Genomic DNA, 144179 nt, shown 5'->3' with positions numbered 1-144179 from the left:
ATTATATAAAGAACATTTTCATTTGCTCTTACCTGTATTTGGTATATATTTTCTAGGCTTCTGTCATTTCTCATTCCTTCTGATCCATCAAATCTCATTTCAGATATCATCTGTTCAAGGAGGCCTTTCCTGGCCACCTTGGCTAAATGAGCCCTTTGCTATCCAGTTTCTTTCATATCACTTGCCTGTTTTCTTTATGACATGGGTGAATCTAGAATTACTTATTTATTTCCTGACTCTTTCTACTGGGATGAAAACTCCATTAGGGTGTGGACCCTGTTTTCTTATTCACCATAGTAACAGTGATTCTTCAAACAGTACCTGTCACAGAGTAGGAGCTCAAAAGATATGTCTTGAATAAATGAGTAAATAAAAATTAAATCATTTTAGAATAAAGCTCTTCCACATCACCAGAATCATCCAGAAATGACAAGTCATAGAATAATAGAATTTAATGCTTTGTGTATGTCGGGGAAAGAGGGTGGAAAATTGTCAGGTTATCATGATGTACCAGTCCTCGCATCCCAAATGAAAAATAAGTTAACTTATGAAAAGCTTTCCCAAACACTCTTTAAAATATTAAAACTCCTAAGAAAGCGAGAAATCATAAAGAAGTGAATAAATACAAAATGCTCTCACAGATTAATGGACTAGTCATAAAGTTAAAAAGACCTAGTTTTAATAGAAAACCAGAGCCGTGAGGTTTGCGGCAACTCCTGCAGTTATGGAGCAAGAGAAAATTGGGCAGGGTGAGTTTTCCTTGAATGAAGAGTATAAAAGTAATATTACATTTTGTTATCTACTGTGTATAATGTAAACAAAAAAAATATTTGCGTAGCACTTTACAATTTAGAAATACCTCTGTTTACATAGTTTATCTCATTAGATAAGACAAATGAGTGATAGGTTAGCAGTAGAAAAGCCACATACTATAGCATCAAGAAACCAGCTCTATTAGTAAGAAGGCAAGTCACTTTCCCTCTCTGTTTCCTTTCTGATAAAATTAAGGTGTTAGTCTAGATTGTCTTAAATCCCATTCAGCTCATCTGAATATTTATATTTAACTCATGACAAACCAGGCTTCTCTTTGATCTAGGTCCAAGATATCAAGTTCCCATCAGGTCTTCATTCATGTTCCCAAAATCAGATTATTTAAGTGATCACTATCTTGGATGCCCAGGTAAGCAAAGAAGGCCCTGGTCCACCTTAGGGTGACCATCTCTCCCTCTTAATTAGTCCCCCCTCCTCTTTGATGCCATTTCTGACTGGTTTATCTCCCTGGGTCTACCTTCCTTGGCCTCTTGCATTTTGCATTGGGCGGTAGTCCCTTCCACAACACCACTGAGGATGGCTGCCAACTTCCCAAAGAAATTCATTTGTTCTATGTTATACCTCAAAGAAAAGTTGCCCAGTAGCTAATCTAATACATTTTTTTCTGTCTTCATGGGAGAAGACCAGAGATTTTTCCTGTAATTTAAATGCATCTCCTGGAGTTTATGGTCTCGCTAAGCTTTTAGATTTCTCGGCCATCTCCTTGTTCTGCTAGCCATAGACAGGGGCTAGCAGTGAGGGATGTTCAGGGTCATGTATGTGGTAGGGGCCTTGCTCTTTACCACTTTCCCTTCTATATTCTTGGGTGCCTTTGCATCTCACTGGAACCCATCTATTTTTCATCTTCTTCGCCTAAACCCTTAGATGCCTCAGCTTCTTGTAATAGAAGTACAGTGATCAGGAACCTTTCTGCTTTCAGAATGAAAGCTGTTCAGTTCTGACATAGCAATTAATTTTCTCCTTCCACTCATAGCCTTCCTAGACGGAGAAGATCCCTCTGTAACTTTGATGTGAGTATTTGAGCTACGACTACAAGATGTGAAACACCTGCATGATTCTTTGAAGTATTCAATCCATCATATTGTGTACCAAAGATAGTAATTGTCCAGGTTGGTTCAGAAGCACCTGCAGGGTTAGATATTCTTATGTTCACTGTGACCCTGGTAACATGCAAAGCAAACTACCTATGTTTCTTCTCTCCCTGTCTCACTGTTTCTCAATATTTTGAAATACTAGTTTGGATACCTAGAATTGCATAAGACATAGTAAGATATAAATCCACTTACAGATAAGAACAGGTGTCTATATTTGTTCATTTGTTCCCTCCTCTTGTCTTCCGGCTGCTGTTTTGAAGCATTTTGCTGGAGGCAGGCATGTACCAAAGAGATTGGCAATGCTTGGATGAGTCCTGTTCTTAATAAGAGTTCTAGAAAAGTATTCCACAGTTAGGCTGATTACAGATGTAGCTAATCTATTTTCCCTCAGCTAGTTTTCTCTGCTGCCAGGTGCATAACTGTCTGTCTTTCAGCTATTCTTCCCGCACATCCCTGTGTGAACATGGCAACAGAGAAAGCAACTTCTGCAAATCCCTGCCTGGAAATGATGGATCCTGCCCACTCCCTTTTGGAAACAGTGAGGATCAGATTTTAGACCATGTATGAAATAATATTTCTAATCCAAAGGAGGAAGTGCATTGAGAGTCAGCCCCAAAGTAAGCCCATGAACTCCTGCTAGCCCCTTTCCCTCCAGGAGGCAAGTTCCCTTGGCATTGTTTTTACAGACAATGAATAAACCCCATGTTTTGTAGCATTGTAAACCTATCTTTTCCTTTTCTGGACATTCAAAACCTCAGACATCCGTAGAGCACTGAGCAAGTTTATATTTTCTGTATGTCTACTTTGCAGGAGGATTTTTCTGCCTGTTCACTTTGCATTGTTGCGTCAGCCCTTTCTTCCTTATCTCTTCCAGAGGCTGGAGAGGCAGAAGGAGGCTGAGAGGAGATGGTATTACAGAGCTGCCATCTGATTGGCTGGACGGTCTTGGCTGGGCTATAAATGAGACCCCTGCAGGCTTGGGAGGGAGAAGCTCAGAGGATTCTGACAGTATCTTTACCGGAGAAAAGGCAAAGTGTGCTCAGAAGAGAAGCCACAGCTCTTCCTGCTGCATTTCTTTCCTAACGTGAATCCCACACTACACAAGATGTGCAAAGGACTTGCAGGTCTGCCGGCTTCTTGCTTGAGGAGGTAAGATTATTTTCAGCCACTAAACCAGATAGTGTTAAACTTTCAGATAGACTTTTTAAGTTATTTGCATATCCTACTTACTAACCTGGTTCTTTGGAATTAGAAACAATGTGGTGAGGAGAGCATCAGCCCCCTAGCTTTCCTTCAAGACTAGCTAGAAATTGTGACCTGGGAAGTGTTCACTCCAAATTTTGGCATCCCATATGTTGCTTTCTATGACCTTGGTCTTGAGGACTGTTCTGATCCTCTGACCAAGCTAGTTCTAATTAAGAAGTGATATGAGGTTTTTGGACTGTATACAGTGGTCTGTAATGTCTCTACCTATGTTACTGTTATTTGAATATCACTGAGGTACGTAGAATCATGGGTCTGGGCTTTCTTATTGTATACTAGATCTCGTTTTGGGGAGGATACCTCAGAATGAAGTTTGGCTACATCACCAGAAAGGCACTATGCTGTCTGTGTGATGCTGCAGTATCTTTCACTCTGTGTCCTTATAAGCAAATGCTACAATAAAATAAGAGTTTCAAAACTAGGTCTCCCTTATCTCTCTGCCCCTACCTCTAGTTCTCGAAATGCCATATGTGATTGGTGGTTGAGAAGTATTGATCATAGCAAATCAGCTAAGGGCTCTGTGGAAGATCTCATCTTAAAGACATTGTTTTGTCAAAGTACTGTCTCTTGATTAAAAAAAAAAAAACCTTAAAGATATGCAGCTACTCATATGTCTTTGCCGTTTTAAAAAAGATATAAATAAATGCTTTCATAGAATGCTCATATATTAGCTTAAAAACTACAAAACTAGTGCATATTACATTACTTAATCTTATAAAGTAAAAAGTCAATTTGTACATGTACCACCCCCCCCTTGTTCCTGTGCAAACCTTAAATTTGCAGGTGAAGTCACCTTAAATTTCAATTGAGAATTATCTCAGAAAGCACAGTCTTTTGTATAATCCTAAGGAGTTTACCTCCTGTCATTCAGGAGCATGAAAAAATAATCTGTTTTTTTTTTTTTCATTCTTTCATGGCTACTTTAAAATGAATCAGGAGGGTCTGGCAGACAGTACTTATGAAAACAGTGGCCCTGACCTCCACCATTAATTTCCTGAACTGAATAGAGCAAGTCAATCCAAGCTTCAGTTAACTCATCTAGAAAATTAATCATACAAAATACAGGAGTGTCAGGAGAAGGTTATGCTCTGGTAAATATTTTAGGAGACAGGTGAGTAATTGCTCTAGAGCTTTGCCTTCCAGGAGCTAAGAGGCTAACCTGGGGAGGTAAACTCTATATCAGCAGGGTCAACTGCTCTTCCCTTTCCTCACTGGTGAACTGTGAATCATCTTGTCCAGCACCGTCATTCTCACATGGGTGCCTGAGGCTCCAGAGGGAACGTGAAATGCTCAAGGTCACGTAGGTGGTGGGTGGCAGAGTGCAGATCAAATCCAGGTTTTTTACTTCAGAGGTCAGTGGAGTCATCTTGGTTTTTATTTCTATGGTTCTATTGTGTTATTAGGACAAGTGTAATGTACTTGCTAAGAGTACTTTCAAGTCTTCACGAAAAGATTCTGCGTTGGTCAATAACTGTCAGATCTCAGCTGGACCTGGCATATGGAAATATGAGATGATTTCTGTTTTGACCCAATCACAATATACTTACATTATCACCTTAGAATCACTGCAGGCTTCATGATTAGATCTTGCTATCATTAAGGAAGATTTTGTATCCCGTGACCACTTGGGGAAACAGAGGAGGGAGAACAGTCTTGTGAGGGAAAGAAGATACTGTTTTAGGGGCAGCACAATAATATAATGGATTTTAAACTTTCTGGAGAAATGCACATAGATAAGGCATTATTATATCAGTAGCCATCCTAAAATGTCCTTTTATCCTTGTGGCTTCACTTTCCTCCCTCTAAACAGGAACAACTCGTCATTCATTTAGTCTTTCATTTCCTTCAAAACAACATTTCTCCTTTAAAACTGTATCTCAGCTTTTATAAGAAAAGAGATCCAAGCAAAAGAATAAATAACGAAAAGTGAGGAGGTTGAGCTCAAAGCTTATTAAAAGGTCCTCCTTTTTGAATGAGTCACATGCCCTGCCGTACCCTAGCGACCTATTAAACAGTGACCATAAGCTGGAAGCTCTGCTCCAATTAAACAATCAGGAGCTTCAGTGATGACTCTTGCTTGCTTCTCCTTATTATTGTTTTTAAGCCTCAAATGTGCTTTATAGTGTAAATATCCTTATAGTGTAGATGTTAAAAAGGAAAGTAGTAGCAATAGCAGGAAAGCTTGTTTTCCTTAGAAGCAAACCTGCAGGAGCTCAGGTTTCAGCCTGAACATTTGTGTTTACCCCCTCATTTTCCACTCCTCTCTGCTGGAGCTGCACACCTCCATAATGTGACTTGCTCACCACATCCAGGCTGGAATTGAACAAACCCTTACTTCCTCAGGTTCTTCTCCATTGCTCTGCTAGCAGTGAGGCAGATGGAAGTAGCAACTACCCTCCAGAAGGTGGCGCACAACAAGCAAGTGCTATATTTCACCGTTCACTGCTTGCTCTCCAGTATCTAAAACTTACTCAGAGAATAGTCAAGTTTTGAATGTGTTTCTGCTGAAGATACCTAAGTGTTCCTTTGGTCAAAATGACAGGTTTACAGAAGAGGCTCCGCAGGTAGACTGAAGGGTCAGAATTCCAGTTACTGATGAAGGAGGCTGTGCTCCAGGTTTTGCAGTAAGTCATAGGCAGAAGCAGAAGCAGAATCTCATTTTCCTGAGAGTTCTTGCCAGCTTCAACTCCTATATCCTAAATAAATTACCCCTGCCCCTTTACTAGTGATGAGCCCTTTGAACTGTACCATTAGGGTATCTTCTAAAGAGAGCTGTGTATCATTATTCTTTTTTTTTTTTTTTCCCCTCGTCTGTGCAGTGCAAAAGATATGAAACATCGGCTCGGTTTCTTGCTGCAGAAGTCTGATTCCTGTGAACATAATTCTTCCCACAGCAAGAGGGACAAAGTGGTGATTTGTCAGAGGTAAGAGAAAAGGCCTTGGCAAAGAGCCACTGCGTATTAACTATCTGATGACAGAGATGTTCTGTAAGGAGAAGAGGAAGTTATGTCCCTAGTTAACCTAGATTTGGATCATGATGGCCTCCATTTCCATGGAGATCACGTTTGCATTTGAAATTTCCATACATCTAGTGGAAAGACGGCCCTGTGCAATGACAGGTCTCAGCGTAATGATGGAAAATAAAATCTCTGGGTTTTATTCAGGATCTTAAATGTTTTGCCCCCATTTTGTATCCTAGCATTCAGGTTATTCTTTCTCTGTAATGTCTCTAGGGTGAGCCAAGAGGAAGTCAAAAAGTGGGCTGAATCACTGGAAAACCTGATTAGTCATGAATGTAAGTATGACAGCTTCTCCCCCAACCTCCACTCCCTGGGATGAAGATAAAGCACACTGGATAGACAAGTTATCTCATATTATGCCTGATCTCGTAGGAATTACAGAAAGCCTTGGATTTCTTCTGCATTTCAGACTCAAGAAAATCAGCCTGCTTAAAATTTTACCATATCCTAGAGCTTTGTGATATACAGTAGAAAGCTCATACACAATCCATGTGGAAAACCACCATCTCTTTCATCACATAGAAAATGGGTAGAGGAAAACCCCCAAATATTGAGATTTCTTGCAGAATCGACCTCAGTTTCTCTTCCCCAAACTCACTTTGGCAACTGAGGGCAGCATAGGCATTTCAGAAACATAATGCTTTCTCGAGAGAGACTTCAAACATCTGACCTCCAGTGACCTCCCAAAAGGAGGAAATAGGGCACTGTTTGTTCCCTCACGCACCCCAGCTTTATCTGCAATACAGCGCCCACGAGGGCAGTCACTGTGATGACCACAGTGCTTCTTTCTCCTCTGTCACAGGTGGACTGGCCGCTTTCAAAGCTTTCTTGAAGTCTGAATACAGTGAGGAGAACATTGACTTCTGGATCAGCTGTGAAGAGTACAAGAAAATCAAATCACCCTCTAAACTAAGTCCCAAGGCCAAAAAGATCTATAATGAATTCATCTCAGTCCAGGCAACCAAAGAGGTAGGTCTGCGTGGCAAAGAACTGTCTGCATCCTAGTGAAATTTCCTAGACATTCAATGGCATGGATCCTTAGACGATGTGAGTTAAAGGTACAACAGTGAAGCAGGTTATTACAGTCTTGACAACCCCAAATAAATAAGTTAAGTAAAAAGCTCTTTCATCCAGATGATCTCCCGTCATGAATTTCTTTGGAGGAATATCCCAAGTTTGTGAGAAATCATTGAAGTTATTGCCCTACCCGCCCTGAAGCAGTTGAACATTTTATGTTCTCTCACATGTGCCAGGGTCGAGCTGAATGTCCTTTTTTTTCACTTCTGGGGTATAGAGAGTGCACACAGTACAAAGCATGCAGCCTCCCATCCTTATGGGGTAGAATGTCTAATGAAGCCTTGGACTCTGCCCCTTAGGTAAACCTGGACTCTTGCACCAGGGAGGAGACAAGTCGTAACATGCTGGAGCCTACGATAACCTGCTTTGATGAGGCTCAGAAGAAGATTTTCAACCTGATGGAAAAGGATTCATACCGCCGCTTCCTCAAGTCCCGATTCTATCTTGATTTGGCCAACCTTTCCAGCTGTGGGTCAGAGAAGCAGAAAGGAGCCAAAAGTTCTACAGACTGTCCTTCCCTGGTGCCCCAGTGTGCCTAATTCTTGCTCAGTGGCGGAGGCTGAAATGCCAAGACTCTATGCCTGGAAAACCTGAGGCCAAATATTGATCTGTATTAAGCATCAGTGCTTTCTTCACATCGTAGCCTAGTGTTCATGCTGCTGGCTATGTGTGAGTCACTCCCATACAAAAACTAGATTTTGTTTTGGTGTTCTGGTGTTCATCAGGGCAGGACCTCATTCCAGTCCAATTTTCCCAAATTTCTTTTAGGGTGCCATGTGAGCAAGTATCCAAATAATGGCCTTGTGGGTCTGGATTTTCTCTCCTGCCAACAGTGTGACCTCAGGTTGGTGGGTTGGTGGTTGGGACACTTCATGTGACATCCACAGGCACATGTGTTCTGTTAACCAGCACTTTCTCCAAACTCGAGATGTTTAGATGAGGTTGATCTACTTTATGTACATGTGTGTGTGCATGTGTGTGTGTGTATATATATATACCCATGTACATATGTACATACACACATTCTGTATAGATGTATGTATATATACATACATATATATTTCTGCAAGAATGGCAGGAAAGACCCTAGGTGCTCATAACTAGAGTGTGTGTACATACATACATGCGTGTTCTGATCCCCAGTCTTTCACTCTGCAACTGAACAGGGCAAACTAAACCAGCTGCTCTGCAGGCTAAGAAAGGAATGCTAACCTGTGGAAAGTTGATTCTGTAAAACTCCATGAGTTTTGCTAGAGAAACATCCCAGGGATTTCATGCTTAGTTTGACCACCGACAGCCTCCAAGTTGGACAGTATTCTACGGCGCAAACATAAAGGATCTTATGCCTGCCTGACACAGGGCTGTCTTTAGCTGGTTATCACTAATGGCACTTTTGAGTCCCCAAGCTGCTGGCCTCCCCTTCCTTGCTTGGGTGCTTGCTGCATAATAGTGGGAGCCAGATTGGTATGGAGTTGGAGATGAGGTGCTTGAACAGAATGAAGAAACTTAGGTAGGGCCTCGCCAGCTCTACCTACTATAAGATGCTGGCTGAGTAAGGGCACAGGATTTAAAGATTAATATTCTTATCCCCTACTCTTTTTTCCTCTCTTGATTAAGGTGCTCTTCTCATTTTGCTTTTCCCTGAGAACTTTAGCCATCAGATGAGGCTCCTTAGTTCACTGTGGTCGTTTGTTTCCCCATAATGGCTCTAGGCTATTTGCCTATTCCTTATAAACCAGCATCAGGGGAGAGATTCTATTTTATAAGGGGGGAACATGTTTTCACAAACTGAAAAGCCCTCATAAGTTTCTCTTTTGAAGGTAGAATCTGGTTCATTCCATCCCAAACATCAGGACTCACAGACTGAAGGCATTTCTTTCTAGGCTCTGAGATGAAATGAGAGAGAAAAGAAAATAAAAAAGGAAAAACGGATACCAATTTTTAGAACTACTGTTTAGAACTTTTCTCAAGGCACATGAAATACTTGAAAATGTCTCCTTTATGTTATTTATGATGTTTTGTACAATGTTTTTATTACTGTATCGTTTTATAAATGGAGGTGCAGGATATCACCTGAATTATTAATGAATGGCCAGGAAGTAATTTTCTTCTCATTCTTTTAAAACTACTGCCTTTGGAGTGCACACACATGCATACCTGAACACTGAAAGGATTTTTCCAGTATAAGTTACATGCATGGGCACCTTTGTGGCTTTTAAGCCATTAGATGTAATAGGCTGCAAAATGAAGACACCGGAGTGTGTGTATACGAATCTCAATGTATTAAAGGTATAGGTTTCCTCAGTTGTACACTTTTTGTCTCTCTGGCAGTCTTGCTTTCAGTGTCCCCAGAGTTCCTCATCAGTGCCCCTTTCTGTTATATGCAGTTCCACACTTTGTCTCTAGTTAACTCCAGGATCCAAACGTGGTAACTCTATTGGTCTTGCCCTATTAGAACTGTTATGACTTTCAGATTGTATCTGTACTCACAGACTGCTGTCTCACCAATAGGTCTGGAAAGTCATTCTGAATGAGAAGTAAATTATTTTATGTAATACTTTTCTCAAGTGTGTTTTTCCATTGTATTTCCCCCTTATTTCGTCACTATTTGGCATGCTGAGCTTACCTGCTTGTGGTCCATGGACAGAATACTCCTTCCATGTGCATGCCTGTTTTGATCATCATGTACTTTAAAGGCCTCAGAGCAGATGCTTCCAGTGAAACACACGCATCTTAATAATAAGGGTCAATAAATGCTTCATAAAAAACCATCTGCTTGTAAACACATTAATCATCCACAGAGGCATGTTATGAGAACTAGCAGGGTGTGGAGTGATTATAGAAAATGACTCAGACCCAGTTTTTATCTCTCCCATGCCAGCTCTGGGAAAGAAATCAGAAAAAGAATATTGTATATTCTTTGGTTCCTGCCACTGCTCTGCCTGCCTTTAGTCACAGAACCAAGGCAGTCTTCGAAGACTTTGCTGAACAGATTTGGTGGGTTACTGGCAGGTCCTTAGTAAGTTTTCAAGGGATAGGGTTCACCTTCCAGAGCAGCGCTTCCTCTACTTCCAATTACCTGCCTGACTGAGAGGAGATGGGAACAGTAGGAGACTGAGGAGGAGGAAGGGAGATACAGATGGCTGAGAGACGGATCCCTGCCAAAGCTTCTCAGAATCCTTTTTCCTTTTACAAATTCTTTTCCCTAGAAAAGATGTCATAGAACATTCACATTCACAGTCACGGGTACTATGTCTATTATGTCATGAGACGCCCACTTCTGTCGTGTTTACAGGGTGTTAGGAACAGAGTGTCTTAAACTATTTTGAGGAACAGATCCTCTTAAGGATCTGATGAAAGCTGTGGACCGTTTCCTGAGAAAAATACACAAAGAAATCCAAATTCTTCACAAATATTTAAAAGAAACTCTTACAACTCCACCTCAAGATGCACAAAACTGTCATCTCTCTCACACACTATAGGTGTGTCAGACTCTCACAGAGAGTGTGCTGTTGCAGTTCATACAACTCAACATCCAAAAAAGAGACAACCCAGTTAAATAATGGGCAGAGGATCTGAACAGACATTTTTCCAAAGAAGACATACAGATGGCCAACAGACCCATGAAAAGATGCTCAACATCACTCATGATCATGGAGATGCAAATCAAAACCATGAGATATCACCTCTCACCTGTCAAAATGGCTATTAACAAAAAGATAACAAATAACAAATGTTAGTGAGGATGTGGAGAAAAGGGAACCCTCGTGCACTGTTGGTGGGAATGCAAATTGGTGTAGCCAGAATGGAAAACAGTATGGAGGTTCCTCAAAGAATTAAAAATAGAATTACCATACAATCCAGCAATTCCACTTCCGGGTATTTTTCTAAAGAAAAAAGCCCCATTAATTCAAAAATATGTATGAACCCCTATGTTCATTGTAGCATTATTAACAATAGACAAATATGGAAGCAACCTAAGTGCCCATTAATAAATGGATGGATAAAGGAGATGTGGTATATAAACATAAAATGGAATGTTACTCAGCCATAAAAAAGAATGAAATCTTGGCATTTACAACAACATGGATGGACCTAGAGGGTGCTACGTTAAGTGAAATACGTCAGACAGAAAAATACAATTTCACTTATATGTAGAATCTAAAAAACAAAACAAATGAACAAACATAACAAAACAGAAACAGAGCCATAGTTGCAGAGAACAAACCGGTGGTTGTCAGAGGAGAGGGTTGTGGGGAAATGAGTGAAATAGGTGAGGGAAATTAAGAGGTACTAACTTCTAGTTACAAAATAAATGAGTAATGAGTCAGTCATGGGGATGAAACGTACAGTGTGGGGAATATAGTCTAGAATAATGTAACATTTTTGTATGGTGACAAAGGTGGTCAAAAGGTACAAACTTTCCTTTATAAGATAAATAAGTACCAGAGACATAATGTACAACATGATTAATATAAGGAACACTGCTGTATGTTACATATGAAAGTTGGTGAGAGTAAATCCTGAGTTCTCATCACAAGAAAATTTTTTTTTATTTGGTATCTATATAAGATGATGGATATTCACTAAACTTATTGTGGTAATCATTTCATGATGTATGTAAGTTAATCCTTATGCTGTACACCTTAAACTTTAAAAAGTGCTGTATGTCATTTATATCTCAATAAAACTGGAAGAAAAAAATACATGATCATATATGTATGTAAGTATCGGTAATTTCCATTGTTCACTTAAAAAATATCATGAACATTTTCCCAAGGGTATAGCTATCTACCAATTATTTTTAATATAGATTCATTACATTCCATAGTTTAAATGTACCATATTTGATTCAAGAAGTTTTTACTGACTTGTAATTGATAAAAATACATTTTTAACAATTAACTTACATTAACAATATATGTTATCAATAGTAGACATCCTTGTACTCTATCCTTATGTATTGGTGTTTTCTGGGATGGATTCCCAGAAGAAGGATAGGATCACTGAGATAACGAGTAAGTACATTTTAGGTGCTAAAAATTCACATTCTTATGAACAGTATAAAAGAATGTCAATTACCCCATATCCTTACTAGCTTTAGATAGGTCCTTTCAGGTTTACCAATGTGATGGGGTAAAGATGACATCTTAATGTTTTCACTTGTGTTATCCTGACCAGCCATGAAGTTGAGCATATTTATAAATTTTCACTGGCCATATCTCCATTTTGCCTACTGTTCATATCCTTTCCAAATTGTTTGGGTTTTCTTTTTATTAATATGCTAAAGCACTTTACATGAAATTTATATTAGTTTTCTGTCTACCATATTTTTGAAAATATTTTTTTGCTTCTGTTTACGGTGTATTTTGTACATGAGAATACTTTTTATAAAACAATCTGTCAATCTTTGTTTTATGGATAAAAGTTGCTTACCAAGATTACAAAGACCAATTCATCAGGGTATTTTACTAATATTCTTCTATGTTTTATCCTAATATTTTTAAATTAGATTGTTTTTAGTTTTATGTATGTTAATATATTTGGAATTTGAAAAAAATTTATTGAAGTATAGTTGATTTACAATGTTGAGTTAGTTTCATGTGTAAAGCAAAGTGAATCAGTTGTACATACACTATATCCACTCTTTTTTAGATTTATATTTCCCATATAGGCCATTAAAGAGGCCTTTAAACTACGTGATGACCAACTAAATTGTACATCATCAAAACCTATTGTTGTAATATGTATTGCTTTGCTTCTCTGATGTCTAGATGTTACATAAAAGTATGGCATGAGAAAAGAAAATACTGGGTTTTGTCCTTTTTGTAATATAGAAAAGAGGAAAATTTGAGTGAGATGACTAAGGAAGTGTTCACCTAGAAAAAGAGTCCAGTGTTTTAGAGTTTGTATGCAAAATTATAATAAGAGAGCTGGGGCCAGGGACTTCTTAGTCACATCAGTGGAGGTAAACAATGCCTGGAGAAAGAACTGGGTTTCCAAAAGAAACCTAAAATTTAATAGTAGCATCTTACATTATGGCATGCTTATTAATTGCCAAGTCTATGCTGAGTGTTTCACATGATCTCATTTAACCCTTAGAACAAAACTCTGAAGTAGATGTGCTTAGTATCTTTCCATTGTGGATGGGGAAAATGTGATATAGGAAGTTCCAGAAATTTACACATGATCATATACCAAAGAAGTGGTAGACTTCACACTGTTTGCAGATGACATGATACTATACATAGAGAATCCTAAAGATGCCCCCAGAAAACTACTAGAGCTAATCAATGAATTTGGTAAAGTTGCAGGACACAAAATTAATGCAGAGAAATCTCTTGCATTCCTATAAACTAATGATGAAAAATCTGAGAGAGAAATTAAGGAAACACTGCCATTTACCATTGTAACAAAAAGAATAAAACACCTAGGAATAAACCTGCCTAGGGAGACAAAAGACCTGTATGCAGAAAACCATAAGACACTGATGAAAGAAATTAAAGATGATACCAACAGATGGAGAGATATACCATGTTCTTGGCTTGGAAGAATCAATATTGTGAAAATGACTATACTACCCAAAGCAATCTACAGATTCAATGAAATCCCTATCAAGTTACCAATGGCATTTTTAACAGAACTAGAACAAAAAATCTTAAAATTCGTATGGAGACACAAAAGACCCTGAATAGCCGAAGGAGTCTTGAGGGAAAAAAATGGAACTGGAGGAATCAGACTCCCTGACTTCAGACTACACTACAAAGCTACAGTAATCAAGACAATATGGTACTGGCACAAAAACAGAAATATAGATCAATGGAACAGGATAGAAAGCCCAGACATAAACCCACACACCTATGGTCAATGACATGATGCACCTTAATCTATGACAAAGGAGGCAAGGATATACAATGGAGAAAAGACAGTTTCTTCAATAAGTGGTGCTGGGAAAACTGGACAGCTACATGTAAAAGAACGAAATTAGAACATTCCCTAACACCATGCACAAAAACAAACTCAAAATGGATTAGAGACCTAAATGTAAGACCAGACACTATAAAACTCTTAGAGGAAAACATAGGAAGAACACTCTTTGACATAAATCACAACATGATCTTTTTTGATCCACCTCCTAGAGTAATGGAAATAAAAACAAAAATAAACAAATGGGACCTAATGAAACTTCAAAGCTTTTGCACAGCAAAGGAAACCGTAAACATGACGAAAAGACAACCCTCAGAATGGGAGAAAATATTTGCAAATGAATCAACAGACAAAGGATTAATTTCCAAAATATATAAACAGCTCATGCAGCTCAATATTAAAATAACAAACAAGCCAATCCAAAAATGGGCAGAAGACCTAAATAGACATTTCTCCAAAGAAGACATACAGATGGCCAAGAAGCACATGAAAAGCTGCTCAACATCACTAATTATTAGAGAAATGCAAATCAAAACTACAATGAGGTATCACCTCACACCAGTTAGGATAGGCATCATCAGAAAATCTACAAACAACAAATGCTGGAGAGGGTGTGGAGAAAAGGGAACCCTCTTGCACTGTTGGTGGGAATGTAAATTGATACAGCCACTATGGAGAACAGTATGGAGGTTCCTTAAAAAACTAAAAATAGAATTACCATATGACCCAGCAATCCCACTACTGGGCATATACCCAGAGGAAACCATAATTCAAAAAGACACATGCACCCCAATGGTCATTGCAGCACTATTTACAATAGGCAGGTCATGGAAGCAACCTAAATGCCCATCGACAGATGAATGGATAAAGAAGATTTGGTACATATATACAATGGAATATTACTCAGCCATATAAAGGAATGAAATTGGGTCATTTGTAGAGGCATGGATGAATCTAGAGACTGTCATACAGAATAAAGTAAGTCAGAAAAACAAATTTTATATTAATGCATATATGTGGAACCTAGAAAAATGGTACAGACGAACTGGTTTGCAGGACAGAAATTGAGACACAGAAGTAGAGAACAAATGTATGGACACCAAGCAGGGAAAGTGGCAGGTGGGGTGGTGGTGGGATGAATTGGGAAATTGGGATTGACATATATACACTAATATTTATAAGATGGGTAACTAATAAGAACCTGCTGTATATAAAAATAAATAAAATTAAATTTTAAAAAAAGTGGTAGGCTTCAGTCAAACCCAGAAATCTGTTTGAAATCCACACGTTTAATTAGTCTAGTCAAGAAGAAAGAGAAAAGAGGGAAGATAAGGAAGGAGGAATCAAAGCAAGCAAGGGAAGAACGACCGGAAGAAATATAAATGGAGAGAAGAGGTAAAAAGATTAAGAGTGGAGAAAGGAAAGGAAGGAGAGAAGGGAAAGATGGGAAAGAAATGTGAAAGAAATGAATATGAAAGATATAGTAGAAGAAAAGGAAATAAAGATACACATTGTGGGACTTCCCTGGTGGTGCAGTGGTTGAGAGTCCGTCTGCCGATGCAGGGGACACGGGTTCGTGCCCCAGTCCGGGAGGATCCCACGTGCCGCGGAGCGGCTGGGCCCGTGAGCCATGGCCTCTGAGCCTGTGCGTCCGGAGCCTGTGCTCTGCAGCGGGAGAGGCCACAACAGTGAGAGGCCCGCGTACCGAAAAAAAAAAAAAAAAAAAGATACACATTGTGAAGGACAAAATCTCAGACACTCACCAGTCCTCATATTTGGTTTTCTACCCTTGCCCTACAGCATTGTGCTGCTACTGGGTTGTCTCATACCCTGCCTAAGCTGGGGCAGGTGGAATATCTCTCTGGGATGAGTAAAAAGTGAGTTTGGGAAGCAAGCGATAAATACTAGCCGAGGTTTCTCATTAAGAATCTTTTCTCCATTTCCTTTTATTTCTTTCTCTAAATTTGCCAGATCCTGAACCATTCTCCAGAGCAAGTCTTTGTTTGTTTTTTAAATACCTGAAGGAAGAAGAACAGAGGATACAGGAACAGCTCGACTCTCCTTTGGTTTCAGCTCACCTCTGCTTTGGGGTGACATTGCACAGGAAATCCCAATCATTCAGCCCCTGTTGGAGTCACACAGAGCCAGGACCCCAGATAGAAGCAGGCATTTGAGGTGAGGTCCTGGTCACATTGCTCCTGCACCCCACCCCCACCCCCCAAAAGATCTTGTTGTGAGGGAAGCCAGTAATGACCACAGAATCTGGGTTAAAGGGAACCAACCCTCACATGAGTCTGATCAAGGCAACAGCCTGTGCAAATCAGCAGAGTTAGACTGTGGGAATTAGTGAGCTGTGAACTCTTGAGAGTGACCTTCCAGGGTCGACTTTAGGGGCATTGCTTCTAAAGAAAGTAAAATAAGAGTCTTGTTGATTTATAAAGTACTAGTTGTAAAATTCCCAGAATATTCCACCAATCCATCTGGCCTTTCTGTAGCTGTCTTCTCCTAGGACAGTATAACCCTGAGATATCTTTTCAGTAGCAACAACAAATCCTGCTCATTTTTTTCTCTCACCACCGTGCCTGTAAGCTCTACCTTCCTCCTCCTCTTCTCATTTCTTCTCTGTAGGACATGTTATTTTTGCTATCCTTGCCTTGTTGCTAGTAATTACATACCTCTGAGGTGTTAGAAAGGCCACCTGTGAGAGCAGTTTGCAAATTCCAGATCAATTTCTCTTCCAATTCCTCTATTGGAGATGGCCTTACCTTACATGGAGTCCCTTAAACTAGAAACTGCAGAATCATCCCTCTGCAATTCTTTCTCACTCACTCCAAACACCCAATAGTTACCCAGCTCTGCAGAATTCCTCTGGGTGAGGTCTCTCAAAGCCCATTCCTCCATCTCCATTGGCATGGCCATAGCAGGCCCTCGTCACTTGTGGCCTGGTTTATTGCCTTGGCCCTACTCTTAGTCCCTCTACCTCTAGTCTGATACCCTCTACTTCGCTCTAAATGACTGCCAGTCTGCTTTAAAATGCATATTTGCTCTCTCACCCTCCTGCTTAAAATTTGCAAAGCTCCCAACTCTAGGCTAGTACGCAAGATTCTTTATAGTTTTGAATTCTTTCTATCTTTCTGGCCTCAACACTTACAGCTCCTCCTTTGATCCAGCTATAACGATTCATAGTTCCTAATGTGGCATGTTGCTAACTGCCTCTGTTATCATTCAAGTCAGTCTTCCATCCCTGTCCTTTATCTAGCTAAACTCCAACTCTTTATTTTTAAACTTAGATCAAGACCTATCCACATTGAGAAGTCTTCTCTTAATTTCTGGAATGATTCAAATGTTCCCTTCATATTCTTTCATGTTTTTATTATTACTAGCACATTGTCCTGTAACCATTGATTTATAAGTGTGTCTTCCAAACTATACTGCCTGTTCCTCGAGGTTGCCAACCATGTCTTGTTTGCTTTTATAACTCCTGCACCAGTAAGGAGCCTAATACATAGAAGGTGACTATTTGTTGACTGAGTGATTGACTTCTGTTTTACATACTCCTGGATCCATCCAGCTCTTCCTACTTCTTGAGTGCTTACTGTGTACTGAGTACTTACATGACCTAATACTCTCAGAGACTACTGTACTCTTGCCATTTTCCTCTTGGAGAATGCAAGGATATTTCTCCCAGGCTTGTGCTGGGGGCTGGGGGTGAAATAACCAGAGTAAGGAAGAGTTGGTTGGAGCCACTTTACAGAGAAAAGAAGATTTAAAAAAAGAAGTTACAAGAGTGCAAGCAGTGTGTTCCTATGCCTATTTTGTACATACAATTAAAGCTTACATATACTTTATGTAATTTTATATATAATTAATATCAGTGTGCTCCTTTATACGCACAACTTTCTTGTTTATATCCATGGCATAAAATAGCTAACATTTATTGTTCACTTTTCTGCTAATACCTATGTGTATTAATTTATTTAATGCATGTAACAGTCCTATCATGAAGAGGCACTAAAATTTATCACCTTCCTTTTATAGATGGTAAGTGAAGTCGCAGAAAGGCAGATACCTCGCCCAAGATCGTGCAGCTCAGAAGAAGAGGAGCCAGGAGTTGGCCTCAGGGCCTGGGGTCCAGAACCCATGCTCTCTGCTACACTGTCTCTCACATAATCCTGGAGTTCTGTCTACTTGGTGATCACTCAAAAAAACTAGCTTAATTGACCACTCTGCTCTCAAAAATTGTTTCTTTGAAAGTTTCTTCTGCTAATCTTGTATCACACTCATTTCTTGGTATGCCCCTGTTTCTGTTTGTCTCCCCTGTTTCTTGTAAAGAAATTTTAACAGCTTGCTTCTGACTGTGTCTTCTAACACTCTACCCAATGTTTCCTTCAAATCCTTCTCCCATGACCTATACAAGATATTCCTGTCCTTGGAGTGATAGTCAAGACTGCTAAAACCAAACTAAATCTAGACCAGTGCTGTCCTGGCATGCCCAACATAACCAGCTCACTCAGCTGCCTCCTTAATTTCTACATCCCGTTGACATTTGGACTCAGTCTGTGAAATAATTATAGACTGAATAATTATAGACATCGCCCCCTGCCGGTGGGGCAGCCTCCACACCTGCCTCTGATTCTATTCCCTGATTGATGGCTCTTCAGCACACTGATAATTGAGAAATAAGTTGAGCATTCTGTGACCTCAGCACTAAAAATAAATGCTCAAAATAGGCTCTCAGCATTATTAATTTCTTAGGATGAAAACTTACAGAAAATTTGAGTCAGATGAATAACCTTAAGTATAAACAGAAAGACCAATGCAAAGCAAATGGAATAATTAAAGCAAATGGGGAAATAAATGTAAATGTTTAAGTCCATATTTTAAAAGTAATAATAATTTTCACTTACTCAGGGCTGATGAATGGATAAAGAAGATGTGGTATACACATACAATGGAATATTACTCAGCCATAAAAAAGAATGAAATAATGTCATTTTCAGCAACATGGATGGACCTAGAGATTATCATATTAAGTGAAGTCAGACAGAGAAAGACAAATATCACATGATATCACTTATATGTAGAATCTTAAAAAATGATACAAATGAACTTATTTATAAAACAGAAACAGACTCACAGACATAGAAAACAAATGTATGGTTACCAAAGGGGATAGAAGGGGCAGGGGAGAGATAAATTAGGAGTTTGGGATTAACATATATACACTACTGTATATAAAATAAACAACAATGACCTACTGTATATCACAGGGAACTATACTCCATATCTTGTAATAACCTATAATGGAAAAGAATCTGGAAAAGCATATATTATGTATCTATCACCTATCTATCTATATTTTAATAAGTGGTGGTTTTACAACTGGCTACTTATTCTGCAATTCATATTACAGTCAAAATGAAAACACCAGGGTTTAACAGTGTTCTCCAAAAAAAAGTCAGTTTCAGTACTTGGTGATATTTCTCTGAATTCACACTTTCACTTTGTTTATTGGCTTTTAAGATTTCTTTTTATTTTATTTTATTTTACTCATTTATTTATTTTTGGCTGCATTTGGGTCTTCGTTGCTGCACGTGGGCTTTCTCTACTTGCTGCGAGCAGGGGTTACTCTTCGTTGCAGTGTGTGGGCTTCTCATTGCTGTGGCTTCTCTTGTTGTGGAGCACGGGCTCTAGGTGCACTGGCTTCAGTAGCTGCGGCACGTGAGCTCAGTAGTTCTGGCTCACAGGCTAAGAGCGCAGGCTCAGTAGTTGTGGTACATGGGCTTAGTTGCTCCGCAGCATGTGGAGCTGGAGCAGGGCTCGAACCTGTGTCCCCTGCATTGGCAGGCGGATTCTTAACCACTGCACCACCAGGGAAGTCCTGTGACCTTTTTATTTAAAACTGTTTTTTTCGGATGTGGTTAAATTAAGGACTCAGGATGAGGAGATTGTTCTGGATTGTCTGGGTGAGCCCTGAATTCCATCACGTGTCCTTATGAGAGAGAAGCAGAGGTGGACACACAGACAGAAAGCAATGTGACCATGGAGGTAGGGATTGGAGTGATGCAGCCACAAGCCAAGAAATGCCAGCAGCCACCAGAAGGTGGAAGAGGCAAGGACAGATTCTCCACTAGTGTCTCTGGAGGGAACATGGTCCCACCAGATTTCAGACTCCTGGCCTCTAGAATTGTGACAATAAATTTCTGGGGTTTTTTTGTTTGTTGGAGTATAATTGCTTTACAGTGGTGTGTTATTTTCTGCTTTATAACAAAGTGAATCAGTTATACATATACATATGTTCCCATATCTCTTCCCTCTTGTGTCTCCCTCCTTCCCACCCTCCCTATCCCACCCCTCTAGGTGGTCACAAAGCACCATAAGATTTCTTTTTTTTATGCCAACCTTCTGATGCATTTTGTAGGATTTATTTTCTATATTATTCAGCACTTGTTATTGTTCCTATGGAATATTTGTTTAGCATATCTGGTCCACCATAGGAGAATACACGCATGGCTTTTTATGCGGGCTCGTGGTCTTAAGAATGTGTGATGCAACAACAGTTAAAGAAACTGACATAAAGCAGTGTTTTTGCAGCAAAGAGCACTCATGCAGGAGGAACTGTAGAGGTTTTTCTTTATTAAACATTCATGTAATTTATCTACTAGGACAAAGATTAAGATAAAGATGGCTGTAGAGTTTGAGTTAATCAACACCAGTTGAATATGCTCAGCATATCAATAAGTAAAGCTATAAATACATGTTAAGAATATATAAATGAGTCTTTGATATGAATAAAGATTAGTAAATGTTACTTATTATAGTGAAAGTGTTGAAAAACTACTCTAAACTTTTAAATCCAGAAAGATCCAGATGTAGAAAGAGATAAAAAACTGGAAGAAAAATCACTGTTTTCTTGTTATCCTGTTCCCCCTTCTCAACCTGGTTACACCCTCTTTCATCTTCCTTTTTCAAATTCCTAAATTCCTATCTGTATTTTCTAAGCCAAGTGAGGTCTCACTCTTCAAGGAAAATATTAATGACCCCCATGTTCTCAGTGATTCACTTCTTTATGCACAACATGCACAGCTTCAATAAAAGTCAATTTTATGTTACCTTGTCAGTCTTTGATGTTTTCCTAAATTCTTGTTCATTTTCTCTGAAACAAACAAACAAAACAAAACAAAAAAATGAGTAAGGCTTTTGAGAGCATATCCCACATGAAGATTTCTTCTATATATCCCAGAGATCTAGAACAGTGGTAGGCATATAGACTAGTGTTCAGAAATGCTTTGGTGATATTTATAGTGACATTTTTCACAAATAGATAACTTTAAAATATGACGTTAGTTAAGGTGTATTCATGCAAGCACCAGAACACATCTGAGACATATTCCCTGCACTGCAGGACTCTTTAAAGTCTTGGAGCTCAGTTATAGTCTTCTCTGGAAAACCTAACACAGGATCAGAGTAGGTGCTCAATAAATGTTTGCTTGCCAAACAAAGGGAAATTGAATGCAAAAAATAAATAAATAAAATAACCAAAGAGAGGAAGAGAGAGAGAAAGAAAAAGAGATATAAAGAAAAAGAGAGAGAGAAAGAAAGAAAGAAAAAGAAAGAAAGAAAGAAAGAAAAGAAGGTCAATTGATTTAATCCCTTATAGATTTGTGAAAATAGAATTTCAGAGAAAAAAGGCAAATTAGGGAATAAGAAAGCTAATATTAAAAAAGAGGAAAAATAAGGAGGATATGTTCGAGTCAGAAACATTATGTGCTTCTTAATCATTTGGTACTCAAATGAACATTCTTATTGCCCTATTGGTTAAATGAACATTAAAGATGTTCATTAAGAGATGCTGTCAGATAGCCTGCTTACTGGAAAGGTGTATTGGTCATCTGAATTTCACTTTCTCAGATCACTGGAAAAAAAGTTGTTCCAATAGTTCCAATCAAATAGCTGCTCCTTTGTGTACAAGATTCTCTCTTGCATTTAGTTAGTCTTTACCTGAATTAACTTATTCCAGGAACTGGACTATTCCAAATAATTTTAAGGCACATTGGGCAGTTACATTGATTATTTTAGGTGACAGATTGTCCTTTAATCAGTTCTTTTTCTCACTGAGGTCTGCTGACTTCAAAGTGGGGAAAAACCCACGCAGGAACATTGCCTTGTCAGCAAAAAAACCTACGGAATTCATTCTGATGGTTTTTCACCATCCATCAGCAGATGGCAATGATGAAGCCAGTATTGCTACCTTAAAGACCTAGGTATATGTATTACTCAAGATGGTTCTCTTTAAGACCTTGAGACTTTAAAATGAAGTTTTCCTCCCTATCCATCAGTGTTCAAAATGAAATGAGAGCCAGAGAAACAAAATGAAGAGAGAAATGGAGCTTATTACCTTTACAAGCTGAAATTGTAACTATAATAAATCCATTTTATTGTTTATAGTTCATCAGTTTTAATTTGGAATGGAATGGGGCAAGTGATGGAATAAAGATAAGCAGAACTTGTTTAATCTCCAATGAGTCATGTGTATGAAAAATCTTTGCTTCATAGGCACAGAAAGTTCTTTGAAATTCATACCCACAAATTAAAGTGAAGACAATGTTATAGAGGCCCAAGGTTGATATTTATATCCTTGTCCTAAGAATATAAAGAACCCCTTACCTGCAGCCTGAGAAAACAGGAAGAAAAGATAATAGATAACACAATCCATACTTTCCAGATACTAGTCACAATTTATTAAGAAAAAGATTAGAGGGGTTTCCCTGGTGGCGCAGTGGTTAAGAATCTGCTTGCCAATGCAGGGGACACGGGTTCGAGCCCTGGTCCGAGAAGATCCCACATGCCGCAGAGCACCTAAGCACATACTGAGCCTGTGCTCTAGAGTCTGCGAGCCACAACTACTGAGCCCGTGTGCCACAACTACTGAAGCCCACGTGCCTAGAGCCCATGCTCCACAACAAGAGAAGCCACCACAATGAGTAGCCTGCACCCCGCAATGAAGAGTAGTCCCCACTTGCTGCAACTAGAGAAAGACCGCATGCAGCAACAAACAACCAATGCAAGCATAAAAAAAAAATATATTAGAGATGGGCAGGGAAAATAATTTTAAGGAATTTTTCAAAAATAGCCATCTATACTGGAATCAAATAAGGCAAGCTGGAACTCAGTGGGATTCCCTGAGAACTAAAATATTTATTGGCCATGAAACCCTTGAAAAGTATTGGGTTATATACTTACGTAAGGTGCTATTGATAAGCCTATAAGGAATGGATACAGTACTGGATGACCTCAAGTAAAGATGCTATGGAGTCTAAGTATAAAATCCCGTGTTATTTCTGGACTAGACACTAAAACCATTCAAAGCACAATGAATTTATGTAGTCATAGGTCATCTTTCACTATGATTAAAAAATTGTCCTCCCCCCCAAAAAAATCAGGCAACTCCTGATTTGATGCAACTCTGATGTAAGTTGGAACATGCTGCTATGTCTTAATATTGAGATCCTTGGGTAACTTGCTGATGGAAAATAGCGACAATAAGAATTTATCAAGGCCATTCAGTTGTGAGAAGACTGCTAATGATCAATTATCCTTCCTCTATTCCATGTGTTCCTAATGGGGCTATCAGTCATAATAACATGACCCCTTCTGCCCTTCATGCGATTGGATACGTGAAATAAACAGGGCTAATCAGGCTCTGTCGCTTGAAATTTGAACATGAAAATGTCCATGAGTTCCCGCTGCTAGGATCTGTGAATCTTCCCTGGTCCTGAACTTCTCAAAGCTTGATTATTCAGCTCTTCTTTTGATTCTGTAAACCATATAGCACTTTTGATACATTCTCTTTGAGCCTCCTTAAGTTTGCCAAAGCTGTTTTCTAATCTTAAAAACCAAAGGCCACTACTGGTGATAATATTGTCACTATCAGAAATGTGTTCTGGCAGGTGGAAATCTTATATAAAATTTGCAGACTCTCTTTGTTTAGATTTTTGTATGTGTACTTCAAGCAAACTCTGATTACCAATATAGTTTCCTTGTTTCTTGAACCAGGGAGGCAGTTCTCCAGAATGTTTAGAATGCTCATTTATTTCTACATCAGTTAACATTTTCTGCATAACAAACCACTTCAATATTTGAAACTCAATGACTTAAAACAACAATTACAGGCATACCTTGTTCTATTGTTCTTTACTGCGTTTCACAGATATTGAGTCATTTTACAAACTGGAGGTTTGTAGCAACCCTGCATCAAGAAAGTCTATCAGAGCCATTTTTCCAACAACTTTTGCTCACTTCATGTCACATTTTAGTAGTTCTCACAATATTTCAAACTTTTTCATTATTAATATATTTGTTATGGTGATTTGTGATCAGTGATCTTTAATGTTACTACTACAACTTTCTGAAGGCTGAGATGATGGTTAGCCTTTTTAGCAATGAAAAAAATTTTAATTAAGGTGTATACATCTTTTAGACATAATGCTATTGCACACTTGGTAGACTATAGGGTAGTGTAAACATAACTTTTATAATGCACTGGGAAACCAAAAATTTGTGTGACTCCTTTATCATAATATTTGCTTTACTGCAGTGGTCTGGAAACAAACCCACAATACCTCCGTGGTCTGCCTGTACTTATTCTAACCTGGGTGCCTGTGGAAATGCTGAGGGTCCTCTAGTCTAAACCAGGCACAGTTAGACTTGTCCTTAACTTGCGTGTTGTGTCTAGGTCTTCTCCACATACTTTCCTCCTATCCTTGGACAGTAGGCAATCCATGTGATGTTCTACTCATGGAGATGGCAGAAGTGCAAAATGGCAAGACCCACTTTATAAATATATTTCAAGTCTTTCCTCACATCTTATCCACTAACATCACATTGCCCAAAAAGTCACATGGCCAAAACCATGTCAGGAAGCCATTCTGGGAACTATACTTTGCCCATGTAGAAGAGAGAAGGAAATGAATATTTGTTGTGAAACAATCTAAATTATCACATTACACCTTTTATTCATATTTTAATATGCCTTCCACACATAAAATATGCTCACTCCATTGTAAGACACTTAAAAGTCTTATGCAATTCTAGCCTCAAGCTTAAAGTTCAGATCTCTTGATCTACTTCATGTTCAGATAAGGTTCATCTTATTCCATAGTTCTATAAATTTACAAGAAGATCTGCCCTCTACACACATCAATATAAAATAGGATACAGACTATTTCTAAAGAAGGTATCAGTAAATCTATTACCCTCTTTGTCACTTTGCAGCTTTCTCTGCCTGCTTTCCACCTGTAGAAAGTTGGGAATATGGAGGTCTTTTTACTTATTAAACAGTATCAATACGTATATCATCTAAGTTAGCAGCACTTTTACCAGTACAACTCTATTAAAACTTTATGGGTTTGGCACTGAGGGACTGGTTGCGATGAAGGGGTGGGACAGAGGCTGCCTGGGGGTGTTGGCTGTGAAGACGGGGCTGTGGCCGAGAACTGTCCACAGGAAACTGCGTTAAACAATAAGTGAATTTCAGAAGCCTGGGAAGTCCAAGATCAAGGTGTCAGCAGATTTGGCATCTGGACTGATTTTGAAATTGTATGAAGAGCCACCAGATTCTGTCATCACTTGGACAGTGCCTTATAAACAGTTCTCAACTGACCAACAAAGAACTGCTTGTTTTATGGATGGCAGTTGTAAGCAGGACTTCTCAAACTTTCATGTTTATATGAATAACCCCAATCACCAGGGGATCTTGTTAAAATGCAAATTCTGATTTGATAGTGGAGTAGAAGGATGTGCTCTCACTCCTTCTTGCGAGAACACCAGAATCACAACTAACTGCTGGACAGTCATTGACAGGAACACACTGGAACTCACCAAAAAAGATATCCCACATCCAAAGACACAGGAGAAGCCACAATGAGATGGTAGGAGGGGGGCAATCACAATAAAATCAAATCCCATAACTGCTGGGTGGGTGACTCACAAACTGGAGAACACTTATACCACAGAAATCCACCCACTGGGGTGAAGTTTCTAAGCCCCACATCAGGCTTCCCAAGTTGGGGGTTTGGCAACGGGAGGAAGAATTCCTAGAGAATCAGACTTTGAAGGCTAGCGGGATTTGATTGCAGGACTTCAACAGGACCAGGGGAAACAGAGACTCCACTCTTGGAGGGCACACACAAAGTAGTGTGCACATCAGGACCAAGGGGAAGGAGCAGTGACCCCATAGGAGACTGAATCAGACCTACCTGCTAGTGTTGGAGGGTCTCCTGCAGAGGTGGGAGTGGCTGTGTCACACCGTGAGGACAAGGACACTGGCAGCAGAAGTTCTGAGAAGTACCCCTTTGTATGAGCCCTACCACAGTCTACCATTAGCCCCACCAAAGAGCCCGGGAAGGCTCCAGTGTTGGGTCACATCAGGCCAAACAATCAACAGGGAGAGAACCCAGGCCCACCCATCAGCAGACAAGTGGATTAAAGTTTTACTGAGCTCTGCCCACCAGAGCAACAGCCAGCTCTACCCACCACCAGTCCCTCCCATCAGGAAATTTGCACAAGCCTCTTCGATAGCCTCATCCACCAGAGGTAAGACAGCAGAAGCAAGAATAACTACAACCCTGCAGCCTGTGGAACAAAAACCACATTCACAGAAAGATAGACAAGATGAAAAGGCAGAGGGCTAAGTACCAGATGAAGGAACAAGATAAAACCCCAGATAAACAACTAAATGAAGTGGAGATAGGCAACCTTCCAGAAGAAGAATTCAGAAAAATGATAGAGAAGATGATCCAGGACCTCAGAAAAACAATGGAGGCAAAGATCAAGAAGATGCAAGAAATATTTAACAAAGTTCTAGAAGAATTAAAGAACAAACAGAGATGAACAATACAATAACTGAACTGAAAAATACACCAGAAGGAATCAATAGCAGAATAACTGAGGCAGAAGAACGGCTAAGTGACCTGGAAGACAGAAAGGTGGAATTCACTGCTGCAGAACAGAATAAAGAAAAAAGAATGAAAGGTATGAAGACAGCCTAAGAGACCTCTGGGACAACATTAAACACAACAACATTCGCATTATAGAGGTCCCAGAAGGAGAAGAGAGAGAGAAAGGACGTGAGAAAATATTTGAAGAGATTATAGTCAAAAAGTTCCCTAACATAGGAAAGGAAATAGCCACCCAAGTCCAGGAAGTACAGAGAGTCCCATACAGGATAAACAAGGAGAAACACGCCAAGACATATTGTAATCAAATTGGCAAAAATTAAAGACAAGGAAAAATTATTGAAAGCAGCAAGGGAAAAATGACAAATAACATACAGGGGAACTCCCATAAGGTTAACAGCTGATTTCTCATCAGAAACTCTACAAGCCAGAAGGGAGTGGCATGATATACTTAAAGTGATGAAAGGAAAGAACCTACAACCAAGATTACTCTAGCTGGCAAGAATCTCATTCAGATTCGATGGAGAAATCAAAAGCTTTACAGACAAGCAAAAGCTAAGAGAATTCAGCACCACCAAACCAGCTCTACAACAAATGCTAAAGGAACTTCTCTAAGTGGGAAACACAAGAGACAAAAGGACCTACAAAACCAAACCCAAAACAATTAAGAAAATGGTAATAGGAACATACATATGGATAATTACCTTAAACGTGAATGGATTAAATGCACCAACCAAAAGACACAGGCTTGCTGAATAGATACAAAAACAAGACCCATATATATGCTGTCTACAAGAGACCCACTTCAGACCTAGGGACACATGCAGACAGAAAGTGAGGGGATGGAAAAAGATATTCCATGCAAATGGAAATCAAAAGAAAGCTGGAGTAGCAATACTCATATCAGGTAAAATAAACTTTAAAATAAAGAATGTTATAAGAGACAAGGAAGGACACTACATAATGATCAAGGGATCAATCCAAGAAGAATATATAACAATTATAAATATATATGCCCTGGACATAGGAGCACCTCAATACATAAGCAACTGCTAACAGCTCTAAAAGAGGAAATTGGCAGTAACACAATAATAGTGGGGGACTTTAGCACCTCACTTACACCAATGGACAGATCATCCAAACAGAAAATTAATAAGGAAACACAAGCTTTAAATGACACAATAGACCAGATAGATTTAATTGATATTTATATACATTCAATCCAATAACAGCAGATTACACTTTCTTCTCAAGTGCACACGGAACATTCTCCAGGAAAGATCACATCTTGGGTCACAAATCCAGCCTCAGTAAATTTAAGAAAATTGAAATCATATCAAGCATCTCTTCCGACCACAACGCTATGAGATTAGAAATCAATTACAGGGAAAAAAACGTAAAAAACAGAACCACATGGAGGCTAAACAATATGTTACTAAATAACCAAGAAATCACTGAAGAAATCAAAGAGGTATCAAAAAATACCTAGAGACAAATGACAATGAAAACACAATGATCCAAAACCTATGGGATGCAGCAAAAGCAGTTTTAAGAGAGAAGTTTATAACCATACAAGACTACCTCAGGAAACAAGAAAAATCTCAAATAAACAATCTGACCTTACACCTAAAGGAACTAGAGAAAGAAGAATAAACAAAACCCAAAGTTAGCAGAAGGAAAGAAATCATAAAGATCAGAGCAGAAATAAATGAAATTGAAACAAAGAAAACAGTAGAAAAAAATCAGTAAAACTAAAAGCTGGTTCTTTGGGAAGATAAACAAAATTGATAAACCATTAGCCAGACTGATCAAGAAACAGAGGGAGATAACTCAAATCAATAAAATTAGAAATGAAAAAGGAGAATTTACAACAGAAAGGCACCACAGAAATACAAAGCATCTTAAGAGACTACTACAATCAATTTTATGCCAATAAAATGGACAACCTGGAAGAAATGGACAAATTCTTAGAAAGGTATAACTTTCCAAGACTGAACCAGGAAGAACTAGAAAATATGAACAGGCCAATCACAAGTAATGAAATTGAATCTGTGATTAAAACTCTTCCAAAAAACAAAAGTCCAGGACCAGGTGGCTTCACAAGTGAGTTCTATCAAACATTTAGAGAAGAGCTAACACCCATCCTTCTCAAAGTCTTCCAAAAAATTGCAGAGAAAGGAACACTCCGAGACTCATTCTATGGGGCCACCATCATCCTGATGCCAAAACCAGACAAAGATACTACAAAAAAAGAAAATTACACACCAATATCACTGATGAATATAGATGCCAAAATCCTCAACAAAATACTAGCAAACAGAATCCAACAACACATTAAAAGGATCATACACCATGATGAAGTGGGATTTATCCCAGGGATGCAAGGATTCTTCAATACATGCAAATCAATCGATGTGATACACCATATTAACCAATAGAAGAAGAAAAATCATATGGTCTTCTCAATAGGTGCAGAAAAAGCTTCTGACAAAATTCAACAGCCATTTATAATAAAGACTCTCCAGAAAATGGGCATAGAGGGAACATACCTCAACATAGTAAAAGCCATATATGACAAACCCAAAGCAAACATCATTCTCAATGGTGAAAAACTGAAAGCATTTCCTCTAAGATCAGGAAGAAGACAAAGTTGCCCACTCCCACCACTATTATTCAACATAGTTTTGGAAGTCTTAGCCATGGCAATCAGAGAAGAAAAAGAAATAAAAGGAATACAAATTGGAAAGAAGAAGTAAAACTGTCACTGTTTGCAGATGACATGACACCATACACAGAGAATCCTAAAGATGCTACTAGAAAACTACTAGAGCTAATCAATGAATTTGATAGAGTAGCAGGATACAAAATTAATGCACAGAAATCTCTTGCATTCCTATACACTAATGATAAAAATCTGAAAGAGAAATTAAGGAAACACTGCCATTTACCATTGCAGCACAAAGAATAAAATACCTAGGAATAAACCGACCTAGGGAGACAAAAGACCTGTATGCAGAAAACTATAAGACACTGATGAAAGAAATTAAAGATGATACCAACAGATGGAGAGATATACCATGTTCTTGGACTGGAAGAATCAATATGGTGAAAATGAATATACTACCCAAAGCAATCTACAGATTCAATACAATCCCTATCAAATTACCAATGGCATTTTTTGTGGAACTAGAACAAAAAATCTTAAAATCTGTATGGAGACACAAAAGACCCCTAATAGCCAAAGTAGTCTTGAGGGAAAAAAATGGAGCTGGAGGAATCAGACTCTCTGACTTCAGACTATACTACAAAGCTACAGTAATCAAGACATCATGGTACTGGCACAAAAACAGAAATATAAATCAATGGAACAGGATAGAAAGCCCAGAGATAAACCCACACACGTATGGTCAATGATATGATGCACCTTGATCTATGACAAAGAAGGCAAGGGTATAAAATGGAGAAAAGACAGTTTCTTCAATAAGTGGTGCTGCGAAAACTGGACAGCTGCATGTAAAAGAATGAAATTAGAACACTCCCTAACACCATACACCAAAATAAACTCAAAATGGATTAGAGACCTAAATGGAAGACCAGACACTATAAAACTCTTAGAGGAAAACATAGGAAGAACACTCTTTGACATAAATCACAACATGATCTTTTTTGATCCACCTCCTACAGTAATGGAAATAAGAACAAAAATAAACAAATGGGACCTAATGAAACTTGAAAGCTTTTGCACAGCAAAGGAAACCATAAACATGACGAAAAGACAACCCTCAGAATGGGAGAAAATATTTTCAAACGAATCAATGGACAAAGAATTAATCTCTAAGGTATATAAACAGCTCATGCAGCTCAATATTAAAAAAACAAAAAACCCAATCCAAAAATGCGCTGAAGACTTAAATAAACTTTTCTCTACAGATGGCCAAGAAGCACGTGAAAAGCTGCTCAACATCACTAACTATTAGAGAAATGCAAATCAATACTAAAATTAGGTATCACCTCATACCAGTCAGAATGGGCATCATCAGAAAATCTACAAACAACAAATGCTGGAGAGGGTGTGGAGAAAAGGGAACCCTCTTGCACTGTTGGTGGGAATGTAAATTGATACAGCCACTATGGAGAACAGTATGGAGGTTCCTTAAAAAACTAAAAATAGAATTACCATATGACCCAGCAATCCCACTACTGAGCATATACCCAGAGAAAACCATAATTCAAAAAGACACATGCACCCCAATGTTCATTGCAGCACTATTTACAATAGGCAGGTCATGGAAGCAACCTAGGTGCCCATTGACAGATGAATGGATAAAGAAGAATTGATACATATATACAGTGGAATATTACTCAGCCATAAAAAGGGACGAAATTGGTTCATTTGTAGAGACGTGGTTGGATCTAGAGCCTGTCATACAGAGTGAAGTAACTCAGAAAGAGAAAAACAGATATCATATATTAATGCATATATGTGACATCTAGAACAATGGTACAGATGAACCAGTTTGCAGGGCAGAAATTGAGACATAGATGTAGAGAACAAACGTATGGACACCAAAGTGGGGAAAGTGGCAGCGTGGTGGGGGTGCGGGTGTGATGAATTGGGAGGTTGGGATTGACATGCATACACTGATGTGTATAAAATGGATGACTAATAATAACCTGTTGTATAAAAAAAATAGATAAAATAAAATTCAAAAAAAACCCAGAAAACAAAAAACTTTATGGGTTTTCTATGTATTTGTTTCCAGACTTCTCCATGATGCCAAAAGCATACCCACTACTACTTTTTAGATATGCCCCATCGCTAGGCCAAATTACTGCTACTTTAGGCACATCAAACTGCTGTGGTACCATGTCATTAAGCTTTCTATCACCCATTTTCTTCAATGATGGAATCCTAATTTCTAGATTTTTAGGGGCAATAATAAAAATCCACAAGAAAATATCTACCATGGTGCATGCCACACAGTACATGCTCCATAAATATTATTTAGAAGTCCATTCTTATTTCATATGGTTTCTAAGTCCATATCTTGAATTTGCTTTAATGTTAACAGGCATGCCCCAAGTAGAAAATTGCTTACTGTCTAGTCATCCAAAGAGAATCAATAAAAATGAAAATTTTATATCTGCAGAGCCGAGAACTAGGCCACTATTACAGAAGTGCACCAAGATGCCACCTTTACAGGAGGAACGTTCCAAACTACCTTTCTCATACTTTACAGCACTGTTAAAAGTCAGCAAGACATTTATGGAGGAGTTTCATAAGTTGACGTCTTTGTACCCTCTCTGGTTTTACATTTAGAGAAGAGCATCATTATCTGCCATCTAACTCTAAAGTATTCGACCCTGAACAAAACAGTGATTGCCGATTCGTGCAACTGAAAAGAGGATGCTGATAGACTCCAGGAAGAAGGCACAAGAGTCTCTCATTAGAGACTCATTAATGACTTGAGTCAAATCACTTTCTGAGCCTTTGTTTCTTCATCAATTCAGTGGGCATAATGGTAGCTACCTTACAGTGTTTCTGCAAAGGTTGAATAAGGTTATGCACTAACACGTGCCTAACATAGGATGCATGCCTGTCAGCAACAGTTCTGATCCCCTTGCAACTTACCTTCCAGTCTTGATAGCTTGGAAAGCTAAAGAACTACATTTCTCAATTCCCTTTGCAGTAAAGTTTCTGAAAGTGATTTGGGCTCCACCAGTGAGATGGATTTATATGAGTCTTTGATACAGAATGGAGTTACATAGAGAGACAGGATATAGAGCAGTCACGTTGCTGGCAAAGATCATGGTAGTGGTGGTAAAATTCTGGATCTAGGACCCCTGGTGTGACTTTCCTGATTCAGCAGCTTTCTGTTCATAGCAAAGATAGTCTTGCCTTGAATCTAGAAGCCATGGCAACTAATTTCATGCTTCTGCAGTTCCTTGAAAGTGGGAGAGGTAGCAGCTGCTCCTTGGCAGGCCAGTTCTTTGGTGTGGGATTTGTAGTCATTTTTGGAAGCTCAGCTCAAGTTTGTCTCTTCAGCTCTGCCAGTGATTCTGTAAACTATTCGTGACCATTTGCAAGTCCATTTTTACTTAAACCAGTTACAGTGGATTTTGTTTCTACATTTTGGAACCCTGATAAACATACTGCACATAATAATGTTAGTTATATCTGAAGATATGTTCTCATGGAAAGCATCCTTTTAGGGAATAAAGTTTGGTATAATGGAAAAATCATGGATTTAGGAGACATTGTATACTCAAATCCAGATGACTTATGAGTCATGGAATAGCCAACAAATTATTTTATGTGTCTGAAATTCAGGCTACTCACCTGTAAAACGTTTCTAATAATGTCAATATAAAAGGTTTTCCATTATTCAAGATATATTATCAACCATTTATTAAATATCAACTGTTTTATACACATTATTTGAACAAAATAGGCTAATGTCTTCTCTTATAGTTGTTTAGGCTCTAGTGGAAAGATAGATACAATTAAAAACCTTAGCAAATAAAAATATACAATAAGTGGAAATAAGTGCTTAGAGAAGAAAAGTAAGTCAGAGAAGGGTTTGGCGTATGACGGGGGAAGAGCAGGTGGACCTTGTTTTATAGAGTGTGATCAGGGAAGGCTTCTTTGAGCTAGGACCTGAAGGATGTGAGGAAGAGAGAATAAGGTTATCTGAAGTAAGAGTGTTCTGGCAGAGAGAAACATGCTTTGCACATTTAAGGACCAGCTAGAAGGCCAGTCTGACTGGAGTGTAATGAATGATGGGAAGAATGGTCGGCAATGAAGTAGAGGCAATGGTTGGCTACCAGATTGGTAGCAGGGGGCCAGATCACAGTTCCCAGGCCATTGAAAGGCTTTTATTTTATTGGTATTGAATCAGATATAATACATACATCCCCTGGCCTGGCACATTAGAGTTCCTTTTTCTTTCCTCCACAAAGTAGGTTAGTTAAATCTCTATGATGTAAGGCCAACCTAGTAGGGCTTCCAGGTTTGATGGCAGGATTTTTTTTTCTTTCTCTGCATTCTTCTCCTCTCTCTCAGAAGCTATTAAAAAAGTTACTCGTCTTCATAGACTACCAATCCTTTGTTGTTAGAACAGACCATTCTTTAATAACTGAATGAATATGAGTTCATTTAAAGAGAAAGAAAAGTAGACGAAATCAACTTGCAAAAAATTAAAAGAAGAAGTTGATGTCATGCTCTGGGCTTACAACAAGCACGCTGACACTTCATAAAAGAAGAGCCTTGATGAATATTTGTAGCATGAGAGAAAAGTGATTTAAATCAGCCTCTCAGCTAAAATCAACAAACTTCTCTGAACTGCATCTCTGACATAGAGCAGACCCAGCTGTCTCCCTGCCTTCCCTTTCCTGCTGGACCTCTCTGTGAAACCTTTCTGTAGCCCGTGCTGTTCCTTCTGTCTGAACTGAACAAAGCCTTTTTATCTGACAAAGTCTTTACCTTTTATTTTTTAAATTATTATGATCTAGCTTCAGTGGCTCCTCTGTGAAGCCTCTTCTGATTCCCCAGGGAAGAGTTGATTAATCCTTCTATCTGTGCTCATAGCATTTCCTTCGTATCTTTATTTAAACACTTAATAGTCTTTCCTGTCTCTCACATGAGGCTGTGAGCTCCTCATGACATGTTTATGTCTCATTCTTATGTATTTCCCTGTCATTTAGTCCTTGCTAATAATAACAGAGCTCACATTTATATAGACTTCTTTCTGGCAGATTAGTAGATCAGATAGTATTATCCTGCCATTTTTTGAAAAGAGGAACCTGGTTCAGAAAGATTATTTTACTTGTCTAAATTATATAGAATAATTCTATTCTAGAACTCTGCAGTTATGCATTTGTAGATCATCACTATGCACCTAAAATTTTCATTGACTTTTTAAAATCTTCCATTGACTTTTAACTGTTAGTTTTATAGTAATACATCCCTCATTTTAAACATATTATATTTAGCAACACATTTTATTGATCTCTAGATATTAGGTACAGTTTAAGCTGGCAAGAGGGGAACTCTGGTGACAGTCTTTAAGAAAAAAGACTGCATAAGAGTGAAGGAAAAGATAGGTACAGTCAGGCAGCCCAACTTTTTGAAAATAGAAATGACTCAAAAGAGATGGGAAGTTCTAAAAATGGGTGCTAACAATGTGGAAGTTTAACAATATCAGACACATGACAGAGTTTTCTAAGAAAGAATGACTAAATTCTAAAAAGTTTCATATGACTAAAATCTAAAAGGTTCCATATGGTGGCATTTGTCATGGCAAATTCAACATAATTTAAGTAGCTTAAACCCTGTATAATACCTAGAAATCAATACGATGTCACTATAACACTAACAGCTCTACTTTTTCCAGCCCCTTCTGGCTTTGGCTGATACACATAGCCGAGTGTGAATGTTGGTCAACCATTTTCTATATCCTCATCCTTTACAAATTGCTAAATGGAAGGATACAATTTTTCCATTTAGGATACTTATGACTCCCACTAATGTAATTAATGGGCTATGAGATTTTTGTGGAGAACTAACCTGTTATTTGAACCAAGAGTCATAAAGGCAGAGGAGAAATTGGCAGAGAGGTGTCATTCAGTGAGCAGCAGGGAGAGTAATTTCTCATTTTGCCTTGGTAGTAATCCCACTGCAGAGAAAAATGCTATCCGGAAGCTAAGAAAGAGTTGGTGGTGATAAATCCCTAAGTGGTAAGATGAGCTGGAATGACTTTAAGCAGTTATTATGTACCTACAGAAGTGCTAAGCACTTTGGCAAGTATGATATGGCTTAACTATTGCTGTCTTAACGAGGTTATGATTATTTTCTCCACTTTATAGAAATTCAAACTGAGGTTCAGAAAGACTAAATAACTTGACTGAGGTCACAGGAAAGGGGGCAACCCTGGGCATAGCCAGATATATAGTGTATACTTGAGGAGAGATCATTAAATATACTCCAAAGGAAAAGTTGGTATGATTTGATAACCCCATTTTTTTTCATGGAAAATGACTCAAAAGAGAAAGGAAGCAAACGAAAGACAGCAGTGTAGAAGTTTAATACCATAAGGCATATGAGAGGGTTCTCTAGGAAAGAATGACTGAACAGTAAGAGGTTCCATGGTGAATTCAATAAGATTCAGGAGATGAACCTCAGTTTTATATACAATGAATTCTGAGAAGACTGTCAATGACCTCAGAGAGTTCAAGTCAAAAAAAGGTAACTCACATTAATAGAATTAACATGAGGTTTACGTTTATAAATTGAACGCCTACTAATGTTTACAATGCTTATTAGAATAAGGCATTTATGCTTGCCTGCTTGGAGCGTTCTCCTCTCAAAGACAAGAAAAATAAAAATATCATGAAACCCAAATAGCAGCTCAAATCTTCTGTTACCCTCACCTACACTTTTCTGTGTATTCTAAGGAGCTTATAGCTTCTAGTCAGTTCTGTCTCATAGTTTATTCTTTCAATAGTTAATTACATACTACTTTTGCAGCATTCTCCGGGACACCCTCTGCTAGAAGGGAACACAATCTCTTGTTCCTGAATTCTACAAAATCAAAGTGAAACAAAAACATAAATAAGTCTAAAGGACATAAATGTGTGTTTGAGATTTTCTGAAGGCTTGAGGAGGCAGATGGGGTTTTCAATTCAAGAATACATAAAGCTTAAAATTCTATGTTAGGCATCCCTGTTCTGAAAAGTCCTTTGTCCACTCTGCTAAACTACCCAATAATCACTCTCCTCTACTGTCCTCTCTTCCCTGACTTCCCCAGTAATTAAATTTTAGTTCTTTGTTTTTGTTAATGTTAATCTTTATTAATTTTTAATTATACAGATTATACACTAATATGTTCATCCTTAAAAACCACAACACAGAACATTAGCAATAAAAATACCCATACCCCAAATCATTTTCTGTTTCTTTTTAAAAAATGTGCATACTTTTTTCTTCTTTGCCAGTGAGTTTTATCCTTTCATAGGTCTTCATATTACTAATTAACATCCTTTCATTTCAGCTTGAAGAACTCCCTTTAACTTTTCTTGTAGGGCCAGACTAGTGGTGATGAAGACAAAAGTCTTAACATTTGTTTGTCTGGCGAACTCTATTTCTCCTTCAATTCTTTTTTTTTTAACATTTTTATTGGAGTATAATTGCTTTACAATGGTGTGTTAGGTGTGCTAGTTTGTGTTTTATAACAAAGTGAATCAGCTATACATATACATATATCCCTGTATCTCCTCCCTCTTGCGTCTCTCTCCCACCCTCCTTATCCCACCCCTCTAGGTGGTCACAAAGCACCAAGCTGATCTTCCTGTGCTATGTGGCTGCTTCCCACTAGCTATCTGTTTTACATTTGGTAGTGTATATATGTACATGCCACTCTCTCACTTCGTCCCGGCTTACCCTTCCCCCTCCCTGTGTCAAGTACATTTTCTATGTCTGCGTCTTTATTCCTGTCCTGCCACTAGGTTCTTCAGAATCTTTTTTTTTTCTCTTAGATTCCATATATATGTGTTAGCATATGGTATTTGTTTTTCTCTTTCTCACTTACTTCACTCTGTATGACAGACTCTAGGTCTATCCACCTCACTACAAACAACTCAATTTCATTTCTTTTAATGGCTGAGTAATATTCCATTGTATATATGTGCCACATCTTCTTTATCCATTCATCTGTGGTTGGATGGACAACTTTAACAGGTAGAGTATTCTTGGTTGGCAGTTCATTTTTCTTTCTTTCAATACTTTGAATATATCTTTCCACACCCTTCTGACTTGCAAGGTTTCTGCTGAAAAATCTGCCAGTTGTCTTATGGGGGTTCCCTTATAAGCAACAAGTTGCTTTTTTCTTGCTGCTTTTAAGATTCTCTCTTTGTCTTGAGCTTTTGACAGTTTAATTATAATGTGTCTCTGTGTGGGTCTCTTTAAATTCATCTTGTTTGGTACTTTTTGGATTCCTGGACCTGGATGTCTGTTTCTTTCCCAAGGTTAGGGAAGTTTTCAGCCATTATGTTACTTAATAAGCTTTCTGCCCCTTTATCTCTCTTTTCTCCCTCTGGGATCTCTATAATGTGTATATTGATTCATTTGATGATGTCCCATAATTCCTTGAAGTGATCTTCACTCTTTTTTTTCATTCCTTTCTCTTTTTGTTTCTCTGACTGAATGAATCCCCCTGCCCTGTCATGGAATTCACTGATCCATTCTTTGATTCTTCTAGTCTGCTGTTGAAGCCCTTCTATTGAATTTTTCAGTTCAATTATTGTTTTCTTCAGCTCTGTGATTTTTGTTTGCTACTTTAAAAATATTTTCTATCTCTTTGTATGTGCATTGTTCTCCTGACCTCAGTGAGCATCTTTATGACTATTATTTTGAACTCTCTATTGGGTTAATCAATTATCTCCATGTTATTAAGATCAGTTTCTTAAGATTTATCTTGTTCTTTTGTTTGAAACACATCCCTCTGTTTCTTCATTTTCCTTGACACTTGGTGCTGGTTTCTGAGCATTAAATAAAAAGCCACCTCTCCCAGACTTGACAGACTGGTCTTGTTTAGGAGATGAAACTTGGCAATCAGCCTGGCCCAAGCTCCTGGCTGCCTCTCAAAACTTAGATTGTCCAAGCCATTATCCTTCTTCTTAGTGGCTCCCAGCGGTTGAAGGTGGCTGTGACCTGTCAGTATCACAAAAGGGAGGATCATAGTCAGCACCTAGATGTAGGCTAATTAGAAGCCAGGTTTTCAGGCAGCAGCTGGGAAAGTATGCAGTTAAGCCCCTTCCATGAAAAAAACTGGGAGATGAATGTTTTCGCCTGCTCCCTCTGTTATCAGGAGTATAGCCACAGGGAGTGCTCTTGTAGAGAAAAGACAGAAAAGAGATGTGAAAGATGAGTCTAAGGTTTTGGTGTAAGTAAAGGGGTAAGTAGTGATATCACTCATTAAAATGGAAACACTTAAGAAGGGTGGTTTTGAGAACAAAATGTCTGACTATGATTTTGGTTTTATTTATTTTAAGACATCAGTTTTGTATACGTAAAAACAGCATCTCCAATCTGTAGAAGAAAATTGATTATTGAATAATTACTTGGGGGACAATCAAGCCATATGGCAAAAAATAAAGTCTATCTTGGAGCTTATGCCAGGATAAAATCCAAATGAATCAGAGTTTTAAGCAAAAAGAATGAAATCATAAAAGCGTGAGAAGAAATGATTGGGCAATTAGATCATAATTTTAAGTTAGAAAAAATTCTTTCTAAATGTGACAGATTTTATTTTTAAATTCCCAACACTGCCAAAATCTCTGCTTTAGCAGATGCATTCAACTTGTCTTCTTAGCCTCCATTCCATGCATGTGCAGCATAGGAATCAATCACTGACACGGGAAAAATTACATTCAAAATTTTAGGCTCGTTTTGCTGAAGTCTTTTTCCCTCTTCAGTGATTTTGGTCCCCTCAGGTCCTTGCTACCTCGAATTTTTATCCCTCAGCTCAGTGATAATGGCTGAAAGCCCGAGCCTACAACTCTGTTTTCAGGATTTATGCTTCATGCCAGAAATCAGCAAATTCTATGCCGGGTGGTGGGGATGGGGAATTGGGGGGTGGGGGAGGCGGAAGCACTTCTAAAATTCTATGGGGGATAGAAAAACAAATTCTCTGCAAGGATTGGGGGGACGTAGGACTTACCTCAATACATTTTCTTTCACTCCAAATTTTACCCTTCAATTTCTGACTGTTTTGGGTGCTGTTTGATGATTTCATACAACTATTTTTATTCCTCCCACATTTTATAATTATTTTCAGAATGAAGGTTGGTATAATACAAGTTACTCTGTCATGCATGGCCTGTCTCTAAGGAATTAATTAATCAAACAAACAACAAATAAGTAAAGATTTCGATAATTTAAATAGCACACTTTAAACATTTGAACACTTATAAACTTAGAATATTAAAACCAAAACTTAGAGAATACATATTCTTTTCAAACCATCTTGGAAAATTGCAAAAATGTACTGTGTGCTAAGATATAAAATGAATCCAAACAGATTTCAATGAATTATTTTTATGACGACTACAACCATGGAGTATAACTTCTGGACCCGCTTGACCAGGGAGCCCAAACAGTGACCCCAGGCAGCCTGAGAGCTCAGTTCATGGAACTTCCGGGCCATGTAACTTAGTCTACAGCCCTGCTCAGTAACTGGATAGCCACAAGCAAAAGAATGAACCTGGACTTCTATTTTACAACACTCACAAAAAATTAACTCAAAATGAATTAAAATCTTAAATGTAAGACCTGTAACCATAAAACTCCTAGAAGAAAACAGGGGAAAATCTCCTTGGCAATGGTCTTGGCAATAATTTTTTTGGATATGATACCAAATGCACAAGCAACAAAAGCAAAATAAAGAAAAACATCAAACTAAAATGTTTCTACACAGTAAAGGAAATCATCAACAAAATGAAAAGGCAACTTTTTCTTCTAATAAAGCATTAATATACATATTAAAATATCCTCAAACTCAATAATACGCAAGGAAACATAAATTAAAACCACAAGTAGCATTTCCTACCCTAAAGATTAACCAAGCATTAGCAATGATTGTCAAGGAGAAAAGGAACACATACATTTCTTATGGGAGTATTAACTGGGACAACCACTTCGGAAAATAATTTTGCATAATTTATTAAATTTTAACATTCACATAACCAAGCCACTGGTTATACGCTTCCAGGCCCAAACTTAGGCAAGTTGCCATGCATGTGCACCAAGATGTGTAAACAAATGTTACTCTAGCATTATTCATAGCAGCAAAATAAGTAAATGCACAGATAGATAAGAGAAAAAACTCAAATGTTTAAATTCAAATGGGTAAAAAAATTACAGTACTTTCCATGTAATGTAATATATAGCAATGAAAATCAACAAACTAATGCTACATGCATCAGCATAATCTCTAAAGTAACATTTGAGCAATGGCAAAGCAAAACACATATTATTCCAGTTATATAAATTTCAGTAACAGATAAAACTAAACAATATTTCATTTATGGATGCATAAGTGATAAACTTGTAAAGAAAAGCAAAAGAGTAAGTCACAAAATTTAGAGTTATGATTGTTTTCTTTGGGACTTATTTCTGTTCCAATTATTATGTTCTTTCAGGTCAATTTCCAGTTTTGAAAAAATTTTCTGTAAGTTTAATTTAGTATGTAATGGGGTTATGTTATAAACTAAATAAGGTTTATCTGTGACCCCCTCCTTCATGAGAAACAACCTATTGGCATTCTTGATTCTTTCTACTTTACTTTGTTTCCTATTATTTCCTGTTCTAAAGTTTATTTTACTTACTTCCATCTACTTTCATTAGTTTTTTTTTTTTGCGGTTCGCAGGCCTCTCACTGTTGTGGCCTCTCCAGTTGTGGAGCACAGGCTCCGTATGCGCAGGCTTAGCGGACATGGCTCACGGGCCCAACCGCTCCATGGCATGTGAGATCTTCCCAGACCGGGTCACGAACCTGTGTCCCCCGCATCAGCAGGCGGACTCTCAACCACTGCGCCACCAGGGAAGCCCCTAGTTTCATTAGTTTTCCTATGCTTTTCTACTTCTTTCTTTTTAAGATATCTGCTTAGACCACTGTTTTTTTGTTTTTTGTTTTTCAGAAACTCTTTCATTCTTCCATTCTAATATAAGCATCTTAAGCGGTCAATTATTCTGTAAGCACAGACTTGGCTACATTCCACAAATTTTATATGTCATAGTTTTGTAATTATTCATTTAAAAATTCTTTCTAATTTTCACTTGACTCCTTTTTTGACACGTGAGTTACTTAGAAGTGAATTCTTTAACTTCCCAACAACCGGGTATTTCCTAGTTATTCCTACTGACTGCTAAATTAATTCTTTATAACTATATGATTTTAATATTTTGAAGTTTCGAGGCTTGATTTATGTCCCAGCATATATTCAATTTTACTAAATGTTCCATGGACACTTTAAAAAAAAATATATATATATATGCAGCAGTTTGGAGGCATAGCTCCTATACGTGATGATTAATCCAAGTTTGTTAAATAAGTATTCAAGGCAAATAAGCATATGAAAAGATGTGGTAAGTCCAAATTAAAACAAGGAAATTTTCTAAACTGCAGTTAAGAAAAGTAGAATCAAAACAGAATGCAGTGATTTTGCTAGGTGGAAGAAAGAGAAACTAGAGTCTGAGATGTCTACAGAGGCTAGAATCTGCAGGTCAGGGTGCTCAAGAGGTGAGACTTGCACAAAGAAGGAGCTCAAGAAATCTGCAAAGGAGTCTTCTTGATTTCTATTCAAATTTGAAGCCTGTCTTATACAAGGAGACACTGTACAAGACTGATAGAGGAAAGCCACTGGGGAGCTATGGTTTGAACAGCTATTGTGGAGATCACACAGTGCTGGGGTTGCTAGAGTCCTGACCACTTTAAAAAAATCCTAGCAGGACCTGTGAGATACATAGGCAAGACCACAGAAGGGCCACACTTTAGGAATGTGCCTAATCCAGCTCAAAAGGGACACTATTTCTTAGGCCTTAACAAAGTGTTAAACAAGCCTCAACAGAAGAAAGTCAATCTGCCAGCAAATTAGCTACCTGCCAGTAAAATCTCAACACTTTTGAAAAGAAGACAACATAATTCAGAGTATCAAAAATGTAGTATTCACAATGATAAGCAAACACCTAGGCTACAAGTTAATGATAAAAAGGAAAAAGAAAAGATAAAGCAATACCATTTGTCCATGTACAGTTTTGCTTGATTAGATAGATTTTTGTATGTTGTGTTCTTTTCTTCTATCCCTTGGCAAATGGTGTGCATCACCTATTTTGTTCCAAGGGTTATCCTGCACTGTTGTTCCTTAATTTCTAAGTAGGTAAGACTATGTTGGTAAGGTTTTCGTAATTTATTTGCAATTTCATTTGTTTCATGATAAAAGCATAATGTATCAATATACTTCTTCCTCTTGAATATGTATCATATGTGCGTGTATTCAAGAAAAGATACTTTATGTACAGGAGAACAAAGATAAGGTTGACTGTTGTTTTCTTATAAGAAGTTAAGTAACCAAAAGTCAATGCAAAAAATAATTACAACCTAGAGTTCTCTTTCAAGAGAAAATACCTATCGAAAATAAAGGTTTAGGGCTTCCCTGGTGGCACAGTGGTTGAGAGTCCGCCTGCCGATGCAGGGCACACGGGTTCCCACATGCCGTGGAGCGGCTGGGACCATGAACCATGGCCACTGAGTCTGTGCATCCGGAGCCTGTGCTCCGCAACGGGAGAGGCCACAACGGTGAGAGGCTCGCGTACCGCAAAATAAATAAATAAATAAATAAATAAAAATAAAGGTTTAATAGCCATTTTGACCGGCGGCTATTATAACCTTTATTTTTGATAGGTATTTTCTCTTGAAAGAGAACTCTAGGTTGAATTTTTTTTTTTTGCATTGACTTTTGGTTACTTAACTTCTTATAAGAAAACAACAGTCAACCTTATCTTTGTTCTCCTACACACACACACACAGAAAGTTTAAAAAAAGACATTTTAAAACAAAAGCTGACAGACTTATTATTAGCAAATACTTACTACAAGAAATGTAAAAGGAGTTCCTTGGATAACTCTTCTAAATAAAGGAATAAAGAGCACCAAAAATGATAAATATGTGAGCAAATATAAAAGTGACAGGAGGAAATAGAAAATAAAATGCAAACCCTAATCATAAGAAAGCTGGAGTGGATATGATACAAAGTATATTTCAAGACAAAGAATATTAGTAGCTATAAAGAGGGACATTTCATAATGATAAAAAGGTCAAGTTTTCAAGAAGACATAGCAATGCTAAATATGTGTATACCTAATAATAAAGATTCAAATCATGAAGCGAACAATAACAGACCCAAAGGTAGACAAATATAGTTTAATACTCATCACTCAGTGATTAGAATAAGTAGAAAAAAAGTCTGTAAAGGTATAGAAAGTTTAGACAATATTATCAATTAAAAATTTCTTCTCAGAAAAATATATTGTCAATGAAATAAAAGTGCAAGCTATACCCCAGGAGAAAATATTTGAAATAAATATAACTGACAAATGATTTACATATAGAATATATAAAGAACTCCTACATTTCAATAATAAAAAAACAAACAACTCAATAAAAACAAGCAAAAGATGGACAGACATGGTGCCAAGGAATATATGCAAATGGATAATAATTACATGAAAAAAATGCTCATCATTATTAGTCATCAGCTAAATACATAAAATCACAATACATCCATTAGAATGGCTAAAATTTAAAAATAATAATACTAATTATTGCTGAGAATCTGGAGGAATGGATTCTCTCATACATTTCTGATGCACATCTTAGAGCATTTAGTGAAAGTAAGGATTATTATGGGGTTAGATTTTTGCTTTTAACTACTGTGCAAGAGAACCCGGGAAAAGAAAATGATGAGCTCAGGGTTTGCAATTCCTAGCTAAATATTCACATGCAAGATCTAAAAATTATGACTTCCCTAAAAGAGACCTTTACCTCCTATAGTCACAGGGCCCAAAATTCTGAAAATCAAACCTAATCTAACACTGCAGCTGGTTGAATTACAATGCAAATTGAATTTTCAACTTCACAAGTCTTTGTTGTTAAAGCTAAGGCATTTATTGGGAAGGAATGGGATTCTGAGAATTGGGATTGGAACATGAGCAGATCCTGATGAAGCCACAGACACTGAGCATCAAAATTTCCCTGAGCCTTCTTGCTAGTAGAAACAGCTCTTCCACCCCTGCTTGAAGAATTTGCTCTCTCTCTCTTAAAGAAACTGTAATTAATGATTACCTTTCAAAAGCCCATTAAAAGTGGTAAAAAAAAAAGTTTTTAAACCTTCCTTTAGTGGTGACCTAGTGTTAAGACCTAAAAAGCCCAAAAGGAATATTTTTAATTGAAGTAGAGTTGACATATAATATTATGTTACAGGTGTGTAATATAGTGATTCACAATTTTTAAAGGGAATACTCCTTTTATAGTTATTATAAAATATTTGCTATATTCCCCATGGTGTACAATATATCCTTGTAGCTTATTGTATGCCTAATAGCTTGTATCTCTTAATTCTCTAACGTTATATTGCCCCTTCTCCTTCCCCTTTTCCCACTGGTAACAACTAGTTTCTTCTCTATACCTGTGAGTCTGCTTCTTTTTTGTTATATTCACTAGTTGGTTGTATTTTTTAGTGTCCATCAACAGATGGATGGATAAAGAAGATGTGATATATATATATGTATATATGAATGCTAACAACTATCTCATGTTTCTTTCTTGAGGTTATTATGATAATGGACAGAAAGCTGTCTAGCAAATAATTATTTTATTATTATTAATATTTTTGAAAGGAAATGCTAAGCAAAAGGAATTTATCTTACTTTGTAAGGGGTATGGTCATAATATCTCCATGAATAATTGACCCTCAAGCTGAGTCTTTTAAAAATGGCTCAGTTGGGTAAAGATGGGGAAAGGTCATGCAGGTAAAGAGAAGACATACCACTAGGAGTGAAGAGGATGGATGTGGTTGTCTGCAGTGTAGCACCTGAGGTTTGATTACCTCATTCAGGTAGGAGATAAAAGATGCCGACAGTGTGGTGTGAATATTCACCCACTGTGCTCTACCATACAAAGGTGGAGGCTCCTTCCTCTAGGATTCTACATCCGTGAGCTATATCATGTCACTTGTCACCTCCTTTGGGAACTCTGTGTATGCATATATCCCCTCAACTAGATCCCAGGCCCTTTGGAGGACAGGGGCTGGGTTTAATTCACTTTTTTTTTTTTTTCTGAGTCTACAACTCAGACCCATTTCCTGAGTTTTGAGTGGGGTCCAGGGAGGGGCCAGCTCTGCAGCAGGCTCAGGCTGCAGTACAAATGGCTCCATCACTTGGGCCTTCTATGATCCAACCATAGAAGCCCTGATAAAGAGTCACAGCACACGCACATAAGCTCTTAGAGGAATTCTATGCTGTGTTCTGCAGAGAACGACTTTTCCTTCTGATTTAGCTGCAAGCTTGCTTCTAGGACCTGGTAGAGACCGAATGTTTGGCCATGGGCCTTCGAGTGGCCATGTGATCTGGCAGTCTGTATTCCTAACTAGCATATTACCTGGCACATAGGATTCAATAAATAAGTGTATATTAAACAACAGTAGTGAGTGCTATAATCGAGTTCAGAGCAATGTTAATGTGCAGAGAGGCAGGGAGCCGCCGACTCTGCTGACAGTGCTGCCAAAGGCTTCATAAACAGGAATGTCCATAAGCATTTTACCAGGATTTTTGTGTTTATGCTCCTAGATCACCATTTTCAAAGAGAAAGTTTCTTAGACAGTATGTGACTTGTTTCAGTGATCCCTCAGGATCTAGAAATTTTAACTGTTTGTCCCTCGAAGTTTAGGAATGAATGTTTCTACAGCTGCTGATTTATTTACATTACTAAGGTTATACAAACCTGGTGTGTCTGGGCTGAATTGCAGCTTATCTGGACTAAATATATTTTCTAACCCCAAAACCAGAACACATAGTCTGACAAGTATACTTTTGGGAAAAACAGAATAAGATATTTGAAATGGCAACTGTCTTGGAAAATCTCTGTAATCTCTGGTTGCTATTAGCATAGCCTGTTACTTCCTCGTGCATAAAGAATGTGTGAACTACTGAGGGACGCATAGGTGATGGTCTGTGGTTGATAAAGAGAACTGGAGGTGAGTAGAATTCAGTGGGATTCTACAGAAGTGTGGGGCATCCACAAAAAGTGGACGTGGTAGGAAGGGGAAATGGAAGATGCACTCTGCACTTAGAATTAGATGCCTCTGAAGAAGTCAAACAGAAAATCCAGGCTTTCTACCACCTTGTTTGTAGTTAAAAGGAGGGAAAAGAAAACTAAAGAGGGAAGGAAAAGGAAAACACCAAGCTCAGTATTGATAGATACCATGTATTCCAACGTGTCACCTTTCTAGCTGTGTGGCCACGAGCTCATCACTGACTCCCTTTGAGTGTTAGTTCCTCATAGAATAAAATGGAGTAAAAGTTCTGGTATCATAAAATCATGTGTGTATCCACCAAGAATATAAGCAAATTAAATTTGGAGTAAGAAGGAAGCTGTATTATATTGTATTTTTAAAATATTTTTATTGAAATATAGTTGATTTACAATGTTAAGTTTCAGGTGCACAGCAATGTGATTTAGTTATATTCTTTTCCATTACATGTTATTGCAAAAACCTGAGTAGAGTTTAGTTTAGAGTTTTCTTTTCCATTACAGGTTATTGAAAAAAACTGAGTAGAGTTTAGTTTAGAGTTTAGTACTGTATAGTTCCCTGTACTATACAGTAGGTCCCTGTTGGTTATCTATTTTATATATAGTAGCATGTATGTGTTAATCCCAACCTCCTAATTTATCCCTCCCCCACCCCTTTCCCCTTTGGTAACCATAAGTTTGTTTTCTATGTCTGTGGATCTATTTCTGTTTTGTAAATAAGTTCATTTGTACCTTTTTTTTTTTTTTTTAGGTTCCACAAATAAATGATATTTGTCTTTGTCTGTCTGGCTTACTTCACTTAGTATGATAACCTCTAAGTCCATCCTTTTTGCTGCAAAAGGCATTATTTCACTTTTTTACAGCTGAGTAATATTCTACAGTGTATATATACATTGTGTATATATCGTATATATTGATATACATACCACATCTTCTTTATCCATTCATCTGTCAATGGACATTTAGGTTGGAAAGCTGCATGGTAGAAATTAAAAAGAAGTAGTAGAAAGGAGTCAAAGATGAGAAAAAAAGAGCAAGTTCAGAAAAAGATAGGAAGAAATTAATCCCAAGAATGGATGATATAATCTTATCCCAAAACAGAATTTTGTAACACCAGAGACTCTGAGGGAAGAGAAACTAGAAGTGGGAAGCTAATATAATCTCATATGTAATCTCATATGTAGAAATGATTTGAAAAGTTAAAGAAAACATCCAGATGTGAGGAGTCACTAAATACTAAAGCAATGTAACCATGAGCCAATATCAGGCTTTCACAAGTGGTCATAAAAGTATAACATCAGATATCAGTCCAGAGTTCCAGATTTGGCGGAATGTGACAGATGGCCCAGCTGGCTGAAATCTGAGACCAAATACCTTTTTAAACAAAGGAACCAGGCAGACGCTTTATAAACAAGCCTGACCACAGACTACAAGAAAATATTCTTGTGTGCACTCCTGTATCCTTCTCTTTTTCTTACTCACTTAGATAAACTATGACTTTATTAGTGTTAACCTCCAAAGAGAAGGATTTAAAAAGAAAAATTATATTTTTTATATGCATATACTTTCATCCATGGATCTTCAATAAAGAACACACAGACATTATTCAAGATTTTCACTCTATTACCAACCTCAAAAATACGCTTTAATGTAGAGTTTGTTAACAGCACACTGTAGAGTCTGGCATAAAAGAAAATGAGCTCCAAGACTAGAACCAGAAGATCCCCACTCTAGGCTCAGCTGTGATGATGCTAACTGTGTGACCTTGCCAAGTCGTTATATGTAATGTGACCATTTTAATCCTACCTCCTATGACCACTTCACAGAGTTATGAAGACAGTCAAGTGAAATAAGGTTGAGAAAAGCTGTACAAATAGCAGTTATTATTAGGCCATTGAGTAGACTACCATGCTAAAGAGGCCAAAGTATCTCATGTAGATATCTGGTAGACCAATTAACTGTTCATGATTCTGTATCAACGGGGTTAATTTATATTCCAGACTCTCGGGACACAGACACTAAGGAATAAGATATGGCTCCAGGGCTTCCCTGGTGGCGCAGTGGTTGAGAGTCCGCCTGCCGATGCAGGGGACACGGGTTCATGCCCGGGTCTGGGAAGATCCCACATGCCGCAGAGCGGCTGGGCCCGTGAGACATGGCCACCGAGCCTGCGCGTCCGGAGCCTGTGCTCTGCAACGCGAGAGGCCGCAACGGTGAGAGGCCCGCGTACCGCAAAAAAAAAAAAAAAAAAGATATGGCTCCAGCCTTTACTCAGCTCACAGTTAGGAACTGGCTGGAAGAAGGGAGCAATGCAATGGAGATTAGCACATATTATTGCTCTTTCTTCCAGTGATACCTAAAGAAGTGCTTAGTTTCTCTGCTCATGCCTCTGATGATTGACATTAGCGAGATATAACAGGGAGCAAACTGACCTGAATGATGGGAGAAAAAAGCCTTATTTTGCAGGTTACAAAATCTCTTCATACATATTATTTTATTTATTCCTCATCACCTCTTTGTGTTACAGAAAATATAGGTAGCCCTACTTTTGCAGACAGGAGTCTCAGGGAGTTACTTCTGCTGCCCAAGATGGTATAAAGGAAGATCTAGCCTACTACTCAGATTTTGTGATTCTAAACCACATATATTGGGCCAACAGGAGAGAAGTGATGGTTGTAACTAGAAAAGCCATTTTTTCATCTCTAAAGCCTAATATTATCTACACATGATTTTCTGGAGTCTGCACTTACAGTTCAAAAAGACATTGATTTAGTTTTTACCAAAATATGCCACCTGTATCTTTAAAAACCTCTTGCAAATCTGTTGGCTGTCTTGAGGAGCTAAGATCTGAGTAAATACTTTCATTTGGATTTCAAACACCTTTATCTTCATGATGCAGACACTCGAGAGGTGGACGATAAATAAAATGGAAGGTCCCTCACACAAGCTAAAAATATACACTCTTTTGCTTCTTCTACCTATTCTTATTCATTCTAGAAGGAAAATTTCCCATTCTTGCCTGGGAAATGTTGTCAAGATAAGAAACGTGCAATCCCCAAATACCACTAAACTTTCTTAGAGGAATAAAGTGTACTTTTAAAGGGGTAAGATTAGCTCCCTATTCCTGCTTACCTCCTAAAGTGAAAGAAATGCCATTAGAATGAAAAGTCACAATAGCTACCCACCGGAAAAAATCAATAATTATATCTTTTCTCTATTTTTTTAATGGTTAGCAAGTTGTCTGGAATTGTGCAGGGATAAAGAACCTGAGAGTTGTCTGACCTACTTATACAGAAAATGAGCAAAACCAAAGAGTCAAGGAAATTCAGTGCACAGCTACTTTGAAGGAGGTGAGTAAGTGGCTACCTGCCTGGAGGAGTCTGAGATGACTGAGGTCCCTGAAGCCTCCTGATTGGTGCCAGACTCCCCTCCTCTCAGGAATGGCATTTATCACATTGGACAGCAAAAGTGGTGGGTTGTGGGAAGGATATTTTTTCCTGAGGGCATAGTTAAAAGCCACAATAATTTTCTTTCATGGCCTGTCCTAGGAACTTGGGAATAAAGGGGTATCTGGAATTTTTCATGTCCAGACTTCTTCAGAAGTTAAAATACCAGAACTTTGCTTTTCTAACACTTGTCAAAGAAGTGAATTCCTTAACTGTTCCACATAATTACCCTATCCAATGGGCAGGGACATGTCTTTAGTGAAAACATACCAGAGGAGAGGAATGTCACCCACGTTAGTTAGGTGGAGTCTGATGGGTGTAAAGGAAGTCCCCCAGGGAAGATGATATCTCTGCCCTAATTTTTTAAAAATATGTAGGTGTTAGCTAGGTGATAAAGAGGGAATGTAGTGAAAAGAACTACCTCATGCAAGGCCTACAGCATGAGGAAGCATGGCACATTGGAGTTCTGCAAGATGTCACCTAAGGCTGGCTGGTATAGAGAATTTTGCATATAGGGATTCAGGGTGCTATTCTCTAGGACAGTGGCAAACCAAATTTTAGAGTTAAAACAAATTTTTAAGAGTAAGAGTAATTTTGAGGTCATCCATATGAGAGTAGATGTAATATCACTGCATATTAATATAAAATATTTGAAATAAGCTAATAAAAATTCAGGAATGTTTTTAAGTGAATTTGTATTTGCTTTTAAAACTTGAATATTTAAAATAGTACATGGATTTGGAGGTGTTATTCAATCAATGGGTAGTGAACAGTGCCTATGTGTCTTTACAACTCTACAAGACTCCCTTTGTACCCTGGGACAGGAACCTATCAAGACCATGGAAACTCATCGAAGGGTTTTAAAGAGGGGAATAGCATGATCAGATAAGTCATGAGAGAAGTAACATGATCAGATAAACACTCTAAGCTGTTGAAGATTTTGTGTTACTCCTCCTAGGCGAATTTACATTTAAGAAAGAACAATGATAGACAATGCTTAACAAAAATTGAAAGTTGAAAATGGTAGTTTGCAATTGGTAGTTAAGGAATTTAGCATGAGAACTTTTCAAGTTCTTCAAATCCCAGTAAAGAGTAAAACAATACCTAATAGTTGCTAGAATAATATATAGGATAAAAGACTGTTCTATGTCCATAAATCTTTATTTATTATTCAGTGCTGTCAGGGAATGAGGCCATATATAACGTATATGGATGATCAGTTTTCAAAAAATAAGGTTACAATAGACAGACCACTATTTCCCTCTATCAATGCTATCGTCTCCTCAGTCGAAACACCCTTTCCCTCTGGCTGTCTTCAGGAAAGTCTTAGAATTAAGCAATGTGTATCATCCTCCTAGATTCAGTCACATTAAAGTATGAATAGCTAATAACTTTCTAACAGGATATTTTACTTTTAAAGGCGTAGTTTGTTAAACATGAAGGATATCTAATTGGGAAAATTATTAGAGGGGTAGTGGACAGGAGTACACTTTTGAGAAGCACGGTTTTTCTTGGCCATCCCTACCCTACCATTTCTCTAGTATCTTACATTCTTTGATATCAGCTTTCAGAACACCTATTATTATAGATATGTGAATAAGGCATAACTCGAATATTGTTCCAAAGAAAAAATACCACAGAATGGGAATCAGATCATTGGTAAGAAGCATGCTGTTATCCAGACATATAACTTTGGACAAATCATTTCGGCTCAATGAGTCCCAATTTCCTTATCTTTAAAATGAAGACAGGGAAGAATAATGTCTAAGGATGGCAGAGTGGGTTTTTGTGTGTGACTGTGTTGCTGGACTGATCAGGGCAGTTCCCTGATCTGACTGGCCAGGCAAGTGGGTGCCTCCTTTGCTCCCACGGCCTCAGGTGTTTTCAACTCCCATACCCCCTACACGCTGGTATCTCAGCTGAAGAGAACCTTTGCAGAGAGCAGAGGACTGGACTTTCATCCTAGGCATATGAGAGCATTTGTGATGTCTATTCCAGCTCTGACATTTTCTGAATCTGGATTTTTCTTATCACCTGGAAACCGTGCCCCATAGACATAACAGAAGCCGGCAGATAACAGGAATTCTTGAGCTCGTCTTGCGGAACAACAGATAGGGGAACAGCTTGTTATCACCCCTCTGCCTGTAAACTACCTTTCCTGATTAAGCTCACTTTAGGTTAATTTTTCCTTCTTTCTCCACCCACCCCTTTAATTGTATACGTTCCCAGCTTCCTATAACTTCAGGAACTAGGAGTCAGCTCTTGTCCAGTGTGAGCCAATTAAGGCTGGTTGGGGCCACCGATCCTAAAACTGGGCCTGAACAGCTGTCTAAGGAATGGCATTTTGACATCAGAGGGCTGGAAAACTCCAGCTTCAGATCATGCTAAGTGCCTCCATCTTGAACATGCAGACACATGTAAACAAGATGCACCTGTGCAGAACACCGATCACCTCACCTTTTCTCTACGTCCAGCCAACTTTCCCCATGTCTAAGACCACCCTGCTTATTCCATAAATATCCCAACCCGCTCACTTTCAGGGAGATAGATCTGAGACATGTTCTCCCATTTCATCGCTTGGCTGCTTTGAGAATAAACTGTTTCTCTACCACAAACCTTGGCATGTCAGCATTTGGCTTACTAAGTGCCAGGCGAACAGACCTGATTCTGTAACAACCCCTGTTCTCGTTGTCAGTAGAAATGTTAGTGAAACTCAAGTAGACATATTATGGCTTTCACTGATAAATTAAAAAGTAGTCAAAATAAATATTCAGTTAAAAGAAATACAGGAATATCCATCTTCATTCATCCTTATTCATTAATGACCCTGGACTCCAGTTCCTATTTAAATATCTGTGATGTTCCATAAGGATTCTACTTAGAAGCCAAGAGGCTTTGGGCTTTTAGTGACTCAATCTGAGGCAAAGCGTCTATTTGTCACAGGTCACAGACAGGTCCTTCCAGCGGCAGACAAGGCACCACTTCTTCAAAACATAACTAAGACTTCCAAAGTCACCTGTGGGAGAGCATACCCACCCCTGCCTGTCTGTCACACACTCTGCATCCTCCCAAGGTGGGAGTACTTTGGAAATGTGACATTAACTAAGAGACCCGGTGGCCTGGCCATGAGGCCTGGCTCCCAAGGATTGAGTGAAGACTGCCTCCTCATAAGCTTGGCTCTCTGGTACAATTTCCATCCACATTTCAAATTGTTTTTAATGAGTTTAAACATTGAGAAGGTAGAAATAGACTAAAAAGTGGAAAAGCATGGAATTTGGACCAGGAATTTGCTAGATGAAACTAATTTAAATGTAGAATACACTGAGGCATTGGGAAGCCATCTGAAGAGTTAAGGTATTTGGAAAGTGGTTTGTGAACAAAATAATTTTCAAGATACAGCTGATTTAGAAAATGTAAAATTAGCAAAAGACACTTTGTAGACTGGAGAGCTTGGAGAACATGGCTTACATCACTAACATGACAGAATGGACTCCCACTAGGGCAGGGGTGGATTTAGCCTGTTTTACTCAAATTAGAACCAGTAATCTTAATGTTTGAGGGATCACGTGTGGTTCTTTTTTTTTGGCGGTACGCGGGCCTCTCACTGCTGTGGCCTCTCCCGTTGCGGAGCACAGGCTCCGGACGCGCAGGCTCGGCGGCCACGTCTCACGCGCTCAGCCGCTCCGCGGCACGTGGGACTTTCCCGGAGCGGGCTACGAACCCGCGTCCCCTGCATCTGCAGGCGGACTCTCAACCACTGCACCACCAGGGAAGCCCAGCGTGTGGTTCCTTTGGTTGAATAGATCAACAGCAGTCTGAGAGGCAATCTGACCTGTAAGCTTTATTCTGCCACTGATTCACACAATGACCTCGAGGCATCACTTCTCTGTGGGGGAGATAAAAGTGTTAGTGATCTTTGATCTAATAATGCTTCTTGGTGGAAACTGTCAGAAAATCATCCAAGATAATTCAAATAAAGAGGAGAATAGAATAGATGGTACTGAAATGATCCATGGTGATTGCATCTACATTAAATATACCTAGGCTTCATGGGAACTGTGAATGAGAACTTAGAAACTGTCACAGGCCAAGCAGACATTCTCTAATCTCTCAATTCCTCTCTCCCATTCTCCCTTCACATGGATTCTAATCATTGTTTCTCTCTGTAAACTGATTGTATTCATGCCTCTTTCTGTATACAAACTTTCCCTTTCATCCAATCCCAACCCCACTAGTTGTATAATCTGAGGCCATTACCTAAGCTATCTGAGCACCAAATCTAAGGTCATAGAATTGAGTTGCTTGCAGTGGCACATGGATTTCAGATCTTTCACCAGTGCAGGAAGGGAAAGGAATAACTATACTCACTGAATATTGCAGGGTCCAAATGGTATAATGTGCTCAGTCAATGCTAACAGTGAATACCTGCATCAATAAGTTGTTGCCATCTGAATCCAAGGGAAAGTAGTAAACAGAGTGTATGAATATTGGGCACTTTGTATCTCCCTTTCTGAGTTTAGCTTGTCAGGCTGTATTACAGTTGATATTTATTAGGAGAGGGATCCTCCCAATTGATCAAGGGCTCACCTGGTATAAGGAGCGAAGTGAATAACAAGCCTACCTTAAGATAGAGTTTCATATCAAGAATGTTCAGGAGTCAAGAAGGACTCATATGAGGTTATTATATAGATATATATTTAATATAATATATGTGATTGTGGTTACAGATACATATTTTGTGCTTTATCAAGAAGTATGAGTTACATAGTATACAACGTATTGGTTACAAAATTAGAAGATAAACACATTGTTTCTAAATGAAAAACGTATAGGATAAATGCTGACAAATGGATTTCCAAACCTTTCATTTCTACACTTTTCTCTGGGCTGGTCTCCTGAAGATGAGTTGTGAGTTGCAGTATTCTTAAAAAATTTAGTCCCCCCAAATTCTAATAACATATGACATGAAAAGAACTTTTGGCAAAAATTATCCAGATTACTTCTCTCCATTGGAAAAGTTTTCAGCATTTCCCATTGTTTTGTCTATGCCTTAGTTTATACATTTTCCTAGATAGTGAGTTAAATGCTTTCAATTGTATTCATTATTAGATAACAGTGGTTAGACTCAAATATTTAAAATGTATCCTCATACAGGGGGAGAAAAGAAATGGAGATATAGGTGTGAGACAGAAAGGAAAATTGTCTCAGGTGAAAAAACAAGAGGCTTATCAAACTGGATGTAAATGTTGGTTTTGTAGCTTCTCTACTAGAAATGATTATTATTAAACTGTGAGGTGAGGATAATATTCCAAAGTTCGGGTTGTCTGTCTTTTTCCCTTTACTCTCTGCTATGCGTTTCCATTCAAAGCTACAAATGTCTCTGTTGGAAGTCTTGATCTTTTCAGTTCCAGTATGCTGGGGAGAGCCTTTCTTTGGATATCTATTGCTCTGGTCGGCCATATAACCTATTTGAATGAAAATATGTTTAGCAAAATGAGTATCTGCTAAATTGCTAAAAAGCCTTATCCAAGGCAAGAATTGAACTCAGTCTTATAGAATGGAGAGCCTGGAAAACCCATACACTGAGATGTATCAAGACATCGTGTCCAGAACCTACAGAGAGTTGCCTGGCCCTTGGGTTTGGACATTTGGATGTTAGAAACTGGGTTCTCCATGCTCTGCTCTCTGGCACATGCAAGCCCAATGGGGAAAGAAAATCTTCCATGTTTCTTCTTTTATCTAATCAAGAATCCCTAGGATATTAAAATGGATTTTCACATCAATCTGCATTGTTAGTCAAGAAAAGCCTTCCTGCAAGTCTTGGTGGTGACAGCAGAAACGATTTGATTTTCAATCAAGTGGAGCTGCTCTTAAATGTCTCCTAGTGAATGGTCTCACTTTGTAGGTATGGGCACTTACTTCTTTACCACTTCCTATCTCTCCTTTCCCCCCTTTCTTTTCTCATGACCCTATTTCTCACAAACTTGCTAAATTACCAGGAAACAAGGAAAATACCCTGCTAGAGGGAATGATTTCAGGGTTAAAAATGATTCCTCTGAAATATGATAGCCTTTGAAATGATTCTCAAATTATCAATTTGTGATGGGACGGATAGCTTGACAAAGCCCTGGCAGAGAATGTTCATTAGTTTACCAATTGAGTTACTAATGGTCAAGTTTTTATTGAAACTTCTGGATATCTATTATTCTTTGGGAAATAATAACAAGTCCACCCTGTTGAAAGGGAGTGTATACAGAGAGCACATCAGCCAAGCATAATCCATGGCTTTGTAGAGGACAAAAGTAGAAACAATTTCTTTAACAACTTCTTCTCTTTATGCACTCAAAACTGAAATCTGCTTAAAGCATAATTTATACCATAGAGAATTAGAGTACATAGGTGGTATGGGGAGTGGGGCACAAAATGTTTTCATAAATTTGATTCTATCGATTGGAAAGCAAAGTTACTGAAACACCTCAGTTCTGCATTTCAGAAGGTGTCTATCTGAGAGAAAGAAAATGTGTATGTGTGTGCATGTGTGCGTGTGTGTGTAGGGAGTTGTTCACATGAACAAGCATTGCTTTAGCAGGTGAACATGGAACACAGCCTCCTAATTTACTCTGAGAGTCTGTCTCTTTCTTCTGGTCAAGTTTAGATCCTAATCAGACACCAACCACAACCACAAACTATATCAAACCCAGGCAGAGAAACAGGTTATGGTGGTTACCTGACCTACCTACCAATCTTAGGTTTCTCTCAAGGATGAGAAGCATATACTCCTATTCCCATTGACTACCTCTCTACATTCCAGATTCACTTATGACTGTTACATTTTCACAAGGGAGGAAAATGTCAGCACCACAGGGCTCGCTCCTGCATTGAGTTTCATACTTTCCCAGGCAATTTACTCAAGGGAGAGCGGGGAGGAAGGGGAGGAGGCAAAGGGAGTGATAAACAGATGTTACACATTTTTTTTTGTTATTTTTTTTTTTGTTACACATTTTTTTTCCTGGAAAGATCATCCCAGTTTTCCTAATTTCCCAAAATTTAAAAGAATGTTTATTTTGTTTGTGTTACTATGGCAACTTCTAGCAGCTCAGTTTTTTTTCTAAGTTTAAAAACAAACACCAAAGATTTCAAAGAATTTTCTAGGGCAATTTTTATACATTTGCTTTTTCATTTTGGGCTGTGATATTTGTACTCCTTTTAATTTTATTATTTAGAAGAGTGTGTGTGTGTGTGTGTGTGTGTGTACTGCTTTAAATTTAAAATCATATTTACATATATATTACATGTCACCGGTTGACTGCAAGGCATTCATGCTTCTTGTAGCCTTTACAGCATTGCCCTCCTGGTGCTTTTCCTGCCCCTCTGCCTCCTGGGTTCAGCTTATGAAAAGGTGAAGGTCCTTCTTATCCTCCACTGACAAGTCTACCCACTTACATAGGATGTGCAGTCAATTTGTGAATACAGTCAGTCCGAGTCTTTGTCATATCAACCATCTTGGTGAACTCTGTAATCTCTAGTTAATTCTCTGGGTATTTTCAAACATTTTGTTGTTTCAAATAATATGAATAAAATATTTGAAATATTAATGACATGAAAATTTTTCTTAAAAATGTTTTGGCATTCAAGAAAAACATAACTCACCTAGATTCTTCAGTTCTTAAATTTTCTAGCTGCATTAGCAAGTAAAGGATTGGTGATTTTATACTGATCTGGGGCAGCATAGACAGATGCTAAGGATGGCTGTGCTGGGAATTCTTGTTGTGAGTTGCTTGTCACTCCTACACGAATAGACATGGTGGGAACTTCTTTTTCATGCTCACAATGTTGGTCTGGCCTAGCTGTCGACTGCTTGATGACGGAGATTCTTTGAAGTGAGCAATACTGACAAATATGAATGAACTCATACCAGACTAGCAAGAGTTGGCAGTAGACCCAGTCACTCCGACCCATTTTCAGAGTTTGAAATGGCAAGTATTCAGGAAGGGCACATTAGCCTTTGAAATACAAAAAAAAAAAAAAGGAAAACCCAACAAATACAGTCAGTGTTTACTCAAAGAATACAGTCATATAGTTGCGTCACTTTCAGTACTCTTAGGAATTAAGTGAATAAATGGGCTACAAACATGTGAAACTAGGAGTGTGTGAAAGAAAAAAAGAAACAAAAGGAGTAAATACAAGACTAAACAATGTAGTCTTCTACTTAAACATTTCAGGTTTTTATTAGTCCTTTAAAAATTACTTGTTTAGTTAACTCAGTGTCCTCACCTTGGTTATATTCATACATAGTTTGACTCTATTACTAGATTATGTAAATCATTGTTTAATCAAATCTACTAAAGATAAGAAAAAAATTCTAGCAAAACTTATAATAATGAAATACAGAATTAAAAGTTTAAACCTACTAAAAGTACCATGGCTTATCAATTGGTTGTGTGTAAGGCATGTTAGGGGTATAAATGTGCATTTTGACTATAAATACAATTCACTAATGCAGGAAGCAAAATAGGGAGGGAAGTGAGGGGTTGCTAAAAGATAAGATTATTTTGCAAAATGCAGGGTACTTTAAAATTTTATCTCACTTAGAACGTCTCTGCATTTAGTCAAATTAAGTTTTCCAAAGATAATTTGGTGTTTTAAAGATAATCGTCTTTTACTAAACAAACTGATGGCATCATAGGACAACTAACCATTTTAGGCTTGACAAGATTTTCCCATCTTAGTGTACAGCCCTCTTGATATTGAGGTGGGAGACCACTGCAATGAGTAGCAACTGTTTTATATGATTGGAGTCAGAAATTTTGGAATTTTATACTCACACGAATTTTAAATAATTTGAAAATTGAAACTTTGTGCCTACATACTAGAGGCATAGATACATGTATAAAGTAGTCCCTTGTCAATCTCAGGTCATTGATTTAATACAGAATTTGGTAACTTTATGCATGGGAAGGTATGAGGGAAGTATAGGGAAAGAAGTTATATGGATGGCGTTCAGATCGATCTTATATAAACACAGCATATTTATGTATCTATATCTCTTGTTTATAATCTCTAGCTAACACAAAGATGCTCTCAGAAGAAGATCAATATCTTTTAACAACGTATTTGCTTAAAAAATCCAAGAGTGGCTCTGCCTCATAAAATTCTTAGCAACTTTTACTAACCAAGTTCAGAAATAATGAGAGGGGTGACCCCCCTCATGGATCAGAATTTTTTTTAAAATGAGATCCATTAGTTTCAGTTGAAACTGGTCTTTCCACATCCACATTCTTTTTCATACCAATTTAGCGGGAGATCCATTACCTAAACCAAATGGACCTACATTCAATGATATCATATTCTTATCTTATATTTCCTTTGATAGATTTTTTTCTGTCATTCTGATTGAGTTTCACAACAACATACAAGAGTAGAGCTTAATTAAGATTGGGGGCAGGAAGAGGAAATTGGAAAAGGAAGGCATTTGGGCAATAGATAAACATCCAAAACAATGTGGGCAAAGGAGGAAGCAACACTCTCTGGGGTTTTCCGTTTGAGAGTCTTTGAGCAAAAGCTGCTATAGGAAAATATGTGGGTTGCTGGAAAGTGCAGGTTATTGTGGAGGAAATAACTGTCAGGATGATTCTCACAGACCAACTACATTGCTACTTGATGAACTCCTGATAAAACCCAGAGCGCACAAAGCGAGGCAGTGAATCCTTTTCCATCAGGGCATGGATTCTTTTCTGGGCCACATCAAAGCTGCTTGGGGAAGGTTCCACCAGGTTCTTCACTGTGATGTCCTTCGTGAAATGATCAATATTCACCTATGAGACAGGAAACAGGGTCACTGAGTCAGCCAGGTTGTGGGATTTGAGGAGGGGTTGGAAGAGAAGTGGAATTTCTCACCAGTATAACACACGAGGGGAAGAGAGTCATAGCAAGTGAGAAATATCATTTCTATTTTATATGCAGTGGAGTAATGCAACTTCAACAAATGCTTCAACAAATGCATGACTCAGATTAAGATCAACCAGTGTTAGACACCCACTGTTAGAAACAAGCAGCCAACACATGCAGACCTCATATAATCCTCACAATAACCCTAAGAATGAGTCTTTCCTTTTGTAGGGGAAAGATAGATAGATAGATAGATATAGATAGAGACTTCTTCAAGATCACAGAACTAATAAATGTATTTGAATGCAGAGACTCTGAATTTGAATCCAAGTATCCGATGCCTAATCCCACAATCCTCCTACCACAGCATTTGGTTTCACACCTAGTGGGGAGAATGAAGAGAGAGAAAGAACTTCTGACCAGGAATCCAAGACCTTTTGCATGGTTCTCGAAGAATAAAGAAATTTGGTCTTTTCCTGAAACTAAGTGGGAAACAATGGTTCTAGCGCAACAATGATAACAATAGCAGCTAATACTTAATGAGTGCGGAGAGCTTAACTTTTACAGGCACTGTGCTATGAATTCATTGAATCTTACAACTCTAGGAGGCAATACTGACACCTACACTTGACACCTGAGGGACAGAAATGTTAAGTGACTTGTCCAAGATCATAAGTGGTAGGGAGAAAACTCAAAAGCCCAGCAATGTTGCTTTTACCCAGTAGACTGCAGTGTTGGAAGGCATTATGGCGTACTTGTCTTGAATGCAGGGCTACTACATCGAGCCATTCCCAGGGACACCATTCATGTTAGGGTCCGTGTAAATGACCCCTGGAGTTGTACAGTTTACAACGTGCCTGGGCTTGTCTGAGTATGATTTGAGAGAAATCACGTTGTATGTTTCAATGACTCTTAAGGAGTCTGCATGTAAAAGAGAAACAAATCAACCAATAATTTTGAATTGGAACATGAGAAAATGTTTTAGGTCTCTCCTGGGCTGCTAGAAGTTCTTGATACTGAGAAAAGCTATTTGGGCTCAGAGAATTATGAAGCAGCTTTAGGTCAGAGTCAGGGACAAAGACATGATTGGGGAGTACCAGGCCAGAACACACGGGAGTGACTGTGACTGAAGGTCCAGGATGAAGTGAGTTGAGGCTATGACATGTTTTCCACAGATGAAAGGGGCCTGTGTGCTTTATGCAGGAATGGCGGAAGACTATACAGGAGGCACTGGAAACAGCCTCGGAGGTGAGGTAGTCTGACTCCTGCCTTCACGGGTGAAGACTCCAAGACCCAGAGAGGTCGTTACAGGCCCACAAACAGCTAGTGAGGGACAGAAGTGAGGCTATCATGTATATTTCTCTATTCTCAGTCTGTTATTCTTCTCGCCACACGAAAGCGATGTTTCTTCCTTCTTTTAAATATATGCTGAGCTAGGTGGGCAGCCTTACTCAAATAGTTGTATTTCTAAAAATTATAGAATTATCTCTTAATCCTATTTTTTAAAGAAGTGATGTATTTAAAACTTTCTAACACATTGTATGCACCAGCAAAAACAGCTATTTATCTTATAAGTTTTATGTGCATGGGCTCCTCTAATGAATCATTTTGATATATACTCATCCGTTTACTAGAGAGCCAAGAAAATATTTTTCATTAATTTAAAATATGGACAGTTGACAATCTGCAATATACGAGTTTTCTACTTATTGAACTACGCAGGGTCACTTCTCTTTTTTTAATCTTAGTTCCAATTTTTTACAACTGTATCTCTCCTTCAGTTCCTTATCTTAAAGAACTGAGGTGAATATTCAGAGAAAGAAAATTGAGATTACTATTTGCCTGGGTAAATTTGTTTTATAGGTCAATCTGCTGGTCACCAAAATGAAATAGTAAATTTGGGGGTCAAAATACAAGAGTTGGAGAATTTTAAAAATAACAGCTACAATTTATTAAACATCCTCTAGGTACACATACATATATGTGAGGTGATTACGGTTAAGGTAACTGAGAATTAGAGAGCCTTAGTGAGAAACTTGCCCAAAGGTACACATTGAGAAAGGTCTGGGTTGGGACATCTGCACCCATTCATCTCACAAATATTCACTGAATGTTTATTATGTGTCAGGAGTGAGATTCACATTCTCTCTGATGCCCAGCTCAGAGACTGGAGGCCAAGGCTATTTTATTTTGAGCTCACAGGTCCTCATAATGAGGGTCACCATTTGTGTGTTCTAGTAACTCAGCCAGGGTTTTGTTTATTTTGAAACTTCATTTTTTTTTTTTTTTTTTTGCGGTATGCCGGCCTCTCACTGTTGTGGCCTCTCCCGTTGCGGAGTGCAGGCTCTGGACGCGCAGGCTCAGCGGCCATGGCTCACGGGCCCAGCCGCTCTGCGACATGTGGGATCTTCCTGGACCGGGGCACGAACCCGTGACCCCTGCCTCAGCAGGCGGACTCTCAACCACTGCGCCACCAGGGAAGCCCTTGAAACTTCATTTTTAATGTCTCATATTTTCATGATAAACACCAATGTTCTAGTAAGGAACCTTGAGAACAAAGTTTTCCTGGAGTTCAAAGCAATAGCCCAGATGAGTCTCCACGATGTGCAGACATTGCAACAAATCCTAGACTTCTGTAAATAGGAATGATGTTGGTAGGAAGATAGGCTGGAAATGGAAGATCAGTTGAAGTCAGGAAATGGGTGTCAAATTTAATACTAATCTCCTTGGTAACATCACAAATAGAGATTCCACGTGGGTAGAAGAATAATGTCCCAGCACAAAAGGCATCAGAAGTAGGGGAAGTTAACATATATGCATAGGGTGGGAGCCTGAGGAGTAGAACAGGAGATCTGGATAAGTTCCACAGCAAGACTAAGCCCAGTTCCATCTTAGGACTCTCACTTTCTCCACCTTGACCCATGGTGCTCTATACTCTCATGCTCCTGACCTCCACTTCCTGTGTCATGGAGGGAGCTCATCTCTTGGTATTAGGTATATAATTTGTCCATCCATTCAAACATATTTATCTTTCAAAAAGGATCAGTGATGAATAATGCATTACCAAAGGAATAAATATCAAATGGTGGGACCTCAAGAGTCTAGAGCACCTGAGAGAGAAAAAGGGTATTGGGGTTTTCCCCTCTCAAATAATCTGAAGTTAATTACTGCCTACCTAGAGGGTTTGCTCAGATCACCCCTGTGATTGACCCCAAATCTTGATGAAATGCTTGATGTCCAGATTGGATTATGGGGTGCAATGTGAAATTAGTGACCTGACCAAAACATGATGAACACGTCTTGCTGAGGCCATCCTGAATTCCACAGAAAGCCTTTTCAATTCAGTTTCATAAAGGGCAGATAAACTACCCCAAATCCTCTTTGAAATCAACACACATCTTGTCTTTAGCAGTCAGTTAATGGTACATTGTCTTCTGACATCTCTAGCACTATTATCTTGTAATCATTTGATTTTTGTAAGTAGAAACCCTGTTTCCCCTGACTAGCGTGTAAATGGAAAAGGCCTGGGGGAAACAACAGGATGGGGGAGAATAGAAGGGAAAAGAGAGAGTTTTCATAAAAAAAGAAAGGGAAGGGAGGAGAAGGGGAAGAGGAAGAGAGAAGAAATTAAGTGGTAGAAACATTCAGTAAGCATTCATTAGTTCAAATGCTGAGATATACATTTTCACGTCCGCTTTTTAATTTCATTCTCACAACAATCCTGCAGAAATAGTCTTCATTACCCTCATTTTTCCCAAAGAAAGAAACTAAGTTCAGACAGACTCAATCATTTATCTAAGATCATACAACTAGTATCATCCTGACTTGCGATTACATACTACTGAAAAGAGACCCATGATTGCTTAGAAAGTGACCTAAACAGAGTTCAAGTTCATACCTGCTCGACTGTATTCCTCCACCTTTCCACTCAGTAGGCGCTTACGAAAGGTGGCCCACTCTCAAATAGGAACAGCCTGTGGCTGCAAAGTGTACTGCAGTTGGAAACCCTTCCTGGGAAGTTGTTGAGCTGACCACACTCACCCACCTTCCCATCAGGACCAACCTCTTTAGGAGCCTCCGCTTGGATGAATTCTTCATAAATTTTCTTTGCCTTCTCAACCATCTTGACAGGGGACTTGATCTTCTTGTAATCCTCACAGGCCATCCAGAACTCAAGGTTTTCCTCACTAAATTCAGACCTCAGGAAACTTTTGAAACTGGCAAGTCCGTCTAGCAAGGAAAGAGGTTATTTGAGGAAATGTATTCACCCTATCTATCTATCTATCTATCTAACACTATATCCCACGTTGTAGCCTAGGTTTATTTACTATATATTCCTGTCATTTATGCCATAACCTTACAAAAGTTAACTCATTTGCTCCTCATTACGAAGCTATTTTACAAATGAAGTCAGAGAGATCAAGTAACTTGCCCTTAGTTAACCAGCTGGTAAGTGGCAGAGCTGGGATTCAGATCCAGACAGTCTATACTTAGGTGATGAAGGTTTACCTGTATACAACATCCAGGGACACTGTGAACACTAATGCCATTCTGGATACTTATCAATTACCAAAAGGAAAAAAATACATTTAAAACTTGATTTGGTAGTGTGAGTAACATTAATGTTGATTCTCGTGTATGGACTACTTGCAGTCTTTTTGTTTTCCTACAGATGATTTTTGAGCAAATATCATGTTCTGGGAATTATGGTAAGTAAGATAGACATGGTTCCGGCCCTAATGAAGTTTATAGATCCTGGGGGAGGTAGAAAAGAAAACGAAGAAACACACACAAATAAGTGTACACAACAAAAGAAAACCATACGAAAGATAGTAAGAGTAACAAAAGGGGTCCTAACCTCGTTTTAGGTTTAGGGAAAGCCTCCATGAGAAAGTGACATTCCATTTGAGACCTGAAGGAGGAGTGGGAAGGGGCCCAATGAAGTCACCACTTGCAGAGTAGTTACTATGCCCGTCAATTATACATCAGTCTATAAACATATTAAATTCAGTATAATTATAACTACTGTGATTCTGTTTTCAGTGCACTGTTGCTCCTGTAGAATATATTTCAGCTTATAATTTAAATATATATACATCTATATACGAATATCTATCTATCTATCTATCTATCTATCTATCTATCTATCTGTAGAGACTCTTGGGCCTGATCCTTTTGTTTCCTTTTTCTTTCCTACCCCTCCAGCTCTAACCTCCAAAGTGGTAGATAAGTAGAAGGCAAGGTCAGGATTTAGGAAGGCACTGGAGAGGAACAAAGGAAAAATCACTCTTTATCTTCAATATTTTCTTCCTTTTAAAGCTGTCTCTCTCTCTCTCTCTCTCTCTCTATATATATATATATAATATATTATATATATATATATGCTTTTTTTAAAACCCAAATTCTAACAAATGCATATGTACTGAGAGAGAATCCATGTCCATTTACTATGTAGGGAAAGTAGATTTCTAAAGGAAGGAGAGAAAATTCTAGTTTTCCACAGACTGTATCACAATTACAGACATGCCTGGCATGTCATTTGCCTCTCAGGGCAGAAGGTTGGACTGACTATAACCAGTACATCAGGGTCCACCTTTCTAACTTGTTCCCCATCAGGAGACACTTCTTCAATTCATTAGTTTTACTTGCAGACATATTCATGTACTGAATTCATTTCCTTTGACCTAATTTCTATCTATTTCCCTTCCCCTTGAGTATTTCTCCCTACTCCTTTTTATGGACTCTAAATTTTCATTCATTAGTCATAGCTTAATACATCGATTTCATACAATATGCACAAAATGTGATGATTAAGCCTGAAATATATGGTTGTCTTTTTTCAATTTTCCTTCTGTGCATTTTTATTGTCTTCATACCCCTCACAGTTCCCTGAAACTGTGTTCAGTTCTAAAGAAACAGAATGACTAAGTTATAATTAATTGGATTAGGGTCACCAGTGATTCTGAATCCAAACAAGACACTTTGCATTTTAATCCCCTCTCCCTGTACTTAACCTAAAACCATTTTTTATTGATCAACACCTAAAAATATATTGGGAAGTGATGGTAGGTATGAAAAACAATTTTCTCTAGAAGCCCAGCTAGAAGAATTACTTTGAAACCAGTTGATAATGTTTACCTGGTTAACATCAGATGTATTTTCCCTCTCTCTCTGCCCATATTTCCCACCATATTTCCGGCACTATTTGTTATCATTTAGTGGCACTGGAGTCAATGGTACATGCTGAAAGAAGAAATAACCCCCGAATTCTCTCTCTATCATTCTTAAAGTTTTCATTGTTTCTTAAACAAAAGGTGTCAGGTAATCTTTGTTGAAATGAGAAAATTCCCAGGCACTTTCTAGCTACCGGGAAATGACGATAGGAATGAAGTCTTATGAGCGCCCACACAATCAGGTCTAAGATTGTAGACAAAGCAATAACTTCACAGAATAAGTCTGGGCCAATTTATTCTCATTAGTCCCATGTCCCCACAACACGGTGATTCAGGCACTCTGAATCACCCTCTCCACATCTTTGAAAAAGGTAGAGATAAAATCCTAGTCCTCAGAAGCATTGTTATTGATGACCTGAGGATACATTCCAGGATTCCACAGCAATGTTAACATTTACCATACATTTACCAAGTCGTCCGATACAGGAAATGCACCTGGAAAATAACTTTCCAGTGTATTGAGTCCATTTCCTGGGTATGGTTTCATCATTCTCTTGAAGCCCATGATGTCATCCCAAGGCTTTTTGTCAATGTACGCACTCTCCATCAAGACTCATCAAGTGGATTTATTATTTATTTATTGGTCTGGGAGATGTTTAAAGCTATTCTTTCTCTCATCTGGATTTTGAGGATTCTCTAGAGGGTCCCTTCCTAGGACCCTCTAACGCCACTCCCCAGATGATTTCTCCCCCTTAACCTCTGGTTTTCTACTGGTCCATTCCTCAGAGACCCTGAGGAATTCCCATTACCCCTGAGGAAGTCCTCTTGGGTCAGAGTCAAATCTACTCTAGGCCAAAGTCTCTATTCTGCGAGGAACACACACGTCTTCTTTGCCTCACATTATTCCCCTGCCCACTCCACACCCCAGGAGAGTCCTCACTACACAGCCCAGAAAAATCTCTACATTATTCCTTGCTGAGCCCACACAGAGCCTCAAAATACCATTCCACACACATCTTCGGGCATCCTTTTCCTAAGAAGTAGGTGAAGCCCACCTGATCTTCTGGTCTGGTGGCAACATTCTGGGTTGTGACCCACATTATAATCCCAGAGCTGGCCCTAATGAGTGATGTCACTTTTGACATGCCTGAAAAATAAAATAACAACCCTGCCAAAGAACAAAACGAAACCACCTATAAAACCACTTTAAAAATAAAAAGAGTATAAGACAAATCCAGGTCCAACTGGTATAAAGGAAAAAATTGCTGAAAAGTAGATTAGCACAAATCTCTTCTCCTAGAGGAAAAATAGTGAAACGTTACTGATAGTTGATAAATACCATTTCATAGTTTACTTTCAAAGCATGGACTCTAGAGCTAAGATGGCCTGGAGGTTGATGCTTACACACCACACTACTACAGTAACTTGGGCAAGTAATCTAACCTCTCCAAGCCTCAGTTGCCACATCTGGTAAGTGGGGTACTAATGGAAACTACCTGACAGGGTGGTTATAAGGGTTAAATAATTCATGGAAAGCTCTTACATGATGTTGAACATAATGATAGCTCAATAAATGCTGACTTTCATCATTATTATTCATGCCCAATTTAAAAGTAATCTTTATCACGATTCAAAACCCAACTCAAATGTTGCCTCATATACAAGGTAGTCTTTACCCAGTACCTCCAACTTGCTGTTGAGGATTTTTAGCATCATAAGAGGAGAGATCACTTTCTCGGTTTTGGTTGGGATTATTTGCTTCTATGGCTATCTTTCCCAGGAGGCTGTTGACGATTTGAGTTCAAGGTTTGAGTTTCATTTATCTTTGCCCTTCTTTTGAAAGCATCCCACCTCCTAGTCTAAATCTGTGGGCCTAACATTTAATCGAGGTTCACACTGAATAAAATAAGACCCATTGAGACAAAAGTTTCCTCTCAAGCCTCAAAACTGAAGAATACAAACATTAAGGAAAAATAAAATGACTGATTTTGCTATTGCTGTAGTATTTTATTTCATGGGCAAGTTACCAAGTCCCTTTTCTGGGAATTGTGGCTACCAGTGAGTAAGATGATGATAAATATGAGCCAGAAAAGAGAAGGGAGAAAATTGGAAACAAAAGAAGAGAAGAAGAAGGAGAATGCAAAGACGGAAACAAAAAGAGGAGCCAGGAGCCAGGCTATTCCACTCCCCATGCAAGAGTCCAAATCTCAAGCGTGTCTCAAGGAAATGTTCTGACATTTTGGAACTCCTGGGGCAAAAAGATTCACATAAAAACTTTGCTACTACTGGGCTGTGTTTCATTCTTCGTCTGCTCTTAAAGACAGTCGTGTGGAAGAGTTTAATGTCACTGTCTTATTTAAACTCCCACGTGCAATCTGTTTTTGTGTTTAAAAAGCAATACACCAGTTATGTGCCCCATGGACCTTCAAAAAGAAAACAGATGGTGCCATATATAAAAATGAAGACAAGAACGTAAGAACAACTGCTGTTCTTTCAGAACAGAGTCGAATACACTGGGCTATTAAAAACTATTTTTCATAGGTTCATTAGGTAATGCCTATTAGGTTTTAATAGGTTTAATAGGTGATTATCTTGTAATAGCCTATAACAGAATATAATCTGTACAAAATGAATCATTCTGTACACAATGCAGTATTGTAAAGCAACTATATTTCAATAAAAAAAGATTTTTAAAAACTGAGGAAAGGAAGAGAGGAATCTTGTGGAAGAGAAGAGATTGAGTAGCAGCTTAACTGTCCTTTTTTTAAGAGGTTTGGTACCAATTGATTTCATTTCCACTCAAGAAAATTTAAGAAAAATGTGGATTTAAGAAATGCTTGGGGAACTGAATCAATATCTTACATTAGCACAAGAGAATGCCAAATGTTCCTCATAAATCAGCAAATATGCCATTCCTTGAGGTTAAATGATTTAATTTATCAAATCAAACATGGAAGAGGGGATTGTGAAGTTTTAAATATGCATTTTTCGAATGTATCTTTCTTCATTACCTATTCTGCATCAATCACAGCTAATGTCAGAACTATCATAGTTCTGGTTATAGACCGTTAGTTTTTGCAGATTCAAATAGGAGTATCTCATAAGAACTGAGTTGCCAAAGTTTGGCTTAAAAGTTATTCACGGTGCACGAAAGCTGGTGTTTGGGGAAATAGGTCAAAAATTGTTTCTTTAGGGATTCCCTGGTGGCGCAGTGGTTGGGAGTCGGCCTGCCGATGCAGGGGACACGGGTTCGTGCCCCGGTCCGGGAGGATCCCACATGCCGCGGAGCGGCTGGGCCCGTGAGCCATGGCCGCTGGGCCTGCGCGTCTGGAGCCTGTGCTCCGCAACGGGAGAGGCCGCAACAGTGACAGGCCCGCGTACCGCAAAAAAAAAAAAAAAAAAAAAAAAAAAAATTGTTTCTTTAGGTTGACGATGTTGGGGTAGAATTACTTGGGCATGCCTGTCATTCCACTAGTCCTCTTCTAGAAACAGCTGGACAGAGGGCAGCAGAGACAAAGTGGCAAGAGACAGACACAGCAAAAGGGAGAGTCATAGAAGCAGAGATAGAGGGCAAAATGGAAAGAGAGGAAGAGACAGAGACACAGAACAGAGAAACAGAGGCAGAGGGAGGGAGAAGCTGTCTTATTCGCTCATGGCACCACCTCCCATAGAGCATGGCACTCTTTTGTTTCTGTGGGATCTCTGTATCCATACCAGAGACCCTCTTTTTCATTCATGCTAGTTTGAATGGATAGATATCTTCTCAAGGAAAGAATTTTGACTAAAACAGTTATCAAATGCTTTTCCTTTTATTGCTTGGGGAAAGCACCCAAGTCTTAAAAGTGTTAATTACTCAAGAGGATAATGATGTGGAACTCAAGAACACACATATATATACACAGACATATACTATACATATAACATATATAGTATATATAATTTTAAAATATATCTAATTAAATAAAACATTGTGAATTTTATATATATTTACACACCCACGCATATACATATTTCCCCTCTAAGAAGCAGAAAATATTATTGTGAGACTCTCTGGCCTCAAGCTCACATCATGAAAATCATCTATTTGCAAGCTGAAGAACTTCAGTCCCTCAACAAATGCTAAGGTGTTAACACCAACTGCCTCTGGCTTAACTTATAGTTAAGTTCTCCTGAAAGCCTGAAATATATGAACATGTGGCCCTAAGGATTAGTATGACTGAAAAGGATTTTATATGGCCGCATAAATATATATCCTTCTCTTTAATGGTTTTAAAAGCATGGAAATGGTTCTGCTAATTCTCAGGTTTGTTGACAGTAGCAAAAAATACCTGTACCCAGGGTACTTAGAATTCATAATACATAATATGTCATCTGTCAGGTTGCTACTGGCCCTAAAACCACTGTGTAACACAATAAATAAGTCAATTGATAAGCATAAATATTTTTCTCCTAGTTGTCTTCATGGAATTTCTGTGTCCTAGAAGAATAATGAAGTCATTCATTAACCCAATTATTCAATAAGCATTCGTGGAACACTTTATATGTATCAGGACTGGGTACTCTGTTTAACACAAGAAATAAAAAAGAAAATTAAAAATGGATAATATTGAGAAAGTTCCAAATCAGAGGCTTTGGTGTTCTGCCTCCAAATATAAGATATTGATTCTGTCACAGGTAAGCAGATTACCTCACCAAAAACAAGAAATAAAAAACGTTTGTATACAATTCAACATACATTCTTTGCTATGTACCCTGTGTCTATTAATCTTGATGGTCCTGTGGGAAATATTTTTTAAATTCTTATTTTTGCAAAGCATTTAACAAAGTTTCATATTCCATCTTGTGATGAAAATGGAAAAATGTGGGTTAGAGATCTTACATTGAATCCTATTTTTAGAGTGAACGATTCAACAAATATTTGTTTTCCTATTACTGTGCACTTCCTGTTGTGAAATTATCCAGAAGAAAAAGACTAAATCCTGGCTGTCAATGAGTTTATAATCTGTCATAGGAGGGAGACGGCTATGATCAGAGTACAATGTAGCAAGTAACAGCGGCATAAAAATGTGCAGACAAATTGCACTGGAACCTCAGAGGGAGGATAAATCATTCCGGACGGTCAAGGAAGACTAGGCATTTAGTATTTAGATCCGCTTTTATAGGAGAGGAGAATTTCAACAGACAGAGATATGAATACAAAGTATTCCAGCCAAAGGGAATACATGTAGAAATCCTATATGGAGGGGAGAACAGTTCAATTTGACTGCAGACCAGCTATATCATCACTATTATGGAGAATCCTAAACATTGGAAATTTGAACTTGATATTTTAGGCTTAGGAATCAGTAAGGATTTTGTATTGGGGAAAGGCAAACGGTGCTCAGGTATATTGGTATTAGCTTGGAGAGGAGTTCTTGCTGGCACTTTTTTCATGTCTTGAATGGAGATATAAAAGGCCTGCTGCCAGAAGAGGAAACTGTGGTTAGGGGAGGTTAACAACCCATGGCGGGTTACAAAAGCAATTAATAGCACTTTGAACTGGGACATACACCCAATCCATTCCTCATAGTACAGTGATATGTACCCTGCTACACCGAGTCCACAGCAAGCCATTATGAGGCCAAGCTGGAAGAGGCAGTATCTCTATTTTACTGATGAAAATTTTAAGAACTACACAGATCAAGCCACTAGCTCCGCTCACACAAGTAAGCAGGACAGATGGGAATACAACCTGCACTCAGGAGTCCTCAGGACACCTTATTTGCACATTCTCCTACCATGAGCTAGATAACCACACTCCCCTGGCATTCTTCCAAAATTAAAGAAACGTCAAAATTGGGGAAGAAGGACATGGGCAGCCTAAAGCGCTTTTTTTTGCCTCTATCCTTCCCCTGACCTTTATAAAGATAATTCAGACTTACGGTTGTTCTGCAAGAGCTTGTCCAGGGAATCACGCCACTGCAGGGCCTTGTCCAATGAGGGTCTAAATCAAGTATTAAGAAAGAAAAAGGAGACAGCCATAAGAAGGGAGTTAATCACATACAGCAGCAATGACTTGGATTTGCTTTTCTTTGAAATGTTACAATTGATGACCCATTCTCAGGACAAGGGAGTTAGAGCTGTTTTATTCTGAACAAGTGGGTATGATGAGCTGGGTTTGCTTGCCTACATCTATCTTGCATATTTTCATCTCTTGTTGAACAATTGGGTTAAGCCTCTCCCTTTTCAGAAGCAGAGTCTATTTGTCATGAAGCCACGTCTTGATATTCTTGTGTATCCCATAACAGTGCCTCCAATTGTGGTCTTTTTTTCCAAAAGTAACTGAATAAAATCCAGTTGTCCCATTATAGGGCTTGAACTCATGTTCCCTGCTTCACTAGTGCCGCACTTTAAACACCAACTTAATCCGCAAAGGGCGTCAGATTCCACATCCACAGCCCTTCACCGCCTTATTGGGATTGATGGAAGATGCAAGGTGTGAAGCTGCCTCGTGTTCACAGGAAGTCTACATTTTAAAAACTCTGGGTGCATTTTCCTGTCTAATTAGAACAGGATAATTTTTTTTTTTAAGATTTACTCTTTCTGAGACGAGAAGTGGTTAGACACCGTGCAAAGGAACGTTGTACACAAATTCTCAGGATGCTGAAGGTACTAGTTAACACATAATTCCCCCTTAGGCTGTTTTTATTTTAACGTTTATATATGCAGAAACCCTGCAGCTCTTTCGTTTTAACTACCAATTTTTCTTTCACAGCAGAATTGTGTCAAGGCGGGCTGGTACTGTCTGGGAAAAATGGCTGACTGTGCTCTCCCAGGGCTCCCCCCTCAGCCCCAGCTCTCACTCTTGTGTTACAATGTGAGTTCTTCGTTGTCAAATCAAAACAGACTAACAAGGCATTTATTAGAACATTAAGGCCAATGAAGGTGTTTTTCCTAAATTGGAATTTCCTTAGCTCTTAACTTGGTGATCAGCTCTTCAGACAACCCAGGAAAATTCCTGCTTCTGGCTTTTAAAAAAATAATATCTTAGGGCTTTAATTCTTTAGGTTATCAGTGAGATTGATAAGACTGTTGCTGATTCTCCTTTTCATTTTCCTCTTGAGGCTCAGAGTCAGCCTCACTTTATCTATGTAAGGAGTGCAGGATGGCAGTAGATTTTTTGGCTAAAATGCTGTGACTAATTCCTTCCATTCTCTATTCCTCACTGTGGAGCATGTGCAGATTTTGAGTCTTAATTATACGACTTTCCATAAAGTTTTACGCTTTTACTATTTGAAGGTTAAAACATGCCAATACTGAGAGTAACAAACCTGGTGGAATAATCCTAAATGGTTTCATTTTCCTGGCTAGAAACGTATGTATCATAGATCAAAAACTCAACACTAATTCCTTGGAAATTTATTTTTAATGAGTGAACTACTTTCTCTCCTCCCGTTTTCTTCTGGCTAGTGTAAAGGAACACAGGGAGGAGAAATGACATGAGGAAGGAATTACAAGCATGCCCATATATTTTTCTGCCTCATTTTATTTCTAACAAGAAAAAGAGCTATTTTCTAGAGGTCAATAACTCCTTTTGGCTCTTCTATATTACTTCATGCTGAGAATTTTTCCTATGTATATATTATTTTGTACCAACATTTTTAGCACAGTCTTACGAATCTTAATTTCTTCACTATAGTGGGTTCCATGTTGTACATATGACACCCGCCAAGTCTTTATTGTTGACAGAAACAACAAGACATTAAATAATTGAACAAAAGAAACAGAGCAAGGGGAAGGCTGAATCGCCTTCTGATTTTGTAAATACCCCTCGTAAAATGAAATCACCTTCCTGCCTTCCATTTCCTCTGGCTAGTATGGAGGGGCACAGGAAGAAGAAATGGCCAGAGCAGGTACACTGAACTTAAGCATGTTACCAGATCCAAGCTGTCCCAAATGGTCTTGTTAGAACCAGACTAATGGTCACAATCAGCAGTGCCTCACAGCCAAGATTAAATTCCTGAAAAGGATATGTGCAGAACCCGCTTGGGGGTAATATTAGTCCAAATTGTTTCAAGGACACAATCAAGCAGAACACATCCTCCACACCTCGAAGCCCAGTATTCTGATTCCCAGCCTAGGAGGTGCCACAGGTTCATCCTGTCCTGATTCTCAGAATCTGCCATTAAGTCTGAATCCTTTGAAATGAGATAGATGCAGATCTAAATGACCAATAAGTGTCCTGGTTTGCAAGGTCATAGCTGCCCACAGGGAATGAGCATGGAGCTTCTGTGTGTGGGTGTGGAGGGAAAGAGGAGCCCAGTTCAAATGAAAGGCAAAATAAACATTTATAGAGATGATTAACTGTTTTATAATGGCCAGTGTAAATGCCATTTGGTCCAGGAAGTAATGATCTCAGCTGGAAGTGTTCTCTCCCTCTTTACTGTACTCTTACCACATTTACATCTTGAATCTCCTACAAGGCAATGATGCACTAACTGCCTGGAGGTATAGCTTGTCAGCCATGGAGAGCTTTTCCCATTCTACCCTGTCCGACAGTGCGTTCCCTGCAGCATTCATCTACCCAGCAATATGCATGTCAGATTAATGTGTAAATTAATAACGGTTCAGTTTGCTCAGAGCTAGTCTGGTTGATGAAAGCCACAAATTACCCAACACTTAGAGTACAGAAGTTTTAGCCCCATGAACCATGACTACAGCTATAAGCAACTCTGGCATTTACTAACTCTCACCTTGGGAGATTATTTTAACCTCTCTAAGCACCGGTGGTTTTCTTTTTTGTTTTCTTCCTTTTTAAAAATATCTACACAGTCCCTGGCATACATTTAAACACTCCTGATAATGTTTTCACGTGCTCTCGCCCTTGACAAGGAAAGTGAAATCCAAGTTATTTATTGGCACTTAAGTGCCTGTTCAGTTCTCCCTTCCTTCCTGCAACGTGTCTGCTCATGTCCAGTCTCAAGTTCATGGACATTTATTGAGCCCTGCCCCCAGGGCCAACAGTGACCTGGGCACCATGGATGGGAATGCAGATAAATACACCTGCCACTTTTTTTGTTTTTGTTTTTGTTTTAACATCTTTATTGGGGTATAATGGCTTTACAATGGTGTGTTAGTTTCTGCTTTATAACAAAGTGAATCAGTTACACATATACATATGTTCCCATATCTCTTCCCTCTTGCGTCTCCCTCCCTCCCTCCCTCCCTATCCCACCCCTCTAGGTGGTCACAAAGCACCGAGCTGATCTCCCTGTGCTATGTGGCTGCTTCCCACTAGCTATCTACCTTACGTTTGGTAGTGTATATATGTCCATGCCTCTCTCTCGCTTTGTCGCAGCTTACGCTTCCCCCTCCCCATATCCTCAAGTCCATTCTCTAGTAGATCTGTGTCTTTATTCCCGTCTTACCCCTAGGTTCTTCATGACATTTTTCTTCTTAAATTCCATATATATGTGTTAGCATACGGTATTTGTCTTTCTCTTTCTGACTTACTTCACTCTGTATGACAGACTCTAGGTCCATCCACCTCACTACAAATAACTCAATTTCGTTTCTTTTTACGGCTGAGTAATATTCCATTGTATATATGTGCCACATCTTCTTTATCCATTCATCCGATGATGGACACTTAGGTTGCTTCCATGTCCTGGCTATTGTAAATAGAGCTGCAATGAACATTGTGGTACATGACTCTTTTTGAATTATGGTTTTCTCAGGGTATATGCCCAGTAGTGGGATTGCTGGGTCATATGGTAGTTCTATTTGTAGTTTTTTAAGGAACCTCCATACTGTTCTCCATAGTGGCTGTACCAATTCACATTCCCACCAGCCACTTTTTGATGTCTATCCATGGGCCAAACATTGTGCTTCCATCTTTAATCTGCACAGTAAGGCTCACTCTGCAGTTTACCAGGCCGGAGTGTATGTAGGACAACAGTTTGTAGTGGTTCTCCCCCGTGCACAGGCTAGGGACTGTTTATGTGTGGAGGTCATTCTAGAGTTATAAAGTGGCAAAACAACAGCAACAACAAAAGATAGTTAAAATTAGTGACATCAACAGACAGTAAATGAACATCTAGAATATAAAATAAACTATAAAATAATCTACACCAGCTCTTGAGTATTTTGCAATTGATTATATTATGAGCCATGATAATAGTTACTGTAAACTAAATTTACATGGTCTTGTAACATCTTTATTTTTCATTATGAGGACCTATAGCAGAGCCTTAGGGAATTCTCACATATAGAGGGTGGACAAAAGTGAGAGCCCTTAGAGAGAGAGAAGGCAGCGGGAGAATTCCAAATGAGAAGTTAAGGTGGAGAGTTTTAAGGTGGCCAACTGGTGAGCAGAGTCAAATGCTGTCCATGAGTCAGGAGTTAGCCCTTGGTGATGATGGTTTCAGTTAGGTAGTAAGGTTTAGACCCGACAAAAGGAGTTAAAGAAGAAATTGAAAGCAGTGACTTTCCATTTCTAGAGTTTTCCAGCGTAAGCAAGAGGAAGAGATATGAGTAGAAGGGGTGAGGGGCTGGGAGGGTGTTTTTCAGAGTGGAATATGGTACTTGTTTGTTCTAGTGGAAGAGGGTCTAGAGGGAAAAAGAACAGTTAAGAATACTAAAATGGTAACAGAGGCTGGCCTTGGGTGGTAGGGATATAGGCAACGTTTTTCTATTTTTTTAAATGGTTCAATTTTTTTCCTAACGAGAAGAATAAAAATATATTTAAAAAAGAGAAAATGCTTTTTTAAAAAGGGATTGCTTTTTTTAAAAAGATGAGAGGAGTTAAAAATACCTTCCATCCGGAGAAGGTCTATTTTCTCCTCTGAGATTTATCTTCTTCTCCTTGAGAAGAATGTGGGTAAAAAAAAATACAGAGAAACTTTTAAGTGAGGAGAAGCGAGATCAGCTGAGTTCCTGCAGAACACAGTCTTCTCCTGCTTGTTAAAAAGCATGGAAATTTGCCAAATATGAGTGAAATGGGGTTTACGAGTTTGGAAGAGGATAGGAAAAATTTGTAATGGTCACTGTTAAAAATGCAGTAGAGATGCACAAATATTCTCTAGGGATAAGAAAGATTTTTCCAAAACAATTCAAACTTCTGGATGAAAAAGGGGGCTAGAAGACAAGAGGAGAAAATAATCCAATGAGTGTCAGCCCCAAGTTATCTTCCAAAACTTCTTCTCTCCAAATCCTTGTTAAGCCAAATAGTTCAAGTGTCTGTGTGGGATATTAAAGCAGAGAATCAAAGGAGGAAATGTAGCACTGTATTTATTTTTTAAAAGTTAATTCCAACAGATCAATAACCACCACAATGTTTATTTCAAAATAGACTTTTTGATCTTTTGCTCTTATGAAATGTGGTTCTTATTCTCTCCCAGTGCCTGGTGCCTGCCACTCCACATTGAATTAACTTCCCTTTTCTAAGCGCAGACAACTCAATTATGCCTCATTTCTGGTTTGGGATCACTTTGAAGTAATATAAGGAGAGTGGAAACATCCACTTAGATTGATGAAAAAAATTTAAAAGGAATAACCTTTCTCTCTATCCCCCAACCAATCCTGTTATATTAATTTGAAGGTCATTTGGAGAAAAGATTGGCCAATTTATACAAATATTAAATTTTAAAAGAAATGGAGGTTAAAAGGGATTCCTATATTTTTACCACACTTCTGTGATCTCTTCAAAGCTTTTAGGTAGTAGAGTGAAGGGGTTTGAATACATTTGGCTTTTCTTCTTCCCACTTTCCTTTCTTGATTTTAGTGGTGCCTCTGTTTTAAAGGGAAGATGGAGTGTATCTGTCTAGTCAATGTCGGGCTGTGTAGCTAGTGGCACAACGGTAAACACCGTGAACGTTGTGAGTAGTGTTATTAAGTTAGCGTAATGCCAATGAAATTGTGGGCTATGTTCACTGCCATAACATCGTGAATATTCAGAATTACAGCTTCCCTCTATGCCTAAATTGATAGAAGTATGTTGGTGCGTGGTTAGGGACTGCAGAAGTCCTGTCAGGACTATTAATTTATGGACTGGGGGAAAATTGCTTGACGTGCATTAAATAGGAGTATCTGGTCAAGTATTCATTCCTCCACCAGGGAACAGTCCTCTGCTCCTCTTTTAGACCTTGAAGGGACAATACCTTGGAGAAGAAACCTTTAGGCTTAATAGTCTGCCTTGAACTTAGCCTCTTCTTGAGGGAAATGTCACCACTTGTATCTCCCTGCTGAGGAAGTAGCTCTCAAGATATTTCCTGAGCAGGTGAGCATCCAGGGATCATAATTAATTGGATCAGCAATGCTCACCTGACCCAAGGACAGCAAGTGAGCAGGTATTTTTAACCACACTTCTGTGTGATGAAGTGGCTGGTGCCATTTTATAAGACACGGCCTGTTTCTCCAATGATGTCACAATACGTGGCCTTATCTTCATTTTTTAAGCATCCTGCCAGTAAGCAATATTATGCTCCATACACGAGAGAGTGAAAAAAAATCCTATTCACAAACCAAGTCTCTGAGTACTCTTATGATCTTCAATGTGTCACTGAAGGGGGAGAGTTCTACAGAAGAGGGATGGCGCTATACACTTGAAGAATAGCCATCCTCTGGAGGAAAAGAGTGGAATCCATAATCATGACTCACTTCTGGGTCTTGGCTGGTTTCTCCGCCTTCTCAGTGTATGGAATGACAAGGTCAGCAGCAGACTCCGGCTTCTGGAGGAGAATTCCCAACTTGATCTTAATCTCCTTGGCCCTGAAAGAAGAGATGTATGAGGGGAAATGGCCAGCATATTAGCATAAAGATCTAAAAAAGGGATTTCATTCTGTGTCAAAGAAACAAAAATGAGCAAAACCCCATTTCACTGTTGTGGCAGAAAGAATACTAATGTAGAAATTGGGACACGTGAGTTCTAATAACATTTATCAAGCTCTTAACATGTCCCTGGCTAATATGCATTATCTCATTTTAATCTTAATTATTGTTTTATATGTATTCTTTCATGTTATATATGGCAGATACTATAGTAGTCCTATTTTACAGGTGAAGAAACTAATGACAGAGAATTCAAATAACCTAATTAAGGTAACCCAGCCAGTATGTGATGGAAATGGACTTGACCCCAAGCTGTCTGACTTTAAGTTCACAGGTGGAACTCACTGTATTGCCTACCGGTCTTCTGAGGGCTCTGGTCCCAGCTCTGCCATTAATTAGACATATAACGTTTGAAAAAATAATCATGTTTTATTGCCAGACCTCCGTTCCCTCATCTGTAAGATGACAGAGTTAACCTAAATGTTTTTTTCAGCCACTTGCACCTATAAAATTAAATTATTCTGCTTGATGATTACTTCTCTGTAAACTGTTCTTCTTTTATACAGATTTGGCTTTTTCCCAACCCCTTGCCCATTGTTCCACAATGGCTATTGTAGTATCTTACACGCAGTAAGCCTTCAATAGATGAGTATTAATTACCAACAGACTGACAGAATCGTATTACTCCTTTCTATCTTCAACATTTTAGTGAACAGACATGGTCAGAATTCTGGGCACTTCTCCACCCTAGAATGCAACTGTTTTCATGCCCAGTTCAAAACTAATCTCCTAAGTTACCCATCATTTTATCACAAGTCTGAATTCAAAAACACCAAGAAGATCTTAAGCATTAATCCATAACACAAGCCATTGTATACTGAGAGACCCAAAAAGCTGTCCTTTCACTGTCCCCTTGGCACTTCATACATGCTTTTAAGATAGGGCTTATCACACTGCATTATGGTTACTGATTTATGTGTCTGTTTTCCAAGCTGGATATAAGAACTTTTTGCAGGTGGGAATTGAGTCTTAAATACCTTTTCAACCCTGTGCATAGCACAAAGCTTGGAAGCATAGTCAATATTCAAAAATATTTGCCAAAGTGAACTAAAAATATCTTGATTTTTGTTCCTCACAAATCTGCCGACATTTATTTCCCGGTCAGTGCTGATCATAACCGAAGCCTTACAGAGCTGTGTCGGGATTAGGATATCATGCTGTTGCCAGATAGAGTTTTGTTACTATAAACACACTTTCCTCATCCATTCACACGGAGACAGTGATGAGACAATTTAAATAAATAAAATGTGTGACGTTAGCAATTATGGATATTAGGGAGAAAAAGTTAAGGACATATACTGTATAACTTAAAAAAACATAAATATTCAATCATATCATAGGTTCCTTTAGTATAGTAAATGTTATTTTGAAACTCTGATTTAGAATTAGTAACCTCCACAATATCTTTTCCTTTTCGTTTCTTCCTGCCTCTGTTCTCTCCCTAGGGCCGCTCTCCAGCTTAAGACAACTCAGGTACCACATTACAGCAGATCAAGCTCCGCTGAGCACATTACAGCTGAAACAGAATGTTCTGCTGAGGGAGCTTATATAAAACATGAGAATAAGAATAAATGTACTTTGATTCCAGGCTCTGCAATTTGCTTAAACAATCTAATGTTGAGTTTTCTCACCTAGAAAGTGGGACCGATAAAACAGTACATACTTATACAATTTTTGTGATGATTAAATATGTTAATGCATGTGAATCACGTAAAGCAGCAATTGGCATATAATACTGCTTCTTCCAAGTTAGTTCTAACTGCATAATAATTTTTTTCCAGCCAAACTCAAGCCATGTTCCCTAGCTTTGACTACCAAATTAAAACATTCAGAAATTTCCCACATGTTACTAAGAATGAATACGCCCACTGCCTCCCATATTCTACCTCTGGAGACAAGAACTGCCAACTTTATATTTATCTGAAGGATGAAGAAAACAGTATTTGGGGGGGAAAATGCATGCAATACATGTGGCTACCCTCTGCTGGCCAGTGTATAGTACTACAGCCAGAAGCAGCAGGTTCATCTTTTCCATCAAGACACGCGATCCCACCCAGAACTTGAAGAACTCCACCCATAATACCTCTTCTGCTTGCTCCACATGCCCCTCAGTTCCTGCCCATAAGGGGAAGTCGTGAAGCAACTGTTTGAGTTTCACTTGACCCAATAGTTCACTCACCAATATTTAGCTAAAGATTATCTAATGAATGTCTAATGAATGTTTCTCCCGTGCTTGGTAGTTTGGTTGGTTCTTTAGATTTTTGTTTTGCATTTTCTTTCCCCATCTCAACTTCTGTTTCTTTTTTCTTTTCCTCTTTTGCTCCATTTGAGCCATTTGCTTTTGTAAAAGGCAGAGAGATATTTGTGTTTGATTGCCTAGTGAAAAAGTAAGTTGGACATGAACAGGTTATTAGAATGAAGGGGTTGAGCATTTTAAAATTTCATTTATTCATACTACTTTACTCCTTGATCATGTTACTGTGTCATCAGTACACAGTAAACAGACAAACACTCACAGGGTTTTGTCTTTGCCTGCAGGGTACTTATAGCCTATTGAAGTCTCAAGCTTGTGAGCAATCACAAGCAGGTATTAAAGAAGAAGATGCCCAGAAAGCAGCATCTCTCTGGGCATCCAGTGTCCACAAAGGTGAACAGCAGAGCACTGGGGGAGGACCCCAGTGTCCACAAGGGTGAGTCAGTGGGGCTTCTCAGAAGAGGCAGGGGTAGAATAGCAGTTAGCCAGGTAGACAAGAAAAGGCTGGGACTTCCGGGTAGGAAGAGGATAATGTGTATATCATTTGAAGGGATGCAAAAGTGGTTCTGCGTTGCCTGAGTGTAAAGTGTGACTGGAGAGAGAAGAATGCCATGTTAGATGAAGACTGCTCACTCTGCCTCCCCTTCCTGATGGAAGGGTGGATGATGGAGGACCTCTGTAGAGTATGCAGCCTTCAGCAAATTTGATATGAAAACCAAAAAAAGGTAAAACTATTGAAAGGTGCCTTCAAAGACTGTCTCTACATGAAGAAGTGGCATCCTGTCTTACAAATCTATTTCAAATTTTTCTTTTGCTAATTCTTTCAGGATGCATTTTCCCATGAAAACACTGTCTATACATGGTGGTTAAATTCTCCAAGACATCCCACAAAAGACTTTTAAAACTAGAATGAACCAGAATCCTCATATAATTTTATCTATATCACTATTTAAATTGTCTTTTTGTGGGATAATCTAGAAATCAACCATTTATAACGCTGCCCATAGAAAATCAGATTTCACTTCCTCAAAGTAGAGAAACATGCCAGAACACCAGATTACTCTTTTCCTCATACTTGCCCTGGGGATGTAAGGGAGAAAGGAAATGCAGTGCTTCAGAAAATACTTCTCTCTATGGTTTAGTATAGGCTCAAACATAGGACGTTAAAATGTTAACGCACATAAGTCGGGAAGACCATTCGGTTGAATTAGGAGTTTGACAGCATATAGGGAGTGAATAACATTATTGTCTCTCTTATAAAACAGTGAATGTTTAAAAGCTGAAAAGTTGACCAGTGCTGAGCCTGAAACTACTTGAAACATTTTACTCTTTCTGTAGGAATAAACTGTGTTACTACGTTTGTTTTTCTCCTTAAGAGTTCCTGGAATAATATTTCATTCCCCCCTCTCCCTTTCCTCCCCACCATACGGACATATCCAAATATGGGAATGAAAAAAAAAAAACAACAAATGGAAAATCAAGCAAAACAAAAGCTCAAAGCTTCCATTTTATTTTCTCCTTTAAAAATAAGCTTGAATGTATCTGACATTCATTTAATGTCAAAAACAAACCCATCCAGAGGAGAAAACTTTTTAATGTGTTTATGATTTCAACTCAGTCCTTGGCTCTGTTTGACCACCCACCAGGCAGTTTTCCTGGCTATATTACATTAATGGCTGTTAACAAGAAATGATTCATATCTCTTCTCATCACACCCCCAACCCTGTTATCCTTTGGTTTTACAAAGAAAAACTTGTTTTGAAATAAAATCATTGGAAATGCCTGGGTGAAATTTTAATTAAGTGTTCAGAGGAAGATAATCTTTTCACTAGATGGCTCACATTAGTGATTTCAAACTGAAAAGAGTTTGAATAATTGTAGGGTTGTGCAATTTTAAATCTGTGCCCTGTGTGGGTATGCTTTCAAAAGGCCCTGGACCACCTCTGTCCTTCCAACTAATTGGTGAATTGAGTGAAAATTATTACCTTAGGGTGAATAAGTGTGGAAAACAGTACAAGCAATCACTAAAACAAAAACATAGCAGAATTTTTAAAAATACAATTATATTCAAGTAAAATTTGTCAGTAACCGCTATATATAAAGTCCTGTGCTAGGTGTTTCAAGAATTACAAAGGTGTTCCTTGCTTCAGCGACACGTGGAACAAGGGAATGTAGGACATATACATGTAAACTATATGCTAGATATTTTTCTACTGATTGATAAAAGTGGAGGGGATATATTAATAAAAGAACATAGACCCTAGCCTCAAGGAGTTCAAATGTGATAACATGAAGATAGTGTAATAGGAGACACATGCTTTAACAGCTGCCCCTACTATATTCTCAGAGGCCTCTGTATTTTTCCTTCATGGTCCTTATCAATTTGCATTATGTCTCTGTGTATTTATTTGAGTCCTGTCTGTCTCTCCCATTAGAATGTCAGGTCCCCAAGAGCAGGATCAATATCTGTTTTGTTCACAGCTCCAGTCTCAGCACTTAGCCCAGGGCCTAGCACTTAACAGACATGCAATAAATGTTTACTATATAAATTGATGAATCAGCAAACGAATGAATGAATTGAATTGCTAGGTTACAGTAAAACTGCATTTTTGGGTGGGTGGGTGAAATATTGGGGTGTAGCACAAAATAAGCCATCGAGGACTTAGATGTCTCTGATTTGGTTAACTGCAGAGAGGTAGTGTAATTAAATGACTGCAAGGACTCTAACTGAACTCGATTTCTGTCTGTTAGAGAAGTTGGAAATAGACGAATGGGGGCTGAAACGGAGTATGCCCTTCAGTCCCTCACACCAGATAGGACACACTCTGATGAGAGGAGGCAGGGAGGGTAATTACAATCACTCAGTCTAATCAGAATCCATCATGAGACCAAAATTTACCAGGATTTACTTAAACAAAAGTATTCCTGAGGCACAGAGTAGTTCTGAGATTGGACATATGTCGGGAACAGCCAGGAAGGAAGACAGGATGGAGAAAAATTGGGAAGTGTAGGACAGGGGATTTAGGACACATTTCTGAAAGAGGTGTTCCAACCTGTCCCCTGTCAAGGACATCCAATTTAAATCCAATCCAGCTTAAATCTGTGTTGCAGATGCCCCCTGCTGGACATGGGAAATTGTGAGCATCAGTGAAAAAGGGCAGATCTGTTCCAGGCTGCTGCCTTCTGAAGAAATACCACAAACCTTGTTTCTACAGGAGCAAAAAGGACATGTCTTTTCTTGGCTCCAAAAAATGTGATAAATACTCATTAAAGATAAATAAAAGTTCCTAAAACACTTGTTAGCAACAAGATTCCACAGCTGGAGAGTACTACAGCCGGATCTGAAAAGCAGAGGAAGAAATGAGCTTTCTAAGTTCTTTCAGCCAAGATCTGAGTCACGTAGACAGAACCCCAGCAGATGCTCATGGAGAGAAGGGAGCCCAGAGGACTTATGTCCACTGTTCTGGACCCATATAGAGAGATTCATTTGGTTCAAGAGTGGAAAAGCCTTCTTGTTGACTGCTCATTGAAAACTTGAGATCGATGAAGTTTGTTACTGATAGCTGGCTCATGAGACAGAGGGGTGATCTTGAAAACCCTTAGTAGAATATAAGGAAACATCTGTGGAAAATCAGGTCAATTCTAGAACTGAAATTCTCAACTCCCCAGGATCCTCCATACATGGCCCCTTAAAATCAAGATTGACTCTCAAGTGCAGGGGAAGCCCCTCCAGGGTCATTTTGGTGGAGAGAGAATGTATGAGTCTGGCATCTACCATTTTCCTGAATTAACCTACTTCTATTTGAACTAAAGAAAGTCCACCCATTGCTTATGTTTAGGCAGAAAATGAAAAAGTAGTTTACTAATGCAATGTGATACCATGTTAAAGTCTGTATTTTTTTATCTGACACATTAATATATGATACATTATGGAAAATGACTCTAGGTTAGTTAATATGAAATACTCCTCAGTGGTCCAAATGATAGAAAGATGAAGAAAATGCTAAAGAATATACGGTATTATTATTATTCATGCATTAGGATATAACGCCAGAAATGACAGCTCTGTTTCCAAACACAATTGAATCATTCCCAGGTAGAGCTTTAGGTTTTCACTTATATTAATCATGAATTAAATAACAAGCCATGTCAAACTGTAAGATGGCTGAAAAAAATGGAATTGATGAGGACTTCCCTGGTGGTGCAGTGGTTAAGAATCCACCTGCCAGTGCAGGGGACACAGGTTCGATCCCTGGGCCAGGAAGATAGCACATGTCATGGAGCGACTAAGCCCGTGCGCCACAACTACTGAGCCTGCGCTCTAGAGCCCATGAGCCACAACTACTGAGCCCACGTGCCACAACTACTGAAGCCCGCGTGCCTAGAGCCCATGCTCCACAACAAGAGAAGCCACCGCGATGAGAAGCCCGCATACCGCAACGAAGAGTAGCCCCCGCTCGCTGCAACTAGAGAAAACTGCATGCAGCAATGAAGATCCAACGCAGCCAGAAATAAAAATAAATTCATTTAAAAAAAATGGAATTGACAATGTCAGTTGTGTCAAAAGTGTGCATAGAAGTCACTTTTGTCTATTATAACCTTCCAACACAGTATTTTCTAACCTCTTCTTTCAGTAAGTTCTCTTCATGATAGCTATTTTCATTATGTTCAAGCTCTTACCTCAACTACCCCAGGTTGATTCATCACCAGGGCCCCTCACAGGCAACCTGCTATAAAAGACTAAAGACTCCTTCTACAAGTTTACTGACTTGGTTTCATAGGATCACAGTTGAGATGGAAAAGACTGGCCTCAATTGCTCACTTATTTTTTCAATAAATTAAAAGTATGCTTATTAAATGCTTGCCATGTGCCGTAGACTATTACATGTTTTTAAATCCCCAGTGAAACAAAAAGACAAGATCCTCTCATGGAGTTTATATTTCAGTTGGGCAAGACAAACACAAAATAAGGAAAACCCAAACAATGAAATGAAAAATTTCAGCTGCTTGTAATTGCTACAGTGTGACACTGGGTAAGTGTTAGCTTCAGCCACTTGCTGTAATCACAGTGGCAGTCAGCAGGCTTGTGAAAAAGGCCCCATTCCAGAGGTGGCTGCTGTTGAGTGCCTCAGCTGTCTTTATAGAGAGCAATACCAATTGCTTTGTCAGTTAGCAGAGCATGTTAGAAGTGAGTTTTTACATGCAGGCTTGTTCAATAGGGAATGGGCTCTCTCCAGTCATAATAATGATATTCAAGTCATTTGTGCTAGAGACACTATTGTGCAAACTCACACCCACTCCATAGAAAGGTGGTAAGAATGTAAATAGTTCTTTACTCTTAGAGACGCCACCTGTGGCTCGATCCCTAAGTAGTCCTATATCTAGGCCTTGATACAGAGATTTCTTGTTGCCTGATACCAGCTACAAAGGTATTAGAATCCAACCTCAGAATATTACTGTCAGAGTAAAATTTTCCTACACGTTATAGTCGGAGCACAAAGAATTGTGCCTTTATTGAGAGGACAGAGCCAGTTGTATAAATATTTTGCACCAACTTGTTAGTAGCTACCTGCCTAAGTAAGTACGGAACAATTGGGTTTCATTATATATATGGTGGTCTTGCTTTCACTAGCTGGTAGTGAAGTTGTGGAGAAATAACTAACCATCACCCACCACTAACCAGTAATAACTACAGTTATCTACCAAAAAGAACCTAAGAGTTGGATATGAATAAATTGGTTTAGGCTAGTTTTCAATAGCCACTTCCAATCTATGGGACCTTATGCAAGCTATCTAATGTCTCTCGGCCTCAGTTCCGTCATTTGTAAAATGAAGATAACATTAGTTCCTGCTGTAAAAGGTTTCCGGGTGGAGTGCATGAGATGATGCATGTAAAAGTTAGCCCGGTCTCTGGCACGTAAATAGCATGTCATACGTGGTCACCAGCATCATCATATCTACTTATTTAATACTATCTTATACCACTTGGTGTTACAGTTTGTAGCAGCTTCCCTTAACTTCTGGCGTATTAATATTTGATTGCATTAAGCTCATTTTCTCTCACTGGGTTGAGTGAATTATATGCCTTAAACAGTACTTGCCTGGCGAAAAGCCAGAAGCAATTTCTGGTGACTCTGTACGGGGGACGATAGGAGGAAAACTACATGTTAAAAGCCAGGAAGGTACTGGGCTGCAAAGCAATGACGTAAAAAGAAAGCGAGGCCCTGACTCACTTAGAAGCAGTGGGGAAAAGTCTATCTTCGCAGCATCTTTGTTTGCTCCCTGTCAGTCAAGTGCAGGCTGAATGTAGGCAAGTTAATAGAGCCTGGCCCTACCTGATGATGTATCCTCTTCCTCCATCACCTGGGGGAGAAACACACTCTGTCTCCCCATATCCCTGATATTTCCAAGTGTCGAAGACCATGTGAGGTCACTGGACCTTCATTTTAATCACAGGATCCCTGAATCTAGGTGCAAGCACGCCAGGTGTGGGCAAGAGTTCACTCCTCACGGCACACAGGCAGAAAACAGGTGGCCTGTAGCAACTATTAAAAGTAATAATAATAACATATAAAATATTAAGGTATTGAGGTGTTAATTCATGTTTTCCTCTACTTATAGTTTTTCTTCTGACTTTCAAGAAGGTAGCTAGGGGCTTCCCTGGTGGCACAGTGGTTGGGAGTCCGCCTGCTAATGCAGGGGACACGGGTTTGAGCCCTGGTCCGGGAGGACCCCGCATGCCGCGGGGCAACTGGGCCCGTGAGCCACAATTGCTGAGCCTGCGCATCAGGAGCCTGTGCTCCGCAACAAGAGAGGCCACAACAGTGAGAGGCCCGCGCACTGAGATGAAGAGTGGCCCCCACTCGCCGCAACTAGAGAAAGCCCTCGCACAGAAACGAAGACCCAACACAGCAAAAATAAATAAGTAAATAAACTCCTACCCCCAACATCTTCTTTAAAAAAAAAAAAAAAAGAAGGTAGCTAGGCATTCGTGCTTTCTTACCTCTGAGGGAGCTGTGTTGTGAGGCCGAAAGCGGATATTGGTGGAAGATGGTATCCCATTTCTGGCCTTTGTTTTCCAAGACCCTAAACTCATTGGGGAGATATGCTGGCTTCATCCGAAAGAGAAGGATTGCTTTTGATGAGTGAGTGGTAAAGGAAGAGGCAGAAAACACAGAGAGGGAAAATAGGGAATCCCTACGACAAGGTCAGAAGACTGTGGTTTAGGGTTCTCTCACTAATTGACACCCCACTCTCCCCTGTCACACACACCTTTGTGGGACTCCAGGGAGGTGGGAGGATCACAGAGGGGGATAGTTATATGCTGCCCATAATGAGACTTTGTCCTTAGCCCCAGAGCTCCCAGCTTCACCCAAGCTGATACCCAGACCTAAGCAAGAGTTCCTGGAATGACTTTAAGGCACTGTGATGCTTCAAACAAGAAAGATATAAATAATGACATATCCATTTAAAAATTGTTCAAAAGCCAGCCACCTCTAAGAGTGAAAAAGCCCTCACAAAAAAAAAAAAAAACAGGAGGGTTCAGGAGAACTTACTAACCGTATGGTGATGAAACCATGGACATAGTGAACTAAATGTGGCCAACTTTCCATTGCTGAAGAAAATTCGTCAAGAAAAGACAAAACCAGCTGTTTTGAATAACAGCTAAGTCATATGACATCTGGATCTGTCCAGATGATTTCATAAGATACTTTCCAGATCTTGAGTCCATTATTATAGTCACAAGCAGCATGCTGGATTGTGTTCAATCTCTCCCCGACCTTGGCAGAGAAAATGTCCAACTCCTAAGTGTGGCAAAACTCCCGTCTCAGGTTATATAACTGGAAGAGTTTGCAAAGCAAGTAGGATTCGGGTCAAAGAGGCTGTTCCCAGAGAGAAAGTGAAGTGAAACATTGAGGTATTCCCCAGAGAATGTAGCTAATGCCAAAACTAAGCAATTTTTCCTAAAAGGCAATAGACAGTATAGCACAGTGGTTAAGGGCATGAATGTTGAAGTCAAAGTAACCAGATTTATCTTACTACATGTGTGACTTTTGGCAAATTTCTAAGCCTCAGTTTTCTCATCTGTAAATTGGAGATGATAATGGTACCTACCTCAAAAGGTTCTTATGAAATTGGTTATTATATGTGAAGCACTTACAGTAATGCCTAGCACATTGACAATGCACTCCATAAATGACAGGGTGTATTATTTACTATTATTATTATTATTAATTATTATTATCTTACAGAAAATCCTGTGCCAATGAGGGAACATTTACACACAAAAAAGCCTATAACATATTATGTAACAGTAGGAAGGAAATTTAGGAAAGAAAACAGTAAACATGGTAACATTTGCCCTTAACTAAACCCTATTTTCAGCTCAGTCACTAATTTGCTTGGTGATCTTAAGAAAGTTATTTGAGTTCTCTTGTCTTCAGTGAAAAATAAGAAAAGAGAGAGAGGAAGGAAAGATGGAAGGAAGGAAGGAAGGGAGGGAGGAAGGAAGGAAATAACTTTAGTGAGAAAAGCTCTAATATCTTCTCTAGCTATTATAAACTAAGACTTCAAGATCATCACAGTCAACATCTCGAGAAAATAAATGAGAAAGCGAGGACCTGAGCTGTGAAATGACTTGTAAATAGTACCACAGATTCCTTTTCTATTCCGTCCCCCTTCCCAACACCCCATGTTTATCTGTAATTACAATATTCTCCTTCCCATAATTTATAAACTCTCTGATTCACATTAAACTGTTTGTCTTCTTCATTCCCTGTAGATAATCTATCACAAATGTTGTTCTTTCTTCCTAGAAAATTCTCTTAAATGTGGCTTTTCCTCTCCATATCTAAATTTAGCACCTTTCTCCAGGCCTGAGTTACTAGGACATCCCACCTTACCATTTCCTTCTTCCTACTTGAATACATCCTGCACTCACTACTAGAGTACAAACACTTTCCTACTTGCTTGTAATGGCTTTCTATTATTTACCATGAAGTTTCTCAAACTTGAATATATACCCCAATCACCAGAAGGTCTGGTTAAAACACAGATTTCTCAGCCCCATCCCAGAGTTTCTCATTCAAGAGGTCGGAAGCGGGACCGGAGAATTTATATCTCTGGTCCCAGGACCACACTTCTGAGAACTGCTGATCAACTGATTCAGTTTCAAACATCACTTTCTTGCTTCCAAAGTCCTCCACTTCTAAGCTTATTTCCCTTGGCTCCCCATAACTACTTGTATACCTAGTCCCATTGGCTTCCTCCTTAACCTGCCTCCTGACTGCCACCCATATGACAATTAAAACTATTCTAATGCTCTAGGACCAGAACAATCTCACTTTTTTTCCTGAAACCTCTGTAACTGCAAAAGCCTAGAGTGCTTTCTCTCTCCTCTAACATAAGATCCTCTGTTTTGTGATCATATTTAATGGACCTTACAGAGCTTTTAATTTGCCCTACCCTTATTTTAAAAGTAGAAAAATTGAGGTTTGTGTAAATTAAAATATTTTTCGAAGATCTCATACGATGTTATTCTTAGATTTCTAGTAAGTTGCAGAGCAAGGGATAGAATGCTTTCCTTCTGCTAAAGTTATGGACAGCACATTTTCACCCAATTACTCTACTTTCTCGTGAATGCGTGTCTAAGAGTTCCATGTGTATGTACTCCCAGTGAGATAACAAGCCCATTGAGGGTGGGTACCATATTTTACTTCTTTGATCTCCCAGAGAATCTAGAAAATAACTTTAAAGTTGCTTTAACTCCTAGGATGGTATAGAGGATAAAAGTACAGTTCTATACTGCTTTCGTTTATATTCCAACTCTTACTTACTAGTGGAGTGACTTTGGGCAAGTTACTTAAATTCTAAGCTTCCAATTGTCTATGTAAAATAGTGACAATATAGTTCCTACCTCACATATATATTATGGAGCTAAATACGTTAAGGCATTAAAGTGTTTAGAAGCGCAATTAGCACACAGTAAATACTCCTTAAAAGTTACCTATTATTATTACTGTTCTACTGTATTTGTCCTACTATCCTATCACAGCATCTTGCACATGGGTGTTGGGTAATGTTTATTGCATAAATAGAATAGAATAGAACTCAACAAAGATCTTTTTGACTGACATGGGAGATAAGCTCCTTTCAGAAAGTCTCCACCTTGAAATAATGCAACTGATCCTGAAAGCATAGAGGATATACATTTCTGGACAGCACTCCTACAGAGAGACAAAGAAAGCAAATTTGGAGACCTCTGCTGCTACCTAGCTCAGCTCAGAGTTACATTATAATATCACCAGCCTTGTGCTGCTATTTTAAAATGAAAAAATAAAAAGTATTGTTTTTCCCAAGCACTGGCTACTCCCTACTCAAGGATTCCCATGGAAATTGAGATAATTCTCATGCTTTTATGGCCTGTCTCTTACATAGTCATCACTCGGAGTAGGTTATTAGGAGTAAGGAAAGAGACAGTGGAGGAACAAGACAGACAGGGTAGAAGTCTTTTTTTCCCTTTGACCTTAACTTCTGTGTCTTATTCAAAATATTGTTGGCAGGATTTCTGGACTTTCTGTAATTCAGTTTGGAAGCCAGATAATGAAGAGTGGGAAACTGGTCTTCAAGTTGAGGAAGACAGAAATTTGTGGCTTATTTTGAGCTCCAAAGGTGGAGAGGTCAGAAGGCATTCCCATGAGAGCCTCTCTGAACACTGGTGTGACCCATAGCCTTTGAACATCTCCATCTCATTCTCTTTTAAATTATAAAGAAGGACTTTCTAGAATGAAGTTTCTAGTTGTACATGGACTCCAGTTGTTTTATATCTTATAAAAGCAAGAAATAAAAGTGGTAATAAAGGGTATCAGAAAAGAGGGAAAGAAAGAGTAGTAAAGTAAAATTTACCTAAACCTTAATCAACGTGAACATATATTACGTCACTTAATAAAACTACAGTTCCCAAAACTTAACGTGTCCGCTGGCAATGAATTTATATAATAGATACAAGTTCGTTGCCTTGAATAATCAGAACACTTGGTCAACATTTATCTTTGCCAAATTATTATGTGTTGAGCAAAATAATGACATAACGATGAAGAATAAGAGGAACTTTACTTGTCTAAAGTACAGAATTATATTTCAAACCATTTCTTCTCTCCCTCCCTTAACATAATGTAACAATACCTTATTATTCTCGATTTCTATTTTCAAGAATTATCTATTTATTGCTTCATAAATTCACTTATCCATTCACTTATCAGACTCTAATAGAGCAACCACTGTTTGTCAGGCACTGTACCAGATAGTATGGGGAGTGCTTTACAAAATTAATAAGAGATTGTTCCAGACCTCAAGTAGTTCCCATTTTATAAAGAAGATATATGTACAGTTGTCACTCAGTATACTCAGAAGATTGGTTCCAGGACCCCTACTCCCCACGGATATAAAAACCTGCAAATGCTCAAACATTTTATTTTCATATAAAATGGTGTAGTACTTGCATATAACCTACACACATCCTCCTATGTACTTTAAATCATCTCTAGATTACGTATACTACCTAATACAATATGCATGCCATGTAAATAGTTGTAAATACAATGTAAATGCTATCAAAATAGTTGCCAGCCCTTAGCAGATCCAAGTTTTGCTTTTTGGAGCTTTCTTGATTTTTCGCATGCCTTTGATCCCTGGTTGGTTGAATCTGCAGAACCCCCAGGGACGACGGGCCAACTACACACATAGTTTTATTTGGATGCAGCTATGACAGATAGAATGAGTCCCAGGTTTGAAATTGGCACCCCAGAACTCAGGCATGTGGAGTGTATTGTCTGACCTTGGGCTGGATATTTAACTTATCTGTGCTTCTTTATCGGTAAAATAGTAATGTTGAAAACATCTACCTTGCAGGGTTAGACTAAGAATTAAATTAGATAATGTCAAATACCTAACCAAAGTTGAATCTGAGGGAAGTTGGTTAAGAAGTGATAAGAAATACAGGGATGATGAAAAAGTTCTGTGAGAGTTCAAGGGATGGATTGAGCTTCTCCATGAAGGAGAAAAGAGAAAGCTTCTCAGAAGGGTTGAGATTTGGGGATGTATGATTTGGTTGGAATCCTGTGTGAGCAGGGAGGAGAGGGTATTGGTTGGATCCCAAAGCAGCTGCTCTCTTCCTGTCTTTCTCCCAGCTCCCCAGGGATCCTTCCAAAAGTTTAATATGGAAGTCCCCATCTTCCTAATATGTTTTCTAAAAATTCCAAAGATGCTTTCAAGGTCCATGCATATGTCACAGGTCAATACATATGTCATTGCATTCCATGCAATGCTGGAAACTTCTCTCCAGCATTCTTATAGCATTCTCTCATTTTTCTCCCAATGAGCAATGAATTCTGACCTGTGGCACTCACACATCAAGGCTTGGTGAACAGGGATTCTTCCAATTGTGTGGTTATTGGGATAGGAGTTACTAAGTTAGAAGTCTGGGTTCTGGGTGGGGACAGGGTCCAAGAACCAAGCAGATGGTCACCTAGCTGCTGTGCTGCAAGAAAGATGCAAAGCAGCTGTCTTTGAACTGAGCTCTCTCCTCTAGATTGAACACATAGCAATCTTAGACAAATGCAAATGTAACTTTATGTATTGCAGATGCAAATCACAGCTGATAGGAGACCATCAGCTATAAAATGCAACAAGAGAAAAAAGACCTGAGAATTTGGGGAAGCAGGCCCAGAGAGCGTGCTAGGGAAGTCCCACAGAAAAAAGAAGGAAAGAACAATGCCTTCTATAGGGAAAGTATCTAGTTAACCCTTTGAGGTGTAGCCTGCACCTGAGAAATTTTCAATTAAGATGACAGAAGAATGGTCTGCAGAGCATAGAAACAGGCATAGAAGGAGAGGGGGAGCGAGTCACATGACAGAAGTTACATTCTCATGTCTCCCTTAGTGGTAGGCTAAATAATAGCTCCCCAAGATGTCTACATTCTAATCCCTGGGACATGTGGATATGTTGCCTTATGTGGCAAAAGGAATTTTGCAGATGTGATAAAGTTAAGGATCTTTAGGTAGAGAGGTTATTCTGGATTATCTGGGTGGGCCCAATGTAATTGCAAGGGTCCTTGTAAGGGGAAGGCAAGAGGGTCAGAGTCTGAAAGCAATGTGTCAATGGAAGCAGACTGAGAGATATTGGAAGAAGCTACACTGCCGGCTTTGAAGATCAAGGATGGAGCCATGAGACAAGGAATGTAGCTGTCTTCCAGATGTTAGACCAAGCAAGAAAATGACTCCTTCCCTAGACCCGCCAGAAAGAATGTAGCCCTAGGACCCATTTTAGACTTCTACTTTCCGGAACTATATGAGAATAAATGTGCGTTGTTTTAAGCCACTAAGCTTCTGGCAATTGTTACAGCAGCAACAGGAACCAAATATATCCTCTCTTAGCTTCTGTTTTTCAGACTTGATTCACTACAGAAAATAGACTTAAGGCAGTCAGACTGTCTTCTCATCCCCATTCTACTTTTCTATTTTCAGTTAACAGCTAATCTCAATTCTTTTCACCTTTACTGAATGGTCTATATTTCAGCATTTAGCTTTCTGAATTTCCTCCCTAGACCAGCTATTCTTTTCTAATCTTTCTCCTTCTCTGCTAGCCCCAGGAGCTCAAACCAGACACAGCATCCTATAGGTTTCAGTTTCATGGCATAGCTAGCTAGGAGTTATTCCCTAGAGTCTTGCATTTCGCAGTTACAGTTGGGTTTTTTTTTTTTTTGAAATAAAATTAATTTAGTAACTATAAAACTATCAGGAAAGTCAGGATAAGGTGTTCTGACTTGACATTACCTAAGAATTCCTAAAGGAGAAGACCTGAGTTCAGAGGAAAAAACTCATTACCTACTCCTAAAAAGAATATCCCCTTTAGGCTACCAAATTCTGTCAATAGTCCATTTATTCTATCAACACCCAGGCTCAGAGGGGTTATCTGTGATCCCCCTTCTCTCCTGCTTCCTGTCACCTATTTTTCTCATTTGCTTTCTAATGTTCCACGCAATGGGCCCTTCCATTTGAGTCCCACTTCCATATGTCTTGTTTAGCTCTGTAGGGAGATGAAGGTAGTTTGGGATGCTTCCCAGTTTCCTGCTCTGGCCCCATTCTGAGACATGGCTGCAAGGGTATCCCAACATGAAAATAACTAAGAAACATCACACACTTAGAAAAAGTACATGTTCCCCAGCTAACTGAATGGTTTACTCAACCCATATAATGCATAACCCTATTTAGTGTTTATAACAACCCTGAGGGAGGTATAAATGTTATTCCCATCTTGCAGATGGGAAAACTGAGTCACAGAGAAATTAGGTGATTTGCCCAAAAATCATCCAGTAAATGACAGTGGTAGGAGTCACACCCAATCTCACTTCAGCTCCTGAGCTCTTAATTACTATGCAACACCTCTCTCATGTGTTCAGATGTTGTAATTGGCAGTTGTGGGCATCTGGTAAATAAAAATTTTGTTCAAAATCATTCTTTTTCTTAAAGACTACTGTTTGTTTCCTAATCAAAACCTTTTGAAAGATGGTGTCTATGGAAGAATAAATATCTTAAAAGTGAAGACACAAAATTCATAAATTAAAGATCACCAGGTAAAATAAAATGAAGGTGATATGGAAATCCAGAGACCTTGAATTATGTCCAACTCTAACCAGCTATGTGGTCTTGGACAAGTCACCAACCAGTTTGGACATGTTTTCTCATCTGTAAGAGAAGGAATTTGTCTGTGGCACTGATCCTGTTCTCATTCTGTGATTCTAAGCCGGTCACCTTAGAGAAGGGGAAAAAAAATCACATCCCATCGCAAGGGGCAGAATCTATGATTTCGAGTCACCAGACCTTTATCGTGTGTATGCGTGTGACCAGAATTGTGCTAGGTACTCAATTCTACACTGTCACAATTGTCAATTGTCTTTGCTAATCTTGTCTTTTTCATGCTCTTAAACTGGTATCCATTTAATAAAATATTAAAATAAGTAGCTAATGAGAGTTACATATTCCTTTCCCTCAGCTGCAGCCCAGCCATCTGCACTCACATTTCAGCATAATTGCAAACATCAAGGCCCTGTCTGAACCAGGAAGGGAGACAAAGGTTAAGTTATTCTTAGAGGATCTGGAAGATAAATGTTAGAGGGCAATTAAAACTTTTTTAAAGGCTTTTTGAACTATCAAATTACAATTTTGAGAAAATCTCAACTTACAGAAAGTTTTTTTCTTCACTGTTGCCTGCTAAAGGAAAAGTGTAAAATTCAACCTGTGAAGGGAGGAAAACAATCCCCATTGATCCACATTCATCTATATGAAAAAAAATTGCTTCCTACTAGCCAGCTCAGACACTTTCAAGCTGTCCGTGTGAATCTCTGATTTCAACAAACAGTCCATCTTTTTTCCAAGTCATAAAAAATATCAGGGGTGTGTGTGTGTGTGTACATGTGCACATGCATGCATGTGTGTGTGTTCAAGTGACATACTGTTTTAGACTTGGGGGATTCAGAAACAAAGCCCAATACTCTGAAGGCTTGTTATCCAGAAGGCACCAGACCTTAGACAGTGGGCTCTCCTGGGAAAGTCTTCAGTGTGACATGCACTGTTGACCTTACCCTAAAGTGCACAGGTCATTCAGTCCCATGTTCCTGTAGACCCAGGTATCTCTTGTAAACTATTACTTAAAATGTTACCAAAATACAACAAACTGCTTTGTTAATGAGACATCTTGATTCTTTCTAAACTTCCTGAATCCCCACAGACAAGTGCCTCATCAAGAAACAGATGGTTTGCACAAAAAAATATCAAAAAGTAGTAGCTTGACAAAAACAGCTCCACACACTTCAGTACCAATAATGAGCAGTTACACAGAAGAGCACTTCACATGTTTTTCAGGTATTTTACTTCATGTTTCATATCTTCCTCAGACTCTAATATGATAGTTCCCACAACTTTCTAGAATGTAAAATTTAGGAATCTGAGTGACATTTTGTCCAGATGGGTTAGGAATTGTCTTGAGAAGTGTCTGTGGAAGCAGTTGGAAAAGAGAAAGGAAAGCATGTAGAATACAGAATAATGGTCTTAGACTTATTTGCTATTTGTGAAGCCAGCTGATTATCAAGTATCCACTGTCCAAAGTGTTCAAAGACTGCTTAGCTGAATCTTTTCAACCCTGAAATATTTCCTTTTTGAAGGAGAAAAAAAATGTCAGGGCAAGTGTTTTATCTCAGCACGGCAACTGAATAGAATGCTTTGCAAAGAAATACCTTGTCTGGACTTCCCAGGAGAACGATGGTCAGGGTGAGTAAGCTCGAAGTCGCATGTGTATTAGTTGGGTTGGTGGTGCATATATCCTATGATTTAGGCTGGCCACATCTACAGATTTTCTAGGAAAGACCCAATTTCTAATGCCTGGTCTAGAGGCAAGCTATATGTCCTCATTCTAGTCGGAAATTGTAGTCACTGTGCATATTTGTGTCTGACATGGATTCATGTAGTCAGAGGCAGTCTTCATGCCACTTGAAGAATTGTCTATACTCCAGTGTCTACTCAACTGGTAGATGAAAATTGGTTAATTATGTAAAAGCCTAGAAACCCCAATTCACCCTTCTTATTCCAGCCTCAAGGATGGAAACTCTTTCACTGTTAAGTTGATGGATGAGTCTCATTCTGGGCAGCATTCAGAAGGGCATGAGCGGACCACAGTTTCCACTGACTGAAGAAACACGGGACCTAGTGTGAAAGCAGTCAAGGCGGGCACTGCCCACCCAAGGCGAGGCGTGTCTGTGTCCTTATTTCACTTTTCCTCCCTGCCCCCAAGGAAGTTATACTCTTGAGATAAGAGAGAACTAAACTAACTGTAAACAAAATACATTGACCCTTGAACAACAACAGGGGTTTGACCGGCACAGGTCCACTTCTATGTGGATTTTTTCAATAGTAAATACTACAGTACCACAACATTTAGCAGATGCAGAACCATGGATACGAAGGAGCCAGTGGATTTTCCATTCCAAGGAGGGTTGGTCCCCCAACGCCCCGAGTTGTTCAAGGGTCAATTGTACAGGAATCATAGACTGTTATAATCCATGATCTTTGAACCTAATTCACCCTCGAATTCTACAAGAAACTGAAACCATCTGTTCCTTTCATGGAATTTGCCAAAATAAAAAGAGTCACCTTCCACTACTTATAAATACATGTTTTTCACAAACTGGGAGTTTATTCTGAATTTCATACAAGCATTTTAAAGACATATAGGGTACTGAATTTAGTCCATTGAGATCCTAAGTGACTGGAAGAATATTTCACACTTTTAATCACTGCTTTCAAGCTACATCCAGAAGTTAGTTTCTGGGCCTTCCTGTAGGACTTGGGAAGAGCTGGAAAATTAAAATAAAAATACAATCTTTCTTCAGAGTACACGGTGTCCAAATCAAGAACAATGAAGTAGTGGAGCTAGAAGGCGCGAAGAGGATCATATAATTGATTTCTCGCCTTTTACAAATACAGTAATGAGGCCTGGGGAGGGAACTGACTCATAACTCACCCTCTGCTATTTAGTAGAAGCCAAGTTTACAGCTCAGGACCCTGGATTCCCCACACAGCACCTTTTCCACATGTTACATAGCCTTTTATACTTAAATCTAAAAATTCTGTGTTCTACAAATAAATTGCAAGGAAAAAAGAAATAAAAGACCGGAAGCCCATTGATTAGGAAAGATATAAGAGGCTCTGGACCAATCGCAGTGTGTCACCCTGGGGTTTATGTGGTGTTGGTGCCTGTGTGGTGACTTGGGGTTACTCTTTCAGTTTTGGGGGGTTTTCTTTGCGGTACGCGGGCCTCTCACTGTTGTGGCCTCTTCCGTTGCGGAGCACAGGCTCCGGACGCGCAGGCTCAGCGGCCATGGCTCACGGGCCCAGCCGCTCCATGGCATGTGGGATCTTCCCGGACCGGGGCACGAACCCGTGTCCCCTGCATCGGCAGGCGGACTCTCAACCACTGCGCCACCAGGGAAGCCCTACTGTTTCAGTTTTAAAAGAGTAGGGTGATTGCATGTGAATCTGTTCAACAGTGCCTCAGGGAAGACGGCTTAGTCTCCTCACTGTTGTGAAGTAAAAAAGCAGAAAAAGGATCTGTGCCCCAGCGGCTTCCAGCTCCAGGCATGGTGTGCACTGCACACAGTAGGATCTTAGTAAACATGATTTGATGTGGAGGAGCCGGTGGTTCTGCAGTCACTTAAGGGATGTGAAAGGTGGGTGAAAGGGCACTGGAGACAAACCCCTCAGGTCATCTTGTTTATGAACCGTGGATGCCTCACCACACTCTACCAAGCAGCTCCAAATTAAGACGGGTAAAGTGCCCCCACCAGATAGAAGGCACTGGTCTCTCAGTCTCTCTGGGGCCTTAAAGTGCTTTTGCAATAAGTGGTTTTCCATAACTAGAACCCAATTAATTGTAGAAAGAAGTAGAAATTGCATCTTTGGGACTGGTTATGTTCTTATCAGTCTAATAATAAAATTTAACAGTAGTCCAAAAAAAAATGTGTGACCCTCATTTGGACCCTGAGGGGTCAAACAATCCAACTGTAAAAAGGTCATTGAGGATATTTGGATGCTTACTGAATATTTAAGGATATTAAAGAATTGTTAATCTTTCAGTATAATCGTGGTTTTTAATGTCTTTTAATGTTTTGTAAAGAGCTTTTAAACGGGATACTTGCTGAAAGAATTATGGGCAAAATCGTAAAAATACTGTATTATTATACAAACTCATCATCATTATTTTTTTTTTTTTAATGAGGCTATGATGAGGAAGGATGAAAAGAAATAAGCTTTATCAAAAGCCGTGGCACAGGGTTTCCACCGCCTCTCCCACCACCTCTGCTGCCTCAGAACCTGCCGCCGCTGCAGCTGCTGGCCTCTCTGCCACCTCCACAGGACCCAGGCCCTCTGTCCTTGAGAGGAAGCCGTATTCGGTCTCCCTCGCGGGCCCGGGGCGCAGCCATGACAGACAGCGGGGGAGGTGGAGGCACCCGCATGGTGGGTGGCGGCCCCATCCACCCGGCCTCACTGCTTCCTGGAGAACCGCAGCTCATAGCGCTCATCCTGGAGCAGCTCAAGAACCGGGGCCTGATTGACAGATTTCTCCGGGACTGCCTGGCAGACGTGGACACCAAGCCAGCTTACCAAAACCTGAGGCAGAATGTGGATAATTTTGTGTCAACACATCTGGAGAAGCAGGAATGGAATCCTACGATGAACAAAAACCAATTGCGAAATGGTCTGAGGCAGAGTGTGGTATAGTCAGGCATGTTGGAAGCTGGAGTGGACAGAATTATTTACCAGATGGTGGGTCCCAAGCTAAACCACATCATCAGGCCACAGACAGAACGAGCAATTCATGAGTTCCTGGCGGCCCAGAGAAAAGAAGCTGTGCCAGCACCCCCTGCAGAGCCTGAAAGCCAGGACCCTCCAGCTCCATCCCAGGATGCTTCCTAAGAATAGACCTGACACGTTTTGGAAGCTCCATTGAATTAATGGTGAAGCATTGGATTCAGTTACATAAGAGTACAACTTCAGATTGAAGACAGGCCAAGGTCATCACTGGCTTCAAGATGCAACGTTGACTGTGAGGCGGTGTCCAGATAAATTAGGGAGCAAGTGGGCCAGTAGGAAAGTTGACCATGTGGGCCCCACGTCGTGCTGCCGTCTGGCCAGCCTATCCAAGGGGATGACCCCCAGTAGACACTACAGATATATTAAGAAACACTACCTCAACTCGGGGTTGTCCTGAAACAAACCTTTGTACTTGAACTTAGAAACTGTGTATGAATTTTAGGGTTTGTGCGTGGGGATAAGCAAAAGTTATAATGAAGGAACATAACCAGTCCCAAAGATGCAATTTCAAAGAATGACACTAAAGGTTCGCCAGGAGTGAACATTGGACAATGCTTATTTGATACTCTTTCTCAGAGTTGTACAAGTCATTAGCAGCAAATAGCTTTAAGATCTTTGTGACCCTCTTGTGCATGACTCTTTGTATCTTCCATTTCCTCTCCCCTGTAAGGTGTCAAAACATGGGACCTTGGAATGCATGAGAAAATGTAGACTTAGATGTACGGAAAACACATTTGCAGGCTCTCTGTCCAAGGCTTCTTCCTATCCTACAACAGCTAGTGAGTCTTGGGTGTGTTTATTTTATTCTCATGTTTGTGTTTTTTAGAAGGTGAATAATTAATAAGTGGCTTAAGTTTTGTAATTAAATCATTTGATACTCTGGGGAAAAAAAAAGCCGTGGCACATAACTGAAATTTAAATGTTGTTTTTCTGACTACCTATAAAGAAGGAAAGAAGGATGGAAGGAAATTAAGTATTTAATAAGGGTCTGCCTACTAAAAACTAGTTACCTTATATACATTATTTCATTTATTTTTTATAGCATCTCTCCCCAACAAGACAAATATCCTCATTTATGGATAAGGAATGAAAGCCAGAGAGGTTTAGTTTCTGGAGTTTATACAACTAAGGAAGTAATAGAGGTGGAGTTACCACCTCCATGTTTTTTTCACTCTACCACATTGCTGATGTTAAGGCAGGGGATAGACTGTGAACTTACATCCTTCCTTACTCTGGGTTTTCTTTAATATCTCTAAAATGTGTAATCTTAGGAGCTACTTTCTCAGTGAAAAACAATCAGGCTTTCACTGTCTTTATCCTCTGGGTGACTCAGCCTTTAAAATAGAGGGCAGGTTTAATGTTATCTGAGACTCCATTCAAATGAACTTTAAAGGAAGAAAGAGATAGGAACCTGTTATCTTCTGGCCTCCAGCCATATTCTGGTTCCTGTTACTAATGATTGATCCTGACTGAACTAATTATAAAGTTTAGTTTCTTTGCCTTCTGGCCAGCAGGACAGACAAAAGCCATTAACACACAACCCCAGAAATATAAACTCCCTCCCTAGATAGCATCTATCCCATAATAGTGTGTAGTCCTTGTTAAAGAAGGAGAAACAAATTAGATAACCTTTCAGGTTAGCTTTCCAAACTTAAGATTCTGGGATCTAAAAGCGTTTTGAATTGATATCTGGTGTTTCAACATAGCTCAGAGTAAATGAAAGAAATAATAGGAAGAGGCAACAGAATACAGAATGTAATTCATTAAAGAAGCTGGGACAGTACTGCATGAGAAATAGCCAAAGTGATATAATTTCATGAGGTTCATCTTGCATTAGAAGCAAAAGAAGACTCACCTCTTTAACAAGGTTTTCCTGATGAAATTATAGAAAAGCTTTCTTCCTCTCCCAGTCTCTTCCACTCTGCCCCCCAAACAGGAAGTCCTCTTTATTTTGCAACATACGCTCTTTATCCTATTGTAGCATAAAAGTCACTGCCCTTGTCCTTCTCAATCCCTTTGGAAGCAGAGGAAGCACCAGGACAACCTGGAAGCAGGTCTGTCTCCACTTGCTATAATAAATATTTGTGCATTCTTTTGACAAAGTATTTAAGTGCCTACTACTTGCCAAGTACAGATTGTCTTTTTAGTAATTGAAGTCTTTAGACAAAAGGGGGGAAAATCTTTTTCATGAACAGATCTTTTCAATCCTCACAGTTGGAGTGGATGGGCACTGGACAAGTTCCAAGGAGACAGTATGCAGGACGAGGTGCATGGGAAGTTAACTGTGGCTGGAAATCCAAAGTTCCCTCCTTGCTTGCATGAGAGAGACAATACAGACTGCACAAAGATGTCATAACATCAATCCCCTCTCACCTCCCAGCCTTTGCACATGCAGACGTGCCCCTTGGCCTGGGATGACTTCCTTCTCTTTCCTCTTCCTCTCTGGACCTGACCAACTCCTCAGTCCTTTCAGGCTTAGGTCATAAACCTTAGGCATCATCCCCTGTGACTTCTTACAGTTTTCCATAGCTACCCAAAACTCTATGAGCTCCCCACCCATTCCCCCCACTTTTGTGCTTCTTAGCACTTGGTGTATTTATTCCTCTATAGTGGATCTCAACATGGAGGGCTACTTTCTTCTTATTTATCTCCTTATGTGGACTGAAATTTCCCTGAGAGTTCTTTCACCCTTATGCTTAAGGCAAGTATGGAGGTTGGAAAGGCAATCCAGAGAAACAATAGAAATTGTTTCATCAGTAAGAATTGAAACAAATGTTTTTCTTAGGAACATCCCCTTGCTATTTTATTAAATAGTTTATTCACTTCCTTAAGATTGCAGGGTTTCACTGAAATATTTGCAATTATGTCACAAGACTCTCTATCAGCAATAGCAAGCTTCAAATTCATACTTGTTCCCAGAAAGCATGATCCCAAACCCTACTATCTCTTTAGGCTTCTTTGGTGATCCTGTGTCCATTCTGATTCATTGATCATTTATTCAAGTTCATTGCTACAGTCTTTAATTCACTAGGTGCTTATCTTTTCTCTGTAATTGGTCCAAGGATGTGCTCATGCCTTTGGAAAAAGCTGTATTTACTTAATCCTGTGGACTCAGGAACCTTGACCCACTCTGTTTGTTGCTTCTGTGTGGCTTGACAACCTTACAAGATTAGTTGATTAGGTACTTTTCTACTCTAAATTATCCACACTTAGACCCACATAAATTGAAGAAGATGGGGAAAAATGGAATGTTTAGTAAAATGATAATAAACAACAAAACAAAACATCACTTTCCCCATTTACTTCCTATAGCTCCTGAAATTCCCAGCATTGCCACACACTTGAGGTGGCCAGAAGCCCCTGTGTGAACTATGGATTAAACACATTCCACAACTAGCAGCCTTTATAATCTTAAACAGAAATCAGATGTAAGTCAGATATCTATAGAAGAGTTTGTGACACTTTATTAACAGCCCAGGGAAAATTCTTTGTCGGTAGCTGTCTTCATTACTCCTTTACTTCCCGTTTTTAGTTTAGTAGAGACTGTAAATTTGGTATCAGGAGTGGTCAACCCCGATGGACAAAAACAATAATAATCACACTGGTTGCTTTATATAATGGTGACAGCTTTGGCGGAATCACAATGATAACACTCTTTGTTTCAGAAGACTTCCATCTTTCTCCAAAGAGCAATATTTACTTTAAAAATTAAACTTGTTCAGAGAAATTCAAGACACTTAAAATAAAATGAATTTTTTAAAAGAAGCCTAAAATTCATAGCGGAAAATCACTGGTAAAAATAAGACTTTCAATTGACTCAACTCTTTCCTTTTCCATTGACTCTAAGATTCCCACCCATAAAGCACAGGTTTCAATAGGCTAGAAGGTAAAAATTGTGGGGTGGGGGGCCATTTATTGCCCAAATATTTGGATTATTCGTCTCTTTAAATATATAAAAAATGTGAGGTCAACTTTGAGTTTTAATGAGCAATAGTCTTAAAAATATAAATAAATAGTAAAACAATAGTTTCTACAAATACGTCAAAGTTGACTCTGGCTTAATGCTTCCGTAAACATTGAGAAAGGACTATTTTCCAAAGCTCCTCTTACATGAAGTAAATGTTGTTTTCTTGGAAGTCAGATTCTCACTGAGTAGATTGCTTCTTTCACGGCCATGATTTCAACACAGGGTTGAATTCTTGACGATTTTCATTAATTGGCTCCCAAACTTTTAGAGAGAAATAAATTAGGAAAAATTTTCCTTTACTTGCATCTCTCGCTAGTCACTGAAACCAGGTGTATTTCACTTTATTTAAACTATATTATGATTAGAAAGGATGTTAGAGAACAGCTAATCCAACATTCATTTACTAAATAAGAAAATAAAATCCCAGGACAGTGAAATCACTTGCTCATGGACATAAATTAGTTAATGACAAAACTAAGTCTGTTCTTTACTCCGTAACCAGTATTCTTTCCACTATGAATAGAGCCAAGGAAGGCAGGTTTGGAAGGATTTATTCAAGTATCATTTTTCCCTTAGAGTGGACAGTTTTAGGCTCTTTCCATGAGAGTGTGCTAACAGCTCCCTAGCTCTACAATTCCACTTCTCCAAATCATTCATTACAGTCATTGGAAATATGACTATATTTGCAATGGTAACAGATCATAAAAAAAAAATGTAATAGGACACAATAATCACAGGATTCTACCATATGCCTTAAAAGTTTCAGGCAATCTATGCAAAAGAGGTTTCTCCTTGGCCAGTCTATAATATACTGTGTGAACATTAGTTATATCCTGGAGCAGAAGAATTTACTGTGAATTAAAAGATTTGTAAAGTGAATCAATAGCAATGTTGGTAGTGAATTAGTGAATCAGATATGAAACAGTTATAGGAATCAATGAAAGAAATGTGCAATCCATGTGCCTCAGTAAACATTATGCATATTTACAAAAACAAATCGGGCAATATTAGTAACAATGCCAAACTTTCAACAAACATTTATTGCTTTTTCACTAAATGCCAAGCAGTGGGTCATAGGATCACAAAATGACTGGCAGACCGATGTTAACAATCATTCTGAGGCAATAGTTCACCAATTAACAAGGTTAAGATTTACCCATTACATGAAAGTACATGATTTCAAACAATAAGTGGGCTAAAGACATGGGTTAAAATTGTTGTAAAAGTCAAATCTGCAATTCTCAGAGTTGTAAAAGTGGAAATGGAAAAAATTATGCATCGTCATGTTCAAGGAATTGCCTTTCACCCCTGTATTCCCCCTGTTTCTCATGCTTTCTCTAGGGGGAAAGATAGGCTGATAAACAGTACCCAGCACTGAAACCTGTCTCCCCCCCTGAGGATGATCCAATGGCCAATATTGCCCACCTAGTTACAATCTAGTCCTAGTCTAGTTACTTAAGTCCTACTTTACTTTTTAAAAAAATATATACATCTTTTAAAAATAATCTGTGCTTTTGACAGCACAAAGTGAGAGAGGTCTTTATTTCTGGTCACTAGACAGTATTGTTGGAGACAAATTCCTTTGCTAGGATGTTATCTCCTTAAAAATCATTTTGAGATTATTTCTAGGGTCGAAGTCATCAAAAAGAAAACCTGAACTTGTAAGAGACAGAAGTACAGATCCATTGAACAACACAACTTTCTTAGGCAAACATTGACAGTGCCTTTAGGGATGAAGTTAGGCTGTACAAGGATCACCTTTATTTCCTTTAAATAATGTAGGATCAAACAAAATTTAATCAAATTCATTCTTAAGAACTAAGAGGAGAAATATCCCTAATTCTCTGCATCAGGTAGGATTTCTGGGTTAAATTTTCTAACAAGTCAGATATTTGTTCTCCTCCTGTTTACTTAGTCTAGATACTTAGGATTCCCTCCAGAACATTGTCCAGTCTGAAGACAACCACAGAGCCTCAAAGGTGCTCCTCTGTATCTAAAGAACAATGATAGCTAATAAATAATCTCTATGTCCCAAGGGCTGTCTTCTGTCCAGCAATCCAGCTCCTTCTATCTGATGGTATCCAGATACAAAGAAAAATGAGAAGTCCTCTCTGCCTCATTGCAAATCTCAGTCTTCCTTTCTTATTCCATGTACATTAATAAAGGTTAACATTTACACATTTCTCATATGTGCCAGACAGTGTTCTGAGCGTTTCACATACAGTAATTCAATCCTCATAACCAGCTAGTGAGGAAGATACTTGGTAGATCCATTTTTACCAGTAAGGAAACTGAGATACAGAGTTTAAATAAATTGTCCAACACCACACAAATAGTAAGTAATGGAGCCAGGATTCAAACCCAGGCAGTTTGATGTTGGAATCCATGCTCTTAACCATACACTTCTGAGTCTGAACAAGAGCTTATAAAATAGGCATCTCCTCAGAGGAAATGATGTTCTGGATATAAATGGTGTATGATATATCTCATATTGCATCAGTCTGCTAGCTCAGATCTTTCAAAACCTTGCCATTAACAGAGAGGAGGCAATTCCCAGTCTATAATCAACCACCTGTTTTGCCACAAACTACAGTGGCCCTCTATTGCCTCTGAGTATCCTCCCCTGAGTGAAGATTCTCCTTATCTCCACCTCTTAAGTCAAAATAACTCACCTTTCCAGGCATGAGTGGGGCAAGGCTGCAAGTCCTTTGCACATTTTGGCAAATGGCTTAGGTCCTCAGCTTTGAGCACAAGTCCTTATCAGCAGAGCAAGTCTTTGAAAACTTCAAATCCGTCTGGGACTGGCTTTTTCTCTGAGGAATATATAGAGGCTCTTTCCCAGCCCTCTGTCACTCTGTGGACCAATCCAGAGCCTAAGAGGAAATTGCAGGCTGGAGAACAGCAGCAATTGTGTGGGAGTTGGAGGCTGGAATCTTTTCTCTGCTGCAGGCGCTGCTGCATTAGGCTTCCAACTGCTCTTACCAGAACACTTACTCTGCCAGGGCGAGAGGAGTCCCTAAACTGTGCACAAATCACTCATGTTTTAACACATAATTTTGAACCAACCACACCAAAGATGTGGGCTTTGTTATGAAGCAGAGGGCCTTGGGCTAGTTCAGATATGTCAAAGTCGTAGATTGTTAGGACTGTAAGGGCCTTTGCAGATCATATAGCCCAACGTTGTTTCACAGTGGAGGAAACAGTGTTAGAGAAGTTCAGGGGACATGTACATGGGTCCCTATGATGTGCCAGGCACTCAGGTGGATGCTAGGAATTCAAAGAAGAAGGTACTCTCTGCTCTCAATATCCCCAAACATCATATCAGTACGATATAAATGAGCAATAGAGGCAGGTCCAGGATATTGTGTTTTCAAGCACCACAAGGGAAGATTTTTTTTGGAGGCAATAACCCCTGAGCTGAGTGATGAAAGAGACAAAATAGCTTACATGATTCTATCTACTAGATTTTACCCCCCAAGTTCCCCTAATTCTATAAGTGGTATTCTGATTGATCTTTATTTGATTACTAGGTTAGGTAATTCTTCGGAGCACCACCCCCACCAAGTCACTCATCCTTGGCTAGATTTGTCACGCTTTCCCCTTCAACATTTTCCTGCTTCCCACCATTCAAGGATTATTTTCACCAAAATTTATTTTATTTGTGTTTCATCCTCTCAGGACCCAAGGGGTTGATAAATTAATATGTAAATGCAAATGCCTAAGGGGTAGGCATGAATCCCAGCTAAAAATAAAGAACATCACATAAGCTGTAAGAAAAGCTCTAAATTTGGAATTAAATATGATGCTCATAAAGTTCCTTTTCATTTGAAATTATTTGTTTTAAACTGTTTTAACTGTTGATCAGGAACTGTAAAGTCAATATAGTGTATTATGACCTCGTGCTTTAAATTAAATAAATAGAAGATAATAGGCAAATATCTAATTACATTGCATGAAGAAAGTTAGACATTGTTTTCCGAAATTTTTGCTTTAATTATCCATATATATGTGTGAACATGGTCATTAGATAAACTGTATTTCTAACTATAAATCATAATCAAAAAGGCTTGAAAGCTTTAGCTCTATACTATACATTTTTTTTAAACATCTTTATTGGGGTATAATTGCTTTAAAATGGTGTGTTAGTTTCTGCTTTATAACAAAGTGACTCAGTTATACATATACATATGTTCCCATATCTCTTCCCTCTTGCGTCTCCCTCCCTCCCACCCTCCCTATCCCACCCCTCCAGGCTGTCACAAAGCACCAAGCCGATATCCCTGTGCCATGCGGCTGCTTCTCACTAGCTATCTACCTTACTACGTTTGGTAGTGTATATATGTCCATGCCTCTCTCGCTTTGTCACAGCTCACCCTTCCCCCTCCCCATATCCTCAAGTCCGTTCTCCAGTAGGTCTGTGTCTTTATTCCTGTCTTATCCCTAGGTTATTCATGACATTTTTTTTTCTTAAATTCCATATATATGTGTTAGCATACGGTATTTGTCTTTTTCTTTCTGACTTACTTCACTCTGTATGAAAGACTCTAGGTCTATCCAGCTCATTACAAATAGCTCAATTTCGTTTCTTTTTATGGCTGAGTAATATTCCATTGTATATATGTGCCACATCTTCTTTATCCATTCATCTGATGATGGGCACTTAGGTTGTTTCCATCTCCGGGCTATTGTAAATAGAGCTGCAATGAACATTTTGGTACATGACTCTTTTTGAATTATGGTTTTCTCAGGGTATATGCCCAGTAGTGGGATTGCTGGGTCATATGGTAATTCTATTTGTAATTTTTTAAGGAACCTCCATACTGTTCTCCATAGGGGCTTAACCAATTCACATTCCCACCAGCAGTGCAAGAGTGTTCCCTTTTCTCCACACCCTCTCCAGCATTTATTGTTTCTAGATTTTTTGATGATGGCCATTCTGACTGGTGTGAGATGATACCTCATTGTAGTTTTGATTTGCATTTCTCTAATGATTAATGATGTTGAGCATTCTTTCATGTGTTTGTTGGCAGTCTGTATATCTTCTTTGGAGAAATGTCTATTTAGGTCTTCTGCCCATTTTTCGATTGGTGTTTGTTTTTTTGTTATTGAGATGCATGAGCTGCTTGTAAATTTTGGAGATTAATCCTTTGTCAGTTGCTTCATTTGCAAATATTTTCTCCCATTCTGAGGGTTGTCTTTTGGTCTTGTTTATGGTTTCCTTTGCTGTGCAAAAGCTTTGAAGTTTCATTAGGTCCCATTTGTTTATTTTTGTTTTTATTTCCATTCCTCTAGGAGGTGGGTCAAAAAGGATCTTGCTGTGATTTATGTCACAGAGTGTTATGCCTCTCTTTTCCTCTAAGAGTTTGATAGTTTCTGGCCTTACATTTAGGTCTTTAATCCATTTTGAGCTTATTTTTGTGCATGGTGTTAGGGAGTGATCTAATCTCATACTTTTACATGTACCTGTCCAGTTTTCCCAGCACCACTTATTGAAGAGGCTGTCCTTTCTCCACTGTACATTCCTGCCACCTTTATCAAAGATAAGGTGCCCATATGTGCATGGGTTTTTCTCTGGGCTTTCTATCCCGTTCCATTAATATATCTTTCTGTTTTTGTGCCAGTACCATACTGTCTTGATTAATGTAGCTTTATAGTATAGTCTGAAGTCAGGGAGCCTGATTCCTCCAGCTCTTTTTTCGTTCTCAAGATTACTTTGGCTATTCGGGGTCTTTTGTGTTTCCATACAAATTGTGAAATTTTTTGTTCTAGTTCTGTGAAAAATGCCAGTGGTAGTTTGATAGGGATTGCATTGAATCTATACATTGCTTTGGGTAGTAGAATCATTTTCACAATGTTGATTCTTCCAATCCAAGAACGTGGTATATCTCTCCATCTATTTGTATCATCTTTAATTTCTTTCATCAGTGTCTTATAATTTTCTGCATACAGGTCTTTTGTCTCCTTAGCTAGGTTTATTCCTAGATATTTTATTCTTTTTGTTGCAATGGTAAATGGGAGTGTTTTCTTGATTTCACTTGCAGATTTTTCATCATTAGTATATAGGAATGCCAGAGATTTTTGTGCATTAATTTTGTATCCTGCTACTTTACCAAATTCATTGATTAGCTCTAGTAGTTTTCTGGTAGCATCTTTAGGATTCGCTATGTATAGTGTCATGTCATCTGCAAACAGTGACAGCTTTACTTCTTCTTTTCCGATTTGGATTCCTTTTATTTCCTTTTCTTCTCTGATTGCTGTGGCTAAAACTTCCAAAACTATGTTGAATAAGAGTAGTGAGAGTGGGCAACCTTGTCTTGTTCCTGATCTTAGTGGAAATGCTTTCAGTTTTTCACCATTGAGGATGATGTTGGCTGTGGGCTTGTAATATATGGCCTTTATTATGTTGAGGAAAGTTCCCTCTATGTCTACTTTCTGCAGGGTTTTTATCATAAATTGGTGTTGAATTTTGTCAAAAGCTTTCTCTGCATCTATTGAGATGATCATACGGTTTTTCTCCTTCAATTTGTTAATATGGTTTATCACATTGATAGATTTGCATATATTGAAGAATCCTTTCATTCCTGGGATAAACTCCACTTGATCATGGTGTATGATGCTTTTAATGTGCTGTTGGATTCTGTTTGCTAGTATTTTGTTGAGGATTTTTGCATCTATTTTCATCAGTGATATTGGCCTGTAGTTTTCTTTCTTTGTGACATCCTTGTCTGGTTTTGGTATCAAGGTGATGGTGGCCTCGTAGAAGGAATTTGGGAGTGTTCCTCCCTCTGCTATATTTTGGAAGAGTTTGAGAAGGATAGGTGTTAGCTCTTCTCTAAATGTTTCATAGAATTCTACTGTGAAGCCATCTGGTCCTGGGCTTTTGTTTGTTGGAAGACTTTTAATCACAGTTTCAATTTCAGTGCTTGTGATTGGTCTGTTCATATTTTCTATTTCTTCCTGATTCAGTCTTGGCAGGTTGTGTATTTCTAAGAATTTGTCCATTTCTTCCAGATTGTCCGTTTTATTGGCATAGAGTTGCTTGTAGTAATCTCTCATGATCTTTTTTATTTCTGCAGTGTCAGTTGTTACTTCTCTTTTTTCATTTCTAATTCTATTGATTTGAGTCTTCTCCCTTTTTTTCTTGATGCGTCTGGCTAGTGGTTTATCTATTTTGTTTATCTTCTTAAAGAACCAGCTTTTAGTTTTATTGATCTTTGCTATTGTTTCCTTCATTTCTTTTTCATTCATTTCTGATCTGATTTTTATGATTTCTTTCCTTCTGCTAGCTTTGGGGTTTTTTTGTTCTTCTTTCTCTAATTGCTTGAGGTGCAAGGTTAGGTTGTTTATTCGAGATGTTTCCTGCTTCTTAAGGTGGGCTTGTATTGCTATAAACTTCCCCCTTAGAACTGCTTTTGCTGCATCCCATAGGTTTTGGGTCATTTTGTCTCCATTGTCATTTGTTTCTAGGTATTTTTTGATTTCCTCTTTGATTTCTTCAGTGATCACTTCATTATTAAGTAGTGTATTGTTTAGCTTCCATGTGTTTGTATTTTTTACAGATCTTTTCCTGTAATTGATATCTAGTCTCATGGCATTGTGGTCGGAAAAGATACTTGATACAATTTCAATTTTCTTAAATTTACCAAGACTTGATTTGTGACCCAAGATATGATCTATCCTGGAGAATGTTCCATGAGCACTTGAGAAAAATGTGTATTCTGTTGTTTTTGGATGCAATGTCCTATAAATATCAATTAAGTCCATCTTGTTTAATGTATCCTTTAAAGCTTGTGTTTCCTTATTTATTTTCATTTTGGATGATCTGTCCATGGGTGAAAGTGGGGTGTTAAAGTCCCCTACTATGAATGTGTTACTGTCGATTTCCCCTTTTATGGCTGTTAGTATTTGACTTATGTATTGAGGTGCTCCTATGTTGGGTGCATAAATATTTACAATTGTTATATCATCTTCTTGGATCGATCCCTTGATCATTATGTAGTGTCCTTGTTTGTCTCTTCTAATAGTCTTTATTTTAAAGTCTATTTTCTCTGATATGAGAATTGCTACTCCAGCTTTCTTTTGGTTTCCATTTGCATGGAATATCTTTTTCCATCCCCTTCCTTTCAGTCTGTATGTGTCTCTAGGTCTGAAGTGGGCCTCTTGTAGACAGCATATATAAGGGTCTTGTTTTTGTATCCATTCAGCCAATCTGTGTCTTTTGGTGGGAGCATTTAGTCTATTTACATTTAAGGTAATTATTGATATGTATGTTCCTATTCCCATTTTCTAAATTGTTTTGGGTTCATTATTATAGGTCTTTTCCTTCTCTTGTGTTTCTTGTCTAGAGAAGTTCCTTTAGCATTTGTTGTAAAGCTGGTTTGGTGGTGCTGAACTCTCTCAGCTTTTGCTTGTCTGTAAAGGTTTTAAGTTCTCCATCAAATCTGAATGAGATCCTTGTTGGGTAGAGTAGTCTTGGTTGCAGGTTTTTCTCCTTCATCACTTTCAGTATGTCCTGCCACTCCCTTCTGGCCTGTAGGGTTTCTGCCGAGAGATCAGCTGTTAACCTTATGGGGATTCCCTTGTGTGTTATTTGTTGTTTTTCCCTTGCTGCTTTTAATATGCTTTCTTTGTATTTAATTTTTGACAGTTTGACAGTCTTGGCGTATTTCTCCTTGGATTTATCCTGTATGGGACTCTCTGTGCTTCCTGGACTTGATTAACTATTTCCTTTTCCATATTAAGGAAGTTTTCAAATATAATCTCTTCAAATATTTTCTCAGTCCCTTTCTTTTTCTCTTCTTCTTCTGGAACCCCTATAATTTGAATGTTGGTGCATTTAATGTTGTCCCAGAGGTCTCTGAGACTGTCCTCAGTTCTTTTCATTCTTTTTTCTGTATTCTGCTCTGCAGTAGTTATTTCCACTATTTTATCTTCCAGGTCACTTATCCGTTCTTCTGCCTCAGTTATTCTGCTATTGATCCCAACTAGAGTACTTTTAATTTCATTTACTGTGTTGTTCATCGTTGCTTGTTTCATCTTTATTTCTTCTAGGTCCTTCTTAACTGTTTCTTGCATTTTGTCCATTCTATTTCCAAGATTTTGGATCATCTTTACTATCATTATTCTGAATTCTTGTTCAGGTAGACTGCCTATTTCCTCTTCATTTGTTAGGTCTGGTGCATTTTTATCTTGCTCCTTCATCTGCTGTGTGTTTTTCTGTCTTCTCATTTTGCTTATCTTACTGTGTTTGGGGTCTCCTTTTTGCAGGCTGCAGGTTCGTAGTTCCTGCTGTTTTTGATGTCTGTCTCCAGTGGCTAAGGTTGGGTCAGTGGGTTGTGTAGGCTTCCTGGTGGAGGGGACTAGTGCCTGTGTTGTGGTGGATGAGGCTGGATCTTGTCTCTCTAGTGGGCAGGTTCACGTCTGGTGGTGTGTTTTGGGGTGTCTGTGGCCTTATTATGATTTTAGGCAGCCTCTCTGCTAATGGGTGGGGTTGTGTTCCTGTTTTGCTAGTTGTTTGGCATAGGTTGTCCAGCACTGTAGCTTGCTGGTCGTTGAGTGAAGCTGGGTGCTGGTGTTAAGATGGAGGTCTCTGGGAGATTTTAGCCATTTGATATTATGTGGAGCTGGGAGGTGTCTTGTGGACCAGTGTCCTGAAGTTGGCTCTCCCACTTCAGAGGCAGAGCCCTGACTCCTGGCTGGAGAACCAAGAGCCTTTCATCCACATGGCTCAGAATAAAAGGGAGAAAAAGTAGAGAGAATTAGTAGAAGTAGGAAGAAAGAAAGAAAGAAAGGAGGGAAGGAAGGAAGGAAGGAAGGGAGAAAGAAAGAAAGAAAGAAGCAAAGAAGGAAAGAAGGCAAGAAGGAAAGAAAGGAGGGAGGGAGGGAGGGAGGAAGGAAGGAAGGAAGGAAGGAAGGAAGGAAAAAGGACAGAAAGAAAGAAGATACAGTAAAATAAAATATCATAAAGTTATTGAATAAAAAAAATAATTATTTAGAAAAAAAAAAGGGATGGATAGAACCTTAGGACAAATGTTGGAAGCAAAGCTATACAGACAAAATCTTACACAGAAGCATACACATACACCCTCACAAAAAGAGGTAAAGGGGAAAAAATCATAAATCTTGCTCTCAGAGACCACCTCCTCAATTTGGGATGATTCGTTGTCTAAAGGAGGGAAGGAAGGAAGGAAGGAAAGAAAGAAAGAAAGAAAGAAAGAAGAAAGAAGGTAAAGTATAATAAAGTTATTAAAATTAATTATTAAAAAAATTTAAAAAAAAACCATGGACAGATAGAACCCTAGGACAAATGGTGGAAGCAAAACTATACAGACAAGATCTCACACAGAAGCATACACATACACATTCACAAAAAGAGGAAAAGGGGAAAAAAATCATAGATCTTCCTCTCGAAGCCCACCTCCTCAATTTGGGATGATTCGTTGTCTATTCAAGTATTCCACAGATGCAGGGTACATCAAGTTGATTGTGGAGCTTTAATCCGCTGCTTCTGAGGCTGCTGGGAGAGATTTCCCTTTCTCTTCTTTGTTCTCACAGCTCCCAGGGGCTCAGCTTTGGATTTGGCCCCGCCTCTGCGTGTAGGTCGCTGGAGGGTGTCTGTTTTTTGCTCAGACAGGACGGGGTTAAAGGAGCCGCTGATTCGGGGGCTCTGGTGCCCTCAGGCCGGGGGGAGGGAGGGGCACTGCGTGCGGGGCGGGCCTGCGGCGGCAGAGGCCACCATGACGTTGCACCAGCCTGAGGCCCGCCGTGCGTTCTCCCGGGGAAGTTGTCCCTGGATCCCGGGAACCTGGCAGTGGCGGGCTGCACAGGCTCCACGGAAGAGGGGTGTGGATAGTGACCTGTGCTCGCACACAGGCCCCTTCGTGGCGGCAGCAGCAGCCTTAGCGTCTCCCGCCCGTCTCTGGGGTTCGCGCTTTTAGCCGCGGCTCGCGCCCGTCTCTGGGGTTCGCGCTTTTAGCCGCGGCTCGCGCCCGTCTCTGGAGTTCCTTTAAGCAGCGCTGTTAAACCCCTCTCCTTGCACACCAGGAAACAAAGAGGGAAGAAAAGTCTCTTGCCTCTTCGGCAGGTGCAGGCTTTTCCCCGGTCTCCCTCCCGGCTAGCCGTGGTGCACTAACTCCTTCAGGCTATGTTCAAGCCGCCAACCCCAGTCCTCTCCCTGCGCTCCGTCCGAAACCCAACCCGAGCCTCAGCTCGCAGCCCCGCCCGCCCCGGCGGGTGAGCAGACAAGCCTCTCGGGGTGGTGAGTGCCCGTCGGCACCGATCCTCTGTGCGGGAATCTCCCCGCTTTGCCCTCCGCACCCCTCTTGCTGTGCACTCCTCCGCGGCTTCGAAGCTCCCCCCTCCGCCGCCCGCAGTCTCCGCCCGGGAAGCGGCTTCCTAGTGTGTGGAAACTTTTCCTCCTTCGCAGCTCCCTCCCACTGGTGCAGGTGCCGTCCCTATTGTTTTGTCTCTGTTTTTTCTTTTCTTCTTTTGCCCTACCCAGGTACGTGGGGAGTTTCTTGCCTTTTGGGAGGTCTGAGGTCTTCTGCCAGCGTTCAGTAGGTGTTCTGTAGGAGTTGTTCCACGTGTAGATGTATTTCTGGTGTATCTGTGGGGAGGAAGGTGATCTCCGCGCCTTACTCTTCCGCCATCTTCAAGGTCCCCCTATACTTTACATTTTTTAAAGTAAGGAACCCTGTTGTATTCACCTCTGTACCCCAAGCACTTCATACAACATCAGGCACATAGACATTTATAAAGATTGCTTGAACTAAATGCAACCGTCCAAGTTCTGCTGTTACTGGCTACTTAAAACCAGAAAATCAATTAATCTGAGTGATGGAACACTCAGTTTTCATAGAGATGTAAACCCTGTTGTTGACTATTGAGCCTCATAGTGGGAATATGTGTAAAACAAGCAGAGGAGACTCCTTGGAGCTAGAGCCTAAATTACTGTTTGATACCCAAGGGGCCTTGAGGAGAGAATAATATGGAAAAAAAAATTAATGTAAAACATTGGAGAGTGATGCCTTGCCCAGGGCTGGGGATCAAAGCAGGTTTCTGACTATCCCAGAAGAGTTCATGTGATGGGTGGACTATTCAAAAATCAAGATTCTATCAATCATAGTAAATGATGGACTAGGATGGGCTAGAACCCAAAATGAAAAAGAAAAAAAAAAAAGCAAACTTCAATAGAAATAAATATTAATCCAGCATATATTTGTTTTAAAAACATCATAAGGATGAGGTAACCAGAGGGGATATAAAAGAGCTTGCTCATTGTATTAGGGTTCTACAGAGACATTGGCAGAGATTTATTATAAGGAACTGGCTCACATGATTATGGAGGCTGAGAAGTCCCAAGATATGCAGTCAGCAAGCTGAAGACTCAGGAGAGCCAATGGTCTGTGGTCCTAGTCCAAAGGCCTGAGAAGCGGAACCGATGGTATAAGTTCCAGCCTGAAGACAGGAGAAGATCCATGTCCCCGCAAAGACAATCAGGAAGAAAGGATGAATTGTCCCTTCCTCTGCCTTTATATTGTACTCAGACCTTCAGTGGATTGGATGAGGCTCACCCATGTTAGGGAGGGCAATCAGGTTTACTTAGTCTGCTGATTCAAATGTTAATCTCATCCAGAAACACCCTCAAAGACACACCCAGAATAATGCTTGACCAAATATCTGGGTGCCTGGTCGTCCAATCAACTTGACACATAAAATTAACCATCACATACAAGTGAACTTACTTACAAAACAGAAATAGTCACAGATGTAGAAAACAAAGTTATGGCTACCAGGGGAGAGAGGGGAGGGGAGGGATAAATTAGGAGACAGGGATTGACATATATACACTACTACATATAAAATAGATAACTAATAAGGACCTATTGTATATCACAGGGAACTCTACTCAATACCCTATAAGGACCTATATGGGAAAAGAATCTAAAAAAGAGTAGATATATGTATATGTATAACTGATTCACTTTTCTGTATAGTAGAAACTAAAACAATATTGTAAATCAACTATACTCCAATAAAAGTTAAAGTGGCACATATATACAATGGAATATTACTCAGCCATATAAAGAAACAAAATCGAGTTATTTGTAGTGAGGTGGATGGACCTAGAGTCTGTCATACAGAGTGAAGTAAGTCAGAAAGAGAAAACCAAATACCGTATCCTAACACATATATATGGAATCTAAAAAAAAAAAAAAAAGGTTCTGAGGAACCTAGGGGCAGGGCAGCAATAAAGATGCAGATGTAGAAAATGGACTTGAGGACACAGAGAGTGGGAAGGGTAAGCTGGGAAGAAGTGAGAGGGTGGCACTGACATATATACACTACCAAATGTAAAATAGAGAGCTAGTGGGAAGCAGCCGCATAGCCCAGGGAGATAGCTCAGTGCTTTGTGACCACCTAGAGGGGTGGGATAGAGAGAGTAGGAGGGAGACGCTAGAAGGAGGGGATATGGGGATATATGTATACTTATAGCTGTTCACTTTGTTATACAGCAGAAACTAACAAAACAATGTAAAGCAATTATACTCCAATAAAGATGTTAAAAAAAATTAATCATCACACTCTAAAATAACTTTGTAGTTCTTTTTAAAACAAACATTTTTTTTCTCCTCTTCCCTCCTGAACACCTCTCAAAATGATAGTAAATGTATGAAAAGGGTATAAAGCTATAATAACATAGAGAAAGGGAAACAGGCCATCACATTCTGAGTGGTCTCAGTCTCTTTATCAGAGGAGGAAAGATGGTTAGGAGTGGTAACTAAAGAAACAAGGGAAAGAATTCAGAGAACACCCCCAAAAAAGGTATCCATTTGCCTTGCAGGAATAACCCCACAGGGGTTCAGAGCCAAATGCTAGATACTACAGGGGACAGGAATTAGCTGAGGAGATGGAAATGGTGGGAGTAATTGAAAGTTTTCATCAGATGAAAGGGTCTCCTGCCCACACACCTCTCTCCCCACACACAACTGCTCTGATTCATTTCTAATTCATTTTCTTAGCTAAATCATGTATTGATTTATTTAGCTATTATTAGCAACACGTTTATGGAGACACATTTTACAGCCAGTGATGGCACCACAAGGAGAACGTCCAATCTGGTGACCTCCGGGATGTGGGGTGGACGATGAAGAGGCATCACCCACCCACTGATTCATCTCCCTTATTGCTGCTGAGTTCCACCCTCAGGCAAGCTAGAAGCACACCTTACATGTTGCTTGATTTCTTTCTTTCTTTCTGATAAATTTTTAAAATTATATACAAGGTCAATTTTCAGTTCCACCACCCAGAAGTCAACACTGTCAACAAGTTGTGATATTTGCTTCCAGGCTTTTTTTTTTTTTTTTTTTCTTTAAATTAAGCAGCGATAGAACAAAACTTTTAAAAGACCATTCCTATTTCCATTTATTCCCCATTTTCACACACAAAATCCCTATTAATGCTTTGGTATGTGTTTGTCTTTCAGATCATTTTTTTAATGCCTTCACATACATTGGATTCATAAAAAGTATATAGTAATAATTTATGTTTTGATTTATATATATGGTAATATAATCTCCATCTTAATTTTTTATTTAAAATTATGCATTCTTGGTTTTTGTTTTTAGCATGCAGTGTTAGCTAACACTTACGGAACATTTTCTATGAACTAGGAACTTTTAAAATCATTTTTCATACATTTGTATATTTAATGTTCACAATAAAACCGTGAGATAAGTGGTGTAGTTATCATCATTTTAAAAATGAGGGAGCACTTTGATCTTTTAAATAAAGATGAACTTGTTGAGAGTTAAAAAGCATTGATATTAACACTGCAAGTATGGAGCCTACACTCTACCTCTGGTGTATCTTTTTTAATTGGTGGAGAGAATTTATCATATACATATATAATTGCATTTGTCTGCAGATCAGCTGTTGAACATTTAGGTCATTCCCAATTTTTTACTTCTCACAAAAGTACTTCAATTAATGTCACTGTTTATGTCTTCTGGAGCAGTTTATCTACAAAGTATTTCATAAAGCACAATTGCTAGATCATGAGATATAATACTACAAAATTATAAAATGGTCAGACCAATTTAGGTCCCCCCAACAGAAATGTATGACTACATCATTTTCTTCTCATTTTCACCAATACACAACATTTGCCAGGCTTTAATTTTTGCCACTGCCAGGCAAAAATATATCATTTTGATTTTTGACTTTCTGATCACTGATGAATTCGAGCTTCTGTTCATATTTGTATTGGCCATAGCTGTTCTTTTCTTCCATTTGTTGTATATTCTCATTTATTAAACAATCTTACTATTTTGCTGTTTGGCTTTTCAGTATTGATGTGCAATAATTCTTTATATAAAAAATAAAACTAAAAATGGGATAAGGGGGAAGAAAAAAGGTAGAATTAGATTATTGATTGTTGTATAGGCAATAGGTTAGAGTTAAAGGAGACCAATAAAATCTGATAAGCCAGATAACAACAGGTTAAATAAGAAACAGGAAGGGGGGACCTTCAAGATGGCAGAGGAGTGAGACGTGGAGATCACCTTCCTCCCCACAAATACATCAGAAGTACATCTACATGTGGAACAACTCCTACAGAACACCTACTGAATGCTGGAAGAAGACCTCAGACTTCCCAAAAGGCAAGAAAATCCCCATGTACCTGGGTAGGGCAAAAGAAAAAACAGAGACAAAAGAATAGGGATGGGACCTGCACATCTGGGAGGGAGTGTGAAGGAGGAAAAGTTTCCAAACATGAGGAAGCCCCTTCACTGGCAGAGATGGGGGTGGCAGAGGGGAAGCTTCAGAGCCACAGAGGAGAGCGCAGCAACAGGGGTGCAGAGGGTAAAGTGGAGAGATTCCTGCACAGAGGATCAGTGCCGACCAGCACTTACCAGCCCGAGAGGCTTGTCTGCTCACCCGCCGGGGTGGGCGGGGGCTGGCAGCTGAGGCTCAGGCTTCCGAGGTCAGACCCCAGTGAGAGGACTGGGGTTGGCTATGAGAACACAGCCTGAAGGGAGCTAGTGCACCACAGCTAGCTGAGAGGGAGTCTGGGAAAAAAGTCTGGAACTGCCTAAGAGACAATAAACCATTGTTTTGAGGTGCACGAGGAGGGGGGTTCAGAGCACCACCTAAACGAGCTCCAGAGACTGGCGCGAGCCACGGCTATAAGCATGGACCCCAGAGACGGGCATGAAATGCTGAGGCTGCTGCTGCAGCCACCAAGAATCCTGTGTACAAGCACAGGTCACTATCCACACCTCCCCTCCTAGGAGCCTGTGCAGCCTGCCACTGACAGGGTCCCGTGATCCAGGGACAACTTCCCAGGGAGAACACACGACATGCTTCAGGCTGATGCAACATTACACTGGCCTCCACCACCGCAGGCTCACCCTGCTTTCTGTGCCCCTCCCTCCCCCCGGTCTGAGTGATCCAAAGCCCCCTAATCAGTGACTCCTTTAACCCCCTCTTGTCTGGGCGAGGAACAGAAGGCAGAGGGTAGTTGACCCACAGAGTGGGGCCAAATCCAAAGCTGAACCCCAGGAGCTGTGCAAACAGAGAAGAGAAAGGGAAATTTCTCCCAGCAGCCTCAGGAGCAGTGGATTAAATCTCCACAGTCAACTTGATGTACCCTGCATCTCTAAAATACCTGAATAGACAATGAATCATCCCAAAATTGAGGCGGTGGACTTTGAGAGCACCTGTAGACTTCGGGTTTGCTTTCTATATTTAATTTGTTTCTGGTTTTAGGTTTATATTAGTTTAGTATTTAGAGCTTATTATCACTGGTAGATTTGTTTATTGATTTGGTTGCTCTCTTCCTTTTATACATATATATATTTTTTTCCTTTTTCTCTTTTTGTGAGTTTGTATGTGTATGCTTCTTTGTGTGATGTTGTCTGTATAGCTTTGCTTTCACCATTTGTCCTAGGGTTCTGTCTGTCAATTTTTTTTTAAATATAGTTTTTAGCACTTGTTATCATGGGTAAATTTTCTTTTGGTTTCATTGCTCTCTTCTTTCTTTCTTTTTTAAAATTACTTTTTAATTTTTTAAATAATATCTTAAAAATTTTATTTTAATAATTTTATTTTACTTTTCTTTCTTTTTTTCCTCCCTTTTCTTCTGAGCTGTGTGGCTTACAGGGAATTTGTACTCCAGCCGGGTGTCAGGCGTGAGCCCTTGAGGTGGGAGAGCCGAGTTCAGGACATTGGTCCACCAGAGACCTCCTGGCTCCATGTAATATCAAATGGAAAAGCTCTCCCAGAGATCTCCATCTCAACACTAAGACCCAGCTTCACTCAACGACCAGCAAGCTCCAGTGCTGGACACCCCATGCCAAACAACTAGCAAGACAGGAACACAGCCCCACCCATTAGCAGAGAGGCTGCCTAAAATCATAATAAGGTCACAGACATCCCAAAACACACCACCGGAGGTGGACCTGCCCATCAGAAAGACGAGACCCAGCCCTAGTCACCAGAACACAGGCACCTGTCCCCTCTACCAGGAAGCCTACACAACCCAGTGAAGCAAACTTACCCACTGGGGGAGACATCAAAAACAACAGGAACTATGAACCTGCAGTGTGCAAAAAGGAGACCCCAAACACAGTAAGATAAGCAAAATGAGAAGACAGACAAATACACAGCAGATGTTGGAGCAAAGTAAAAACCCCCAGACCAAACAAATGAAGAGGAAATAGGCAGTCTACCTGAAAAAGAATTCAGAGTAATGATAGTAAAGATGATCCAAAATCTTGGAAATAGAATGGAGACAACACAAGAAACATTTAACAAGAAACTAGAACTAAAGAGCAAACAAACAATGATGAACAACACAGTAAATGAAATTAAAAATTCTCTAGAAGGAATCAATAGCAGAACAACTGAGACAGAAGAAGGGGTACGTGACCTGGAAAATAAAATAGTGGAAATAACTACTGCTGAGCAGAATAAAGTAAAAAGAATGAAAAGAATTGAGGACAGTCTGAGAGACCTCTGGGACAATATTGAATGCACCAACATTCAAGTTATAGGGGTCCCAGAAGAAGAAGAGAAAAAGAAAGGGTCTGAGAAAATATTTGAAGAGATTATAGTTGAAAACTTCCCTAACATGGGAAAAGAAATAGTCAATCAAGTCCAGGAAGCAGAGAGTCCCATAGAGGATAAATCCAAGGATAAACTCGCCAAGACACATATTAATCAAACTATCAAAAATTAAATAAAGTGAAAAAATATTAAGAGCATCAAGGGAAAAGCAACAAATAGCATACAAGGAAATTCCCATAAGGTTAAAGCTGATTTCTCAGCAGAAACTCTGCAAGCCACAAGGGAGTGGCAGGACATATTTAAAGTGATGAAAGGGAAAAACTTATAACCAAGATTACTCTACCAGCAAGGATCTCATTCAGATTTGATGGAGAAATTAAAATCTTTACAGACAAGCAAAAGTTAAGAGAATTCAGCACCACCAAATCAGTATTACAACAAATGCTAAAGGAACTTCTCTAGGCAGGAAACACAAGAGAAGGAAAAGACCCACAATAACAAACTCAAAACAATTAAGAAAATGTTAATAGGAACATACATATTGATAATTTCCTTAAATGTAATGGATTAAATGCTCTTACCAAAAAACACAGACTGGCTAATTGGATACAAAAACAAGACCCATATATATGCTGTCTACAAGAGACCAACTTCAGACTTAGGGACACATACTGACTGAAAGTGAGGGGATAAAAAAAGATATTCCATGCAAATATAAATCAAAGGAAAGCTGGAGTAGCAATTCTCAAATCAGACAGAATAGACTTTAAAATAAAGACAATTATAAGAGACAAAGAAGGACACTACGTACTGATCAAGAGAGCAATCCAAGAAGAAGATATAACAATTGTAAATATTTATGCACCTAACAAAGGATCACCTCAATACATAAGGAATATGCTAACAACCATAAAAGGGGAAATTGACAATACCACAATAATAGTAGGGGACGCTAACAGCCCACTTTCAGCAATGGACAGATCATCCAAAATGAAAATAAATAAGGAAACACAAGCTTTAAATAACACATTAAACAAGATGGACTTAATTGATAGTTATAGGATATTCCATCCAAAAATAACAAATACACTTTCTTCTCAAGTGCTCATGGAACATTCTCCAGGATAGATCATATCTTGGGTCACAAACCTTGGTAAATTTAAGAAAAATGAAATCATATCAAGTATCATTTCTGACCACAATGCTATGAGACTAGATATCAATTACAGGAAAAAACTGTAAAAAACACAAACCCATGGAGGCTCAACAATATACTACTAAATAATCAAGGGATCACTTTGAAGAAATCAAAGAGGAAATCAAAAAATACCTAGAAACAAATGACAATGAAAACACGATGACCCAAAACCCATGGGATGCAGCAAAAGCAGTTCTAAGAGGGAAGTTTATAGCAATAAAATCCTACCTTAAGAAACAAGAAACATCTCAAATAAACAATTTAAACTTACACCTAAAAGAAGTAGAGAAAGAAGAACAAAAAATCCCCAAAGTTAGCACAAGGAAATAAATCATTAAAATCAGATCAGAAATAAATGAAAAAGAAATGAAGAAAACAATAACAAAGATCAATAAAACTAGAAGCTGGTTCTTTGAGAAGATAAACAAAATTGACAAACCATTAGCCAGACTCATCAAGAAAAAAAGGGAGAAGACTCAGATCAACAGAATTAGAAATGAAAAAGGAGAACTAAAAACTGACACTGCAGAAATACAAAACATTGTGAGAAATTACTACAAGCAACTATATGCCAGTAAAACAGACAACCTGGAAGAAATGGACAAATTCTTAGAAAAGCACAACCTTCCGAAACTGAACCAGGAAGAAATAGAACATATAGACAGACCAACCACAAGCAGTGAAATTGAAACTGTGATTTAAAATCTTCCAACAAACAAAAACCCAGGACCAGATGGCTTCACAGGCGAATTCTATCAAACATTTAGAGAAGAGCTAACACCTATCCTTCTCAAACTCTTCCAAAATATAGCAGAGGGAGGAACATTCCCAAATTCATTCTACGAGGCCACCATCACCCTGATACCTAAACCAGAGAAAGATGTTACAAAAAAAGAAAACTACAGACCAATATCACTGATGAACATAGATGCAAAAATCCTCAACAAATTACTGGCAAACAGAATCCAACAGCCCCTTAAATGGATCATACACTATGATCAAGTGGGGTTTATCCCAGGAATGCAAGGATTCTTCAATATATGCAAATCAATCAATGTGATAAACCATATTAACAAATTGAAGGAGAAAAACCATATGATCATCTCAATAGATGCAGAGAAAGCTTTTGACAAAATTCAACACCAATTTATGATAAAAACCCTGCAGAAAGTAGACATAGAGGGAACTTTCCTCAACATAATAAAGGCCATATATGACAAACCCACAGCCAACATCGTCTTCAACGGTGAAAAACTGAAACCATTTGCACTAAGATCAGGTAGAAGACAAGGTTGTCCACTCTCACCGCTACTATTCAACATAGTTTTGGAAGTTTTAGCCACAGCAATCAGAGAAGAAAAAGAAATAAAAGGAATCCAAATCAGAAAAGAAGAAGTAAAGCTGTCGCTCTTTGCAGATGACATGATGCTATACATAGAGAATCCTAAAGATGCTACCAGAAAACTACTAGAGCTAATCAATGATTTTAGTAAAGTAGCAGGAGACAAAATTAATGCACAAAAATCTCTTTCATTCCTATACATTAATGATGAAAAATCTGAAAGAGAAATTAAGGAAACACTCCCATTTACCACTGCAACCAAAAGAATACAATACCTAGGAATAAAGTGACCTAAGGAGACAAAAGACCTGTATGCAGAAAACTATAAGACACTGATGAAAGAAATTAAAAATGATACAAAGAGATGGAGAGATATACCATGCTCTTGGATTGGAAGAATCAACATTGTGAAAATGACTATATTACCCAAAGCAATATACAGATTCAATGCAATCCCTATCAAACTACCAATGGCATTTTTCACAGAACTAGAAAAAAAATTGCACAATTTGTATGGTAATACAAAAGACCCAGAATAGCCAAAGCAATCTTGAGAACGAAAAACGGAGCTGGAGAAATCAGGCTCCCTGATTTCAGACTATACTACAAAGCTATAGTAATGAAGGCAGTATGGTACTGGCACAAAAACAGAAATATTGAGCAAGGAAACAGGATAGAAATCCCAGAGATTAACCCATGCACATATGGTCACCTTATCTTTGATAAAGGAGGCAAGAGTGTACAATTTAGAAAAGACAACCTTTTCAATAAGTGGTGCTGGGAAAACTGGACAGCTACATGTAAAAGAGTGAAATTAGGACACTTCCTAACACCATACACAAAAATAAACTCAAAATGGATTAAAGACGTAAATGTAAGGCTAGACACTACGAAATGCTTAGAGGAAAACATAGGCAGAACACTTTATGACATAAATCACAGCAAGATCCTTTTTGACCCACCTCCTAGATAAATGGATATAAAAACAAAAATAAACAAATAGGACCTAATGAAACTTAAAAGGTGTTGCACATCAAAGGAAACCATAAACAAGAAGAAAAGACAACCCTTAGAATGGGAGAAAATATTTGCAAATGAAGCAACTGAAGAAGGATTAATGTCCGAAGTATACAAGAAGCTCATGCAGCTCAATATCAAAAAAACAAACAATTCAATCCAGAAATGGGCAGAAGACCTAAATAGACATTTCTCCAAAGAAGATATACAGATGGCCAACAAACACATGAAAGGATGCTCAACGTCACTAATCATTAGAGAAATGCAAATCAAAACCACAATGAGGTATCACCTCACACGGGTCAGAATGGCCGTCATCAAAAAATCTAGAAACAGTAAATGCTGGAGAGGGTGTGGAGGAAAGGGAACCCTCTTGCACTGTTAGTGGGAATGTAAATTGATACAACCACTATGGAGAAGTTTGGAGGCTCCTTAAAAACCTACAAATAGAACTACCATATGACCCAGCAATCCTACTACTGGCATATACCCTGTGAAAACCATAACTTAAAAAGAGTCATGTACTACAATGTTCATTGCAGGTCTATTTACAATAGCCAGGACATGGAAGCAACCTCAGTGTCCATCAACAGATGAATGGATAAAGAAGATATGGCATATATATACAATGGAATTTTAGCCTGGCATAAAAAGAAATGAAATTGAGTTATTTGTAGTGAGGTGGATGGACCTACAGGCTGTCATGCAGAGTGAGTTAAGTCAGAAAGAGAAAAACAAATACAGTATGCTAACACATATATATGGAATAAAAAAAAAATGGTCCTGAAGAACCTAGGGGCAGTACAGGAATAAAGATGCAGATGTGGAGAATGGACTTGAGGACACGGGGAGGGGGAAGGGTAAGCTGGGACGAAGTGAGAGAGTGGCATGGACTTATATATACATTACTAAATGTTAAATAGATAGCTAGTGGGAAGCCACAGCATAGCACAGGGAGATCAGCTCCGTTGCCTTGTGACCACCTAGCGGGGTGGGATTGGAAAGGTGGGAGGGAGAAGCAGGAGGGAGGGGATATGGGGATATATGTATACATATAGGTGATTCACTTTGTTATACAGCAGTAACTAACACACCATTGTAAAGCAATTATACTCCAATAAAGATGTTAAATAAATAAATAAAGTAATAAAGTAGTCAAACTCCTAGAAGCAAAGTAGAATGGTGGTGGCTAGGAGATGGTGGTGTGGTGAGAGGTATTAGTCAAAGGATACAAAGTTTTATTTATAAGATGAATAAGTCCTACAGAGCTACTATAGGTCACAGTGCCTATATATCGTTAACAATACTATATTGTATACTTAAAAATTAGCTAAGGGCTTCCCTGGTGGCACAGTGGTTGAGAGTCTGCCTGCCGATGCAGGGGACATGGGTTCGTGTCCCGGTCCGGGACGATCCCACATGATTTGGAGCAGCTAGGCCTGTGAGTCATGGCTGCTGAGCCTGCGCGTCCAGAGCCTGTGCTCCGCAACGGGAGAGGCCACAACAGTGAGAGGCCCGCATACGGCAAAAAAAAAAAAAAAAAAAATAGCTAAGAGGATAGATCTTATGTTAAGTGTTCTCACCACGAGATAGTCAGAATGATAATGGTAATAATAATAGATGAAGAGGATGGGAAGAAAATTTTGGAGGTAATGGATATATTTATGGCATAGATTGTGGCAATGATTACATAGGGGTATAGTTATCTCCAAACTTATCAAGTTGTATACATTAATTATGTACGGTCCTTTTTAATGACAATCATACTTCAATAAAGTGATTTTTTTAATTTAAATAAAAAGAAAAGAAACAGGAGATGAAAGGCACTAAGAACCACATAAACGTATTCCCTGGTGGTGCAGTGGTAAAGAATCCATCTGTCAATGCAGGGGACATGGGTTCGAGCCCTGGTCTGAGAAGATCCCACATGCTGCACAGCAACTAAGCCTGTGCACCACAACTATTGAGCTCACCACAACTACTGAAGCCTGCATGCCTAAAGCCCATGCACCACAATGAAGAGCAGCCCCCACTCGCCACAACTAGAGAAAGCCCACTCACAGTAGCAAAGACCCAACATAACTAAAAATAAATAAATACATTTATTAAAAAAAAAGAAAAAAGAACCATATAAGGATAAAGGTAACCATAAGGACAAAACTACAAACCCTCCTAAGTATCAAAATTAAAGAAAAATTGTAGATTAAAGAAAACAGATTTTGTACAGATTGTGTACAGAGCACAAAATAGGACATATTACAAAATACACTTAATTATACAATATTCTGATAGAGTTGAGACCAAACATGAAGTCATATCAAAAATGTGAATAGGCATTAATCATCACTTAAAAGAAAAGTTCCCATTAGGCTTATAAAGTAAGACCCAATATTATCTATGAGGGTCACACCTAAAACAAAGTTATTTAGGTTAAAAATAAAGAGATGGACAAGGGGATAATGGACATATGAAAACAAGAAAGTAAGAGAAGTAACTCTGACATAAGACAAAGAATTCAAGTCAAAAAGTATTAAACATGACAAAGATATATACTTTTTAGGCTTAAAAACCATAACTCTTACTGGAAATTTTAAAAATATAAATATTTCTGCACCAAATAACACAGGAACCACCTTTCTGATAGACAGAAACACACGAGTAATCAGAGACTAACACATTAATCTTAGTACAAAAGAAAGGGCAAAAAATAAATATGGAGATAAAAGTCCAAAACCACAAAAACAAAAGGTAGTTCTTATGACTATATATCAGACTCTATATCCTGATGACAGAGAATATTCCTTCTTCTCAAATTCCTATGGAATATTCACCAAAAAATAAGCAAACAGTAATTTACAAAGAAAATTAATAAGTTCTAATAAATAGAAACAAATATTGCAACACTGTGATCACAATGAAATAAAATTAGAAGTGACTAACAAAAAGGAGGCAGGCCTTCCACCTGGAAATTTAAAAACCTTCTATTAAAACACTTCTGAATGAAAAGGGGAAATACAAATTGAAATTACAGAATGTCTAAAAAGTAATAATTTGAAAACACTACCTTATTCTAATTACTGAGATACATTTAAAGTGGTGATCAGAGAAAAAATCACAGCACCAAATACTTTTAATGGTTAAAATGAAAAAAGTGAAAAAAATTAATTAAATACTCAGCTCAGAAAACTACAAAAAGGATCAATAAAAGAAATAAAAAGCTCAAAAGGAAACAATAAAAATAAAAGCAGAAGAATGGGGTGGTGAGAGAAAAAATAGTAAACCCAATTTGTAAACAAACTCCTGCTTTAAAAACAAAAGAACAGGGCTTGCCTGGTGGCGCAGTGGTTGGGAGTCCGCCTGCCGATGCAAGGGACACGGGTTCGTGCCCCAGTCTGGGAGGATCCCACGTGCTGTGAGCAGCTAGGCCCATGAGCCATGGTCGCTGAGCCTGCACGTCTGCAGCCTGTGCTCCGCAACGGGAGAGGCCACAATGGTGAGAGGCCCGTGTACAGCAAAAACAAAACAAAACAAAACAAAAACAAACAAAAAAACCACAAATGAACAAGAAAGACAAATAACTAGCAAACTTAATCAATAAAAAGGGAGAAATCACAAATAAATAATTAAGAATTGACAGGAGGAAAGAGCTAATGAAAGAGAAGAAATTTTTTTTAATGAGACTTTTTTAGACCTCTGTACAAATAAACTTAAAAACCTAGATGAAATGGATAATTTTCAATGGAAACACTGATTATTAAAATGAACCCCATTTAAGTTAGAAATCTTAAACAGTCCAATTTCCATAGAAAAATGTGGCATAAGTTATTAAGCACAATGTTCAGATTATTTCACAGGGGAATTCAACCAAATCTTCAAAAACCAGACAGTCCCAATGCTCTACAAATTGTTCTAGCACATTGAAAATGAAGGAAAACTTTCCAATTCCTTATATGAAGTATGTTTAATATTGATATCTAAATGTAATAAAGACAGAACAAAAGAGAAAATTATAGACATGTATCACTCAAAAATATAAATATGAAAAACTAGATAAAATACTAACAGAATCAACATAAGAAAATAATACACTATATCAAAGTGGAATTTATTCTAGTATGCAATGTTGGTTCAATATTAGTAAACACAGTAACATCATTTGCCATATTAATAAATCTAAGTGGCAAAATTCATATGATTACCTCGATAGATGCTAAAAATGTCTCTGGCAAAATTTTAACACGATGAAAATTGATAGATAACTGACATCTCCTTAAAAAGTATATATATGCATTTATATATTTTTATATATTTATATTATCTAAATATAAATATATTTAGATATCCCTCAAAAGTAAATTACAGATCTAATTAACTACAAATCGAGGGTTTACTCCATAAGGAAACAATAGGAAATTTCCACTAAAATCAGAAATAAGGCAAAAGGTTGCCCTTCTCAATATTGTACTGGAAGTATTATATAATGTAATCAAGAGAAATCATTTCGAGGCATAAGAGTTGTTAAAGAAAAAGGAAAAAGGATCTCTTTTTGCAGAAGACATGGTAGTAGGCTTCAAATACCCTAAAGAATCAATGATAAAGCTAACTCAAACAATAAAAATTCAGTAAGTTATCATAATATACAATTAATAAGAAATTGATTAGAGGGCACAATGTTACAGAGAAAATCCACTTATAATAGAAACAAAGAAGATTAAATACTTCGGAACAAACTTAAGAAACATATAAAACTAACACAAGGAAAATTTTAAAACACTCTAGCAGACACAAAATTTGAGTCAATCAAGTGAAAAGACATCCTTCTCTTTGACTAGGATGACTCAACATTATAAAGATGTCAGTTCTGCCTATATTAACTATATTAACTTCTAAAATTAACACAATCCTCATAAGAATTCCAGCAAGCTTTTTTATGGAGTTAGCTAACTTGATAATAAAGTTTAACTTGGAAAAATAAACATACATGAATATCAGAACATTAAATATTGTATAATTAAAACAATGTAGTATGGGTATATGAGTAGATAAATATATGGGGAAAACAAAATAGCTCAGAAATAGACCCAACTATGTATGAAAATTTAGTATATAAAAAAGATATCTCAAAACACTGGGACCAAAATAGACATAATAAATGGTGCCAGACAGTTGGTTTGCCATTCGGAAAAAGATAAAATTAGATCCATACCTCATATTCAAGAATATACTTCATATGGATTAAAGATCTAAAAGTACAAAATGAAACCCTTAACACGAGAAGAAAACATGGGTGGATTTCTCTTTAACCTAAGTGTAGGGAAAGGCTTTCTAACTAGCACTCAAAATTCAAAGACAATAAGGAAAAAAATTGGTAAATTTGATACATTAAAAATAAAGTCATAAGAAAAATCCCAAAACTTAAATCAAAAGAAAACTGGCAAACTGAGAGAAAACTTGTAGCACAAATCCCAGACAAAGGGCTGATATCCCTAATCCCCATAATGAACTTAAAAAAATTGAAGACAAAAAGATCAAAATCAAACAGAAAAATTGAGGAAAAGACATACTGGCCTTTGCTTTTCAAAAGCATTAAAGTCATGAGATACTTTCACATGAGATACTGTCACAGACTGGAGGAGACAGGCCATGTGGGGTCCTGGCTTAGTTTCTAGATAAGGAAAAAGGCATTAGTGGGACAACTGGCAAAATTCAAATAGTCTGTAGATTAGCTAATAGAATTTTATCAATGTTAAAACCCTGGTTTTGAACATTGTACTTGGGTTATGTAAGTTTTAACATTAAGAAAAGTTGGGTGAAGAGTATATAGGAATGCCACAGTTTTGCAATTTTTTCATAAGACTGAGAGTATTTCAAAATTTAAAAAAGTTAAATTATTATTTATATAGTCTAATCTTAATTCAGTGTTTTGTAAATATATTCTCCCATTTTTGTAGCTTATCATTTTACCTTGTCTATGGTACATTTTGATTTTGTCACGTTTACCTAGTTTTTTCTTTACCATGTGAGGGTTTTGGTCTTATGCAAAAGAGCTTTTCACTACAACAAACCCACGAAGATATTCTCCTACATTTTTGCTTAATAATTTGATATTTGCTGTTCACAAGAAGTTTACTCTCCCTTGTTAGCCTTTACAAAGAATTAATTTGTATTAGTGTTGACCATCTCTTTTGTCTCCTCTTTTACTACTTTGTGTGTTTTTATCTGTATTGTTTCCTATTTTCAATTTTTTAATGTTTATTCTATAGTGTGTATTTTTAAAATTAGTTTATAGTTTAAACACTTGGCTAATTTATATCCAGTTTTCCTTTCATTTGAAGCCATAAATTACCTTCTAAATACCTGTATTATCTTCATTATACAAGTGTTGATATGTTATTTAGTCTAAATATTTATAATTTTCTTTTTTTTTTTTTTCCAGTCACACCACTCAGCTCATGGGATTTTAGTTCCCCCACCAGAGATTGAACCCGGGCCCTCTGCAGTGAGAGCATGTAGTCCTAACCAATGGACTGCCAGGGAATTCCCTATAATTTTCATTATAGCATTCTTTTAATCCATGATTACTAAGAAATGTGGGTTTTAGTTTCTTTATTTTACCTTCTAAATGTATAATTTTTAAAGAAAAATTTTCTATTGTGGACTTGTAATTTAATTGTATTGCAGTCAAGATAAATTCCTTATCTGCTTGGAAAAATGTATATTTTCTTTTTGTTGGTTATAGGCAAGGTTCTATACATCTCTTTATTGTAATTATTCATCGTATTCAAATCATTGCTATGCTTATTTATTATTTCTGTTTATCAGTTCCTCATGGAGATATTTTAATACTTTTCAATATGGCAAGGATTTTTCAGTTTCTTCTAGTAACTGAGACAGTGTTTACTTTGCATATTATGAAACTATATTTTTAGATGCCTGCAAAGTCATGATTGTTATATCTTTTAATTGAATGGCTTTTAAAAAAACCTGTGTGTAATATCTGTCACTGTCTCTTTCAATAAATTTTGCTCCAAAAATCTACATTATCTGATACTGACATTTCTATCTGACCTTTGTTTTGGTTAGTAATTGCTTATGTCCATCATTTCTGGGTCTTTCTTTTAAATTAAAAAACGTATCTCTGTGTTTCAAATCCAATAGTTTATGCCCCTTAATAATTGGTAAGTATAGTTTTTTTTCCATTTATTTTGATCAATAATATATTTGGATGTATTTTTACAATCCTATTTTGTGTTAACATTTCCTCCCTTTGTTCATCTTCTCTTTGAGACAGTAAGGTTTTTTTTCATTTTTTCTTTCTATTATGCTTTACTTGCTTAACAGTTATAGACTCTATTATTTTAATGGCCACCAACAGATTTTTCATATGCATATTAAATGCATTTTAACAGTGTAAACATTACTTAGTATTTCCCTCTTCCCCCGAAAAAAAATAAAAACCTTAGCTTCCATAAAATACCTTTCTCTCATGTTATTATTTTCCTGCTAAAAGAAAAAGAAAACACACACACACAAAACAGTGAGCTATTGTTTCTTTCAAAATATTTTATAGTCACTATATACTATAAGTTTATTCTCATGTCATGCTGATTTTTTTTCTACTGTGGCTTTTCATCTCCCATTTTTTCTTTCTCATTCATTTGTCTTCTTTTCGTAGTTCTTTCAGCAAGGATCTGTGGGAGTATACTTTAAGAATCCTTGTATTTCTAGAAAAAAATGTTACACTGGTTGTAGAATTTTAGTTCACAATCTTTTGCACTGAGCACTTTGAAGATATTTACTGTTTTCTGGAACCTATTTCGTGCTGATGCAAGCTCTCCTGTCAATGTGCTTGCTCTGTTGTGAGCAATCCCTCTAGGAGCCTTTAGGATTTTCCTCCATTTTTCAGTACAAAGGGCATACTGTGTCTTTGTTTTTAATTCTGCTTGATATCAAGAGCTTTTCAAAATGAGATTCCATGTCTTTCTTCAATTTTAGAAGTTCTCAGCCATTCTCTGCACATTGCTTCTTTTTTCAATAGTCTCTATTAAAGTCTTAATGCTTCCAGTAAACAATGCTGAGCATCACATTCTATCATCCCTTTTTTTAAAAAAAAAAATTTATTTAGTTTTGGCTGCATTGGGTCTTCGTTGCTGTGTGCAGGCTTTCTCTAGTTGCAGCGGCCGGGGGCTACTCTTTGCTGTGGTGTGGTGGCTTCTCTTGTGGAGCATGAACTCTAGGCACACGGGCTTCAGTAGTTGCAGCACACAGACTCAGTAGTTGTGGCTCATGGGCTCTAAAGCGCAGGCTCAGTAGTTCTAGCGCACGGGCTTAGTTGCTCTGCAGCATGTGGGATCTTCCCGGACCAGGGCTCGAACCTGTGTCCCCTGCATTGACAGGCGGATTCTCAACCACTGCGCCGCCAGGGAAGTCCCTATCATCCCTTTCTTAACTTCATTTTTATATTCTTCCTCACTTTAAATTTCTGAGTGGCATTCTGAAGTACTTTATCAATGTTATCTGAATTCAGCTATGACAATTCTACTATTTACTCTTAAAATCAGGTGTTTTTTTCCTTAAAATTATAATGGTAATAAATTTAATTTCTAAGATTTCTATTTGATCCATTTGAATAACTTTGTTCTAGTTTTATGGATATAATGTCCTGTTTTATTGCCTTGCAATTTAAAAAACCACTTATTGTAAAGTATTTCAATGGCCTTTCAGGGGAGCAGTATAACATAATGGATAAGCACAGACTGGAGAGAGAGAGAGCCTCAGTTGAAACTATAGCTCTACCCCTTACTGTGTCACTGGACTAATCACGTAAAATTTGGGCAGCTTGATGTTTTCTATAAAGTGAAACTTAAAGGAGACCGTGCCTATTAAGTACTTATAATAGTGCTGTAGATTAAGCACTCAGTAAAGACTCACTATTAAAATTGTCTCTTGTGTTTTTGATTTGTTTTCCATGACATTGAATCTCCTCATGGTTTTTAATTCCTGTCTGGGATTTTACCTTTTGTAAAATTACCTCCTGTGGGAGTTTTCTCCCAAGAGTTTCCTCGGGTTTAGATACCGCATTATGGTCAGGTTTCTACATTGTCTGCCAGGCTGTGCTGGATGGACTGGTTTTGAACCAGGTCTTGTCTTATTATATTGGTAAACCTGGAGGATGGGCTGGGGACAAGAACAGTTTCAATCTGGATCATGTGTATGGAAGACCCACACTGAAACGGTAGTGTTCCTGAATGAGTCAGGAGGAAGCAGGAGTGAAAGCCGTATACTTTGCTTGTTTCAGGTTTTAGTCCAGCTAGTTAACTGAGAGAATAACTTGAAGCTCACCATTTCTGAGAAGTTGTGGGTTCAGAATTTTAAGAAATTTGCTAGTGAATGGGAGTTGAAGACATTGAAGCAATTAGTAAACACTATTCTTTCAAGACGTTTGAGGGTGTTTGGAAGGAGAGAAATGACATGGTAACTTGAGCAGCAATAAGTAAGTAAGAATTACTTTTAAAAGCATGAATGAGATGTGAGCATGTCTACAAAGTGACTAGTGGGCCGGCTGAGGTTTGGAAAGAATGTAGATCCATCTGAGACTAAGTAGAAAGAAAATAAAATGATGATATTTCTAAGTATATTTATGGCCAAGGGAACAGAAGATACGGAGGCTTCTTTGATAGCCCCAGTCTATCCATTTAGGATGAAGTGAAAGCATAGAATCTTTGGAAAGATTCTCACTCACTCTTTCCATTAGGTTCATGTTTTGTTAAATTATTATATATTTTGGTAAATGGAATTGTCTTTTAAAGATGGCTTCAATGTATCTAAACACTAGATGATTCCTGTGGAAATTCTAGGATGCTCTCACTACATAAGTTAAATTAGAAGTAGAATGGAGTCGGGTCCAGACTACATGTTTTTTCGCATTTAGAAGACATTAAAAACAAGGAGTCCTACTTTGTTAATAAAGGGAACAGACAGTCAGCATAGTTCTGTGAGAGCTGATTTTCTGGTATAATTACCCTTAGGTAGTATTTATCTTCAAGGTCAGTAGTGGCTGTTAAAAAGGTTGTCCCTTTCCCTGGAGAACTGCATCCTCCCCTGACAAATAATTTCTGCTGGAAGAACATTCTGTAAGTCCATGTTCTCATTACAAATATCCAACTTAGCACTGGAGGACATTTAAAAAACAAAGCCTTTTTTGATCTTTCTGAACCAAATGTCTTGGACTTAATTCTTAATTCTCTTTCCACGAAATAAGCAGCATCTTTTAGATGGAGGATTAATCTTTCAATCCTTGATCTCCATCTTCCACACAAGGGTTTTTTGTTTTTTTTTGTTTTTGGTTCACACATCTGAATGAGGGATTTAGATAGATGATCTCTAAGTTCCCTTCCATTTCTAACATGCTAGAGCTCTTTAAATTTGGGTGATTACGATTTGTGTCTTATATCCATACTATAGTCTAAGTTTCTTGAGGCTAAATAGGGAACACACTTTGTCTTTGCGTCCCCCAAAACACATAGGGTGGAGTGCTTGTATCAGTATATCTGTTACTGAAAATATAAATGAGTTAATTAAATAAATGACAATACCTCTAGATGGCACAGCATCGCCCAGGGATATCATCTTCATGAGAATTAGAAAAAAAAGGCCATTCTGGTTGGACCAAACACCTAACTGCACGGCTTAATTGGTGGACCATAGGCTGAGACTCACCCCAGCCTCCTTTCTTGGTCAGAATATAACCTCTATGACTGTACAGGGCTCTATGGCCCTGCTACTGCCTTCCATCATTCTACTTCTCATGAAGCCAGAGGAGTTGGCTTCTTCATAGCTCCCTCGTAGGTCTGAATATAACCTTAGGGGACAGCTGTCCTGAGAACCATCTTGCTACTAACCTAGGCGTCTAATCCGCAGCCACAAAGAAATACACACCCTCCTCAGAGTTACTATTAGGGATCAACATCATGAGGCCTCCTATCTCTCTTTACCTCAGGCACCTCCAGAAGTAAAGCCTTGCCGTTCATCACTATTAACCTCATACTATTCTGACCCAATCCCTTTTTCTCTTACAGCCCTATCACTGGACGCTTTGTAGCTCTGTCTTTATAAATTGGCTTATTTTCCTTAACTTAAGCCTTTTCTCTTACCATTAACTGAAATTGAACTTGTCCTCAAATAAGAGGATTTTAATTTTTGCTATTGTTGTTTTGTTTTGTTTCCTCATATCGTGTTTCATTTCCTGTTCCTGACTGCGGGATCCGGAGGTATCTTCATTTTCTTCCTTTCTATACATTGTCCCTTCAAGATTCATATACCTCCATGCTCTCACAAAATCAGCTTATCCTCTAAGACTCACATCCCCTGCATATAACATATGGCCGATACTACTAATTGCCTATACACTACACATTCTCTTTTTTTTTCCAAAACAGAAAACTGATTTTGTATGGAATAGCAATATGCTGAGATTTTTTTTTTAATTAAGATTTCCCTTGCAGCTGAGATTAGCCAAGTCACACGGTTTTATCTAATGTAGTAGAAAGAGAAATCTCTGGATAGGATTTGCAGAAACTCACTTGATAAAGTAGACTCAGCTGGATCTCTCCTTTGGTCCCTCGCCTTTCCCTTCTTGCTGACTGTAGTGACAACTTCATGCTGTATGTAGCATTAAGTTGGCATTTCATCCTGGCAAGCATGGGGGAGCAAGCATGAGGGCAAAAGCCACAAGCTAAAGATGGTTTAAAGGAAAGAGATAAAAAAAAGCCTGTTGGTATCAGCCTAGAGAGCCTATATCCAGACTTCTTGTTATGAAACAGAAATAGAACTTCTCATTTATTTGACTCAAGTTTGAAGCTAAATAAGCATCTAACTTCTCTGGCTACTCCTACTCTCTGAGGACTTTGACCACGAGATCACAGTTTTTCTTTAGCACTCCATTCCTTGATTCTTTTTTTTTGGACATGGACAATTTTTTAAAGTTTTTATTGAATTTGTTACAATATTGTTTGTGTTTTGGTTTTTTGGCCATGAGGCATGTGGGATCTTAGCTTCCCAACCAGGGATCGAACTGCACCCCCTGCACTGGAAGGTAAAGTCTTAACCACTGGACCGCCAGAGAAGTCCCCTGCTCCTTGATTCTTGCCATCATTCATTGTGGTATCAGTATCCAAGTTGGGGGGGGGTGTCCAATCAACATTTACACCTAAAGATTTTTTTTTTTAACTCATTTCTGATTAGCATTGTCTCACTCCACCAAGGACTCACACAGGATTTTGTCATAACCCGAAACTGCACCACCTCCAAAATCTAAAATCCAAAACTTCTTGTAGAGCATTTCTTGTTCTACAAGATTAGTTGATCAAGTAATCCCATTAAAATAATCTTTTGATCTTGTCAGACCACCAGGCTATTGAACTTGCTACTGTATCACTAGCCTTAAAATCCCTCCTCTATTTACTTCCCTACTTTCCCAGGCAAGACTCCATGAAACTGAAGTGTGATCCCTCAAACACTCTCAACACTATTCACTCCTGCTCCCTCCAATTTATTCACAAGGCAAAAACCTACGTCTAGCTTCAGTAAGCAATTGAATATTCTAGATGAGAATTCACAAGTTTTCACACAGGGGAGACAGGTTTCATGTTAATTTTGTGATCAACAACGTCAAATGCGTACTCAACTCTCCCCCAAAATTCCAGTAGGTTGTAAGAAGTTTAAGTTCCCATTTTTTGAAATAACTGAAGAACTGTCTCACATCTTCTCTTCAGGGTCTTGGATCTTATTTCATTGGGGGAAAAATAAAAGAACTTCAAACCTCCAAAAACTAACTCCTTCATATTTCCATCAGCAAATTCTTCCCCCTCACTGGCAGCTCCCAGGGGCCTACCTCCTTCGAATAATCCCCCTCTGTCCTCGTCACTGACAGTCCCTTCCTCCCTCCTGGCTCACTCTCCATTATCATACAACCATGCTCTACCTCTCTCATCTTCACAAACCTACCCCTGATCTCAACCCCTGCCCACAGCTACCTCTATCTGTCTCCTCTCCTTTTGGGTCAAAGTTCTTTAAAGCATTTTCTTCACATCCAATCTCCATACCTTCACCTCCTATTTTCTATTTGCATGTGTATTTCTTTAAATATTTTTTCTTGCCGTTTGTTTTTTGAAAATGGGATTAATTTTTTTTTTTAGTGCAGCAGATAATATAGCAAACACTCATACACTCATGACCTAGAATCAAAAATTGCTAACATTTTTGCCTTTTTTTTTCAGATTCTTCCATGTTTTGTTGTTTTAAATAAATAAATCATCACAGGTAAAGTTGAAATTCCCCTTTGCTCTCTTCCCTATGCACATTCTTTTTATTACCTAGAAAATTATTATGATACATTTAGCTCACATCCAAATCATTTTTTATACTTTACTACATATAAATATATATCTTTTAATTTTTATTTTATATACTTTACTATATAAAAAGAAATATCTATCTATATTATGTATATATATATATATATATATATATAAAACCATAAATAATCTAAATCTAGTTTTGTGTATTTATTTTAAAACATACATAAAATTGAATGATTCTGAAACTTTCTTTTTTTCCTGAAGTTTAGGCTTTGAGGTCTCTCATGATGATTCATATTTATCTATATCATTCACTGTAAATATTGTACTCCATCATGTGTGTTCAAAGTCATTTATTTGAGAGGCTGCATTCTATGGTGATTAAGAGCAGGGGCTCTGGAACTAGGCTGCTTCGGTTTAATCCAAGCACTTATCACATACTAACTGTGTGACTTCAGGCAAGTTATTTTAACTCTCTGACATCAGGCACTTCATCTATAAAATGTAGTCAGTACAGGTAGCTGCCTTTTTGGATCAAATGAGGATTAAATGAGTAACCTACGTGAAGCACCTAGTTCTTTCATGACCTATAATAAGCATGCAATACTGGTGTGACAGTAGGAAAACCGATGGCACGCTCAAATTTGGATAATTTGACAAAGGCTTACTTATACAAGGACTAATTACAAAAGTGTAGGCAGAGAGTAGGGATGCCACAAGGAACAGGTTAGTAACCCATGGCAGCAGGAAAGAGAGCGAGCTGTTAGTACTCCTAGGCCAGAACAAAAACAAATGCATCATTAAGAAACAAATAAATCATTACAAATGAATTGAAATCTGGCTCTGCTCCCTTTCTCAGTCTTTTTCCTTTCCCTTTTCCAAGGGAACTGCTAATAGGCATCTGGTTTGTATCCAAACTATATTTTTAAACTTTTATATACACACAGATGCAGATACCTAAACCTCTTCAAAGAAAGAAGTTACCAGAACCTAGGGTAGAGTTGTGTAATAGAAGTCTTCTTTAAGAGGAGCAGGGTCCTTTCAGTGAAGGACACAGCTTGGGATGCCTTCAAAGGGAGGGAATCAGGGGACTATATACCCTGACCTCTTTCTTTTCTTTTCCATCCATCTCTTTCCAGAGTTCTCTATTGGCCCAACTCAACCAGAAACCAGAGGGCAAGGGAATCTCTTTTTTTTTTTTAACTTTTTATTACAAAATATTTGGATATATACAAAAGTAAATAAAATAGTATAGTGAGCCCTCATGTATCAGGCATCCAGCCCCAATACCCATTAAACCAGGGACAATTATGCACCCCCAACATCCTTAAGTATTTCTATATGTACAAGGGAGTCTCTTCTTAAGGGCTAATCTCCCAGGGCAGATTGCTTTTGGAAAGTGAGTAGAGTAAGCAAATGGCTTTTTACTGTATTTGTCCTTTCTTCCTGTCCTCCTGTTTGTAATGCCAGCCTGATACTGGAAGTACAGCAGCCATCCTGCAACCTTGAAGCAACCAACATGAGAACAAAAGCCACAAGCTAAAAATTGTTTAGTGGAAAGGAAAAGCATCTGTGTCACTGTTGGCATCACATGGCCATTGTATCAGCCCGGAGAGCCTACTTCCAAACTTCCTGTTATTTAAGAAAAACAAAACCCTTAATTTATTTAAGTTACTGTTTGAAATTAAGTGGAATAAACTACCCTTACCCTCACCCACCTGGTATCTCCTTCTTAATCTGAAAGGCTTTCAACTCCTGCCTCACAATTTCCTCAAGAACTCTGTAACTGGTTCTTTTCATCATTCATTATGGCCTCAATATTGATGTGACATTCCCAGTCAACATCCAGTACTTTTTGAGAAGGGTGGAAAGTGGATGTGGAGGGGAGAACCTAAGATATCAAGCACTGTCCACCCATCTTAGGTCTTAAGTCCACCCCTCAAGTTTGCATTAACTCTCATCCTTTATCTAGGAGAAAAGTTTGTGAGCTGAACACAGGGTACAAAGTCCTATCAGCTACCACACCATCATGGGGAGAGGTCTATTTATTCATACTCTGACCATCTTATTGGTGCCCTGCATTCCAATTATAGTCATTTCTGCCCCCTTTGTAACAACTCATTTTCCCCCTGATCATTAGGACCAATCACTAAGTCCAGTAAAGTGACTCCCGCTCTGCCAATTGGTTTAGCATCATAAGAAGCCCCAAATGACCAGCAGGCAGGCTCAGCTTCCAATTTCTTGAAGCCATGGAGATATTTCCTAGTAGAAGCAATCTACTCTTTGGTACCAGGATTTCCAAACCTAACAAGCCTAAGGTCAAAGTACATAAAACCAAAATTATGAGCTGAGATGTTAGCTACAGCAGTGGGTGGGGTCATTTCTGCCTTCACTTCTTGGCTCCTGAACTCATGCATTCTATTTGTGGTGAAGCTGGCTTACAAATGGGCTGCTGGTTTGAAGCATGCATTGTATCTATTAGCACAGAACCCCAATATTCAGGTAATCAACCTCCAAATGATGTTGTAACTATGCCCTCACCATGCCATTTAGCTGTTTTATCAAGCCAGCTACTTCTGGGCCTTGTGACCTACAGTAAAAACCAGTGAATTGCACAAGTATGAGCCATTATCACATACCTAATTTGTCATACAATGTAATCTCTGATGGAGGAGCAGCACTCTATGGTGATAAATAAGGCATTTTGTAAAACTTTAAATGATAATGCTGGCAGAAATGCTGCAGGCAGTAAAGGTAAGCCCATACCCACAATATGGGTCTATCTCTGTGAGGCAAAGTACTGCCTTCTCTCCCTTCTACAGTTATGGTAATGACCATATCAGGGCATCAACATTGGCCTCTGCCTTTGACAAGTTGGATATTTTCACTCTGTGTTTGGAGAAGATAGTATACTTCAAAGTGCATACTCAAAAATGCCATCTTTACCCCCTATATTCATTTCAACTGTAAACTCTTTGTAGGCAAATTAAAAAAAAAAAAAAGCTGATAGATTATACCAGTTGCATCATCAGACTGAAGAAAGCATAAATAATCTTTGAACAGGTCTTAAGGTCCCTTCTTTCCACATGGAGGTCCATCTTTTTCCTCTTCTTTCCTTTCACTTATCCATCAATGGAGGAGCAGATATAAATCTGATTGGCTAGACTCCAAACCATGGATTAGTATGGGTACTAGTGGTCATGAGATCTCATATGTGGTCCCTGCCTCCATGTGGTAAGCTGATTTAAGAAAGACATGATTTTGCAGTGAATGACAGCCTTCAACCCTCGTCTCTCATTCTGACCTCAGGCTTGTATGCAGGGTTTACTGAATTAGGGCCTCTCGTGGGGCTGAGGTTTTTCCCTTCACTATCCTTCGTTTTGTTCTCTTCTCTTCTTTCTGGTCTCTTTTCTCTCTGCTTTTCTCCTCTTCTCTTCATATTCTTTCTCATATCTCCTTCTCTTGATGGGATGCAGGACATGCTACTTCAAAATATGTCCCTTTGGCATATTGACTATTTTAAGCTGAAGGAGTTTGAGAAACATGCAGAAGTAAGATAGTCTCTTTGACCTTCCCTCTGCCCTTCTCCCCTGAAGGTGGTCATAAGACCCTCGTATGAGAAGTGCCCTCCCTGTACCAGGAAGAATGGAGCATCCTTATATCCAAGATGGAGGTACACCAAGAAGAACCCAAAGCAAGAGACCTTGCAAAGTTTCCCCCCGTTTACTACACTTAGCTCATACTCTTTGCGCTATCATATTTCTCCATGACTTTCTACTTTTCATTGAATCTAGCATAAAAACACTCAGTTTAACTGTTTCTCCAGATCTTCATTTCCTTATGAAAGATCCCATGTTACATAAAACTTATATTAAATAAATTTGTATGTTTTTCTCCTCTTAATCTGTTTTTGTCAGTTTAATTTTCAGATCCAGCCTAGGGCTCTGAGTGTCAAGGAAAACTTCTTCCTCTCCTACATTCTTCACTCTCACCCCTCCCCTTCCTCTCTCCATCTCTATCTGACCTCAAGGTAGGTGGTGTTACCCTCATACATCAAGTCCACAGGACACCTTGCTAGCTGCTTCTCTTCCTGTTCTTTCCTCTCTGCTATATATCTGTGTGATAAGAGTTTTAAAAATCCAACGC

General features: G+C 38.6%; 2 protein-coding genes across 2 annotated transcripts; one reads left to right on the top strand and one right to left on the bottom strand.

The window, feature by feature from the left end:
• Window positions 1-6007: 6007 nt before the first annotated feature.
• On the top strand, window positions 6008-10042 carry RGS4 (regulator of G protein signaling 4). Its single transcript, XM_022563284.2, has 4 exons — window positions 6008-6112; window positions 6422-6483; window positions 7011-7177; window positions 7585-10042. Exons 1-4 carry the CDS (start codon window positions 6018-6020, stop codon window positions 7822-7824), a joined length of 564 nt encoding a protein of 187 aa, XP_022418992.2. The 5' UTR covers window positions 6008-6017; the 3' UTR covers window positions 7825-10042.
• Window positions 10043-55143: 45101 nt separating this feature from the next.
• On the bottom strand, window positions 55144-107868 carry RGS5 (regulator of G protein signaling 5). Its single transcript, XM_022563276.3, has 5 exons — window positions 107722-107868; window positions 79174-79284; window positions 72459-72520; window positions 64428-64594; window positions 55144-60291 (listed from the first exon to the last, which is right to left on the bottom strand). Exons 1-5 carry the CDS (start codon window positions 107763-107765, stop codon window positions 60130-60132), a joined length of 546 nt encoding a protein of 181 aa, XP_022418984.1. The 5' UTR covers window positions 107766-107868; the 3' UTR covers window positions 55144-60129.
• Between the last annotated feature and the right edge of the window lie 36311 nt (window positions 107869-144179).

This window comes from Delphinapterus leucas, chromosome 1, assembly GCF_059928025.1.
Source record: "Delphinapterus leucas isolate spDelLeu-1000000601 "Yukka" chromosome 1, BTC_Dleu_Yukka2, whole genome shotgun sequence".
In the NCBI taxonomy this organism is placed as follows: Eukaryota; Metazoa; Chordata; class Mammalia; order Artiodactyla; family Monodontidae; genus Delphinapterus; species Delphinapterus leucas.
The sequence above is the reverse complement of the archived record's forward strand: the minus strand, read 5'-3'. Positions and strand labels throughout refer to the sequence as shown.

Bases quoted from the DNA above. Each gene is read 5' to 3' on its own strand.
- RGS4 (XM_022563284.2), top strand. From the start codon at position 6,018: ATGAAACATCGGCTCGGTTTCTTGCTGCAGAAGTCTGATTCCTGTGAA. The intron at 6,113-6,421 runs GTAAGAGAAAAG...TAATGTCTCTAG, and splicing joins AAAGTGGTGATTTGTCAGAG to GGTGAGCCAAGAGGAAGTCA. The intron at 6,484-7,010 runs GTAAGTATGACA...CCTCTGTCACAG, and splicing joins AAACCTGATTAGTCATGAAT to GTGGACTGGCCGCTTTCAAA.
- RGS5 (XM_022563276.3), bottom strand. From the start codon at position 107,765: ATGTGCAAAGGACTTGCAGCCTTGCCCCACTCATGCCTGGAAAG. The intron at 72,521-79,173 runs GTGAGTCATGAT...TACTTGATTTAG, and splicing joins AAACCAGCCAAGACCCAGAA to ACCCTCATTGGACAAGGCCC. The intron at 64,595-72,458 runs GTAAGTCTGAAT...TTTCCTTGCTAG, and splicing joins CAAGCTCTTGCAGAACAACC to ACGGACTTGCCAGTTTCAAA.